The 144,179-nt window shown below is 43.1% G+C and overlaps 4 protein-coding genes and 1 long non-coding RNA gene across 7 annotated transcripts in view; 1 reads left to right on the top strand and 4 right to left on the bottom strand.

Annotated features, from left to right (window-relative positions):
- The window catches only part of LOC309534750 (copine-5), a 141,899-nt gene extending 106,210 nt beyond the window's left edge, over positions 1 to 35,689 (top strand). The window contains exons 13-21 of one of the 2 annotated variants that reach the window (XM_082227078.1): positions 8,514 to 8,567; positions 10,426 to 10,487; positions 20,260 to 20,306; positions 20,721 to 20,902; positions 22,136 to 22,263; positions 22,654 to 22,756; positions 25,610 to 25,667; positions 27,957 to 28,030; positions 30,536 to 35,689. In XM_082227078.1, coding sequence (XP_082083204.1) covers positions 8,514 to 8,567; positions 10,426 to 10,487; positions 20,260 to 20,306; positions 20,721 to 20,902; positions 22,136 to 22,263; positions 22,654 to 22,756; positions 25,610 to 25,667; positions 27,957 to 28,030; positions 30,536 to 30,724 — 897 coding nt within the window. In that variant the 3' untranslated portion in view covers positions 30,725 to 35,689. The remainder of the gene's footprint in view (positions 1 to 8,513; positions 8,568 to 10,425; positions 10,488 to 20,259; positions 20,307 to 20,720; positions 20,903 to 22,135; positions 22,264 to 22,653; positions 22,757 to 25,609; positions 25,668 to 27,956; positions 28,031 to 30,535) is intronic. The other variant, XM_082227079.1, reaches the window with a different exon arrangement.
- Positions 35,690 to 47,711: 12,022 nt separating this feature from the next.
- LOC309534630 (galanin receptor type 3-like) lies at positions 47,712 to 49,126 on the bottom strand (the record flags this gene model as incomplete). The annotated part of the gene is made up of 1 exon (XM_082226907.1): positions 47,712 to 49,126. One exon carries the CDS (start codon positions 49,124 to 49,126, stop codon positions 48,119 to 48,121), a length of 1,008 nt encoding a protein of 335 aa, XP_082083033.1. The 3' UTR covers positions 47,712 to 48,118.
- Positions 49,127 to 54,533: 5,407 nt separating this feature from the next.
- Positions 54,534 to 110,446, bottom strand: SORT1 (sortilin 1). 2 transcript variants are annotated; one of them, XM_082227067.1, is made up of 19 exons: positions 110,203 to 110,446; positions 85,259 to 85,318; positions 83,613 to 83,686; positions 80,910 to 81,012; positions 79,828 to 79,992; positions 72,991 to 73,064; positions 72,436 to 72,485; positions 71,517 to 71,647; positions 70,646 to 70,790; positions 69,937 to 70,092; positions 68,793 to 68,899; positions 67,983 to 68,085; positions 67,589 to 67,757; positions 65,974 to 66,164; positions 64,811 to 65,000; positions 61,381 to 61,497; positions 60,565 to 60,673; positions 59,570 to 59,676; positions 54,534 to 58,270 (listed from the first exon to the last, which is right to left on the bottom strand). In XM_082227067.1, exons 1-19 carry the CDS (start codon positions 110,383 to 110,385, stop codon positions 58,141 to 58,143), a joined length of 2,364 nt encoding a protein of 787 aa, XP_082083193.1. In that variant the 5' UTR covers positions 110,386 to 110,446; the 3' UTR covers positions 54,534 to 58,140. The 2 variants fall into 2 exon arrangements, with proteins under 2 accessions (XP_082083193.1, XP_082083194.1); XM_082227068.1 differs by having other exon boundaries at positions 71,517 to 71,644.
- A 5,732-nt stretch (positions 110,447 to 116,178) lies between these two features.
- PSMA5 (proteasome 20S subunit alpha 5) lies at positions 116,179 to 132,788 on the bottom strand. The gene is made up of 9 exons (XM_082227098.1): positions 132,631 to 132,788; positions 130,751 to 130,817; positions 127,292 to 127,418; positions 126,107 to 126,174; positions 124,413 to 124,520; positions 124,247 to 124,305; positions 121,408 to 121,510; positions 120,793 to 120,879; positions 116,179 to 116,457 (listed from the first exon to the last, which is right to left on the bottom strand). Exons 1-9 carry the CDS (start codon positions 132,657 to 132,659, stop codon positions 116,380 to 116,382), a joined length of 726 nt encoding a protein of 241 aa, XP_082083224.1. The 5' UTR covers positions 132,660 to 132,788; the 3' UTR covers positions 116,179 to 116,379.
- On the bottom strand, positions 117,206 to 118,019 carry LOC309534766. Its single transcript, XR_014220849.1, has 2 exons — positions 117,950 to 118,019; positions 117,206 to 117,554 (listed from the first exon to the last, which is right to left on the bottom strand). It is a non-coding gene; the product is annotated as an uncharacterized lncRNA (long non-coding RNA).
- Positions 132,789 to 144,179: the final 11,391 nt, after the last annotated feature.

Raw genomic sequence — 144,179 nt, 5'->3', positions numbered from 1 at the left:
GTTGTTGTTTTTTAGCTGTATCTGTTTTTAATTTGTGTTGTGAGCCACCTTGGGTCCTGCACTGGTATAAATAACGTCTCCAGCTTATTAGTTTGTTCTTGTATTTCTGCCTGGCATATTAAATACTAATTTTCCTACTCTCTAATAACATTTATCTTCCAAATTTCCCCATCTTTCCAAATCAGAGAGTTACTATTTTCTGTTTGTTCTGGAGCTGCAAATCTGCAAGTAAGGGGTTTTGGAGTTTAAATACTACATCAATGTCATTCAGGTGATACCACTCAATACCCCAACTGTATTATTATTTTTTAAGAAACTATGTAGTGCCTTCTGTTATTGCTGTCACTTGCAGTATATACAATTTGCCTTGTGTAGCTGGCAGAATGAACAAGTGACTGTGATTAAAGAGAGTTACAGTGATTAGAGAGAGTTACAGTTATTAGTTTAAACAAACAAAAAGACAAACAAATTTGGAGGAATGGTTTCACTTTAATTGAAGTGGAACTTACAGTGATGATGGCATATAAGGGGCTTATATGAACAACAGGCTGCCCCAAGTCTGCTTTCCCCTTCACTCCCATTACAGGAGAAATTTATTGTGGTTGACTGCCAAATAAAAATTTAAAAAATTGCCCTGGCAAGCATAACCAGAAATACTGTTTACTGTGTGTATGATATAGTTACAAGAAGAAACACAACAATGGCATGCAAACTGTTCATGCAGTTTGGGGGGATTAGAACATTTTAGTTCTTTAGAAATGCTCCCCTTCCTTCCCGTCTCCAAGGACTCTTTTACTTTTTCTGTTAAAGTGTGTACATTCCACCTCTCCAACACACATTTCATGTTTATTTTCAAGAGGCAAATCCCCCTGCGTTGTTTCTCCTCTCACCCCCAAAGCAAATGTTGTGGGACACTGCAATGACATATGCTCCAACTTTTTCTGTCCTAAATCTGGGACACACCTGTATGTTAAAGCAGCTATGCAAAATAGGAAATTGAATTGAAAGGAATTGAAAGTGGGGTATAAATAATTGTAATTTAAAAAAGACATACAAATGACTTATATCATGGTTGTAATATAATCATGATATGATATCCCCTTGTATCATCAGAGGCACTCACACTTCGCACCGAGAAAGCTCATCTGGGTCATGTAGATTTATTTGCAAAGCTCGTAATACACGCTTCTGTTGTGAATCCTAAGCTGGACTTAATGACCATCATGGTCCCTTCCAACTCTATGATTCTAACTTACGAAATTCTTTATCAAAAAAGCAGCTTTTTAAAAAAATCAGGTAAATTTGAAGAGAATAGGTCTAGTATCAGTAGCTATAGCCATAGCAGTTAAATCAAGCCTCACATTCTGCTTGTGAGCTTCAATGGGGCGTCTTGCCAGCCACTAATGGAAATAATATGGTGGACTAGATAGACCTTGATTTCCTCCACCAAGGTAATAGTTAAACCAGGCTTCTCTCAACCCCATATGTTTTGGACTCCAATTCCCATCAGCCCCAGTTATCATGGCTAGTGGTCATGGATAATGGGAACTGTAGTCCAGCAACATCAGGAGGGTTTTGGGTTGGGGGTGGCTGATTGATGCTCATAAGCTGAAGGCCAATGCAACAGGCCAAATCTAAATAAAGATCTAGTTTGTTTCGGCAATTGTTTAAAAGATGTGACTGAATTGTGCAACAGCTTGGGAACTAATTGAGGAAAGATAGCTGAGAGGATGTTATAAATAACAATAAGCAAATAAATCAGATGGGCATGGTCTTTCTCTCCTAGATGGTTTGTGTTTTCATAGCTCATGTTCCTGTCACTCTTTCGGCAAAAGGAGCTCGGTTCTCCACATCGCGCCCCCTTGCAATGTTCTGACACATTGTTGTACAGAGAGCTCTTCCACTTCCCTTCTAGTTACCCTGAGTGTGTCTCTAATGCTGGGCTGCTTTCTGTGATGGGTGACAGTGCCTATCAGTTTTGCCAGTCAGGTGAGCACGATTCCAGTGGGGAAGGAGAGAATTCTGATGTGTGTCACCTTTGGAATAAGTTCTTTATTTTATTTTACTTTGGAGCCTTTTTGTTTCTGAGTTGCACTTGGCATCAGTGAGAGTGATGATCTGAACCTCTCTCTTCAAATGGAGAATTTGGCCCCATGAGCAGATGGCAGAGTCCATGTGGAACTGAAAACAAACCACTCCAGTGACACACTCACACATTCATCCCTTAGCTTCGATGCCTGGGTTTCCTCCCTCCCGTTATCTAACATTTTTTGCACTCCGCATGTGTTAAGTGTTCAGCAGCTCCACTTTAATATTATCCATTGTGACAGTTCTAGGCCGGTTTTCTAAAATGATTGACCTGACTGAGACACAACTGGATCCCCTCACAGAGCTTTTCTTTTCCCCTCAGCAGGAAAAGATGGGGGAACATGAGGAGGGAGAGGAGCTCAGGCAGAATCTGTGTAAATCATTAATGCCTTTTGTTTTGGATGGATTCTTGAGATCTTATAAGAATACAGTCACACATACAGTCAGGGTGGAGGGAATAAGAAGGGAGAGAGCTGCATTTCAAAATGAGAGTTTTCCAATGACTGAGGTAAAAATCATTTTACTGCCTGGGAAAGGGAACCTATCCGTTTATCATAATGAGGATCGGAAAAGAAGAGCCTTTTGAGATGCTGGCAAAAGGGAGCTGAAATAGCACGATTTGAAGTGCTGCATTGGGAACAAAGCAAAGCGAGAGTAAGGCTTCTGTCAAAGCACTGGAAGGACCAGTGACGGCTCTTTCCTGAGGGCAAATGGGGTGCTGCCCCACCAAACTCAGTCTGCTCTCATCTCTCCCCCACAGGTCTGTCTTCTTACTTTCAATCAATCCAAGGGGTTACGCTGCCTGTCAGATTCCTCCTTTGTTTCAGGCTGTGTACATGCTGTACCTTTAAAGCACATTCGAAGCACGTTCTTTCCCTCAAAGCATGCTGTAGTTTGTTAAGGGTTGCTGGGAATTATAACTCCGTGAGGAGCAAACTACAGTCCCCAGAATTCTTTGAGGTCCAGCTCCTAGCACCTTCTGGCAGTTCCCTCATTGCGAGAAGTGAGGTTACAAGGAACCAGGCAGAGGGCCTTCTCGGTAGTGGCGCCTGCCCTGTGGAACGCCCTCCCACCAGACGTCAAGCAAATAAACAACTATCCTATTTTTAGAAGACATCTGAAGGCAGCCCTGTTTAGGGAAGTTTTTAATGTTTGAAGTTTTATTCTGTTTTTAAGGTTCTGTTGAAAGCTGCCCAGAGTGGGAAACCCAGCCAGATGGACAGGGTAGAAATAATTTATTATTATTATTATTATTATTATTATTATTATTATTATTATTGGGAAATGTACTTTGAATCTGCTTTAGAGGTCTAGTATTTACATAACTTCATTGCCACCCTTGCAGAAATCAGTAGAGATGGAGATAAAATTAGATGGCTGTATCACTGTCTGTGGTTATGTTCCTACTGTTTGTCTCCCTGCCTTCTGCCTTACCAGTTCCAATGGGCAGAGCCAGCACAAAATGCAGGGAGTGTTCCTTCTCTCCCCCTGCACCTTTCGCCAACACAGGCCCTCCAAGTGTCCCTGTTTTCCAGGGACGTCCTTGACTTAGAGAAGCCATCCTGGTTTCTGATTTGACCCCGGAATGTACTGCTTTTCCTTAGGATGTCTTTATTTTTACCGGAGAAATGCTGGAGGGTATGCCAACAATGAAAGGACAAGTTGATATATATAACAGACTCATTCTAATACTTGACCCATTCACCAATAAAAAAGAAAAGGAATCAGCCTCGTTCCGGCCAGCCGCACCTCAGAGGAGCCACCTTTGACGTTGGTATTGCTCAGGCATCAGTCATAAACCATCTCTGGAGATGCCTGGGATTGTCTATGTGCAAAACAGATTCTCTGCCACTGAGCTATAACCCTTCCCACTGACATAAGGCATGGCAATTTAAAATCTTGATACAGAACCAGCCCCTCCACTTTTTTCACATTAATTTTAAGTTGTGATTATCATGTACATCACTTCTTTAAAAAATAAAGTAACAGAAGCAAATTCTGAGCACAGCAGCTCCTGCCAGACGTTTGTCCCACTTTCATCACTGCCAAGAGGTGGCTGGTGCTGTGTGATGAAGGCTTCAGGGCCTAATTATGAAGTGGAGGCGCATATATATATATATATATATATATATATATATATGCAGTTCAGAGAAGTTATGGAAAGGAGGGATGCTGCTGCTGTTTATTGGAGATGCAGATAGGGTTGGCAGACAATGATGGTTTATTGTCTACGGTCCTGTGGGAACCAAGCCTAGATGGAAAGCAAGACCTTTGAATTTAGGAAGAGAGGAAACTGTCTGAGTCAGACCCATTGTCTACACAATGGACAATGCAACTCTCCAGGGTGTCAGACAAAGGACAGCCCTGTGGCCTTATAGCCTTATTAGACTTTACCAATTGGTGGGGTCTGCGTTGCTCCCAGACGGGAGGAAGGAAGTCAAATGACACCGAGGTTTGGTTCAGAGAAAGAGTTTATTCTGCTCTCCGGATAGCAGAAGGCACTGCGTGAATCGGTTCACCACAAACACAAAAGCAAGAGAAATTGCATACAGTATATATATCCTCCAGGCACCCTCTCCCCCCTTCCCCAGGAATCCACCACATCAGCTTATACACGTAAGTTGACATCCATGACCATAAACAGATGTTCCTGTTCTGGTACTCTTGACCATAAAAGGTTGTTCCTGTTCCTATACTCTTATCTTGGACCAAGACGTTCACCAACTCTAAGAGCACTCCTGGCGCCGTTCCCAGGTCTCTTGTCAGATCTGACAAGGTCTATGCGTCAGTGTAGTCAGGACGTAAGATAAGACCCAGATGTGCCATCCCTGGTCCACTTGGAACTGGCAAGGCCATCCATTGCCATCACGGACTGATAAAGGAGAGGGCTTTGAGCACTTTTTTATACAGCTGGGTTTCTGTTTATACATTGGCTCAAGAGCTCAAGTTAATGCATTTTAGAAATGCTCCCTTGGAGAAGGAAAAATGGGGATTTCAGACTGACTGCACAGAAACCCATTCCTTCAGCTGTACCTAGAGATTCTGGGAACTGAACCTTTGGCATTCAAAGCATGCGCTCGGGCATTGCACTGTGGCCCTTCCCAATTCTGATAACGCAGAATGGCTTGTTTAGAACTTGGCTATTGGGATCTGAGCTCAATGCAGAAATAGTGCTTTATTTTGCCTATGAAACATCAGGCCATGAGATTGTTGAAGCATGAGGGCTCTATTTTTATAGAAGATGAATCTGTACACATGCTGTGGTTGTTTACAGTATGATTATATACAGAATGTTTGCTTTACATTTTCAATGCTTTCTCGCTACAGTTAAACGACTCCCTGCTTCATGTTTGAATTTGCATCAATTATATCTCAGGGGATGTCTCAGATCTGGTACAGAAAGAAACACCCAGATCATTTGGCTTCTTGGTCTTTCTTCAAAGCATCCTACACTATAACAATTCTGAGGGCTCAGTGATCCACAGCATCAGCAGACTGGTGTATAGAATGGGGTATAAGGACAGCTGCTCCGTTGCAGTACAGTGGTACCTCGGGTTACATACGCTTCAGGTTACATATGCTTCAGGTTACACACTCCACTAAGCCAAAAATAGTGCTTCAGGTTAAGAACTTTGCTTCAGGATAAGAACAGAAATTGGGCTGCGGCGGCACGGTGGCAGCAGGAGGCCCCATTAGCTAAAGTGGTGCTTCAGGTTAAGAACAGTTTCAGGTTAAGTACGGACCTCCAGAACGAATTAAGTACTTAACCCGAGGTACCACTGTACAACAATGTGCAATACTGAAACGGGGGCTGTGTGTACCTTGTGCTAAAAATAAAATAAAATTCTCTACCATGACAATCTAAACCCTTTACCAGGAAAATCTGAATTCTGCAGCCTACATAAACCTGCCTCTCGCCTATTTTGTGTAATTGCCTTGTTTACTATTTTGCAGAAATTATTCTGGTTCTCTTAGTCATGAGCTGGTGAAGCTTAGGGTTGTGGGTTTGAGCCTCAATTTGGGCGAAATTTGCATTGCTGGGGGTTGGATTAAATGACCCTTGGGGTCCCTCCCTTCTCTACAATTCTATGAAGACAAGCACATGGCTATACCCATCCCTACGCATTGGCAATTTTATCCAACAGCACTGCTGGCTCTTGAGATTTCAACAGACATTGCCTCTATGCTTTCAAGTATATTGTCAATGCCATAATAAGGAATATAACCCTTCTTTTAAAAAACCACATTCTGTACTGCAGCATAGATGCAGCCCTATCAGTAGAGCAGCCAAAGGTGCAAACCATCAGCATAGCAACATGTGTCAAGATTACTGTGCTGGCAGCAGACTGTAGCAGTAGCTGCAGTGACTGGGGGCAACCAAGTCAGATGGGTGGGGTACACATAATAAATGGTGGTGGTATGCAAGGCTTGGTGAGCTACTGACCTGGTGGGCTTTATCAGGTCCTGCTCATGGTGTAAAGCCAGCACATGGCACAGAAACAGGCCTGCGGAGCCTAGCAGTTGTGGGATGTGTGCAGGACTGGGTGAAAGCAGACCCGAGAAATAAAACTTGAGTGGATCCAGATGCTGTCGTGCATTCACAACGTTGCAGCTGAATCAGCCCATATTTTACATCTGGAACACCAGAAAGGAAAGCATTTGCACTATGATTGTTACTGTTGCTAGAAAAACCATTGGAACAGAGCTGATTTTGGACCCCAAGAGACCCAGTTTCACATCTTAGCTCACTGGTTGGCCTCACTCTCGGCATGTCTCTCTCGGCTTCCTTTCCCGCATGGTTGTTGCAAGGATGAAGAAGATCCTCCTGCAAATCCCTCCCCAAAGCTGCTTTTTTCACAAAGCTTTTGACTTAACCCCCTGCTCCCTATCCCAACTGAAACAAAGCCTAAGGTGGTGCAACCAAAACCAAAAAGCCAAAGGGCATGCAGCTGCACTTGCCCATCTCCCTCGTTTACGTATATCTGTGCATCTTTTCTTCCTTCCCTCTTCATCCTCTCGGATAATTCTTCATTCCTTGAAGGAGGTCCTCCTCTGCAAAGTGCTGTCTACATTGATGGCGTTGATATAAATGAATGCTTCTACTTCCTCAAACCACTCTCTACTCAGCAACACACTACAGTCCAGTGGGTTGCAAACATCTGTCTGAGGGGGCCTCCAGATTGTCACTATTGTCCAGGAGGCACACAAATAGGGATTTAGGTTTGCATAATTAAAGAAGATTAAAGTCATTTGTCACTCTGATGCAACAAATTCCCTTAGAAAAGAAATAGGAATAGGAAGGAGGAGGAGGAGGAGGAGGAGAAGAAGAAGAAGGCAACATAGCAGTCAGAAAAGTGACAGTAAAATGTGCTGAATGGTGTGGAATGAACAAAGGAATGGTTAACAGCAAGCAAGCAGCTCAGGATGAATGCTTAGTGTCATATAACTACCTCACAAGCAAATCAGAATGAATGCCCAGTGAAAACTGGATGCAAGTCATTTCCAGATGACCTGTTTATTGGTGATTCATCCTGATTTGTTTGCAGGGAGATTCAACAATGGCAGATTTAGGGGAGTGCAACCGGTTCAGCTACACTGGAAGCAGAGTCTTGCCAGGGGTGGCACAATTATTATTTAGAATGGAGATCAAGAGGCGCAGAGGCCCCAAATTTTGGTGTTTCACAGGGCCCCACTAAAATTTGAGACCCCAAGGTCTACTACTGAATTCAGTTACTGGGGTTGTTGCCCAATAGCGCTAAATCAGTCTTAATTGCACAAACTGGATTTGCTAGTATGTGACTGAATCCCACCTGAAAATAGCTGCAGTCTGGAAGAGCCCACGGTCTGATTTCTAGGTATGGGAGAAAATGTCAATTTCTGTTCCTCTCTGTTTCTCACTTTTCCACCCTTAAGTTCAGTTCTCCACAGGTCCACATCTGTTTTTGAATTTTTTAAGGTCCTCATGAAAATTCATCAGCATTTTAGTATGAATTTCTCCTAATACGCACATTTTTTGTATGCGACTTTGCCTAATATACACATTTTAGCAAGACAATTTTCCCAAAACATGTTTGTGTGTTATTTTCACTAACGCGTACATTCATGTGCACATTTTACACCAGTGTGTGCATTTTTGTACACATTACTTGGCTGGAGAGTGCATTGCAAAATTTGGAGACGTGCGAATTTCAAAGGATGGCTGTGTTTCGGTTCACATTTCCTTTCTGAAATTGCAAATTAGGTAAGTTTGCCTTTAAATGCTAACAGAATCAAATTTCTCTCCCCCCCCCCATCTCTACAAACCTGCACATAGGTTTTTGTGCAAGGAGATCAAGGGGTGAATGCTCAATAAACATCTGAAGGAGCCCTTTGTCTTTCAAACCTTACCTTCACAGGTCTTTTTTCTTTCTTTTTTACTCTCTTAGGTAGTGAATCCCAAAAAGAAAATGAAGAAAAAGAAATACAATAACTCAGGAACAGTGAGTAACATTGTTTTAATCTTGGCTTTATGTCACTAAAAAAAAAGCTGAACAGTTTGAGGCTTCCCCTGAAGAACCCTGGGAAATGCTGTTTGTTAAGGAGAGTTGCTTAGAAGCCCCTGTTCCCGCACAGAGCTGCAATTCCCAGAGTTCTCTGGGAAGAGGGGTTGATTGCTAAAGTACTCTGGGAATTGTAGCTTTTTGTGGGAAATAGGCACCTCCGAACAACCCTCACGACTGTTAACAAACTACAGTTCTCAGGATGATTTGGGGAAAGCTATGATTGTTAAAGTGGTAGCATAGCTCTTTAAATATAGATTGTGGGTGGGGCCTCCTGTGTCCTGGCTATGTTTGTTGCGAACATATCACATATCTTTAGGCACCAAGCAAAAACATGTCTCTTCTCCCAGGCCTTTGGCAAATTAAACAGTCTATGGCCTTTTAAACTGTGGTGGGTATCACTTTTGTTTGTCACCATGTTACATATTTTTTTGTTTTTATATTGTAAACCTCCCTGTGCTCCTCGGATGAAGGGTGGTATAGAAATCTCATACCTCATGTTACGTTCACTTCATGTTACATTCTTTCAGGTTACATCCCGTGGCGACCCGGAAGTACCAGAAAGGGTTACTTCCAGGTTTCACCACTCGCACATGCGCAGACGCGCAAACTGACGTCATGCGCAGAAGTGGCAAATCGCAATCAGCGCATGCACAGATGTGCCGCTGCGGGTTGCGCTCTTTTCATGTTGTGAACAGGCCTCTGGAACGGATCCTGTTCGCAACCAGAGGTACCACTGTAATGAATAATACCTTATTCACACCAGTTCTCTGCCTAAGAGCAGGGCCAACCCCACCCATTGTTGAGGGTTGTAGCTCAGTTGTGGAGCACATGCTTAAAATATAGAAGGCCCTTGGTTGACCCAAGATATTGCTGCCTGAGGCAGCAAGATGGCACTTCCCTCTCTCATTCTATGTATAGAAACTTTGTACAAGATTAGCAAGAGACTCCTAATGGCAAGGCTGTGGGTTCGAGTCCCATGTTGGGCAAAAGGTTCCTGCATTGCAGGGGGTTGGGCTTGATGTTCCTTGCTGTCCCTTCCAGCTCGATGATTCTATGATAGTTAAATCTTATTTAAACACTGATTATAAGAAAGCACCCTCCACCACACCTGAGAGCATCAAGTTAGCTTAGGGGGCACAGATCAGACCACGAGCCACACACAACTCTGACCTCCAACACTTCACTTCTGCCACTCACAGCCTACCGGGATCTGCTGCCTGAGGCAGCTGCCTCACTCTGCCTAACTGCAGGGCCAACTCTGCCAGGTTCAGTCTTTGGCATCTCCCGCTTAGACCGAGAAAGAGTCCTGTCCAAAACCCTGGAGAGACCCTGCAATTCAACCTAGATAATACTGAGCAAGATGGACCAAGAGTCTGACTTTGTGCAAGGCAGTTTTCTACACCCAACTTCCTCTGCCTTGTATGTAACGCCCCAGCTTGCTATTGCAACTGTGGAACAGGAAATAGGCAGCTGAGAGAGCCTATGGTTTCCCAATTCAGCATCAGCACACTTTCAAAGCTGTGAGACAATTCTCCAAGTGATCTGGCAACTTTATAAAAACGGGATTTGTTCTCCCTGAATTTAAGAAATTAATTTCCCATGGCAAAGGGTGGTGAACGTTGGTTTCAAACTTTTGAAAATAAGGCTACAGAATCCTCCTGGAAATGGGAGTTGTTTGGGGCTGGAAAAATCAAGGCACTCGCGATGTGGCCCCATGCTCACCAGTATCACCCTCCTGCCTGTAACTACTTTGTTGTTTCCTGTATAACAGCATCCCCATTTTTTTACTTTCAAGGTGACATTGCTCTCATTTGCTACAGAATCAGAGCACACGTTTCTAGACTATATCAAAGGAGGGTGAGTAGATTCTCTTTCTGCACTCATTGGGTGTTTGGGAGGGGATACGTGCAAGCAGAGGGCCACTGGCTGTTTCTACGCTGAACAAAACTGAGTGTCTTCAAGAGGAGTGTCAGGTCTGAGTGTCCTGTTTCACTCTAGAGATGCTGTACCCGCAGGATGTAAAACTATTTGCACACAGCAGACTGGGGATGAGGGAGAGATTCAATTCAGTTTGCAGTTGAAGGCGAATGTATCAAATTTGCACTTTCTGAAACCATAGGCAAAGGGAAACACAGCTATCTTTTAAAATTTGCACTTCTCCAAATGCTGTGGTGCAGTTCTCCAGCCAAGCAATATTTACAAAAATAATAATAAATGGTATATATTTGGAGCTAGTGTGCATAAAAAGCAATACGCTACTGAAAATAACATACAGAAATGGTCAAAATAAAAAAATTCCTTCCAGTAGCACCTTAAAGACCAACTAAGTTAGTTCTTGGTATGAGCTTTCGTGTGCATGCACACTTCTTCAGAGTCTTCAGGGTGTATCTGAAGAAGTGTGCATGCACACGAAAGCTCGTACCAAGAACTAACTTAGTTGGTCTTTAAGGTGCTACTGGAAGGAATTTTTTTATTTTGACTATGGCAGACCAACACGGCTACCTATCTGTATACAGAAATGGATTATATTAGGGGGGTCTGCTTGCAAAAATGTGTATGTTAGCCATTACTGCACATAAAATGTGTTTATTACAAGAAATTGTCATAAACAATTAGTGATGAATTTTTGAGTGTGTTTTTTTAATGAAAAAAACACAAATTGCTGCAGAAACATGGTGAACCAAATTTTAGATACCAAAAATGAGATGCTTAGAGAACTGAAATTGACAGGTCCTTCTATTCCTACCGAAGACAGAACACTATGTATTATTCAGGATCTTTAATGTCATGATAAATTTTTCAGATTTTCAGAACACAGACTCTCGATTTTGAGCTGTGAATTTTTAAAGTGAATTCAAATTTCTATCTCAGAAGTGTTTCCGTTAGAATCAAAGTACCCAGCAAATTGTACAAGCAGAGCAATCCTGAGCATGTCTACCACTAAGCAAGTCCTACCAACTTCAGTGGAGCTTTACTCCCAAGTAACAATGTATAGGATTGTAGCCTAACAAAATTTAATATATGTCTGTTCTTTCTGAAGAACAAAAGCTCATGTACTAAAAAAATACACTTCTTTGGACTATTTGGTGCTCAAAAGCAGAGAAATTATATTTGAATTCCCCAAACCACTTTTTGACTAAAACACAAGTCTTGCTGCTGATACCCAAACGTAGTGTACACAAACTGAAAACAGATTTTTAGCTGTTGATTTATTTCCACGTTTAAATTTCTCCCAATGTAACCTGTTTCAATGGGCTATAGTGAGGTCAAAATGGAGGATAAACAATGTACACAACCCTTAGTGACTTGGTGGAAAGGCAAAATAGAAGTGGTATAAAGAACTATAGCTCCTCCTTCCTATGAAAAATAAATTAAATTGAGAGATTGCAACTAACACAAGCAAGCTTCACCGCAGTGAGGTTTTGAACCCAGTTCTCCTCAGTTCTAGACTAACACTCTAAGCACTACAAAAAGCAGGTTCTCTGAGCCATCACAGTGACATCTTCTTCTGTAACAACAGTGTGAACTTTTAGTCTCATGCCAGTAAAGGTAAATAACCCTTCTACAAGCAGGTACATTTTATATTCTCATGAGATTAGGTGGAAACTTCTAGGGATTTGACCAAAAACCTAAAGGAAAGTGCACAGCCTGCAGAGCCAGGAAGTATATAAAAGTTCCACTGATGGAGTCTTTGCTAACAGATAAAATTCAACTGATCTTCCAAAAGAAATATGTTAATCTCCTGGGATGACAACCTTCTATGGGGGAAACAGAGTGGCCTGTAATAGAGAAACCAAAGCACATCAAAAATAAAGTCAACTGCTGCCGAAATCCCATAATGGAGAAGAATGAAAGATGGTTAACAATATCAATGTGCTGGGAGGGAAGGTATCTGTACTTGGGAAGATGCATGAGGAAGAAAAACAGAGTCAGCCACCCATTACCTAAACATGTTGGTAGTCTGGAAACTTGCTGCAAATAAGAAGGGCATCCTGGTCTGGAAAAGACCTTTAAGACACAAGCAACTAAAGAGTAGAAGGCATGGCTGATGATTAGGTCAGCAGAGATTGGGTCAGTACTATTTTCTGATTTCATCTTAGAGGATAGAGCCAAACTACTTACCATCTTACACCAAAAGTGGCTGCTTGACGTAGGCCTCTCAGAATGAAAAGAAAAGAAAAATCTCAAACCAATTTTACAGCACTGTCAGACTCCTGGTGACCGTCTGTCCTGTCAACAATTCTGTTTGCCCATCCCTGACAAGTTCCCACATATTTTGAGTATTAGGGATTATGGTTTCCAGGCAGAGCCAAGCACTGGTTTCTATTTAGAAATTAGGCACTGGACGTGATGCTCGCCTTCAGATATGGGCATTTGTGTTGGCTTTGCCTGTTCCAGCCACCCCAGAGTTACACTAGTTCAGCATCCTCCTCGTGAGAGAAAGCAACACTGTCCAGTCACAAAAGATTCTGCCAGAGATCAATTTGCTCCTCTTGAGTGGCAACAGACTCTCGGAATCAATACAAGTTCATTCAGAGCACTTAACAACAATCAGGTTGTTAGGCCTTTATTAACTTGTCAGAAGAATTCCTAAAAGAACAAGATTTAGATTTGATTAAAAAAGAAAAAAAAGCTTAAAGGTCACAGAGATTTCTACAGTTTATTCCGTAACAAAGCAGAGTCAGAATTGTTCATCAGCAAGCAAACACACGTTCCTTGAATTACAGAGCATGGCATTCCCATCCGTTGAAGGCCAGAGCTCTATTACCTCTCCCAAACAAGGAATTAAATGTGTTTCCTCTCATAACATTTTTATGGGCCGGAATTCCATCAATTTCATCTCAAAATAAGGTATTTAATTATGCACCAGTTTAATAGCTTGTTAATTATTCCTTTCCTTTCTTGAGTTATGTGCCCTCTCACTTAGTGGGGGTGAACTGGGATTCCCAACAGGACTATTTTACCAAGCTTGTTTCATATATATATATATTTATGATTTTTATATACATTGCAGTAGTAGTTTAACTCAATAAATCAAACATTTCAAAACTCGACTTCCTCCTCTTTCTGCAGTTCATTAATTTTTTTATCATAATTCCCTACATATATAAAGTTATATTAAATCCTTCTTTTATTCATCTATTTTCATATATCTATATTTTAAAAAGTGCAGGTTATTACAATAGTCCTGCCAGTGTTTTTATCTGTTTGCAATTTGAGTGTAAATATTTAATATATTTCCATTCCTTTATAAAAAGTTTGTTATCCTAGTTTTGTAGCACCCTGCTTGTGGTTAACGCTTAGCTGGAATGAAATATTCAACGCAGCAATAGAGAAATTAAAATAATAATTTATTTGTCAGACAAATAAATGAGAGACACAGTGGTATATGGTTACCAAAGCTCTGCCCTTCCAGCCCTGATGGCCAGCACTTATATTCCCTCAGCCCAGCCCCCTTGCTCCTCCTTTGGCTGTCTCTGTCCAATCAGCCTGGTTGAAATTCCTATTGGCTGTTTGCTAGAACCAATCATAAAAGATACACCCATTTCCTATTACCTTTTATGGGAGACAAAGAGCTATATTTCCTTCTATCTATAAATGGCAAACAAGTAGCCATATATCTTACATTTACCTCGACCAGGCACCTTAATTACCACATAGCCTTTGGCCCCTGCTGCCCTATTCACTGCAAAACAGATGGCTAAAGCAGATGGTGCATGGTTTTTAATTTCATTTTAAACAAAGATCTTGGGTTCACCTTCTCACACACCATCTATGAAATAAGAATCTAACATAAGAATCTAACATTTCTTACTTTCTAAATCCTTTGCATAATTACATTTAAGCCAATATATTTCATACATAACATATATAGATTTTTAGAAGAAAAGGAACTTAGAGAACTTAGAGAACTTAGCTTTTACTAAGTTTTCTGAAGCTTCAAAGCAGCTTCAGAGAGCAGCCTCTTTCCCTAGTCCAGCTGCTGTTTCTATTTGCCCTTTTAACCTTATGAAAATGTGGCTCAAGTTTTAATGGGAGGCACAATAATCCTTACTATTTACCAACTCTTAATTGTGTTTTTGCAGCTTGATTGTATTCTGTAATTTGTATGGTCAGTGTGACCTTTTGCTCCTAGCCTGTAATTTCCTTTTACAACCCTGAGGCACTGCTTATAGATCAGTGGGGCCCTTGAACAGGAAGATAAACAGCTGCCAGCTGCTTTATGCCTGGCATGAGATACAAACATTTACAAATATATTTTTAAGCTCATTTTAAAAATGCAGGTCTTCATCAGATGCCTCATTTTCTTATTATTCTGGTAAGTTTTGCCATTTCAGCATGAATAATAATAATAATAATAAATTTTATTAATATCCCGCCCTCCCCAGCCGAAGCCGGGCTCAGGGCGGCTAACAACAATCAAACAATCAAATAATCCAACATTCTAAAAACATTTCATTATAAAAATTAATTAAAATCAAATTAATGGCAACCGTTGAGCAAAATTCTGTGCAGGTTGCCAGAGGAGGGAGTCAGGCTGGGCCCTGACCAAAGGCCTGGTGGAACAGCTCTGTCTTGCAGGCCTTGCAGAAATATGTCAGGTCCCGCAGGGCCCTAGTCTCTTGTGACAGAGCGTTCTACCAGATTGGAGCCACAGCCGAGAAAGCCCTGGCTCTAGTTGAGGCCAGCCTAACCTCTCTGAGGCCTGGGACCTTCAGGATGTTTTTATTTGCAGACCGTAGGTTCCTCTGTGGGGCATACCAGGAGAGGCGGTCCTGTAGGTATGAGGGTCCTAGGCCGTATAGGGCTTTAAAGGTTAAAACCAGCATCTTAAACCTGATCCTGTACTCCACCGGGAGCCAGTGCAGCTGGTATAGTACTGGGTGAATGTGATCTCGCAGCGAAGACCCCATAAGGAGTCTCGCCGCAGCATTCTGCACCCGCTGGAGTTTCTGGGTCAGTCTCAAGGGCAGCCCCATGTAGAGCGAGTTACAATAATCCAGTCTGGAGGTGACCGTCACGTGGATCAAGGTGGCTAGGTCAGGGCGAGAGAGATAAGGGGCCAACTGCTTAGCTTGGCGGAGATGAAAAAATGCCGCCTTTGTTATAGCTGTAATCTGCGCCTCCATAGAAAGGGAGGTATCGAAGATTACACCCAAACTCTTAACGGACGGTGCTGGCACTAATTGCACCCCCGCAAGAGATGGGAGTTGCCCCCCCCCATCCCATATCGTCCCGTCTCAGCCAGAGGACCTCTGTCTTCGAAGGATTTAACTTCAACCGGCTCCCACGTAACCATCCAGCCACAGCTTCCAGACATCTGGTCAGTGTGTCTGGGGCCGAGTCAGGGTGGCCATCCATCAACAGATAGAGTTGGGTGTCATCAGCATACTGATGGCAACCCAGCCCAAAACTCCGGACAAGCTGGGCGAGGGGGCGCATAAAGATGTTAAAAAGCATCGGGGAGAGTATCGCACCCTGAGGCACTCCACACACCAGGAGTGGCGCGATGACAATTCCCCCCCAAGCGCCACCCTCTGTCCCCGACCAGAGAGAAACGAGCGCAGCCATTGAAGGACTGTGCCCTGGATCCCCATGATCCATAAATTAAGCTTGTTTCATTCACCGACTGGTGCTGGAGAGTCATTATTACTTCTTTTGCAATACTTTAATGATAGAGGGTATTTTTTTTTATTAGTATTGAATTTACACTTAGGTCCAGCAATATGTCTATCAATGCCTGTGAGCCAGGTTCAGAGGTATTTATGCAGAGAAACAGTGGGAGAAGTTGCCTTCAAGTCCTGCTTTTGGACTTTCCAGTAACTTCTTAACAGACAATGTAGGAAACAGGACGATGGACAACATGGAGCCTTGCAAAAGCTGGGTTCTTATGTCCCTGTGTTCTTATCCTCAAATCTCCAAGGAAATACCATACCGTTGCCATTTAACTCCAACCTTCTTAAACACACACACACCCTTTTATGTGTGTGCGCGTCTGTGTATTATATATAGTGGCAGATGAGGATCACACTCCATGTATCTGCACTAGTTCTGGTACCCCAATGGATCTCAGCAGCAAAACAAAAAGTCCTTTCCCACTGGCCTTGTCTCTGCCTATCTAACCAGAAGTTTAAAATGTTATCTTCCACTGACAGCCGCATTCTTTCATTATGGTGGTTGCACAACATCTGAAGGAAGGGTCTGTCATGGGAGCAGCTGATATTGACTGAGGGTAGGAGATGACAGGCTTGGAATCTCATCTGAGAAGGCTGCCAGAGAAATGTCTGCAGGCAGCTTTTTCAATCATCCCTTTTATCAGCACTAATGTTAGCTGTCCTCTAAACCACTGTTCTTCATCCACTGGGATGGAGCCCAGAAATGGGACTTGCTTCATACCAGTCCTAGTAAGACAAAGAAAACATAATGTATAACTGATGTGCTGTGCTGTTAGCAACGCCACTTGACACAGTCACCTGACATTTATAACTATTGGTTTATCATCAGTTATTGAAGACAATGAAATGCAGCAACGGTGGAATCCTAAGCTGGCAACTCTGTACACCGTGGCAGTGTACAGGCCCAGGGGTCGGATCTGGCACAACTGCCTTCTAAATCCGGCCTGCAGACGGTCTGGGAATCAGCGTGTTTTTACATGAGTAGAATGTGTCCGTTTATTTAAAATGCATCTCTGGGTTATTTGTGGGGACTGCCTGGTGATTTTACATGAGTAGAATTGTGATTTGCAGTCATACCTCGGGATAAATGTGCTTCAAGTTAAGTATTTAAGTATGTTACTTCCGGGTTTCGCCACACACGCATGCACAGACAGTCCAAATGGCATCACGCGAATGCGCGGAAGCAGCAAAACGCGACCCGCACACGCGCAGATGCGGGTTGCGTTCGCTTCAGGATGCGAACGGGGCTCCGGAAAAGATCCCGTCCGCATCCCGAGGTATCACTGTATTTAAAATGCATCTCTGGGTTACTTGTGGGGCATAGGAATTCGTTCATTCCCCCCCCCAAAAAAAAAATATAGTCCGGCCCCCCACAAGGTCTGAGGGACAGTGGACCGGCCCCCTGCTGAAAAAGTTTGCTGACCTTCTGTACCCCATGGGCCAGCAACATGGCAGCCACAGGTACAGAAGTGTCAACAAAGGTTTTCCCTGGTGACCATCCCCACCTGCCTCCCACCACAAAATGAGCTTGAAAGAAGCCTTCTTTAACCAGTAGAACAGTTACTTCAAGCCTATGTGGAATCCAAAGAAGGTTACATTGGGGCAGGGAGAGGTGTGGTGCCCATAACAACATATCCATTTTGCAAATGTGTCCACACCCCCACCCCAAAAAAAGGTTGGTGACCCTAGGTGAATACACTTAGGAGCCTAAAGCCCCATAGTACTCGGTTCCAGGGGCATAGCTAAGGGTTGGTGAGTTTGGCACCCAGCGATGGCACAGGCCCAGGGGCCCTCCAAAATCACACCTTTCCACTCTGGCCCTGAGTAACTAGGAGCCTGCCTGCCCATCTGCATGTTCCCTGGGCCGCTCCTCCGCTGCTCTGGGCAGCTGGGCACATCTCCTCTCCTAGAGTGCAAGGGACAGGAGGTGCCAATACAGCTCCTTGCCAAGGGCACAAGGGAGCCTAGATACACCTCCGCTCAGAACACAGAACCATGTTGATGTGTGAGGATTTGGGCTACAGGTTCCTTAACAGTGAGCTATCACCCGGAAAAGAAGAATTTCATCTTTTTCAGCATTATGCTGTGCCTCTGAAGAAGATAAAGTGGCTGGGCTGTGGTGCGTACCACATTCATGCCCTAGTTTTCAAATAGGCTCTGGGGAATCACTGAATTAAAAGAAAGATGTTACAAGGGAGCCTCTCAGCCTACTGATTTCCTGCAATGAAAAGCAGCATGTTTGGTCTGTGTATTAATTGGGGGTATTTTCCCAACCCTCCCTTCTCATATGTCAAGAGCAACGGCACTCTAGCCAAGGTCCAGTGGCTCCAGCAGAGGACTTAGAGAGTTCAGTTTTGTTTAACCTTGGTCAAGTCAACGAGAACCCAGGCAACCCAGTTTGCCTGATTATGGTTTTGTAGTCTATCATTTGGGGTATAAAATGTGTGTTGTAATGCCAGCTGAAAAGATGGCAGGATTTGGTCAAATTGGCCTAATTAGCCAAAAACTGTCCAGCAATGGTAGCTTTACTCACAGCTTCAGAGGTTTCTGGGACTTGGAGCTGTTGCAGTTGGGAGAAAGGGAAGCAGCTGAGAAATGTGCAATCCTCTTACTCTGGGTGGCCTAGAAGAATTGAGGCTCCACATCTTTAAAGTTCCCATTTGGCTTCTGCTGAACTGATAAAATGGAAGTGTAGAGAACAGCTTGCCATGCGATTAGCTCCTTTGTTTCCCCCTGGAAAGATGGGATTATGTATGAAGAAACAGACTTCTGTTTTTCCACCTGAACGGTAGTAAAGTCACAGGGTTAGGGAGCAATCCCAAGCAGATGTAGTTATGGGGGGGTGCTGAATGAATCCCCCAGGTGCCAATAAGTGGATACTCACTTTCTTTGCCTGCTGCATTCCTCCCCATAGCCTTTCTCCCCACTGCATCTAGCTCTAGCTAGGCTCCAATATTATAAATTAACCCAGCTATGGAAAAAACTGAGGGTGGGAGGGTTAGGAGGAATGGGAAGAGGATGGATGGTTCAGCACCCCCATCCCTATAACGCTACTTTACTGTTTTGTGGCGATGACACATTTTCAAAGGCAAGATGCTGCTGCTCTCACATATATTTGAGAGACTCCACATGTTGGCACAGATTCATGAGAAGAAACATGTTTGACACCACATGGCCTTGTCAAACATGTTTCTTCTCAGGAATCTGTACCAACATGGAGGAACTCTTTAACACCCAGTCTTGTGTATGTTTACTCAGAAGTAAGCCCCCACTATGTCCAGTGGGCTTTGCTCTCCAGTACAGTGCAAAAACCTAAACATTGTACATAGGCTGTTGAGGATCCCAAGGAATATGATGCCACTATCTGTTGTGTGTGCCTGTTATGTGGGTTGAATCCAGTATTAGTTCTGCTCAGAATAGACCCATTTATATTGATGGGCAATACTAACTTTTGTATATTAATTGCAGGGAGTCGTCTCTGAGTGGAACTTAGTTGGTTAAAACCTTGTGGTTTTACTTTTGAACTGTTTTGTTGTTTTAATAAAGAACTTTGTCCAGGTTGCCTTCGGGACCCCCCCCCCCCAACCTGACAGTGTGGGGTATTAGGTGGAGTCTGTGAATAAAATAAATAATATAGAAGCATTGGTTGCTCACAAAGTATCTGCCAATTGCTGTGGCCAAGTGTGTGTAGAAGGCACATGGCAGCATACACTGTCTTTTTGCATGTTCTCTCGACTCTAAAGAGAGAGATTCAAAAACTGAATCCAACTCTGAATGATTACAAAACGCAAGGTTTGTGGGAGACAGATGGAAAGAGAAAGGAGCCAGGAAAGAGATGGTCAAGTGGTGTTCTAGACATTCACTTGGGTTGGTCATTCCACTCAAAGGTTCTGCGCTAATCGAAATGCTTATAGATTTATCAGTCTAAGTAATGTGATGTGACATTTTTTCAGGACGCAGATCAATTTCACAGTGGCCATTGACTTCACAGCTTCCAATGGTAAGTTTTTTTTACAGCAGATGTCTCGCAAAGATGCTGTTAAGTTTTTGTTCACTTGATTTCCCAATGTTTAAATAATTCTTTTTGGAGATGCACGTATTTATTGAAGTTGTTAAATCTACAGTGCAATCTACAGCATGTTTTCTCAAAAGTATTCATTGTGTTCAATTGTACATCTGCGTAGGACTGTAGCCTAGAGGCATAATACCATATGTGCCTAGTCAGAAATAAGTTATATCACTTTTGCTGCAGTTTACCTCTGAGTAAGTGTGTTGTATCTTCAGTCTTGGAAGGTGGGATACATCTTAGGAGCTTCCTCTGTTCCTAAGGCTTCATGCAGACCTCATGAATGCCACACTACGGCCTACCATACAGTGAACCAACTACTATTCATTCTCTCTCTCTCTTTGGCAGGGAATCCCTCTCAGTCTACTTCCCTTCACTACATGAATCCATACCAGCTCAATGCCTATGCAATGGCACTGAAGGCTGTTGGCGAGATAATCCAGGACTATGACAGTGACAAAATGTTCCCAGCACTTGGGTTTGGAGCCAAAATTCCTCCAGATGGGCGTGTGTCTCATGAGTTCCCCTTGGTACTGACAACCTTCCTTGGAATCACACCAGCACTCAGAAACAGCTTCTTATACTTTGCCTCAAATTGAATCCAATGGCAGGCAAACGGGACCCATCCGCCAACATTCCCTGATGAAGGGGAAATCCCCATGTTCTCCTTCAGCAGGAACTTTTCACCAATAGCAGAATCATTAAATCTTTTAGAATAAAATCCTAAACACATTTGCTTGGGAGCAAGCCTCATTAAACATAGTAGGACTTAGGTAAAGGTAAAGGGACCCCTGAACATTAGGTCCAGTCGTGGCCAACTCTGGGGTTGCGGCGCTCATCTCGCTTTATTGGCCGAGGGGGCCGGTGTACAGCTTCCGGGTCATGTGGCCAGCATGGCTAAGCCACTTCTGGCAAACCAGAACAGCGCACGGAAACACTGTTTACCTTCCCACCAGAGCAGTACCTATTTATCTACTTGCACTTTGACATGCTTTTGAACTGCTAGGTTGGCAGGAGCAGGGACCGAGCAACGGGAGGTCACCCCGTCACAGGGATTTGAACCGCTGACCTTCTGATCGGCAAGTCCTAGGCTCTGTGGTTTAACCAACAGCGCCACCCACGTCCATAGTAGGACTTACTCCTGAGCAAACATGAATAGGTTTGCACTATACACCTTTGCTTTCCCATGTGATGGTCTCATCCTTGAAGTCTTACCTGGCAAGGAACATCCGAGAGTCCTGGGGCTGACTTAGATAAGTTTGGGGCTGGTTTCTTTGTCTCTCTTTGAAAAGTTGACATGAGCTTCAGATGCAAAGAAGAATCATCATTTTCATTTGCTGTTGCTGTCCCTCTAAATCCCAATAGGCAGCTCCCTTTGCATCAGCGTAATATCTGATTGGTGACATTTATTGCACTCCCTTAGCTAGCAGTTCCTCTAGCCAGTGTATTGATCTCTGCCGATGGTCATCCATCAGCTGAGCCAAACATTGAGAATGGGGTGGACAGTGGCGGAGAAAGGGGGGCAGTGGGGGCAGTCCACCCCGGGTTTCATCCCGGGGTGTGTGTGACAAAATCCTCCCTGGGCATATCGCTGCCACGCCGATCACCCCCCGGGCAGAGCACCCCGCCCCATGGACGGATTGCCCTGCCCCCGGGTGCATGAGCGGCTAGCTCCGCCGCTAGGGTAGGGATTCCCAAAAGGGCAAAGAATCAGCCACTCTGCCTGGGGAACTTTCACTTGTCACTCCCTTTCTCTCCTGCAGAATGGCAATGTTGACAATCCTCACTGTAGTGGAATAGAAGGTATCCTTGAAGCCTATCACCAGAGCCTCAAGACCGTCCAGCTCTATGGTCCAACTAACTTTGCACCAGTGGTTAACCACGTGGCTAGGTATGTCTCATCAGTGCACGGTATCGTCACAAAGCATGACAAATGCTAAGTGTGGTTGGAAATGACCCGCAGGTACTGAGAATGCAACTCCCATTCTTATCGGCATATTTGGATGGCTGATGACATTCTAGTAGCTTCTTACAAACCACGAAGCGAGATAACCAGCATAGCCTAATGAAAATGTGGGTTGGTGAAATTCTCCTTACTTCATAACCATGCTATTTTAAACATCCATTTCAATTCATTATATATGATTTCCCAGTAAGCTTTAACCTTACTACAAGACCATATGTCTTTCAGAATGTGGAGTGTTTAGTTCAGAATTCAGACCACCCTGACAACACTCCTGGCTCTCTTCCTAAATTCTCATGATCTCCTCCCAAAACTCAGATACGCTGCAGCTGTGCAGGACGGTTCCCAGTATTTCGTTTTGCTCATCATCACTGATGGCGTGATATCGGACATGGCCCAGACAAAAGAAGCTATTGTCAACGTGAGTAGCACAGGTTGGGGGTGTTGTCCCAGGAGTTAAGATCTGCCAACAAACAAAAGTGTAACTGCACCTGCCAGGATGGGGAGTAAAATAGTTTCAGGTAGGCAATGTAATATGCTAGAGAGTTAAGATCCCGGGATTTATTTCAAGCCACGGAGCGGGGGGGGGGGGGAGATGTAGCCACAGCACAGATCCGTTTTCCCACTGCAAAAAGGTCAAACATTCACTAGCCTTACAGGAACTCCACATAGGAGCACTAAATAGTATTTTTAAAAAAATGCTGTTCCTTCTTTACCATTTTCTGCCCTCATGTTAACAACATGAATGATACAGCACTTCTAATCAGATTTAGAACTCGCATAGTGCTTAACTTAATTAGTAACCTCTGCACAAGCCTACAAAGTAGACCCCCATTTTAAAGGTGAGGATAACCAAATCTAGCAGCAAGCCTAAAGCTTAGGTCTTCCCAACTCACTCTTTTAACCACTGTGTGCCATCCTCTGTTATCTCCTGTCTGATCAAGGCAGCTGATGAAAAATTAAGGGTGAGAGAAAATGACTTGCCCAAGGCTAATTTGCCCATTGCTCAGGCAGGCTTTGAACTCAGGCCTCCCAGGCAACTTTGAGTATCAGCTGGACCACATGAACTCACAGCAGCTTCCTATTTGCACCATAATTGCTTTAAGCATCCAATCACTTCTCTGGGCAATTTTCCTTTTATCTCCTCCTACCCATGCAGCCATTTTGACACTTCCATGTGCTGTGTTGTGGATGAGGGGTGCTCATTATTAAACTGTTCCAGCCCGGCCAGAGATCAGCCCCAGCAAAGAACACACTGATGATTACACTGTCTGCGTTTTTAACAGCTAAATACAATCAGTGATTGCTGATGGGGAAGAGGGGGAAGCTTGATAATTGGATAAAAAGACAGTGTGTGTGTGTGTGTGTTAACAACAACAACAACAACAACAAAAGAGTTCCTGAAGGTGTTTGGCAGGCAAGCAGAATGGAAAGCACAAAGCGTATCACTGTTATTTCTTTAAATAACACAATGGCAAAGCCCATTAGCAAGCAGGAGAGCATTAGGGTCAGGGAGAGGTCTCAGAAAGGGTTGTTTCTATAAGCAAACAGAAGGGCTTAGCTTATTAAAATTGGAAGAGGTGGCTAAATAAAGTGGGTGAATCTGCTCCCTTTTTCTATGGTAGCAGCAGTTCCTTGCTAAATCAGTTGTGACAATGGGTTAATTCTGATTCCATGACTATGTTAGTTTAGCACCGTGGAGTGTGAATTGTCTCCCGCCATCTCCCCCATGGCAATATTCTCAAAATATTTTGCTACCCATATAAGGACGAAGTGGCATTTTGTGCTTTTTAAAAGGTCCAAAGTCTGCACGTATAAAGTGTGATCAGAGTTAAATATACAAATATGCTGCAAAGGAGTGGGGGTAGGGCTAGACTGGCAATATGCCATTACAACCAGAAGCAAACTTAGCAGTGCATTTAAAAAGACAAATCTCTCTTCATTGTTCATACGGAATATGGGGAGCGGGGGAACTCCAAGTTCTACTCCCCCTGGTGTAGTTATTGTGGTGATCACACAGGGTCACAGGACGTTTCACCGTCTATTGATCCCTGTGCCACCACTTTATTTCTCGCTGCCACTACCCAGGCCCTACCTGATACAATACTGAGTCCAATCAGGGTTAAATTGGAACATAAACTTCTATTTATTGCAGTTTAACAAGCATTTGGTTTCATAAACTGTCTCAGTCAATTACAATCATGGGGTGCCTATCCAGACCTATAACTTCCACTGCCTGCTCTCACTCACTAAACCACCTCTCAGATTTTACTTGTCTTCCCAGCTCCTAACTGTTCCTGACTCAGCTTATTTCGCTACACTAACTCAACCTCCCCACAGACTCTATCCCAATTCACCCCCACTCCAACCAACCTTCCAACAAACTCTCCCCTTCGCCCCTCCTAGAGCTGGTTTTATAGTCCCTCTGACTCCACCCTCCTGGGTTCTGATTGGGTAACCTGTTTAACTATTTCACCTCCAGCACTCTCATATGTTAACGTCACAGTTATCACAAAAACTGGTTTTTGTGAATCGCACATGAGGATCATATTCTCAATATGGCTAAGAGTTGCACTGCCATGGCTGCCTGGACACCCCACTACTCAAGTTCCACATGTGAACATGTCATTGGGCATTTGAAATTCCACCAGTCATTACATAAATCAGATGTGGGGAAACCTTTTCCCCTCCAGATGTCACTGAACTGCAACTCCCCACATTCTTGGCCATTGGCCATGCTTGCTTGGACTGATGGAAGTTCTAGCTCAGCAGCATCTTTAGGGCCAAAAGTTCCCCTGCCTGATACAAATGAATAACTACAAAATTATTACGCATATGTCTTTAAAAGGCCTAGATCACCATAGTCTTCCACTTATAATTAGGACTGGCTTTGGTTCTAGCTTTCTTATATTTCTGTGCCAAAGGCAAGCAACAGCTGCTCTTTTCCCACTTCCCAATATTATTTACCTTTAATGCAAATATTCATAACCAAGCAGTGCTTAAGCTAGCCCAGGTGTAGGGAATCTGGGACTACCCAGATGTTGTTGCATCCCTGACCACTGGCTGTGCTGCCTGGAGGTGATGGGAGTTACAGTCTTGCAACAGACTCCCCATCCCATCTCTGCCCCACACAATCTATGTCCTGATTTCTGACACATCACTTTGCAGCTTTCTGTTTTGAATTCATGCTTTTTTCTCTCTTCCTCTCCTTCCCATCTCAACCCCAACCCTCTGCCACACACATCTTTCTTCCTTCTTTCCTGTTGACTCTCAGGCTGCCAAGCTTCCTATGTCCATAATCATTGTAGGAGTTGGACAGGCTGAATTTGACGGTAAGAACTTTTGTGCAAACAGTCATGAAATATGAGGACTTTCAAATGCTTTGGCTGAAAGGCTGAATCCTATGCTCCTGCTACAATGGCAGCTACTATCCCAGGGGTTAAGGCCAGTAGGAGATAGTTGCAATCTATGCTTAAAAGATAAAGGTAAAGGGAACCCTGACCATTAGGTCCAGTCGTGACTGACTCTGGGGTTGCGGCGCTCATCTCGCTTTACTGGCTAAGGGAGCCGGCGTACAGCTTCCAGGTCATGTGGCCAGCATGACTAAGCTGATTCTGGCAAATCAGAGCAGCGCACGGAAACGCTGTTTACCTTCCTGCCTATTTATCTACTTGCACTTTGACGTGCTTTCGAACTGCTAGGTTGGCAGGAGCAGGGACCGAGCAACGGGAGCTCACCCCGTCACAGGGATTTGAACCGCCGACCTTCTGATCGGCAAGTCCCAGCAGCAAAACCAACAGAACCATGTCCAGCAATAGGCACTAATATAGCAGTGCTGATAGAAACACCCATAGCAACTACGGTATCACCCACCCACTGCAGAGCTTTGCATACCAGCGATGACACTGGATTAGCCATTCTCAGAAAGCAGAAAAACATATATTGTAAATAATGCATTGATACCATCCAACCAGATCCTTCTCTCCCCCATCTGGCTGAGTTTGGCTGGTGAGTGGGGCCACCCACCTGTCAGTCACCTGACATCAGCTAATCCAATTTTGCCCACATGGTTTTGAATCAAGCCATGCAGGCAAAGGCACGGTGCTTTGCAAGCCCTGGCTTTCATGCTTGCATAGTGCTGTGTGGCATATTTTGAAGCCCCAGTGCTCTGCCTGCCCCCTTTAGGCCCAACTGCATCTCCACCTGCAGAGAGTAAGTGGGCATGGTGCCAGCGGCAGAGGAAGCCTCTCGGGCACCTGGGGTGGGGCACCCAGGGGCAGGGTGATTCGGCCATGCAGCACCCTTAGTTTCGGCCATGTAGGGACGGAGCATGCAGTGCCCTTAGGGAAGGACAGGACAGGGGCGCCCTACAGCTGGGGGGGAGGCAGCGGGCAGACATTGTGGAGCCTGCAGGTGCCTGAGATGCATGACTTATGCGTGCTGCAGACCCTGCTGTGAGTGCCGCCTGCCATTTTGTCACACACACCCCTCAGTGGGGGCACCCGCAGTGGGCCGCACCTGCCGCACCCCCCCTTGCTACGCCCCTGCATGGTGCTCCTTTGCAAGCAACATCCATGCAGAAAAGCCACTTGAAAAGAAAAAGGGTGCTCCTTTGGGGGCAAAGGAGAGCCAGAAGAACTAACTCCACTTCTCTTGGTCAGGGGGATGTAGAGCAACATTTCCTCCCCACTCCCCTGCTCCTGGCTGAATGTTTACTTGAGAGGGAAAGCGCCTCCCTAAAACTACTTTAGGGCTACAGGTGGTCCCCAGGTTAGCTCAGGGCAGGTGACCCTGATTCGGGACCCCTGCATCCATGACATGGGGCAGATGGGGGCAGCTGTGCACACCCCTATAGTCACTATAGATTTGCAGATATTCCCATAGGCATTGAATGATGCATGATTAGCCCAGTGTGATATTCAGTTGTACCTTGGAAGTTGAACGGAATCCGTTCTGGAAGTCTGCTCAACTTCCAAAACATTCGGAAACAAAAGCTCGGCTTCTGCTTGGCTGCAGAAGCGTCCTGCAGCCAATCAGAAGCTGTGGAAGCCACGCTGGACATTCAGCTTCCAAAAATCATTCGAAAACCAGAACACTCACTTCTGTTTTTCGATTGTTGGGGAGCCGAAACGTATGAGTTCCAAGGCATTTGGCAACCAAGGTACAGTTGTATGCAGAAAGTGCTGCAAAGCAACAGCTAACCTTCCTCATATATGTATTTATGCCACCAATTGCAAACTCCATGCCTCAGATTTGACAGTCCCTGATTCAAAAAAACAAGGCTGAAAGGCTGTATAGTGAAATCAAGGGGTAGAATATAACAGATTGATTATATCTTGCAGTGAGCAATGAGAAACAGACATTGATAGGGCCATCAGTAGAGCAAATTAGAATATGCGAAATGAAAATTGAATGTGGTTTTCCTGCTTGACTCTCTGAAAGAAGACAGTGGAGCTTTTTGCTCAAATTGCCTTTTTCAGATAATGGAACAGCTTATCAGTCATGGCATAGAGGAGTTTCGTTTGCCTCCTGCAGTCTTTGACTCCTTTGCACCCTTACTTATGCTATCTATGATTAATCCTCCTTCTTTCCTTCCATTCACCCCTCCCTACAATGGACAGCCATGGTGGAGCTGGATGGAGATGACATTCGAATCTCGTCCCGTGGAAAGATTGCAGAACGTGACATTGTCCAGGTATGCTTTTTAATTTCTTAAAAAATAAACCACAATCTGCCTTGTGTGCCAGTCTTGTTGCAGAACAGGCAAGAGCTGAAGAGCCTCCGTGCTTCAAAGCTGACTTGTGTTTGTCAGTGTGGGGGTTTTCAGCTCACTTTCAGTGTGTGAGGAGACCCAACAGCAGCTGTTACTCTGCTTTCCTGGCAGGCATTGGAGACTTGTCCAGTGGAAGGAATGGCGTGCTGCCCCACCAACCTTGAACCTGCCCTCAGCCCACCCCCACCTGCCTGCCTGCTTACAACCAACCCAGGGGGTGGCACTGTCTGCCAGCTTCCTCCTTAGTCTCAGGGTTGCCAGAACTCAAGCGGGAGGAGGAAAACTAGGACAAAACCGGGGCAAGTTGGCTCTGCCTGTGGTTGGCTCTGGCTGCACCTACTGTTGCACTCCCCTACCTTCCGGCTCATGAGTCCTAATGGGACACCAGTCACCACTACCAGCAGATGGGTCTCTATTGCTTGCTGGGAGGGTGAGGTTGGTGTGGTGTGAACACACTAGCAGAGACAGTCTGGCATCTTTGCACTGCACTGACTTCCCCGCCCTTCCTAGTAAGCAAGAGCAACCCACCTGCTGGCAAGCTAGTTTAATGGTTCCACTGCACCAGGCAAACCATTTCTGATCCTCACTGAACTGAATGTGCCAAGACAGGGTTCTCTGAGTTACATGGTTCCCTAGCTCCAGAAGTCTTGCATCACTCTGAATATGCACCTGAATAGAGGAAAGAAAACAAGGTTGTCAGGGATGGGTGAGAACTATTGCCAGGGCAACAGCTCAATATTTGGCATCTTCAGTTAAAAGGATGCTAGGGTAGCAAGGTGCCATGAAAGACCTCTCAGGTACATACTACAGAGAGCTGCTGCCCGTCAGCTTAGACTGGCCCAGATGCAATAATAGTGTATCTTGATACAAGGCAACTTCCTGTTGGACTATGCTGAAATGGCAAAGCTGACCAGAAAGCTCAGAAACCAAGAAGACAAAAACTTCCCATTCAAGAAAGAATGGGGGGAAATTATAGTCTATTTAGGAGACCATTGTAAGCAGATGAAAACATTAGCAGGATTTTAATAACACTTATAATGTAACAAACACTGTGGACAATATGGATATATATATATATATATATATGCAGGTTTTGGTGTCTTCGGGTGTCTTCCCGTGTAAGAGTCGGGGTGTCTGGGCGACGTTTCGACGAGGTCTCACTCGTCATCTTCAGGCTGGTGCTTTCGGCTTCTTGTTACTGGAACAGAGCTCTGTTCCAGTAACAAGAAGCCGAAAGCACCAGCCTGAAGATGACGAGTGAGACCTCGTCGAAACGTCGCCCAGACACCCCGACTCTTACACGGGAAGACACCCGAAGACACCAAAACCTGCATTCCTGTACCCGTGAAAATCTACGAAAGCAAATATATATATATATATATATATATATATATATATGAAATAATATGCACTTGAAAATGTTGACAGTAGGACCCATGGAAGTCTGGAGATTCAGAGAAATCTCTAAATATGATGATCTATTTGGTATTGTTATAACTTTACTTTTGTAAAATCAAATAAACGTGTGTGGGGTTTTTTTTAAAAAAAGATACAAGGCGACTTCCTATATTTTCTAATATGTATTTAATTCTGTAGCCCACCCCATCCTGAAGATTTGAGGTGAGTAACAATTAAAAGGCATAGCCTATCAAAAGAGGTTAACTTACCAGAGAGCAGCAAATTCCATTGCAAAGCTGGGGAAGTTTTGGCGTGATCTCTGCCTGGCGAACTGCTCAAGTTTTGCCACCTGTGATCTTTCTATACGAATGCGTCCAGCCTTCCTGGATCAGGGAAGTCTCTGTTGTAAGGCTATATATTGCCTTTTGAATGATTTGCCTTTCATGCCTTCAATATACTGTTCTCTCTCCCATCAAACGTGTTGGGTAACAGACTCTCCAACGGTCAGATCTCACTCCTCTGTGACTGTAAAAGTGGATCTATAGAATCGTTATATAATCTTCTGTTGTCCATTACATTCGGCTGCACGGTCCAAGTTTCTGGCTCCATATTTATTGAGAATTGCTGATGGTCCTCAGGAAGCCCAAATAATATACTTATTAAACGACGAAGATACAAGTAGATCCCTTGCAGTCGCTAGATACCTGATTAATGTTTTATTTCAAAAGAGGAGAAATGGATCACTGTATGTCTCTGACAGCTTAGCTAAACTTAAGAACCATCAATAAGTGCCAGAACTAAGACGCATACCCCCCAAAATCTGATGGATCTGAATGGCGGTTTACATAGAGGGAGCTTATTATGTATAGTGTTTACTTAACTGAAGTAAAATTGGTTCTATATGGGTGTTTTAACTTGGAACTGTTTAAACTGTATTGTTTATGGATAAATTCTGATGTATTGTTTCGATATGGGCCAATGGCCGCAATAAATCTAATCTAATCTAATCTAATCTGTTCTCTCTCCCAGTTTGTCCCATTCCGAGATTACATTGACCGCACAGGAAACCACGTCCTGAGTATGGCTCGGCTGGCTAAGGACGTTCTTGCTGAGATTCCCGACCAGTTCATCTCCTACATGAAGGGACGCGGCATCAAACCCAACCCAGCTCCACCTCCGTACACCCCCACAGGCCACACCCTTCAGACAGAAATCTGAACGCCAGGAGAGGAAAGCAGCACTTGAGGGCAGGTGCCTACAAAACACAGGTCACTCTCTTGGATCAGCTCTCAACTTTCTGTGGGCAGACTGACATCCGGGCAGTGACCACACCACAAAATGAAAATCTACAGTGTACTCTTTTCTGCAAAAAAATTTAATAATAATCCTCTCTGAGAGCTGGTTTACTGCTGCCATTCTGGCACACCAATGTGCATCGATGGAAGGACGGACCAGCCGTGAAACCTGGGGGGGGGGGGGAATAAGGGTTTTGATTTCATTTCATTTTGTTAAAGGACAAGCCCTGTTGTTGGCAAGTTTCCTCGTTTCCTATTTGGGGAGATCACCATGGTGAGAGAAGTCCAGCCTGTCTTGGTAGGCCTCATAAGGAGGCACAGATCATTCATTTCTCTATGGTTTGTGTGATGAAGCAGCCCTTTCTCCATGCATCTTCCCTTGCCCCACCCCTTACAGCTGAATGATTTGGGGTCTTCTTCTTTTTTAAGCCCATGTATAGTCCAGCTGCCACCTCAAGTCTTCTGACACTTCTTCCTCGCTTTGTAATGGCTCAGCTTATGGATTGACCTGGCAGGCTGAATATTGTGATCAAGTGACCGTGTGATGTCGTCTCTTAATGCTGCTGGTGTTGCTGCTGTTCTTTGTACTGCATCCAGTCCCTAAATTGCTTAACCCCACCCCCTTATTCTTTGTAAATCTACTTTGACAAATATTTGTGCAGGCCTGGATTGTTTGTTCCCTTGATTGTTTGGTTTTTGTGACTCTGTTAAGTCCCTTTTGCATTTTTTAACCCCTGGTTTTCAGCAAATTGCTGTCTAGATTTGATATCTGAGAAGGTATTATTGTGCAGGGCATGAGAGAGAGAGAGAGAGAGAGAGAGAGAGAGAGAGAGAGAGAATATAAATGGGCCTTATTTTTGACCTCTTCGTACTTCTGCCCATCAGAGTGATAACTTACAAGTGGTATCCTCAGTCAGGATGATCTTGAAGTTTGGCTGTGTTCATAGAGTGACAGGAAAAGTTACTTCCCAGGGTTATGTAGTAATGGGCATAGCTCCTGTGTTGCACTTTGGTATGTCCTTTCTTCATTTCAGCCTTTGCAGAACTTGGACCTGCTATATAAAAGCTCCAGCTTGGCATGGATCAGAAAAGCTGCATATAACTCTAAAAGCTGCTTTCCCCACCTGGAGCTCTCCATATGTTTTGAGCTGCAATTCCCATCAGCTCCAGGCAGCACCCAATGAGGCTTGTAACTCAAAACATCTGGCAGGCAGCAATTTGGGGGAGGCTGTTCTAAAGCAGTGGTGACCTACCAGATGTTGCTGGACTCAGCTCCCATCATCCCTGACCATGCTGACTGGGGCTGACAGGAGTTGGATTCCAACATGATCTGGAGGACCACAAGGTCTCCTCCTGTGCTCTGACACAAAACCATACTCAGACTCCTAGAATTTTCCAAACTCTCCCCTGGAAAGGTTAGTGGGAGGTTGTGTGTGTGTTAAAAAAATTGTTTATGTACATATTTATTTCAGTTTATACCCCGTCCTCAACTCAGGGCAACTCAGCTGAATTTAAAAGTACCGTACCTCTCATTAAGCCAAGCAGATATTTTAATCGTATCCCTTTTAAAACCAGAAATTCTAGACAAGTGCCCTTTTCTGATTCACTCATGGATGAAGCCCTCACTCACCCATTCATTCATTCATTTCATTTATTTATTTCATTTATTTATTATTTCATTTATTTATTTATTTATTTATTTATTTATTTCATGTATTCATGTATTTATGTATTTATTTATTTTATTTGTATACCTCCCTTCACCACAAGATCTCAGGGCAAGTCGCAGAATAAAAATACAAGTAAATAATTAAAACAAAAACAAAATAACGCGTGCCCTCCGTTCCCACAGACACATTTAGAAAGCTGTAGAAAACTAATCAGCCAAAGGTCTGGTTGAAGATAAATGCTTTTGCCTGGTGCCCTAAAGTATAGAATGAAGGTGCCAGGAGAACCTCCCTGGGGAGAGCATTCCATAGACGGGGAGCCACTGTAGATGAGGCTGGTTCTCGTGTTGCCACCCTCCGGGCCTCACGTGGAAGAGGCACATGAAGGCAAGACATTAGCCCTGCCCATCAACTGCCCCACCTGCAGATGTCAAAGAGAAGTAGAGCTGTGTGTCATCAGCATATTGCTGGCATATTGCCCTTTGCCACTTCCTCCTTATTCCACCACCTCTTCACCTGTATTGTCTCTCCGTATTCCAGATCCAGTTCCCTTACCCCAATCACTAACCAACCGTACTACCAGGGTATTTCGTTCTCTCTTGCATATCCACCTTCCAGAGCAGCACTGATTCCCAAGGGCACGTCGGGCAGCTACCACCCCTATGTGATGATAGGTAAGGAGCTCCTGGAAGCTATTCACAAATCTCCAGGGCAAAAATGGGGAACCTGTGGCCCTCCAGATGTTGTTAGACTACAGCTACCATCGTGCTTCACCACTGGCCATTTAGAGGCCCCCTGGTTCCCTGCCTCTGGAGAAAGAAAGGTGCTGGGGAAGAAGATTGATGGCCAGTGATATCCTGCTTCCAAGGCTAACTGCTAAATCATAGAACTGTAGACTTCGAAGGGACCCCAAGGGTCATCTAGTCCAACCCCCAAATCTTTTGCCCAATGTGGGGCTCAAACCCACAAACCTGAGATTAAGAGCCTCATGCTCTACTCACTGAGCTGTTCTTGTTTATTAAGCTGAAGCTCTTAAGCATTTGAAGGGCTTTTTTTATGTAGGCCAACAAAAATATACTCCAGCTTCCATTTTCAAGTTTCAATCCTTATTTGGCAAGGTTTTTAAACCACGGGTTTCATGCATTTGTAAAATCACAAACTGCTTTCCCTCCCCCCCCCTTTAGCTGGTTGCTTGAGGTGTTCCAGGGATGTCTTAACTCACAGGGAGCCAGATCCCCAAACCTTTCTTAGCTACTAGGGATCGGATCTGCTCTGGAGCTGGATAGCTCTTTTGCTAACTGGAATAATGATGAAAGATGCACTTAGAAGTAGCCTAGCTAGTACTCTCCCCTCCCTACTTAAGAAGTTGTTGGGGAGCACACTAGGCACTTGCTAAGCACTTTCCAAATTATTCTTCTTATTGAGAATAGATAAATGCTGGCGGTAGCATGATGTGAAAGGAAGCACATTGCTTATGTGAGATCCTTAGATTTTATATTCCCTATCACCTTCCCCTTTCCTAGACTAACAGCTGACTACACAATATAAGTCAACAAGACTCTGGACAGCTGGTCAATGACTGCTTGCCATGTTATGCTTGCTTGTTATGCTCATATGTTGAAAATATTCCAAGTGAAATAAGGAGGAAATTTCCACCACTAGGATCCTGCAGTACACTTTTAAAAACCAAGGTGCTGTATAGTATAGTATTTCCTCCAAGTGGCTCTCTAACCCACCTTTGTAACTATCAGGCAAAATTGGGACAAGATTCAGGTCAGTTTGGTGACTGGAATGGAAGGATAAATTTATGTATGAGAGCAAAGAATGATTCATCATTTACCTTTAGGGCACCTTAAACACTTCGTGGGGCTTAGGGTTGTGCTCAGTGATAGTCCTATGCATAGTAGGCCCATTGAAATTAATGAACATGACAAACTTAGGTCCATTGACCTCAGTGGGTTTAGCCTGAGTAAAACTTAGCTGAATACAACCCCTACAAAGTTGTTGCCGTCTTCTTCCTCACCACTTTAGCTATATTGGATTCTGTCTAAGTGGCCACTTATAGCTACTTTTGAGATGAAGTCTTGGTTGGCTGGCTTGGCTCGTAAACTGTTACAGAACTAGTCAGCCAGCAAGTTTTCTAATACTCACCTGAGCTCAGTGGTGGATTTCTGTTGGTCTTTGAGGAACTTCAGCTTTGCCAGTTGATAGTAAGTGACACTTAGTCTCCCTCTCTGGGACAGATCCTGTGCTGATGCAGGGTCAGCATCACCTATAACTCAACCAGAAATGATCAGTTTTGGGCATGGCGTTGCTGTATTAAATTACTTTTCCCACATGATGAATAGCACAGACTCGGGGCAATCCTGCACTGGCGATGATCAATGGGAGCTTTGCCATTGCCTTTGCTTTGGGATGTGGATTATACTCTAAAACTGCAACCTTGAAGAGCGTATTATCTTCCAATTTCCAAAAGAAGTAAGCGAGTGAGAATACTGTTTCTCTGCCTCTTTTGTCTTAGCAGTATTAATACATTACCCCAGAAGCGGAAGCCTCCATACAGGAGACAGTGGGAGGCACATCTAATCTGCTGTCTAGTTCTGCAAGAGCAGAGGTACCACTGAGCAGTGTTTGCCTGTGCTAATTTGTACCCCATCTGTCTGTGCATTGTCACATCATCCCAAGAGTGACTGGGGAAGTGCTACATAAGCTATGGTTTTGTATGCCACATCTCTGCCCACCCGTTGGGTGAAGCATGGCACTGAAACTCCCCTGCTCCCAAGTTTATATGAGTGGATCAGCACGATGTATATGCATCATGCAAATGTGTGCCTACAGATGGAAGGGGCTGGCGGACATCTTGGGCACAAACACATTTAAAGATCAGGTAGTGGGTTGGGCATACCTGTTGAATCCCAGGCCCTTTGACTAGATCTTAGGTGGTGGAAACAGCAGGAATTCTCCAGGTGACCTAGTTTGAAGCCTCAAAGGAAGCCTGTTGTATGTACAGTCTACTCCCAAATCCAAATTTTCTCTGGCTTCTGGAGTTTCTTACAGCCACCCAGCATGTTCCATTTCCCCTCCTCCCTTCACGACTGTTTTTATTTGCATGGCAATGGCCTTTCTCTCTTTTATGCTACCGTTTCCTGCGTTGAATGTCTGATGTAATATAGTTCCTATTGGACTGCCTTAAACTGAAATAAATGATTCCTTTTATTAAAGCACTGTGTGAGCTTTTATCTCGCGGCACAAATGATTTATTCAGGCTATTATCTGATGTCCCTAAATTAGGAGGACAACCTAGAAGAAGAAAAAAAGCACTCTCAGGACGGAGAAATGTAGACTGTAATGTTGTTACATATATGCTGAAAAAGGAATAAAGTAATGGAAATTTTTAGAAACAAAATCTTTACCGATGAAAGATTGTATTCTCTTTCCCTATGTGAGTGACTGGGTTGTATAATTTATATATATATACCCACACAACTTGTAACTTAGCAGTAATTGCTACAAAATACATGCACTCATTAAACGCACTAAGCTACATAAAGGTTACAGAAAGCAAATACAGGCTACATCATTACAGAAGTGCATTCAAGCAGATCTTGAATCAAAATCCTAAAATCAAAAAACCCTTAGCAGCATTTTTACAAGAACGACAAGAAGGGGTAGGGACTACTGGCGTGATTTAGACAGATGTAGATGTCCCAGCTCCTTCCTACTCAGATTTCATTGAGTATGAAGGTCTACTCAGAAATAGATCCTACTGGGATTTAGGATTGTGTGTTTAGGATTGCAGCCTTGGTATCTAAATTTCAAATTCATTGAATTCCAAAGTACCGTATTTTTTGCACCACAACACTCACTTTTTTCCTCCTAGAAAGCAAGGGGAAATGTCTGTGCGTGTTATGGAGTGAATGCCTGCGGGTGGCGGGGGGATCTGCTGCAGTCGTGAGCAGAGGATCCATGGTTCCCCTTCCTTCCCTCCTCCGTGGTTACAAAGCATGGATCCACATGGATCCTCAGGATTTTTGCATTGGGCTACTCCAAACTCACTGTCAGATCACATGTCTGTGGCCACAGCATGAACCACAAAAATCATATATCCACTATTTCGTTTAGAATTTTTTTTTTTGTTTTCCTCCTCTAAAAACTATGTGCGTGTTATGGTCTGGTGCGTGTTATAGAGCGAAAAATACGGTAATTTCCTACAAGAACTTGCTTTTGGCAGAATTCTCAAGACTAAAGAAAATGTGGAGAAGATAGAACACACAAAAACGGGGGAGAAGCTTTGCTATAAAAATCTGATCGTCACAAAAACTTCAGATTCTGTTATTATTCACTACAGAAACAGCCTATGAAATTGTACACGTGTCAGTCCAGGTGCGCAAAGTACAATAAAAACCCTTTCAAGTCCTCATCTCCTTTTAATTGCATAATACTGTTAGGAGTTTGGGTAAGGGAGTAGGTTGTATGCTGAGACCCTTCTACGTTCTGGGTCCGGAAAGTGCCACATTTTAAACAAGGATTCAAATTCCTGGAATAGCTAGGCTTGCTTCCTAGTGAGGCGATAGCCTAGACCATTGAGGGAACAAAGGAAGTGGCTCTGTGCCAGACACCAAATGGACGGGGTCCCCTCCCTTGACTCACTGGTAGTTAGTTTAAAAAGAAAAAAAGCCAGAGTTGAGAGGGGAGAGTTGAGGTGGAAGCTAGACGCTAGAATCAGGAAGCTGGGAAAGCAGATGGAGAGAGCCATGCCTGATTTCTGCTGGAATCCAAAGCTGTGGCTATGGGGGAAGCAAGGCCTTAAGGCTCCATCGTAGGCTCAGGTTGTATGTGTAAATAAATCGCATATCACAAAGATATCACCGCTCCCTTATTCCAGAGGAAACCTGAACTCTGGGTAGGTGCCTGGGGCACTTGGAAACTTGAACAGATCAGAGATTGAGGTGGTGTCATGGGTGTAGCCAAGGGGGGGGGGCAGGAAGGGGCAGCTACCCCCCCCCCCAATCAATAAAAATCAATAAAAATACATAGCAAACTGAGGTTCTGCCCCCTCCCCCCAAGAAAAATCCTGGCTACACCCATGGATGACATGCAACAATACCACGGCTCCTTAGTGTGCTAATTATCAAACTGAAAACAGAAGTTGCCACATAAGCGCTCAAAATAATTTTTAAACTTGATTCCTTCATTCATCAGAAGACAATCCAAATGTCTGTTGTGAGGCTAGTCAGTTGTTCCAGCTCACCTATGCTTATTCGTGATCAACATACTGATTTTCAAAAATTGACCAATAGGTGAATTCTTTTTCATATGCAGACAAACAGTGGGAATATAACCTGCAAATATGTGGAGAGGAATCCTAGTATGGATACTTACAGTGGTTCATAAACTGAAAAGGGTGAGGCGATAGAAATGCTTTGGGCATCCACCCCCAAGCAAAGTTAACATGGTGGAACCATACAGCTTTAAAAATCGATGCACCAAATTTGTTTGTACACTATACCTAAGCATTTAAATGCTTTGGGGTCTTTCACCATGAAATTGAAAGCCATCGGTGGTTTTTGTGATTAGTGTGGCATGCCTAAGACAACTGACACTATATTGAATTCACACAGGCAAATGTGTAATTAACATTCAAAAGGCCTGTGGCTGCTGGCAAAGTGTTGTGTTCCAAATACTGTTCCTTGTCATGCATAAAAAGTCATCTATTTTTCTCTCTGTTCTGTCTTTGCAGAATGCTAATTCATACCATAAGAAGTGTACATACCATTATAGTACTGGGAGGGAAGATGCTGAGCTTCTGCAGCCCATGGGAGCATGGGAAGGATAGGAAACAATTGATAAGGGCAATCATTGTCAGCTAATATCTGAAGCAAAGTCCTTTTCTTGGCATTCAAAATACCATCCACTGTTCTTCTCCCAGTAGAGAGCTGGGGATTCCTAAACACATACTAATAGGGGCTTAATACTTCAGGTCTTGCATGATTTATTTAATGAGCATTCAGAAAGATCAAGGATTGCTTCCAACCACAGCATAATGTCATTATGTGCCAGATCAAGTATGATCTGCAGGAAACATCATGACCCTTTAAGTGGTCCCAATCCACGGGGTTCCATGGGGAGCTTAGTGCATCTGTGCGTCACCAGAAAAGCAGTCCACTTCTCCAAAATTCAGGGAGTGCTGTGTCAGTAGCTCTTGCAGAAGAAAATTAAATCAGAGAGTTCAGTAGAGCCCAACCTTTAACCAAGTGCCAGGAAAAGAGTTGTCCCTTAGTAGTGAAGGACCAATGAGAGTGGATTCACAGAATGAGGATTTCCTTGCCTTAAGCAACATGTTGCAGACATCTTCTTCCAGGTTTGGTTCCCACTGAAATTGTAGGCCAGCAGAAGGCTGGCAGAGCTGAAGCCTTTCACTATAAACAGAAACATTTAAAATCAAGGTGAAGTGGATATGTGGCTGAAAGCAGACCCCACTGACTTCAGTGAGGTTGGCTCCCAAGTAAAGTGCGTGTAGGTTTGCAGCCTTAATCTCACCAACTGTGAATATATAAAGCTGGTTCCATCCTTCCATCCTAATGATGATGATTATCTTTTGAAAAGTCGACGTACGTGGTGGTCCTTAACAGAGGGGCCCACAACCAAGAGAGCTGATTAGGAATTGTAGCTTGGAGAAACTCTTCTCTTCAACTGGATGTCCTCCAAGTCCCAGGAAACAGATATCTCTTCCCTGAGCATAGAAGATGCAACAGTGGTGCAGCAGGCTTTAGACAACTTTCTAGAGACCATAATGTCATGGTGAAGAAGAAGAAGAAGAAGAAGAAGAAGAAGAAGAAGAAGAAGAAGAAGAAGAAGAAGAAGAAGAAGCAGCAGCAGCAGCAGCTTCAGCTATCTCTTCATCCTGAGGTCCCAAGGGAGGTCCCAACCATTATAAACAATGCTAAAAAACATTATTATTATTATTATTATTATTATTATTATTATTATTATTATTATTATCATTTACAATTCCAGAACAAGGTGGGTCCTTATTTCATAGAAATCTAATGTAAAGAGATTAAATCTCTGGACATGCTAGGATGGGTCACATTTTTCTGACCTCCGCCTCCATCTGCCAGCTGAAGAGGGGACATGCAGGCTACCCAAGACACATCTGAAGAACAGGCAGCAGTCTTGGCAGTCTGACAGTGGAAGGAGACGCCAAGCTAGACAAGGACCATGATGATGCCAGGCTCAGATGCAGAAGTGGTAACTGAACCACCTAATAAGTATCCAGGATGCTATCTACTGGAAAGCCCAATGCAGGGACACAGGTTTAGAGACACCTCTGACAGGGATAGGGAGATTACAGCCCATGGGTCAAATCTGTCCCATCCAATGTCTCAATCTCTGCCCCGCCCCTCACAACACTTTCCCCAGGCCACACCTCCTCCCTCACCAATATGCTTATTTTTGAGACTGGCCACACGCACTTCCAGAATGCAGGTTCCAATGGCTTTTCACCCAGTCCTTTTTTTTTAATGCTTTGTGCATCCGCATCTAATCTTGACCCTTTCTATATGTATAAAAAATACTGATGTGTGCTTTTCTTTTTATAAATCTGCCAAAGAATAAAATCAAATAAGGATTAAGGGGTTTTCTCAGGACAGTGGAGGGCATGTGTGCTGAGACCTATTGGTGGCGGCACTCACCCTTCTTCTGATAGGAAATGCTCTGCAGGAGGGGAGGACCAAAAATTGGGGGTTGAGGAGGGTCAGTTGCAGGGCGTGAGAAACATCCCTATTTTCAACTGGGAAATGTTGGAGGTACAGCAATCCAACCACTGCCACCACCCACTCTGATCTTGCTAAACCTGGTAGTACGGTAAATGATATCAGCAGAGTATTGTCACAGCTCTCTGGCTCTTATGTTCTGAATGGTGCAAGAAGCATCACTGTATGCGCAAATGTGCCTTTCCTTTCCTTCCGAAGCGAGATGGGAAATGATGAAAAGTCAATCAAAATCATGTTGGCGTGCCACTTGCTTACGTCAAGCAGATTCCTGCAGCGTTTCTTAAAAATGGCCCCTCTGCTGCTCTGCTTTGTGGCGTTCTGATTTATTATTTACGCCGAACAATGAGGATTGGATCAGAACAATTCAACTTGCCGGAGAAATTGCTTTGTAGTTATTGCTTCATTATTAGATTCTCTCGGTGATTAGGAGCATTGAGGCAGCTCCTGGGGCAGGTTGCAAGAAGCACTGCTTCGGAAAGGAAGGACAACATGGCTGGGGATTTATATATTTAAACGCTAGCAGCCCTGTGCCCATTTAAAAGCAGGAAAAGATGAAAAGCTACTGGAAAGAGGTGCGATAAAATAAAATAAATCTACAGTGAAAGTGCTGCTTTGTGCTTGGACTTCCTCTGCATTTCCATAACTGTTTTCCATTTACAGCAATGAGCTTCCGAATGAATTTTTAAAATGCAACAGCGACATCTACTTGACAGAGACTGACTCAGCACCATGTTTTTCAGCCCCAGGGAGAACCCCTGATAGCACACAAAAGCCCTGTGGGTCTTTCAGTAGAGACTCACGAACAGGTGACTCAATGAACTGCTGCCGATTCCTATTAAGGGACCAAACGGTATGGCTGTCCCGTAATAATGAAACGTTATGCTATTTGTTTGTTATTGGTTGTTTTTACAGATCTATTATAATGGATGATAAAGCTAAGCAAGATTATACGGGAGATTCTGACTAAACATTAGGAAGCACTTTCTGATGGCAAGAGCTGTTCAGCAGTGGAAAAGACAACCTCTTCTTCCTTGGAGGTTTTTAAGCAGAGGTTGGATGGCCATCAGTCATGGATTCCGGAGCTGAGATTCCTGCATTGCAAGGGGTTGCGCTAGATAAGCCTTTGGCTCCCTTCCAACTCTGCAATTCTATGATTTGCAATTAGCGTTCTTATACCTGTTCTACAGAGTAGCATATAATGCATGTCATCAGTACTGTTCTTCAAAGCACAGTGAGTCCACGTTGGTGTTTTGTTTTTAAATGGCAAGGTGCTTGGTCTGATTGAGTAGCCTAAGTTTGCCTCTAGCTCCCTCTTAGAGACTGCTGACATAGTTATTTGGGTCCAATCAACTCTGCCCTTGGTTCTGGGGTTACCTGGGACCTCGTCGGCAAAGCAACTTTTTCAGGCTAGCCTGAAACTGATCTGAAAGAGAAAAGCAAATGAGGGGGCTTACGGAGCAGTTCGAATAAGCCAGAATGCTAGATAAGCCAGAGGCTACAAATCCTGCAGGAGTTTGTGGGAGGCTGTGGGTGGCTGAGAGGTATATCACCACTGAGCACGGTATCCACATCAGAATGAAAACCGCCAATACGGTCAGGATCATGACAGTTGCTTTCCTGTTGAGCCGAATGCTTGAGGATGAGTGGACCACCACCATCTTCCTGAACCAGAGGGAATGGACGATTCTGGAATAGCACAGGACCAAGAGAAGCACAAAGGGGAAGAAGGCAACCCCACCAAAGAGAACAAAATACAGGTATGTTTGCCTCGGCGTCATCAAAAGCGTACAGTATCGAGCATCTTCAAGCACGACGACTCCTTGGTGTATCCAGTTGGGGACAGACACAGTGAAGCCCATGAGCCACATGACCATGCAGAGAAGAAACCTCTGGAGTGAATTTGCTGGGAAGGAGCAGGTGGGATGAACAACCGCCAGGTATCTCAGGATGGAGGTGACCACCATGCTGTAGAAGCTGCAGAACATGGTCCACATGGAAAAGCTCTGGCTGCTGACACACACAGCCAAGCCCATCTCCCAGTCCTCATAGACAAATGTGAGCAGCAGCACAGTGACATTGTAGAGGAGGAAGATCAGGTCAGAGATGGTGATGTTGACCATGAGAGTGTTGGTCATGGCAGAGATGGAGTTGGTGCTCCTGCTGCTCCTGAAGCCCTCAATCAGGACCAAGAGCATGAAGAGGTTGCCAGCAAAGCCAACCAACAAGATGAGGCCACAGAAAGAAGCAAAGATGTATCTCAGCTGTGTCACTGTCAGGCCACCAAAGCTGTCGTCTGTCCCATGAGAAGAGGCGTTGAAAGTCTTGTTGGAAGCATGAAAGAAATCTTCGCTGGTTGTTGTGAGCTCCATTATTCCAGTGTGAGGATGAAACTGAGAAAATATGAATCTACAACAACAACAACAACCAGCATATCATTGTCTTGGCCCCTGAGTAATGGGTATATGTATATTAAAATTTGCCATATTAATGCATTAAACACAAATCACAGCAATAATAACAAAAATGATAGGATTTCAGATGTATGTTTTAGATTCTGCACTGAGCAGGCAGTTGCATGAGATGAAGTGCCCTTACAAGTCTATGAGTCTCTGTTCAAGCACTGCTTTCCATTCATGCCCCTGAATGGGTCAGCATCCCCATACTCCGCTGAATCTGAGCATCTCAGAAGAAGCGTTGGGAGTGTGGACAAGGTAGAGACCTCCTTCCAAACATGAGCCAGCATAAGGGCACATCTCCTACACTCCATTGTGATCATAAGGGTCACCACATGTCTCCGCTCACCAGCTTAACCCGTGGTTGGGACTGCAAAGGGACAGCAGAAGGTTAGCTTTGACACCAGTCACTGCCGAACCAAAAGATCAATCCCTCCCCACTACCACCACAAAGCAAAAGGAAACAGCTTTCCCCTTTAGTAAAATGTTCCTCCCAGTTCATTTAACAAGGCTCTAGGTACAGTATTCAGCAGCAATTGCTAAAGGGTGAAAGCTTACCAGGCCATTGTGTTTTATGAACAGACATCAGAGAGGGCACAATTCACTTGTAAATCATTGCAGCTGGTTTGAGATAGAGATCAGTTCTGCAATTCCCATATCTGTTCCCAGCAGATGGTGACTTATATTACTTTGCCTGGCTTGTGGGGATAAGATGTGTTCTCTCTCCCCCTCCCTTGTAGTCATGGTGGAGAAGGAGGCGGGGCTTGCAGAATAGAGACACAATATTCACATGTCGCAGCATGTGGACGATCTATGGGTAAAGAGGGAGGGAAACAAAGAAGATATTTTAAGCTCTCCTGCAATACACGGAAATCTATCCCCCATGAAGATGCATGGCCGCTAGATATCTCACCAGTATGGTTTGCTAGGGAGGTGGCTAGTAAAGCTACACCCAAGACAAACCCACATTCAGGAGATAAGCGTAGGTCTCCTGTACTTCTCTTTACCCACAGTATATGTTTGCATGTTCTGTGACTATCCCTGGTCTTCCTGGGTGGTGGAAATGGTGTAGGTAGACCCTAGTGTAGTCAATGTAGTGTTCGCCACAGGGTGTTGCACTACAACTTCCATCAGCTCCAGCCTATATGGCCAATGGTCAGGAATGATGGGAGTTGCAGTCCAATGACATCTAGAGGACACAAGGGTTACTAACATGTCACCTGTGGGCCCCCTTTTCCCTCAGGGTTTGGTGGGGGGTGGGGGGGGGAGAAACCCTAAGAGTAGAGCACTTGACAATAGGGCATGCCTAACGCCCAGAGACACAATTTTTACATTGTGAGTGAATCGTAGCAATTAACCTGAGTACTCTCTAAACAAGTTACCTAGGAACTGAACTTGCTTTAAGGAGATCTTGAATAATAATACAGTGCACAAGTAAAGGAATGTGGAAACCACATCCCAGGCATGTGGAAGAGTGCTTCCTGCTCTTGTACTTACACTGTGAAAGAGGCATACACATCTCTCAGCTTTGTCAATGTTAGGTAAGCAAAGCCGGCCCTACCATTAGGCAGAAGGAGGTAACAGACCGATCTGTGTGTACCATGCAACTTGCTTTGTGTCCCCTAACCTAGCCTTCTGCCCTCAGATGCAATGGAGGATGCTTTCCTGTTACTAGTTTTGAAGTAAAAAACACAAAAACCTGGTGATCTGGGTAGCTGTTGTACATGGGATTGGGAGAAGCGCCAGGTGTAGTGATTAGAGAGTTTCGGACTAGGAGCTGGGAAACCAGGTTTCAAGTGCCCACTTAACCAGGAATATCACTTGGGTGACCTTGGGCAAGTCAGAATCTCTTACCCTAACCAGCTTTGCAGGGTTGTTGTGAAGCTAAAACAGGGAAGGTGAGATATTAAAATAAATAAATACTGTCCTGTGCTTCAGGCAGCAAAATGTCATGAGCTGGTCCTGGGTAGGAGGACTCAGAGACTGATTGGGAGACTACAGCAGTGACTATTTCACTTGTTGCAGTAACCACTAGCTAAATTTGCAAACCAAAAGAGTGTGGGAGTGAATCAACTGAAAACATTACCGTAACTTATCCCTTCCTTTGATAGCAGCCTTTGATTTTCAAAGTCCTCATACTTCACAGAAACTGTCGATTCCACTGAAGACTCTTCCAAAAAAGCATTTTTATTCAATGTTGTGATATGTGAACATGATACATCATTGGATAAATAATTGGACAGAGCTAGGCAGATAATCAGATATAAATATTTTTAATGGGTTTGGAAGCCCCTTGTACTACTCCTCTGTAGACACAATTTTTGGGTCAAGTGATGATCAGAGAGTTTTTGGTTGCAACACACACCATATATTAAAAGAACTCTTATACCATGTTAGCAGTCACGGCTTCTCCCAAAGAATCCTGGGAACTTAAAAAGTTAAGGGTGCTGGGAAATGTAGTCCTTTGAGGGGTTTCCTAACAACTCCCAGTACTCTTCTGAGATAAGTCCGGGAGGTCTCTTCTTCCACACACTTCAGCATGAAATCTTACGAAGAGGGTTTGTTCCAGGGAAACTTGCTGAAAAGAAATGGCTATTCACTTGTTCCATGAACAGCAGTTTCAATTGTGTTGAGTTTGGCTCCTGCCCACATCAGCTCTATGCTCCACGCTGAAGAACTTCTATGGCAGTCTTCTCAAAAGTAAGTCTCACCGAGTTCACTGAGGATTACTCCCTTGTTAAGCGTGTATAAGAATGCAATCTAAACATGTCTGCCTAAGAGACAGCAAGCAGAAATATGTTTTCTCTTTCCCTTTTTTTGTGAGAAATATAGAATTGGTTAGCAACCTTTATAGGACTTTTGTGTTAGTTCAGAGTCTGATTAGTTAGTTCTCATTGATGTATTTACTATTGCATTTGTATGGAATTTTTAACAGAAGAATTGTAAAAATAATTGTGCGGATTGTTGCTTTGTGAGGATGCTGATCATCTTCCTTAAATGCCTGTTGTGCCCTTACAGAATCAAGGTTCCCAGAGTTCATAGCTAGAAGCAAGTTCATAGCTAGAGAGCCAGTGTGGTGTAGTGGTTAAGAGCGGTAGTCACGTAATCTGGGAAACCGGGTTCGTGTCTCCGCTCCTCCACATGCAGCTGCTGGGTGACCTTGGGCCAGTCACACTTCTGTGAAGTCTCTCAGCCCCACTCACCTCACAGAGTATTTGTTGTGGGGGAGGAAGGGAAAGGAGATTGTTAGCCGCTTTGAGACTCCTGAAGGGGAGTGAAAGGTGGGATATCAAATCCAAACTCTTCTTCTTCTTCTTCTTCTTCAATGAGAGGTTTGAAATGCAACATCGTAGTGTACCCACGCACAAGCAGTTTCTTTCCAAGCTATGCCTGTACATGAAATCCATTACAGCATAGAACAGCCTTCCCCAAACTAGTGTCCTCCAGATGTTGTTGAACTACAGCTCCACCCATCATGTCCAATGGTTAGAGATGATGAGAAAAGTAGTCCAACAAAATCCGGAGGGCACAAGGTTGAGGAAGGCTTGGATAGAAGGCATAACCATTTGATACTTTGTATTGTATTGAATAGGGTACTGGCATTTTTAATTTCTCCATAATACCAAGAAGACAATCATTGCTGAATTGTCATAGTAAAGGTAAAGGGATCCCTGACCATTAGGTCCCGTCGTGACTGGCTCTGGGGTTACGGCGCTCATCTCACTTTATTGGCCGGGGGAGCCGGCATTTGTCTGCAGACAGCTTCCGGGTCATGTGGCCAGCATGACTAAGCCGCTTCTGGCGAACCAGAGCAGCGCACGGAAACACTATTTACCTTCCCACCGGAGCGGTACCTATTTATCTACTTGCACTTTGACGTGCTTTCGAACTGCTAGGTTGGCAGGAGCAGGGACCGAGCAATGGGAGCTCACCCCGTCATGGGGATTCGAACCGCTGACCTTCTGATCGGCAAGTCTTAGGCTCTGTGTTTTAACCCACAGCGCCACCCGTGTCCCTGAATTGTCATAGGATATGGCATATTCTGGTATATAGTGTAGAAGAGAGACAATGTGGTATGGTGGTTAGTGTGTTGGACAAGGACCTGGGATACCAGGGTTCTTGGGCCAGTCACAGTCTCTGAGCCTAAGCTACCTCACAGGGTTGTTGTAAGGATTCAATGAGGTTGGGGGGAAGCAGTGCTATTTTTCTAGAAAAAGAGGTGCCAGAACTCACCATAAATGCCTCCTTTGTATAATGGCAATGGCACCCACCTGAGGGGTGTCGGAACCGAGTCCCAGTGAGTTTTGGCTGAAAAACAGCCCTGGGGAGAACCATGTATGCCACCTTGTTCTCTGCAAAGAAAAAGATGGGATATAAAGGCAATGGAAAAAAAGAATAATGATAAGTTTTAAGAGAAGCTTGGTTTGGGAAGAAAAAGAGCTATATCTTCTTCACATTAGGGAGCTTCAGGTAATTATGCTGTATAGGATAATTTGGCTGTTAATGGTAGAGGAAAAATGAACCACACTCTTGTTTCTCACTGAGACCTCATTAGCCCATTCTACAAGTCAATAGATTTCTCAGCTTAAATATTAAAGGTTATTTCAGGGACTCATAATTCCCAGCCCGGAAGCTTCAGCACAATTAATGTTCTCTCCAGTGACCCCTGTCTGTTGCTGCTACTAGAACCATTTCAGGTAAACGAACGTACCATATTCCTTGGGAATGAATCTGTGTCCAATTAATGGCACAAACAAGTCAGAAATCACCAATTCAAAGGTGTCGTTTGGTAGTCCAAACAGAAGGCAGCCCTTCTCTGCATGGATACGAGCTGAGTATCAAGTTATAGTTACAATATGTTATTGGCAGAAAGCAACTGATCAGTAATGTGAATCAAAAATGCAACTGAATGCTTCATAAGGAATTTTAGGAAATGAAGCCCTTAGACAGGATTTAACATAAACTAAAGGTCTCCTGGAGTTACCATTTTTTTCTAGAAGTAGATTCAAATATTTTAAATGAGTACAGTGGTACCTCGGGTTAAGTACTTAATTCGTTCCGGAGGTCCGTTCTTAACCTGAAACTGTTCTTAACCTGAAGCACCACTTTAGCTAATGGGACCTCCCGCTGCCGCCGCACCACCGGAGCACAATTTCTGTTCTCATCCTGAAGCAAAGTTCTTAACCTGAAGCACTATTTCTGGGTTAACGGAGTCTGTAACCTGAAGCGTATGTAACCCGAGGTACCACTGTATAACTAATTAAGTTACCACGTATGATTTTCTCCTTATGGGCTCTGTGTATGTCACATAGGGCAGGGACAGGGAATCGCTGACATAAGGGATCCCTCAGACAGGCTACAGGACAGGAAATAATAAATTCTTGTTCCACACAACTTTAGCAAAGCGTATTGTACACCTTAGTCACGTTCTACCTAACACTTCTATCTTACCCAAATGGATAGGACCTACTTGACGAATTCCCTTTCCTACCCGCCTAAAGAGGTTCCTCAGCCTGGCCTGGAACTGGAAAGAAAGGCAGAAGCAGATCATGGGGTTAATGCAGCGGTTGGCGAAGGCCAGGAGAGACGTCAGGTGATAAGCCAAGTACATAGGGGCTGTGGTTAACAACTGGTCATACTTGATAAAGAAAATCACCAGCCAATATGGGAGCCACATGACCACCAGGGTCACTATGGTGACCAAAGCCATCACTGAAGCTCGCCAGTTCACTTGCAGGCTGGAGGCTGTGTGCATAGAGAGCCCCCTCCTAACCTTGAGGGTACAGATGATCCTCAAGTAGCAGAAAACCATCAGCAATGTGGGAGGCAGGAAGCCCACCCCTCCCAGGAGCTGCAGGTAAAGGTTAACTTCCTTCCATGCCATTTGGTTCACACAATATGTCTGCCCCTCCACGTGAATGATCTCATAATTAATCCAGAGAGGAGTGGAGAATATAAGGCAGGTCACCCAGATGAGCCCGCAAGCGATAGCTATCTGCTTTTGGGAGATGGGCATCACTCTCATAGGGTGGAGGATAGCCGTATAGCGAAGCAGCGCGATGGCCAGCATGCTATAGAAGGCAGCAAATGAGACCCACATGGAGAAGCTGTGGTTGGTGACGCACAGCAGGCGGCCCAGGCGCCAGTCCCTGAAAAGGATGTTGCCAAACATCACAGGGGCATTGTAGAGGAGGAAGAGGAGGTCCAGGATAACGATGTTGAGGAAGAGAGGCTCCGTCAAGCGTGAGATGTGGCTGCCGCTCTTTCTTTGGAGACCTCGGAAAAGGATCCAGAGCAGCAAGCCATTTCCGGGCATGCCCAGGAGGAAGAAGAGGACATAGAGGACAGCAAACACATTCCTGCTATAATGGAGGAAAAGGTCGCTCAAGCCAGAGCTGGTGCCATTCCCTGCACTGGAATTGGAGTCCATGGTAGCATCAGTTACTTATTTAGTCTGTGCCATAGAATTTCCTAGCAGCCTGCCAGTCTTTCTTCTGTTCCCTGGAAACAAAAATATGACTTTCAATGCACTCTGAAATGCAGCATTTGGGATAATCATGGAAATGATAGTCTTGTTCAAAGCAATCTGCACTATTAAGAATGTGGAAGGGGCAAGGAAGGTGAGAGGAGACACCTGACTTTCTACTTACGGCTTGCACAGGAAGAAGGAAGAAAGTCTGCATGAATTATTTGAAGGTCAGTGTGTGCCAACAGAGTCTTTCCATTTGTACTTCGTCTCTGCCCAGTGTTCCTTATTTAATGTGCTCAGCAGAGTTCAAATTTATGGTGGGAGTCTTGCTTGTCAACTGTACTTGACCAAAGGGAGATACACACACACACACACACACACACACACATATTTCCAGTCTGTCTCCTCCAAAGTTATGTGTATTGTGAGTCTTTGACACATAGGGAGGCACTCACTGCAATATACAAGCCATGCAGCATGCACAGCTGACCACAGCACACACACCCCACAAGCAAATGGGCTTCTCCAGGGGTTTCTCTTTGTCAGAAGGGCATTAAGTCTGCTTCCTTTGTGTGTGAACAAGGCACAGAGCATCTCAATACATTAACATTAGATGGGACAAAGAAACCAAAAAAGTACCACTGTGACCAAAATAAATCAATAGATTACATGGTGTTTATTTTTCCATAGGCTCTTTTATTTGTTTTCAAACAGAAAATTCTGTCTCAGCACATATGCCCACTTCAGTGGATCAGTTTTTGCTGGAAATGTTTTACTCCATCCTGTTTCATTGGCTAGGACAAAAAAAAAACCCATGTAAAATTTAATTGGTTTTCTTGGGTTGTTGTTGTTGTTGTCTCAGGGTTGTTTTGTATTACTTTGTGTGTGTGCAGGAAGATGCTATTTCCATTGCACAAGTGAAACAGTGGCTTTAACTACAACCCAGAATTTATGATTGTGCAAAGAACAGTGTCCTAGGAGGACTATGGTGCACATCTACTTCCATGTATAGCCTGCAGTGAAAAGTGCACTAGGATTCACACCCCAAGGTCTGGCTTAGAGGCCGGAATAACAAACATGGATAAATGATCTCCTACTCATGTCTTTTTTAGATCACCAGACACTTGCATTGCTAGCAGTGACCCAGTGTAAGTGTTTTCCTCCATGGAAAAACACCCATGAAGAATTTACATGAAAAGTGAAATTAAGAATCATGTGGGTCTTGCAGGAAAGAATCATAAGAAGAAGTCTAGATACAGGTTCAACAAAACATACCAGGATTGTGTATTCTGGGGACAGAGGAGCTATTTGCTATGCCTGAAGCTTGTAAGGCTAGTTCTCAGAACAGACTTTAGTTTCACAACAGAGCCTCCATACAAACAGTCTTTACTTGAATTTTAATCCACATAGTAAGATACAGAACAGGTGGTTTCATTTAGATCTTTGTAATTTATTGTAAAGTGTGCAAAGAACTTTCATTACTGGATTCTATAGAAATGTAAAAAATAAATATATAAAATGCTCAGAAGATTATTACTGCCCTCCCCTTCAAAAACAGACTTCTGCGTAATCATACTTTGAAAGTGCAAGAACCTGGACCCAATCTCTGTCCAACAGATTTTCAAATCCAATAGATTTTTAAAAAATATCAGATTCATTTCTGTGTCGCCAATAGCATGTTGAGATCATCTTCTTTCTTTCCCACAAAGAAATGCATCCTCTGTAGGACACATATGAAATGGCCTAGTGTGAACAACACATCTGAACAAGACTCTGTTCTAAGATCTCTACTGTTTAACATGTTTAGGATGGAGGGACAAGTTCAACAATCTGGAAGGGTAACTTTAAAACTAAGGATTTAACAATGAGAGGAAGCAAAGGATCATACCTCACTGCTGATGTCTGAATGAGAGCAAAGCAAATGGATGTGTAAATTATGCTGGAGTCAGGAGCATTTTCCTTTTGCCTTGTCTTCCATCTCTTTTCAGAACCTCTGCAGACTGACTTAGGTACACAAACACACACAGCCCATGTGGTTCGGATGCTCTCTTACTGATGCTGCCACTAAAGAAGACCTGCCTATCAGCACTCTTTCATCTGAGCACCAAAGGCAGCCAGCTCAGTCAGAGAGAATCATTTGCCTCATCATATTAGAGCAGAAATCAACCTAGGATGGAATGAGCCATTCTACCCCTCCATCTCTGTTGGCAAAACTTAACTTCTTGAAAGTGAACTATTACTATTAGAATTGGTTTAGGGACCATCCCTTTGGGAACAGATTGATAAAAGGGCGAGGGTTCAGGGGCTTCTGCTGAGCAGACATGCACCATCACCAAGCATTTAAAGGCATCTAGGAATGGGGGAAGTAGCTGAAAAAAATATTAAATTCAGAGCAAAGTACCTTCAGGTATGTATATTTTTTCATACATGTAGTTGATGGAATAACCACATGTAAGCTGCCATTAGTTCTTTGTACACAGGAACTTAGTACAGGATAGTACAGAAATGCAGTGATGAGCCAATGAGCTCACCCTTATAGTTGGGATCTGGCATTTGTTAATTCAACAATGTCCATTTTTAAAGGGGTGTGTGTGCCAAAAAGAGGTGCTATACTTTGGGGTGTACTTCATTTTTCCTTATGGAAAAGAAGGTCATTGGTAGGGCTGTGTGATGTAACTCATATCCATTGCAGTACACATGAGCAATTTCCCATTCATTCTTTTGGTGCCATATTCTGTCCTTTAGAATAAAAAGAAACTCTGAAAAGGGCATCCTTTTAAAACGGAAAACAACAGGCAGATTGCAGGAAGCAAACTTGCAGTGTTGCAATAGAAGAGTGAGTTAGAGGATGGAAGAGGCATTGCAAAAAGCCACTTGATCCTTTTCCCTCCCCTTAATATGGACCAGTTGCATAGCTTTTTTTCAGCCAGAACTTGCCAGAACTCAGTTCTGTCACCTCTCAGGTGGACCCCATTGCCATTACAAGAGAACAAGGAAGGTGTTCACGGTGAGTTCCAGCACCTCTTTTTCTAGAAAAATAGCACTGGTCAGCTGTATTCTGTTTAAATGTTTCCCTATCAAACATTTACAGTGTATATGCAGTCAAAGGATTATGAGAATGCTTGTGATGGGTCCCCAAGTCTTGACCCCACATGGGCCACAAGTTTTTAAAGGAGACGTTCTCAAATGACTCTTCCATTTTTCAAGTAGATCTATTTCTATATTATATTTCAAGTCACAGTTTTTGCCATTATTAGTCAAAAGATGTCTTGGAGGGCTGGCCGGTAGAAAGCAACTCGTGACATGACCCAGCCTGTTCCAACCACTGGAGAGATGCTAATGAAGGTCTCGCTGCCTGTTTTTGTTTCAGAGTGGATGTCTTCAAGGCTCACACCTTTTGCTTTTCCCCTGTGCACATGGCATGCTCTCAGCAAAGGTAAACTTGTTATGCTAACTTCACTCTCCTAGTGAAGTGTGTAAGTTTGTTTCAAACAAACTATCCAGGCCGGGGGGGGGGGCTATATAGAGAAAGTTTAGGCAGATACAAATACATACAGCACAAGATGAAGATATGGGGTGGGGGGGTGGAAGAACACCACAGAGATAAGAAAAATCAGAGCCAATAATAAAACAAAAACAGCACATAAAAAGTGGTTGTGTGGCTTGATCCTCAGAATGGGATAAGACATTAAGCAGCAAATATGGGTCTGGAATCCTTGGGGAGGCCTAACTTGCAAAGAAAAAGTAGCAGCTGCAGAAGGAATTAAAAATCTTCCCCACGTACTGAAGTCCCCAACTTGATTTGTGGCATGCACACCTCTAGGAACCCTGACTGGGGATGGGGGGGAGCTTAACAATATCCTCAAGATGTGTCACTCTTTCTCCACTGCTTCTCTTTGCATTGAAAAGCAGCAGCCCAGGTCCCGTTCCTCATCTGCCACTTTCTGATTCTTAATACTCTATATACCAGCAAATACATTCTTAGCACAGGACATACAAGCAACTGCAGAAATAGGTTAGGGTCTTGAAATGAAGGGCATGCTATGCCCTTAAGGTGCATCTGATGCCAGGAGTTCACAGGTGCCTGTGCTGGGTGTCAGAAGTGTGTGTTGGGGGGGCAGGGAGAGAGAAAGTACCAGTGTCTTTTCTTAACCCTCCTATCTGTGTAGGAAAACATGGAGCTAAGCTTTGAGCCAATGTTGCCAGCCCTTACTGTGGAAGAGTCTACAGATTCCAAAGCTTTGCCACTGAAATGGTCAGCAGCAGCTTTTACTTTACGTCCAAGGAAATAATTTCACGGCACATCATCTTACTAAAACAGGCTGTAGAGTAAGGGAAAATGAAACTCTGCAAGGTTCAAAAGCACACCCTAGAGATATACCCTGGGCTGAATGGTCAAACACACACACACCTTCCAACCTCTAGAACTATCTGGGAAATTGTAATGCAGACGAAACACTGCAGGCTGTTCACATGGGAAAGAGAACTGCAGCACCTCCAACAAGGTAGCTGAGCGAGTGAAGGCATAAGGTGGCAAGACAGTCTTCTCATTGCCTCTTCTTTTCCCATCCATATCCAGGGCAGGAAAGGCAGTGCTAGAAACCATAGAGACAGACAGGGGTTGCCTATCCCATTTTATTGTCAGAGACGAAAAAGGGAAGGACCAGCCTGCACACACAAGCCCATTGCAGCCTTGCTTACTGGGGTTGCACAGTGACTTACATGTTCCGGCAAGATTTCACAGGGCTGTTTGTGAGATCTCACTGGAACCCCAAACCTGCCACTTCTCAATTCTGCAGTAGCAGCGGTGGGTAGGTGGGGTACCTGCAGTGCTCTTCCGAGATCTTGCCAGAACCCACTGCAGCCAATTCTTTGGGGGAAGGTAGGATGCCCACAGCAGTGCCGCTCCTTGGATTCTGCCACCCGAGGCAGCTACTTTAGTCTGCCACATGAACAGGCCAGTCCTAGAGGAAAAACTACACCTTTACTTCTTATGTTTATCTCAGGATAAGATTAACCTATGGAACTCACTCCCCACAGGAGGTAGTGAAAGTCTTTAAAAGAGTCAGAAAAACTCATGGAGGTTAAGGCTATCAGTGGCTACAAGTCATGATGGTTGTGCTCTGCCTGCAGTCAGAGGGAGAAATTCTTTTGAAAACTTTGCTGGAAACTATTCCGGTTCTGTTTGAGAGTTTCCCAGAGTCATCCTGTTGGCCACTTTGGATTTGATGAGCCATTGGCCTGATCCAGCAGGCTCTTAAGTTGCTCGGTGCTGAGCAGCAGCCCTGAAAAAATGGCTAAATGATGTATGTTGTTCCTTATGATCGTGTTTCAGCAAGGTTTCACACAAGAGTAAAGGCAGACCACATAAAAGCCCAATTTTTGTCTTTATTTCTAACCCAAATATTGCAAATATACAGAAAAATACCAGTACAAATTTATAATATAGCCAGGCTTATTTACAAACTCTATACATGGCTCCTTTGTTTTTCTTCTGCACCTTGCCTCAGACTGTACATCTTAAGAAATTATGTGTAGAGGAGTGTATTAGCTATGGCTTTTTGTTATGTTATATTTTACAGCCATTATGCACATGGTCTGGTCTGGTCTGCCTTACAGACACATCAGGGAGACAATGATACTTCAAAGCTCATGCAATGGCAACATTTCCAGGACTGCTTTGTCACTTAGGCAGCACCCTTAGAGCAGTGACAAAGATGCAGTGTTACCTACATACTCAACACTATGGAGGACAAGGCTACTGTTGTGTAGGGCAGCAAGTGTGTGACAGTAACAAGGACCTGGTTAGTTTATTGAGGTTTCTAGTTCCTTGAATGCTCTCACTTTATAAGCCAATGTGCCACAATGTATAGTGTCTTATGAGAGGGGAACCAACAGAAATGGAGCAATGGAACAGGTCATGCCCAGTAATGAACTCCCTTACCTAACCACCCTTCCACAGATGCTTTAATAAACATAGAAAATAGGACATATAATAGGAAGAGTAAGTAGTCAGATTATGTTCTCAGTGAAATGGAAAAGGTCACCACCAGCTACATTACAGGCTTTCCATCACAATCCCAGCCCAGCACTTAAAAGAGTTTCAGCCACATCACATGGATAGTAAAGCGATTTGAACCTGGCTCTGCACAGAACAGATGTACACAAGAAGTTCAAATATGTTGAGAGCAGGGGTTTTGGAGCAGCTGTCAGACACAAGGTTATTGAGCCCCCTTCAGTTCCTGGTTGAGTTACTGTGAGTTTAACATTGACTGTAAACAGCACTTTTATTTACATGCAAGTGTGCTTCTGTACCAAATGGAGTGAGAATAAACAACAAGTGGAATAAGCTACAAGTGTCTTCCAGGGACAAACATTCCTCCTTGCCATGTGTTCCTCGTTGGTACCTTCTGCAAGGGACAAAATAATTTTGTACCAAGGAAGACAATGACACCCTGAGATATAATCAAATGATGCAGTGATGTAAGGGAGGAAGTAAGGGCCCAATAAAAAAGCACAGTAACGCCAAAGTAACTGTGGGAAAAACAAATCCAGGACAGACACTTTATTTCATGTTTCTCACTCTCATTATTGCCAAAAAGAGGGGTGGAAAGCTCTGTGACTTTAGCAACATGTCCTAACCACTAGGGCATAATTGGTAGCCACTGAATATCTAACAAATCCTGCTTCTTTGAAGAAAGGCAAGCTAAACTGATTAATGGTGGAAATACCCAACAGTCAGTGCCTCCTGAAAAAATGCAGAGCGTGGCATTCAGAAGGTAGATGCCACTATGGAGAAGGACCACTTCCAGACTGTCGCTGGATGACACTCAGCAGGTTGCAGCATTACCAGCAAGTTTTCCTCTGATAATCTTAGGGAAGTACTGGGGCTGGGTAAGGGTACACACACCAGAGACCCTGGGGAAAATATGCTATGTGTCCCAGGGCTCCTCGTGTCTGGATGCATGCCCTAGCACCACAAGGGAGCAAAGGCAGCCTCAGCCTGAAACCTCCAGTGAGACCTTCCTGGTAGTGCTGCCTCACCAGCAGGAACGCTTGGGGAATAAAAGCAGAGTGGGGCAAGTTCCAGTATAGGCGTTCATAGCAAGATTAAGGGTACAGGTGGTATGTGGAAGGTATTCAGACCCTGCCACGCTCCCAACACAGGTGAGTGGGGAATCATATTTTGTCTAGGGGCTTATCCACATTTCCTCTTGTCCTGCTGCTTTCCTCCAGGGAAAACCACTCTTTAGCAACCCAACCCAAATTGCCATTTGCTCCGATCAAGCACAAAAGAGTGGTTTTCCCTGGGGAAATGCAGTGGGAAGTGTGGACAAATTGTGACTAATCACTCACCTATGCTGGAATAGAACAAAGTCCTAAGATAAGTGTAAAAAGTACCACTGGGGACCAAAATTCAAGAAAATACATTACTGAATGTTATGAAGGTCTTTCAAGTTCAAACATGTCTCTCCAAGCATCTCAGTCCCTTCAAAGCCGAATATTACCTATGCCACGCACTGGCTCTATACTTTGTGTTTCTATGGATCCCCTATAGTAAGAATCCCTTGGATCTTACTATAATAGCTACTGGAGTGGGATGTCTCCATCGCCAATTCACACCCCAACAGGCCAACTTTTAGCTACTGAGTTCAAGAAACTTAATTTACTACCTTCTCAAGGTTCAAGTCACAATACCCTCTGTGAACCCAAAAAATATTGAGAAATAGTTATGATTCCACATGGCACATAACAGTCAAACTGTGTTGTTGAACAGAAGTCAGAAAAACACAGTAGCAAAGCGGTGCATGTGTAGCAACCACTGATCTACGTATAATCTAAAAATATAATGAAAATTAGAAACACTTAATAACATCGTGGTGCTGCTGGTAGCGCAAAGAAACTTTCCTTCAAGAACCCGATTTAAAGCAAACAATTTCTGTTCCTTCATAACATTCTAAACAAGTCATATTTCTGGAATATCTGTATACTTAGTCTTACAGTTGATAAATTTAACCCCCCCCCCATGCTTTTGCTTTTTAGATTTATGGCAACACACATGCCGATTTCACAGTTTAGTTCCTTGGAATCGGAGAGCCACAGAGTTGCTCCTAGCCTTGGAATAATCTCTGCTTTGCACGGCACACATCTGCCCAGTTGATTACATTTCAGTGAAAACGAAAAGCAACCCTGTTTTGGCACACAGCCCCGGGATGCTGGTTAGCTTTCTCAGTCCCTGCCATAGCATCTCATTGCCCTGCTTGCTAGGAGAAGTGCTGCTCACACTGCAACAGCTTCAAAGCAGTGTCATCACAGTGTTGGAGTGGAACATGTCCCCCACCCAGGGATTTGGAGCCTTCTCCTAGTAGCAAGGTATGTTGTACCTAGTAATGCTAATATTTAATGAAATGTTGCTTTCACATTCCTATTTAGTTTTCCTTTAAGAGTTGGAAAAAGAAATCTGATTAAAACAAAGTTACTTTTTTTTAAAAAAAAAGGTTTCCCTTCTTCCTTATGCAGAGCTGCAGTAACTCCCCCTTCTACACCCACCCACCCAAAGCAGTTCTTGCAGCCTTCTTGGTTTTAGACAGTTTGATGGAAGCAGTAGGAACACAGAATCCCTTGGATACAGAAAAGGCATTCAAATTAGAAGTAAAATGAACCGTCTGCATTCATGCCCTTCTGTAGCAGCATCTAAATCCATGTGAATCCAATTCTAGTTAGATCTGCAACATCACTCTTCCAGAAGGTCCTGGGAAGAAAAGAGGGGAAGATAATACTTCTTGTTAACATTTGATGATCATGATTCTTTGCAGTTTTGCTGTGGCAAATACAACCCACTTAGCCCCTCAGAGATATACAGCTGTTTCTTTTTCAAAGTGACATAAGCCAAAATCACATGCTTGGGGTTCAAATTTATATTTCTAAACCAACATGTACTGCTCAGAAAGATGCATGGTGTGCACACATACACATCAGTTACAATCACTTGCCTCATCAGAATCATCATGGTAGCCCGTTTTATTGGCATCTGGTGTGTCAACGCCATCAAAGCCATTCGCTTCCGCATGCTGCTGCAGGACAGAGTATCGGTGAACCAAAAACCTAGGGGCATGACAAACACACATGAAATGAACTTGGCCCTATGGCGGTAGCATCAACATTCTTTGAACAGAAGTGAATATAACGTCCAGAGACTTTTGGAAGAACTTTATATGGGTTGCTGCTGATTTCTCTGGCTGTTTTATCTGGTCTAAGCCAATAAACACTGGGTATCTTTAGAGCCTATATAGGATTTTTTTAAAAAACTGGTAGTGCAACAATGCTACATGAATCCATCTGTCATTTTGGGCTAAAGTGTCATGGGTCTGCAGCTGGCATGTAGTTTTATCTCTCCTGGCGAAGTTGTGGAACAGGTATTGGGATGGATGAGGGATGAAGGCAAGAATAGAAGAGCCTGCTGTATCAGGCCAATGGCCCATCTAGTTCAGCATCCTCTCCTCACAGCAGCCAACTAGATGTCCATGCGAAGCTCAAAATCGGCCAAGACAGAGGTACTGTGGGCAGGCAAGCCTGCCGATCTAGGAATGTGTGACCAGCGTTGCCATGATCACGTTTGCAGTTTAGGGGTTCTCCTGGACTCAGAGCAGTTTATGGAGGTGCCCATGACATCAGTTGTCAGGCGCTCCTTATGGGCTCTGGTCAATTTGCCAGTGGGATTCCTTTGTGAAGAAAGTGGACCTGAGTATGGTAATTCATGCCCTGGTTACATCAGATTGGGTTATAATGTGCTGTACGTGGGTCTGCTTTTAAAGACAATTCAGAAGTGCCAGCTGGTGCAGACTGCTTGGCCCCCATAAACAACTGTAGTCTGATATAAAGCCTTATCTGTACTAACTACAGTGGTTGCCAATGTGTTTTCAGGTCCAGTCTAAAGCACTGGTTGTTAGTTTTAAAGTCCTAAACCATTTGGGATCTGGTAATTTGAACAATTGCTTACACTTCTGTTTGGGCTCTAAGACCAGCCACAAATACCCTCCTTACAGGCCCACCACTAAGATCTATCAGGCCGACAAACATGAGAGCACCTTTCAGTGATGGCCCTGTCCCTGTGGAACTCCTTCCCACAGAAGCCTCTCTGGCTTGTTTTAAATGGGCCTTACTGACTTCACTATCCCAATCTGCCTTAAACTGAATAAGGTTGGTGATTTTATAGTTACAACCCCTGCTGTTTTATATGTATGTGTTATGTTACATAGCTACTGTTTTTCTGTTTTGAATTGGTTTCATGCTCTTAATTCTGAGCTGTGGTGGCAGAGTCTCTGCAACTGAAAGGCAGCATAAAAATAACTGAATAATAGTTAAAAGTAAGAATGATCTTGCCAATCCCTTCCCAAGGCTCACCTTCCTCCACAAACGTATTTCTTAATGATGACTACTCCAGCTACAGCAGTCATAAGCATCAAGCCTATTACAGCCAGGATGACTGGAGTGGAGTTGGAGGAAGTAGACTGTAGAAAGAAAAGAGAGAGATGCATTAAGATTTTATGACAAATTATTAGATCACTTCGATTACTGAGTCATTTCTATAATGATTCTCCTAGCATATTCTCCCTACCTCAATAACTTACTCTCTTGTCCTGCATGGATCACAGGAGGATTATAAAGATTTGGGGAGAGAGAATGAAACAGCTGATTTTGGAAAGGGTGAAATTTGACTACTTAGTTCAGAATGCCAAACCGCAGCTTCAACAGCCAATTTGGAAAGCTCATTCATTTTACTGCTTGAACAGAGTCAAGGTTAATATTGGCAAAGAATTTTAAGAAAAACTGCTTCTCAAATATTAACGACAAATGGGCTGTTTTTCAAGCACTCTTTTTACATTGGTTAGAATACTCCCTTTCTACCTCTCATATACCGTATTTTTTGCACCATAACACTCACTTTTTTCCTCCTAGAAAGTAAGGGGAAATGTCTGTGCGTGTTATGGAGGGAATGCCTATGGGTGGCATGCCTACGGATTTTCCTCCTCTAAAAACTACGTGCGTGTTATGGTCGGGTGCGTGTTATGGAGCGAAAAATACGGTATATAGGCAGCCTGCAGCCTTTGAACTATATGCAGCCCCCAGCCCAATTTCAGTTGACCCCCTGAAAGCCATCAGTGCAGGCCTCTGACAAGAGTGATCTGCCACTCTAGCACACTGGGGAGGAAAAAGAGAAGGGGGTTCAGAGAGAAAAAAGGGATGATTCCACTCACCAGTGGATTTCCCCTGCCAGCATATGGCCTCAAACAGAATAACTCAAGGAAATATGGCCCTTGACAGGAAAAGAAAGGTTGCCCACCCTTCCTCTCTTTATCTCTTTGCTCCACTTTCTTTCTGCATTTTTTAAAGCTTACCAGCTGGCTGGAGTTCAAGTAGTTGCTAGTGCATTTTTTCTTCAGATCAGTCTCTTCACGGATGGGATTTTCCCCACCAACACATTTGTCTCCTGGGATCTTCCGATATCTGAAATTCAACAAGAGTCTCAATAATCTAGTATTACGAAGCTTCTTTTATTAGTGACAGCTTTCCAAGCCACCTAAAATTAGCTAACCCCTTCATGTCCAAGCATCAGTGGGAAGTCGAGAACATGGTTTCACCATTGCCAGGCTGGGTATCCTCAAATCACCTGTCTGATATTCCCCAAAGCCATGGTTCTTTCAGGGCTGGGCACCTAAAGGGGTATGCATGTCAGGTCTATAGGGCTGCAGTGGCCTCCAAGAAAACATGGAAGTCACATGACATGAAAGTCAAGAATCCTCAAACAATAAATGCACATGTCATGCTAAATTATTTCAGCTGCTTCTGGTCCACAGAATTTATAAGCCAAGATAGTTCTATCTAGAGAACTATCTCCCCACCCAATACAGAATACATAATGAACCACCTTAAATGTATTACAGATGGCTATACTACATCTTCTACTGGAAGATATAGTGCCATGGTCACAAGAGCAAGGGGCATATTTTGATTCTAAGAGAGATTCTTACTGTTCCAGAAACACAGCGTGTTCAGAGAGAGGAAGAGAATAATTTTACAGCGTATTTGCAGGGCACCAGAATATAGTCCTCTTCCCAGTAGACTACATATATCTGCTTTATAAAAACAAATATACACAGGACCAAGCCATCTCCTCCATCAATAATACTATTATAATCATCATAGGAAATTACCCGCTGGTCTTTAGCCGCTCTCGCTTCCCATATAGACAAAATTCTAGGTCGTGCCCCTTAAGCTCTGGCTGCTCCACACACTTGGAATGGTTTTCTGGGCGGTAGTAGCCAAAATCACTGCATCACAAATCCCAGGAGTAGAAAGACAGACGTTAACAACCCACACACAGTATGAGTATCGACTCATGCATCACTTCATTACTGCTGCAACTAAAAGACCTAGTATGTGGTTGCTCAAACTAGAATTATACATTTTTAATGGTTATTCAGGAATTTGGTGATAATACTTCACATGTCTAGTTGTATCACTGGCCCATTATACTGACAGAACATTCAGGAGGAGAAACTACCCTATGAAGGAGCATCCAGTTTCTTCAGGGGTGGCAAATACATTTCAGCCCAATGGATGCATTGAGGGTTAGCCATGCTGCCAAGAGCCACATGCCAGCAGTGAGTGTGGTTGCAGTGGGTATAGCCAACACACATATATACATATATATACACACACACCAAACAGACAAGAAGACAAATGCTGGCTAAGTTGGGGCTGCAGAGGGGAGAATTCCCCGTGTTTTTTCTTCCCATTGCTAGCTTGGGGGCTTTCCTTCTACCCTAGTGCTGTAATAGCAAGGAAAAGAAAAATGTCTTCAAGGTCTTAACTCTGAATGACACTGCACCATAGGGATAAATAGTTCCCATGTTAGAAGAGATTAGAAGAAAGAGAAAAGGTTTTAGAAGACTTTTCTGTTTCCTTCCTGTAGGAGCTCCTAACAAAGGCACTGCACCAGAGGAAGATGTGGAGCTTTTCAAAAAATAAAATAAAAAGAGGTGCCAGAAGAAAAAAAGAGGGTTGTGGGTCACCAAAAATGGCAGGCCACAGGTTTGCCAAACCTGAATTATTTCCTACCAAGCATTAGCAATCTAATTTGCTAATATGCAGCACACGTATCCATGGCAATGAATGTGGCCCTGAATGGAAAGCAGATTCAGTGTCAACAATGAACCCATGCAAACTGAAAAATTAGAACAGAAACCCATTTCAGTGCTGCTTGATAAACTGGCTGTGAATGAAAATGTTTTTTAAATATTCAAAAACCAACAGCAGGTGGGAGAAGATGATAGAAATATTGGGTACTGATTCCTTCTAGGGCCCTCTAAAACAACCCCACAACCAGACTGACATCAATGTTATTACTGGTTTTGTACAGCCTCAAAATCTATTGTGAGAAATCCAGATTGATCTCTCCATTTCCCCAGCACTCAAAAACCAGTGCTAGGCTAAAACTTGTCCTCCAATTTTGCAAGGTCATTTTCCCCTTTGCAAACTGGGGAGCTGTTTTCTGCACCTTTCATCACTGCTACGTTTGTAGAAATTTGTGTGTGTGCGCATTGCTTGTCTTATTCAACCATATGAGGTGGCTAAGGAACCCTCTTTTTCCTCACTGAGCTCACTTGAAGTAGTTTAGAACTTACACTGGCTTCCATTTCAACAAAACATCCTGGAACACCCACATAATTATGTGATGTCAGCAGCCATATGGGTATACCAGGAAGTACTGCTGGGATGTAAGCCAGCATACAGAAAGCTTTCCATGGCTGCAAGTGTGCACAAAATTTCAGCTTTTAAAAACAGCTTCTTAAAGCTTGGGTGTTCCAGGAAGTCCTGCCAAGCTGGAAACCAAAATGAGGTCCATGTTGCTGTGAATGTGGTGCTTTTGTTTCCACAACATTTCAAGAGAAAAGCAAGGTGCTTTAGCCATCTCATAAGGTGGTGCTAGTGGAAATATCTGCTTATTCCCACCTTGCTCTTTTTGAAGGCATGCTCAGTTCACATATACACCGCCCCCTTGAGTGGTTTTAAAAAAGAAGCCATTCAGGTTTAAGTCCAGCACTGTTCAAGACACACGTTTATTGAAGTAATTTGTGTACTCTGGACTATGGCTCTGCAAGTTTAAGGGATGCAAAGGCCATGTTCAGTCTTGTTATTTTCAGGTATGAATTAATCATATACCAGCAAATTCAGTTTGTGCAGTTAAAGTGAATTTGGCATTCTTGCACAATAAACCTGCTTACAATCCCCCCCACCCTGCCAAAACACCCTGGGATTTTTCTGGTAACAAAAGGGATGGGGAAATGCACTGGAAAGTGTGAGATGCTGATGTTGTGCAGCATTATATCTGTGCAAACAAATCAGGATGAATGCTCAGTTAAACAGGTCGTCAGAATGAGCCAGTACATGCTAGAGTCCAGTAGAACAAGCTACCAGCAACACAGTTCTGCTCCCTAACGTCTGCACTATTTTCCACCTTCTTAAATTACACTCCACCCTTTTCGTTGTTCATTTTTCCACAGCTGAATGCTCCCTACAGAAGTTATCATGAGGGCCTTTTAAAAGCAGCACACACAAGCAAAGCTGAACATCAGACGTGACTACTGCAAAACCTAGCGGCTTAAATGAGAAGCCATTAAGATGCATCTTATTTTCATGATCAAGTTCCCAGCCTGAGACTACAAGGAAAAGAATGAACAAGCAAGCAGCATCTGCTTAAGACCGTGAACCACAGGAAGTCTCAGTAGGAACTTCTCATGATCTAAAGCTGTGTGCACACCATACATTTAAAGGACATGACTTCCCCTAAAGAATCCTGGGAGTTGTAGTTTGTTATGGGTGCTGGAAACTGCAGCTCTGTGAAGGGTAAATCACAGTCACCAGGATTCTCAGGGGGAAGTCATGTGCTTTAAATGTATGGTGTGTACACAGCCCAAGTGTGGGATATGTTTATTGTCCCTAATGCTGCCCCTCTCCGTGCCTGAGAACTGCCAAAGCCAGATTTTGGTTCTGAGCAAACAATGAGTTTGTATGATTTCTTTTAGCGAAGAGGATTTCTGCCACTTTTGTCTCAAATAAATGGCGTAGGTATGTGCAACTGCATGACATCTGTTTGTGAAAGATCTGCCTGCTTAAAATCTCGCATGCTCCTTCAGCCACAGAAAATAGACCATCATTAACCTGCACATCTTGTTATACTGAAAATGGAATCTGGGTTGCAAAATGCGGCATTTCTTCTGAGAATCCCCAAGTTTCACCATATTAAATCAATGTTGACTGCCTCCTTGAAAAACCTCACATTTATAGAGTCATAAAACCACAATTCTACATATGTCAGGAATGGGGAAACTGTGGCCCTGCAGCTAGGCTGCAGACCCCATTAATCATGCTGATTGGGCTGATTAGAGCTGCAGTCCAACATGTGGAGGGCCACAGGTTCCCCATCTCACTATTACAGAAAACGAACTGCAGAGTCTGATTTAATATTTCAGTGAAGCTGAAAGGTGGCAGGGTGGGAGTATGGTCACTCCCCAGGCCATTTCAGAACAGAAAAAAACACAGCCATGGAAATAGATTATGGGAGGAACTCTCCAAACATACCAGAGGAAGTCACCTAGTGTGCAAGTGCAGACAGATGGTTGCTTGGTCACAACATAGTCTCGGCCATTCTGACAGAAAGATGACTTGCGAAGGCGCAGGTATTCCTCTTTGTAGCCCAATATGCAGCCATCTGCTGGGTCATTGGGATTGCTGGAGTGAGCCAACCACTTTGTGTAGTCCTTCTCCATACCTAAGGAGGGAATAATGACCAGATTCCTGAGATAGTCAAAAACTATTAAAATTCTGTGAGCTTTTCTGTAGAATTCTGTGGTGCAATCAGCCACAGAACTGGGGCGGGTACTCTCTGGAATTAAGGGGAGCTGCCCTGTAGCTTTCTCAAGTGCGGCAGCCTTTGTGGGGGACAGGACATATCACATGGCTCCCCATGCCCCACCACCCTGTTACCCACTGCAGCAGAACAAAAAGAGGGGGGAGGGAGGGATGAAACTTCTCTCCTTCCTCTGCTGCCAATTAAAGGTAAGGAAAAGGAAGAGAGAGGAGTGTGGCCTGGCATAAATGGTTTTTTTCAGAGAGGGAGAAGGAACAGAAGATGGGTGTGCAATATTTCTGAGCCCTTACATTAGCTGTGGGGGGGGGGGATATTCCAAATTATATTGGAGAAAAGTTTTAAAGTTTTGCTCCCCCCGCCCACAAAGAACTTGAGTAATTTCCAAATTAATCTAAGGCAAACTTCCTCATGTCTGGAGGAACTAACATTTTTGTGGGGATTACACATGAAGAGGCAGCTAAAAGACCTGACCTGTGCATTCTCAAACACAGTATTACACCAGTAGCCTATTGAAGATGCTCTAATTCATGGGTAGGCAAACCAAGGCCCAGGGGCCGGATCCAGCCCAATTGCCTTCTAAATCCAGCTTGCAGACATCAGGGAATCAGCACGTTTTTACATGAGTAGAATGTGTGCTTTTATTTAAAATGCATCTCTGGGTTATTTGTGGGGCATAGGAATTCAGTCATTCCCTCCCAATATAGTCTGCCCCCCCCAAGGTCTGAGGGACAGTGGACTGGCCCCTGCTGAAAAAGTTTGCTGACCCCTGCTCTAGTTGCATCACATTTTTTAAATTCACAGATATAGGCAAGACAATTTGAAGACAAGCAGCTGGCTAGCATTCTTATTTGTTATAAAGGAAGAGATTACTCACACTCCCTGTTGAGAAGATCATTAAAATCAATAGTATACGAGATCCACTGACGAGACAGGAAGCTCTCTGTAAATCCCCAGATGCTAACATTCATCGATTTTGCTCCTGGCTCAGATGCCAGGCCAGTAAACATCATAGGATCCTTACTGAAAACATAGTTGTGCCAGCACTGCCCTTCATCTGTGGAGAACCTGAAACAGATAAGATTAGGAATGGAGGTTTGGCATTATCACTGTGGTTAATTTAGACTGACAGAAATCCTAACAAAGCTTAAGGCAGCCACTCTCAAATACTGGGGATGCAAGACAGGTGACAGGAATATTAGACTAAACTACATGCTTACAGTGGTACCTCGGGTTACATATGCTTCAGGTTACATACGCTTCAGGTTACAGACTCCGCTAACCCAGAAATAGTGCTTCAGGTTAAGACCTTTGCTTCAGGATGAGAACAGAAATCGTGCTCCGGCGGCGCAGCAGCAGGAGGCCCCATTAGGTAAAGTGGTGCTTCAGGTTAAGAACAGCTTCAGGTTAAGTACAGACCTCCGGAACGAATTAAGTACTTAACCTGAGGTACCACTGTACTTGCCACTTTGGGTTCCACTGTACTGTGTCCATTTCTGGGCACCACAATTTAAGAAGGATGGAATGTGTTCAGAGGAGGGAGACCAAGATGATCAAGGGGCTGGATACCAAGCCTTATGAGGAATGGTTTAGGGAGTTGGGTGTGTTTAACTTGGAAAAGAGGAGACTGAGAGGGTGGCATGATAGCCATGTTTGAATATCTGAAGGGCTGTCACATGGAAGAGGGAACAAGCTTTTTTTCTCCTGCTTCAGAGGGCCTTAAGACCTGAACCAATGGATTCAAATTACAAGAAAGGAGTTTCTGACTAAACTTTAGGAAGAAATGCTTGCTGTTAAGAGCTATAATTCCCTTGGAAAATGGTGGACACTCCTTCATTGGAGGTTTCAAAACAGAGGCTGGAGGGTCATCTGTCACAGATGCTTTAACTGTGATTCCTGCATTGTATGAGGTTGGACTAGATGACCTTTGGTGTGCCTTCCAAGTCTACAATTATACGACCCTGACTTCGTTACAAATGAGTGCCAGGAAAAAGTGATTTGCAATGGAGAAGTGGACAGGGGCAAGGAGTACATAATCCCTCTTCTTTTATCCTAGCTGGAATTCCAAACATATTTATGTCTGCCTGTTCTGGATGAGAGCTTGTTTTAAAAATGTGAATAGGGATAGAAATTAGTGGTTCTTCTGAAATCACTCCTCTCAAGCAACAGCTTCATGGTTAGGATAGCCTCATTCCTTTCAAACATTCTAAATTGAGAGCAACCCAGTTTCTTCCTTTACATCATTCTACAGCAGTGTTTCATAGACTTGGGTCCCCAGCTGTTGTTGGACTACAACTCCTAGCATCCCTGGCCACTGGTCCTACTAGCTGGGGATGATGGGAGTTGTAGTCCAACAAACAGCTGGGCCCCCAAGTTTGAGTAACACTGTTCTATCAGGATAGTTCCAGGTGATGTAACAGTGAGGAAGTGGGCACTGAACTTCTCATGTCCTCCCACCATAGAAGTATTAACAAAATTAAGTTCCTGCATACTTAATCACATTGATAGGATGATCCGTTTGCTCAACAGCCACAATGATGCCCCCAGAATCCAGGATGGCATAGTGATGGGGTCCTTCAAGCATCCGTGCCCAGGTGTAGCCGCCATCATCCGAAATGTAAACATCTGGGTTTATTATTGAAATGGCATCCCCAACACTTCCTGCAACACAAGGCCATTGCCAATACAATGGATATAAGTACACTACAGTTCTCTCATGAAGGTCCACCACTTGTATTCATTCCTGAATTCACCCACCCTTACTGGCAGAAGAAGGAAAAAAACAGATCTGTAAAATACAGAAACCAGTAGACAATCCCAAGTAAAGCCTCATCCTTTGCCAATTATCTTACATCGTATTATATGTGCGTAAGGATAATTCATTACCGTGAGCAATGACAATTCCAACAGCATTGGGCTCAGACAGAGGAGCCATTGGTACATTCAGCTTCTGGGAGATGCTGTAAGATGCATGGATGTGAAGGCTGCACTGTAAATGTAAGACAACCCCAATAAGAAAAGGAGGCAAAATGGTGAAGCATTAACATATTTGGTCTTATTAAAAGCAAAACAACCAAAAGTGCTTGAATTTCAACAGAATTGCCACAAAGGAGAACCTTTACTGGTGCAAATCCAAGGCAAACTGAACCCAAGCTTCCAAGCTTTATTAGCTGACAAACTGTGTTTTGAATAACACATGGCCCAAGGCAGCTTCTTCCACACGTAAGCCTGTTCCCTTCTGTTGTTGTTGTTGTTTTAAATCAGGCTGAATTACAAACTGTTTTCTGTTGCATAGTTTGGGCCCAGCTCACTGCACAAAGTTTGTTGAGCATTCCACTCCTCTTGCGAAACATCCCTAAAGATATGCTTTACTTTTCACTTTATTTTATTGCAAGTTAGATGCACTAATCACGCAACGTGAGATAATACAACTATTGGTAAGCCAATTTCCTAATGAATATTTACAAAGGCTACAGCAACTTTAATACGTTTAATGCTATTTCAAGACCTATAAATTTGGTCTCTAACTATGATTTTGCACACCCTGTACCACCACACCCTAATCTTGCACTTGAGTCATACACTCAATTTACTAGGAAGCATAGTTTTCAGTAGAACCAACTTCCAAACAAGTAACTTAGAACTATAACTTGGCCTGACAATATCATCCTACATCCAATATATAAACATACAAACCTTTTCCTTATTTTTGGCGGTTGAGTCACATTTGGCATTTTCAGGTTTCCTCAAGTGCACCCACTCCCCTCCTTGATCAAAGGTAATCACCGATTGGATGGAATTATCTGATTGAGAGGAGAAAATGTAAGTATTTGTGCAATAAATTCTATACAACATACTTACTCTCTGAGTAAAACCCAATGCAGTGCTAAGTCTCGCATTCCATCAGTGAAGGATTTTATTGTGAAATGGAACATTATCTCCCTCTCCTCCTCCTATATGCCCCCTAAATCTGTTCCATGGGTTTCCCCAACCCTCTAGATTATATTTGGGGAGGGTGTGGAGTAAGTGCTGAAGGTGGAGGGCAAGGAGAGCCCTGCCGCACAAGTGGAAATGTTTTCATTAATGGGATGCAAAGGTTGAATGCCACCTGCTATAATTAAAAAGTGGATGCTTTAATTCCCATGTCATGTAGCAACATTCCAAGCATTCAAAAAGACAAGACATCTTGCAAAAGAGGACCAAACACTTTGAAAATAGAGTAAGACTGCAAACCACACTGAGCTGTTGAGACTCATTGGGTTGGCTCCTGCAGCACACCGGCTGAGTTCAATGTCAGGTCATCAGCCATTATTTCAGGGACAACCTTTCCAGTATTCACAGTTTGATATTAAAGCTCCAGCCCCTGTGCAGATGTGTCATCTTTCTGCTTCAAATAAGACACTCCCGATTCCCATCTATAGGAACTGTCAGCCTTACAACACAGTTTAACATATGAGTTTGGCTTCTTACTTCACTCAGACTGGAACTTCACTCAGCACAGGAACAGATCAATGTTGATTATTCCTATTAACTTCGTAAAAGCAGAATTGTGACCAGTACTGCAAGACAAATGAACTTGTCCTCGACAAACTAAGACAGTAACATGATTGTTTCCTTTAGTCAAAACACCTATGAGAAAACCTAGCTTCAAAACAAGCTATTTCAAACAAATTAGCAAACATAAGCATTATGGATCTCCCAAAGGGATCTCCCAGAAATGCCTCAATTCCATTTCACTGAAAAGTTTCAGCTACTTTCCTAACAGATTCCTCAATCTTCAATTACAGCCAATCTAGAATCCATCAGTCCCCATGACGCCATGCAGAAAGTGAGTACTTACCCTCCGAGAGCACACTAGTGATGTAAATGCCTCGCAATGAGGTCACATTGGTGAAGTCCGTCTCTCCCCCTGTGGTGGTATAGAGATGCCTTTCTAGGGACTTCGAATATATGATGCCTTGGTCATCAGAGGTGTAAATTGTCCCATACCCAGTATCTGCAAGAAAAACAACAGTTGCAGGGAGGGGGTCCTTCCAAAGAGTCCCTAAGGAAAGGGGCTCTCATCTCAGTATTATCAACATTACCATTAATTTGAGATTACCAGGTCTAGAAAGCTGGTAGACCTATGCTTATGTCAATTTCGAAGCTGCCTAAAACTATTACAATAAACTGGATTGGGAAATAAATGAGGACTATATGAAACAAATGAACAGGGCCATAGGGTTCGTGACAGAACAAGGGTGAGAACAGCGGGGAGACACCAGGATCTCAAATATGTGGATGCAACTACAACTGTCCTTCCCTAAGGGATGATCCGGTAGTCTTTTCACCAAGTGTATGATTCAAATGCTTTACCATTATGAGCGCATATATGTTATTTCAAGGATTAACCTTAGGCGCCTATATGCTATACTGTTCATCTTCACATTTTAAGAGCTGGTTCTCTTCATGAACCATACAAAGTTTTGCTACCCACATCAAATGCATGTTGAAATTCAGATCTTTTTAAGATTTTTAAGAACACACTACACCAAACTCCCTTCTCTCACCTCCAGGCTCATCTACATGCATGAACACCATGTCATCATTAGCTGCCAAGATAGAGTAAAACTGCTCTTGTCCAACTGAAGGAAGTTGTGCCATGTTCCAGGTTTCTCCATGATCCAGTGACACATGGATTCGTCTTGTAGTGCCCTAGTGAAGGCAATGATAGTGTTGTTGAATTACTACCACATCCTAGATACTATTGGTGTTTATATAGGAGGTTATTCCATGACGGATACCAGAAATTCACAATACATAGTCTTGATAGTATACTAAATAAGTAATCCCCTGCGATAACTCCCTTATTTATCGACCTGATACTATATATTGGTATGGGAGCTATAGGGGCACTTCCTCAGTGAATAGTGAACTGTTATCTTTATTAAGGAGTGAAATCACTGAGTGGAATTTAACATCAAGCTCTTCCAGTTGTTCCATCTGTACAGGCATTCCATGTTGCCATTTCTGCACTGTTTGAGGGTTTATCCTAACATCCCACCAAGCAAATTTTGGGGGGCACAGGAGTGGAGGGAGGGAAGCTCCGTTGCACAAGTATAAATTCTTGCACAGGGTTTCTGCTGACAGGGCTGATTACCTTGCCCAATTTTTTAAACTGAAAAATCAGTGGTGCTAAACCTTGGCCTGGATGCCTGATCAGTCAGCCACTTCTGGCCACTTCTACAGCTGGAGGGTTGGGCCAGGGATGAAAATGGCCCTCAGACTAGAAAAAGCCACTTGCATTAAAAATGAACTCATATACATCAACATTCTTCAAACACTGGTTCCTTTGCTTTCTATCATAGAGGGGTGGGACCCACTGCAAACTAAACTCTTGGGGCCTATGGAAATAGAAAAAGAGAACAGTGAATTTCCTACCTTTTCTGTCATCACAGATGCAAAGAGGAAGCGTCCTCCAAGACCAAAGGAGTAGATTTTGCTTCCTATAGTCTTGAATGTCTTCCCAAAGTCTTTGGTCCTTTTCAGCTCAAGTAACCCAAGATCAGCTTCTTGTGAAAGAGGAAGTATATGAACATTGTCCCGATTAGAGAGATAGAGAAGCCCTCTTCAGCAAAGAGACTTCATCCATTGAAAGGGTTGCAAGGCCACACCACTGCCCCATGAGCCTGTAGTTTCCCATCCCTAACCCCCCCCCCCATGTCCCTGAAATGCCAATGAGCCTGGAAATCTACAAAAGAAAAGTCTAATTGCATAGGCTACTCTTTTGCAGGCAGGGGGTAGGCCTTAGGGGCTGGACTCTGCAACTGCTTCAACATGTAGTGCCCCTTTCATGTGAGTAATGTGTGAAAGGTACTATAGAGCAAATGGGGGGGGGGAACAGCTTCAAAGTCCTCATTCTTTAAAGCAGGGCCATGCTAGGTCCATTTGAGGTGCTGGCTAGCCTGAACAGTGCTGATCATTTTTAACACATAGGTATGCTGCTCTTCGGTTTAGCAGAACTCCAAGGATGGCTCATAATAATAATAAAGCACAGTATCAAAATACAAAATAAAACTCAACATAACCCAACATAACCCAAAATTTGAGCAACACCATCAGAATAATCAGTAAAAATAACTGATTAAAGCCATCCAGCTTACATTAGGGCCTCTGGTGAAGATTGTGTTATTTAAGCATGCTCAGTGAGAGAAGTGGTGTCCGTTACACACTGTGTTCCCAAGCTGTTTAAAAAGGGTGAGAACCAGCACTTGAAGCCATCTTCAGAAATGGACTGTCCGCAAGTGAGTTGTTAAACAACTAATATGTATCATTATTACTTGTACTTGGGAATACTTACTACAAGAGCCATTCAGGAATGTGGTGAAGAAAATGGTCATGCCAGAGCCCCTGGAAAATGTCAAGGGAAAGGACACTGAGAACAAAGTCCTGAGAGCAAAGAAGCTAGCTAATTCAACAACTGGCAACAGAGAGCCACTTAATTGGAAAAGTCAGGGATGAAATCTAGGACCCTCTATACAGAAGGCAGGTGCTCTACTGCCAAGCTATTGGATCTACTCTCCAAATAGCCCTAGTACCCTTAAGGTGAAAATGATCCAAAGCTGGAAAATTTAACACACAGCTACCAAGTTGCCCCTTTATATAGAGCTCTTCCTGCATATGCAAAGTGTTCAAGTAGTGCAAACATCAGTGTATGCAGAAGGCATTACGGCAACTTTTCCAAAAAAGCACACAATACAAACATGACCACAAGAAGGGCTATTAGGGACCAAGAGAATTTCATCCCAAAGAGAGTTATCTTTCTGTTTTTGCAAGCAGCCAGCTCTAGTGTAATCAAGAGAACATTAAACTACTAACTCTCCCTGGGGAACATGTTTGTTTTTCAGCTGCTCACCATTTGGCCAGGCAAACATCTTTGTGTATTTCTTTCCATTTCTCACCAAAGGTCTTAGATACCCACAGGCTGCCCTGAAAACATTAAGAAAGGATTATTCATCATCTGCTTAGCATTTTCAAGTCTGAGCTAAAAATATTCATTAAAAAATATTTTAGCTCAGATTTCCATTGAAAATGCTCAAGGTGGTTTACAATCCAACCAACATATTAAAAAATAAAATGTAAAATAATCAGTAAGGCAGAGAAAACATATCTAACATATCACAGAGAATAAGATTAGCAATTTGGTAGACCAATTTTTTGCCGGAAGATACATCTTTGCACAGCAGTGGAAGACCATCAGAGAAGGGTCAAGATGTGACTCCCCTTTAGAGAGTAACTGAAGTGTTGGTGAGCCCACAGAGAAGGCTCAATTGTGTACAGCTGTCAGGGGATGGTTAGCTGCTTGTGCTTAAAATTGTGCCCCTTCAGAGTTTGTGCGACCCCACAAACCTCTGTGTGTGACAGAGCTCCTCAGACATGTCTGCTCTAGTCACTAGTAGAGTCTGACAGTGGCTGTCTGCGGAAGCGCTTCCAGCAAAGAAGTTCCTTAACGGAAACGCGTCTCCTGGACTCACGACGTGGCAGCTTCCGGCGCAGCATGGGTCTCCCTGCAGTTGCTTCTGACACCTCCCCGCTATTTTCGCTCGAAGTGTCTCTCACCCCTTTCTCTCCCCTGCTGCTTCCTGCCTGGGCTGCTGCGTCTCTCTCAGCATTACTGAGATCCTCCTCCAGAGACCCCGCGCTCCCCCTGCTGGTCCCTGCTTTGGCTGTTGACTCTCTCCCAGTCTCTGGGAGCCTTACCACTTCCCTTTCCTCCGATGTCAGTTCCCTGACATCCACCTCCCCTCCAGGGCCCCCCTCTCCCCCGCCCCTACTTTCTCCTCTGGGCGGTGAGGAGCTGAAACCCCTAAAAGAATCCTCTTCATCTTCAGACGTCTCGAACAATTCCCTCCATCGGTCTTCGTTCCGACTCGCTGAATCCTCCTCCACCTCGGAATCAGCGAACCCCTCCAACTCTTCTTCGTCGTCGGTGGTGGCGAAGTATTCCCTCCGGAACCTCGCCACTGGCTGGGGTTTTCTAGGGAATCTCTGATGAAAAGTTTCAATCAAAACCTCGTCATCTACCTCCTCTGCCCTGACCCAGGTGTTTTCCGACTCCGGCTCCCCTTCCCACATTACCAAATACTCTACTTGCTCTCCCCTCCACCTGGAATCGAGAATCTCCGCTACATGGTAGCTGTGTTCTTTTTCTTCCATAGCTGGTCCCCTATTGACCCTCCCCTCTCTGTCCCCTATATACGGTGACAGCAATGATCTGTGGAACACTGGGTGCAACTTCATGTGGTTCGGTAACCGGAGTCTGAAAGCCACTGGGTTGACCTGTTGCGTGACTTCAAATGGGCCCAGTCTTTTGGGTCTTAACTTCTTACAACCTCCTTTAAATGGTAACCCTTGGGTGGACAGCCACACCTGGTCCCCCACCCTAATGCTTTCCCCTTCCCTTCTGGTTTTGTCTGCCTGCCTCTTATATTCCTCCTTCGCCCTGTTTAAATTAAGTTGGAGCTGGCGATGGATCGCTTCCATTTCTTCAACGAACTGTTCTGCGGCAGGAACGCTCCAGTTCTCCCCCTCCCCCCCTGGGAAGGCTCGGGGATGACACCCGTGATTGGCCAAAAAAGGGCTCATCCCCGTGGACACGTTCTCTGCATTGTTATAGGCAAATTCTGCCAACGCCAGCTTCTCCACCCAATCATTCTCTCTGTCATTCACATAACACCTCAAATATTGCTGGAGGACACCATTAGCTCTTTCCGCCTGCCCATTGGTTTCTGGATGACGGGCAGTGGAAAAATTCACCTCTACATGCAATAAGCTCATGAGCTTCTTCCAGAACCTGGAAGTAAATTGTTTCCCTCGGTCCGAAACCACCCTCAAGGGGGCACCATGCAACCTAAACACATTTTCCACAAACAATTTAGCGGTTTCTTCTGCTGTGACCGCATGTGAGCAGGCTATAAAGTGGGCCATCTTGGTTAACAGGTCTACCACAACCATAATGGCTGTCTTCCCTTTGGACCTGGGGCCACCAGAATTCCCTGGTAACCAGCCACATGGTTTTGTGTTGCCCAAAATGCCCTGCTGTGGGGCTATCGTGCAGTTGCTTGAGTACCTTTTCCCTCAATTCCCCTTCAGGTATGTATAACGCTCCCTTGTAGTACAACGCCCCGTTTCTCTCCTCAAAACCCCCGGGTTTGTCTCCCTCCCTCCTGAGACCCCTGAGTTTGTCCTGGGCGTATTCATCCTGCACCGTTCCCTCTACCAGTTCCCTTTGCCCCACCAAAGCCGCCCCACACACCCAGCGGTCCTCGGGAATAACATGGGTCTCTTCGGGTGCACCCTCTCCCTCCAAATATTCAGGTTTGCGTGAGAGAGCGTCCGCCCTAACGTTCTCCGGGCCTGGTACGTAACAAATCTCAAAGTTAAATTTGGAGAACTCCTGGGCCCATCTCAACTGCCTTTGGTTGAGCACTCGCGCAGTTCTCCAATACTCTAGATTCTTATGGTCCGTGCACACTTGCACCTTCTGTTGTGCACCAATTAGTAGATGCCTCCATCTCCGGAAGGCCTCATAAATCGCAAGAAGTTCCCGGTCGTGCACCGTGTAGTTTCTCTCAGATTTGTTCAGCTTTCGCGAAAAGAAGGCACACGGTCGCCACTCTGACCCCTCCTTCCCCGGCTGCAGAAGAAGCACCGCCCCTATGGCTCTGTCCGAAGCGTCTGTTTCGACCCTCAGCTTTTTTTGTAAATCCACATGTAGAAGTTGTTCGTCAGAGGCGAAGGCCCTTTTCAGTTCCTCAAACACTCGCTCCGCCTCCCCCGTCCAAACAAACTTCTTTTTGCTGCTGAGACAGTCCCTGATGGGCGCCGTCAGGTGGGCGAAGTTTCGGATGAACTTACGATAAAAGTTTCCAAACCCTAGGAACCTCTGCACATCCTTCTTGGTCTTGGGTGTTTTCCATTCCAGCACCGCTTGAACCTTGCCGGGGTCCATGGCCAACCCCTTGTCTGACAAGCGGTACCCCAGGAATTCCACCTCCTTGGTATGAAACTGACACTTTTCCAGTTTCACCCACAGTCTGTTGGCTTGCAGCCTGCTCAACACTTCTCTGACGTCTCTCACATGTTGCTCCTCATTCTCCGAATACACCAACACGTCATCTAAGAAGGCCACGCAATTCTTGTAGAGCAAAGGCCCCAGTACATGGTTCATAAAGGCTTGAAAACACGCGGAGCCTGTTTGTAATCCAAAAGGCATAACGAGATATTCAAATGCCCCCAAAGGGGTGAACATGGTGGTCTTCCATTCATCCCCTTTCCTTATACGTATCAGGTTGTACGCCCCCCTTAGGTCCAGCTTTGTAAAAATCTTTCCTTTTCGCACCCTGGTCAAAATATCATCAATCCTGGGCATAGGAAAAGCCGCCGGCTCTGTCACTGCATTTAGGGCCCGAAAGTCACATACCAGCCTCGGCTTGTCCGTGTTTTTTTTATCCACAAAAAACACTGGGCTACCCCCCGCTGCCTTGGACTCTCTGATGAAGCCTCTCTTCAGGTTCTTGTCAATGAACGCTCGCAACTCCTGCATCTCCCTGTCTGACATGGCATACAACTTGCCTACAGGAAGCTGTGCTCCAGGGAGTAAATTGATCTGGCAATCAAAGGGCCTATGCGGGGGTAGTTGGTCCGCTTCCTTCTCGCTGAACACGTCGCTGAGATCAGCATACTGTGGTGGCACCTTCCCCTTCTCCATCACTTCCGTCCCTGCTAGGGTGGCTTGGGCCCCTGCTGACCCCTTTTCCGCCCTGCAGTGTTCTAAGCAGTGTGCGGAACCGAAGGAAACCACTCTTTGATGCCAGCCCACCAGCGGATCATGTAGGGCTAGCCAGCTCATTCCCAAAATAATGGGAGCGCCTCCCAAGGTGGCCACATTAAACGCTATCAGTTCTGTGTGCCTTGCCACCCTCATTATCATTGGGACGGTCTGCAAGCTGACGCCTCCTCCCAACAGTTCCCTGCCATCAATCGTGGTCACCTGCAGGGGGTTGCTTAAAGGGATAGTCTGTATCTGGTGTTCAGCAGCAAACTCCTTGCTCATGAAATTGCAGGAGCTGCCTGAGTCCAACAGCGCCTTTATTTTTAGGGGGTGTCCATTTTGCAGCTCTAGCGACACTTCAATCACTAGAGCAGGTCGAGGAGCTTCTGGCACTGGCACTTGGGGAAGGGGCACTTTCACTGCTCTTTGGCCTGGCTGCAGTGCCCTGCTGGCAACCAGGCGTTGGCTTTTACCTGCTCCGTTTCTCCCTGCTCTTCCCCCTCAACAGCTCCCACCATCCCTTGCCATTCCTTCCTCTGGGGGCAGACTCTGGCAAAGTGGCCTGGCTGTTGGCAGAGATAGCATTTCCGGGCTCCCTTTCCCTCCTTCTTCGCCCCCTCACTGGGCTTTGAAACTGCGCGCGCGCGGGCTGTTCCGATTTCCATCGGCTCTGCCGGCGGGAAAGCTGGCTCAGGAATGTCTGGAATGCGTAACTCCTTCCAACGTTCCCCTCTCCCTTCCCGCCTCTCCAAGGCTCTTGCCTCCTGGCGCGCTCCAATGGTCAGCGCAGATTTGGTCAGCTGATCCATAGACCCCGCCCTGGGGCTCCTGGCCAGCTCGTCTTTCACAGCTGAAGAAAGACCTTCTTCAAATAGCATCTGAATGGGTGCCGCCGATAAATCCCACCCCAATCTGTGAATCAGCATGGTAAATTCAGTCCAGTACTCACGGACAGATCTGCTTCCCTGCTTGCAAGCCATTAGCTGTCTGCGTACCAACCCTTCCTCAATATCGCTGGAAAACATGATATCCATTGCACGAAAGAATTTCATAGTGTCCTTTAGGATATCGTTGTGCGTTGCCATCAGGGGTCGAACCCAGTCCCGCGCCCCCTTCTCAAGATGCCCAATTACGAACGCAACTCGCGATTCCTCATCAGGGAACTCATCAAACTGCACATTCAGAGCATATTGCATCTCAGTCCTAAAGGCATGGTAATCCTTGGGGTCCCCCCAAAACTTCTGCACCAATCCTGGTACCTTTCTGGGGAACTGAGTGGTTCTCCCCTTTTTGTCAGCATCCTGAGCCCTTCTCTCCTCGAGCCTCGCCGTCTGCAGCGCAAGTTGGACCTCCAGAGCTTGATACCTTTCTTCCAAGCTTGGACCAGCTCCAACCCCTGCGTCTCCGGTTCCGACTGGGTTGCTCATGATGCTTTCTCCTGCACAGGCAGCGTACAGAGACTGTCAGACTGCTGTCAGGGGATGGTTAGCTGCTTGTGCTTAAAATTGTGCCCCTTCAGAGTTTGTGCGACCCCACAAACCTCTGTGTGTGACAGAGCTCCTCAGACATGTCTGCTCTAGTCACTAGTAGAGTCTGACAGTGGCTGTCTGCGGAAGCGCTTCCAGCAAAGAAGTTCCTTAACGGAAACGCGTCTCCTGGACTCACGACGTGGCAGCTTCCGGCGCAGCATGGGTCTCCCTGCAGTTGCTTCTGACACCTCCCCGCTATTTTCGCTCGAAGTGTCTCTCACCCCTTTCTCTCCCCTGCTGCTTCCTGCCTGGGCTGCTGCGTCTCTCTCAGCATTACTGAGATCCTCCTCCAGAGACCCCGCGCTCCCCCTGCTGGTCCCTGCTTTGGCTGTTGACTCTCTCCCAGTCTCTGGGAGCCTTACCACTTCCCTTTCCTCCGATGTCAGTTCCCTGACAACAGCCAAGCACAACTCAGATGTTGGTGAGACATGGAAGAGAACCTCCATAAAAGATTTTAAGGGCAGGAAAGCTCATATGGGAGAGGACAATCTTTTAAACATCCTAGTGTCAAATCATTTAGGACTTTAAAGTTCATTATCAACACTTTGATAATGGGGATAATTGGGTCCAGAAACACAACAGAAGGCAGTAACAGTCTGGACACAGTTTCTTGACCAGCTGAGGCTTCCGTACTTCAGTTCTACCACTGAGTCAGACTGTATCTCTTAAAGCAGCTTGATTCACCTATATACAGAATCTCATAGTCCTGTTAGAAAAGAACTTCATGCAACCAATGCAATGAGTTTCATTTAAAATATACCACACACTTTCATTATGTAACACAACACTTAGGGCAAAGCAGTAACTATGACCATACAATTGCTGTATTGATGAGACAGGAACTATGACGCTGCCAATTATTACCACAAGGGGTCACGCAAGAGCCAAGCCCTCCTGCCCACCCACCCAAACATACATTAAGAGTCTCTCCAGACTGGAGCTTTTTAGTTGGTGAATTCTGCAACATGTCACTGATGCAATAATTGTGGTGGATTGATACTGGACCATCCATCATTCCACTTTATTAGTTGTTCTACACCATTATTGCTGTTTGGAGCAGTACTCTTGCACTACAGTACCACAAAAGCAGGACAAAAACTAAAGCAAAACATTTGCGGTATAAAAGGTTACAAGGATTTCAACAGGACATTATGGGATAAGCTGAAAATGAAGCAGTGTACCCACTCTAGAACTTTTTCAGGTTTAAACAGTACTGAAAGTGGGATCGGGAATAACAGCCCCAATACCATTGTAAGTCCAAATCATCATGAATGCATAATAAAAAGGATGTCTGGAGGAGCCCTAAATGGCTTCTTGGAGCCTAGATTCAGTGCCTAAATTATACCAGTGAATAAGTGAACCAACAGCTCTATTCTTCCCAAATCCTTACCTCAATACTGAGGGCCAACAACAGATCAGAATTCTGAGGGTGATAAATTATTTGAGTTGAAGGATGGAAAGGAATATCTGTCAACTGGAAGTTCTTAGCAAAATCAGATGATCGAAATATTCTTCCTGTATGGTATGGTCTAGGTCTGTCCCCCGTCAGTATCACCTAGTCAGAAAAATAAAGATCAGTGTCCCTTCTCAACATATCTGTGCTTCTAGTTTATCACAAATAAAGAAGTCACCTGAAGCTATTTGAAACATTGCAGTTTTGAAGTTGGCAGAAACCAGAATAAAAATCCCAACTGTGTGGGAGAACAGAAATCCTCACTAACCCTTAGTGTGTCTTGTGCTTATGCTCCTTGTGCAAGTTTGCTGCGCAAATTAGTGCAAAGGGACTGCTTCACTAGGATATGAGTGCTTAGCTGAACTCCATTAATTTTTTTAATACAATCTAAAAGGATGTAACATTTTTTCTCACATCCATCTGGAAATCATGTGGGAATAAACCAAACCCATAAAGACCAAAGGAAACAGTGATGACCTGAATAAAACCAATAATGTTGGTGTAAACATTATTTCTGTTTCGGCAGCAAAGTAACGAGTCCAGAAAAAGTAGTAGAAACCCTATAAACCACCACCAACCATTTGACTATTAGAAATATGTCTTATGCAACCTGCTTTAGGATCAAACTTTGTAAAGTGCACTACAGAATGTTCTGCCAAGGAAACTGAGCTACTCTGAAGACGAGACTTTGTGAAAATCACGCAGCCATGCCTAGAACACTGTGTGATTACGTAGGTACTGTAACAGTTTGATTTAATCTACAATCAGGTAAACTGGAAAAAGCAGGTAATGGCTCCAACATGCAACCAGGAAGCATCAAGCAGGATGCTATTTCTCAAGTTCATATAGCAAGTCAGCGGAGAGTAGGGTGGATAGGTAGGTAGGTAGAGATTTTGTGGCAGAAATCTGTATTCCATAGATATGATATGATATGATATGATATGGACAACTAGGCTATATTGTGCAACCTGTAAACTTGTTAAGCAGCCGGAGAAATAGGAACAAAGCCCACATCCTACCTTCCCCGAATTTTCTGGTCCAATGGCCATTCCAAATTCTGTCCGGATGAAAGTGTTGTTAATGAGATCCGTAATGTCTACGAAAGTTTTCCCATAGTCTTCACTACAGTGCAAAAAAAAAAAAAAAGACATTGTAAGTGTAAAAGCTCCTCAGTACAGGATAGTTTTGCAGATGCAGCCATTTGTGTCTGGAGGCCTCTTAAAACAATAGAACACACCAAAAAAATGATAGAAGGAACCAAACCATTTTATGGTCACCCTGTGAAGGTCACTTAACAGCCCTCGTAACCTTTGTTTCAATAATGTGGTGAGCCTATGTTTGTAGTAAAGTTTCTGACACTCGCAAAGTTGTTGAGATTTTTAAAGAATTTTTCACCCAAACACCAGGACCATAGTACCATACTGTGGGCTTGCCATATTTCATAAAGTAAAAATCTAGGCACAAAAATTGTTGAGCTTCGGGAAAATCGCAAAAACAACAATGCTGATATGGGTTGCCATACCCCGGATTTTCTGCCTGGACCCTGCTTCCGCCTGCAGTGTTCCAGGTATGTCTGGGATATTCCAGATGTATGGCAACCCTACCATAGTAGCAACATCTGAACATGTAAAAACTAATACAGGATACCTGTGAAACAGGCAGGACAGCTTCTTCAGATGATCACAGTGATCTGGCTGGTGCACAAGGCAGTTCTTAAAGTAACCTGGTACTAGGCCATTTAAGGCTATGTACACTAAAAAATAGTATCTTGTACCTAGCTGGAAAATGTACTGGTGGCCAGTACAGGGCTTTCAGCACTGTTGTAATACACTAGTGCAGAGCTGTTCTGCCCAAAAGCTGGGCTGCACTAGCTGTAATTTCCAAACCCACCTCTGGGGTATGCCCACATGCAGTGCACTGCAATAGTGCAGTCCAGAGGTTACCAAATCATGCACCACTGTGGCCAAGCTATCCCTGTCCCAGAACAGCCATACCTAGCATACTAGCTGAAGCTGAAAAAGGTACTTGGTCTTTAATTAGCTAGAACATTGCTGCTTATGCTCTGTTTTTTAAGGTAACCTATTACTTTCCCTACTCACTTTATATTGAATGTTTTAATACAACTCCTCAAAATGGACACCTGCACTTCCTCCTTGAACTTTGGTTTGTAAACCATCTCCCCAGGGCCAGCTGCCCATGTTTACAGCTCTCTGGCAACTTGTAAGAGAGTTAAACAGGAACGCGTCTGAGGTAGTGATGTAAAGCACTTCCAGCTTCAAAGCCAGGGAATCAATGGAGGTGCAAGGGTGATCATTTATTAAAGGGAAGCCCCTCAGCAGAGAAAGTTGCTTGTTTATCGACAGCCAGTTACTAAAAATCCACAAAACAGCATTCAGTCTAAAAGGAGGAAACACTAGTGAAAGTAATCATGTGCCAGGGAACACCCAAGAGGGCAGGATGGACTTCGCCTGGCATCCAGAAGAAAACAAAGGCAGGGCCAGGTAAATATTCCAAGGGAGGGACTTGTTCAGTGTGAAGCTCCTTGCTCTATATAGTAGCCGTAATGTACACACTAACCCTACGAGTTCCACATGTAACCAGCCAAGACTCCCATAAGAAGTCTTGGCCTCTTGCAAGACTAACTCTACCCAGCCATGCTATCCCTACACTTTCAGAAGCCTCGAGTTAGAGACCTGCACATGGCAAAGAGTGCCTAAATTTTTTCTAAACTAATAACAAAGGCTAGAGTTTTTCCCAGTTCTCTTTCTCAGGATACCTGGCATTTTAAATTTGTCACACTTTGCATATGTGAGCCATTTTTTAAGCAGGGTCACTTGTAAGCCTATTCCAGCTGTCGAAATGGGCAGCAAAATTTGGTGAGTGCCTGAACTTCTCAGCTGCCCTTTACCTTTCCCAATGCGCCTGGGAAAAGGGTGCCACCACTGCACACCACTCTTAGCAGATGCTACTCCTAGCCAAAGGGAATTGCTCTTAAGACTTGCTGTCTGTGGTGCAACTGATTTTCTCCAGCTGCTAAAAAAGAGAAGCTCAGCCACACCAAAGAAACAAGGAAGGAAACATCTGTCTGGCTTCTGTCTGGCAAGGAACCACACCTAAAGAAAGTGCAGTTTGGACTGTGGTTCACACAAGCTCTATCCCAACAGGAAGCATGGGGAAAGATAAGAGAGGTGAGCTTTTCAAACCCTCTCAAGCTTCTTGACACCAGTAGCAGCAGTCAGTAAGGAGCTTACTCCTGTAGGATTTCCAACAGGCCAGCAGAAGGGGGATGGCTTACTTACAGTCCCTTAAGGCAAGCTAGATAATAAAGTACCATATCCATTGTTTAAAAGGCAGAGATAACTACCTCTGACAAAGAATACACCACTTAGTATATGACTTATTATTAAACCAGCAAATCCCTCCATGATTGCTCCTGGGCTTTTGGTCAGCTTGTGCCTCTTTACATGTCAGAAAGTTAGACTCTCCCCAAGACAGGATAGACCTCAGGATGCAACACTGACCACTTATTCAACCTGTTGTTCATCACTGGCTTTGTAAAGAGGGTGACCTATCACTAGTTTAAAAGCTCTGTCCCTAACCACTGTACATAGGCAATGTGAGGCTGCTCACAAATCCTCATATATAAGAATCAACAGCAAGCTCTTGGGCTTCATTACAATGTGCATTTCAATTCATAGACATTCACAACACAATGCTCTCACCTTCTGTAGAGCTTAGACTGCCCGAAACTCATGATTACCAGAGGTATCTGAAATGTGGTCAACACAAGAATAACCTGGAAAGAGAGAAACCTGTTAGCAACAATAGTCTGAGAACAACAGCCAGCACGCACACTGTCTAAAAGCCAGGTAACCATCACATCCCAATAAGGACAAATTCACATATTTGGGGGTACATCGCTGAGCTAACACAAGTTTATGATTTTAATTGGGTTTATTTTGGCATGTTGGGTTGCTGTCATGCATATTTCATCACACGTACAAATCACAACACATTTTTAAAAAATGTTTCAGAAACATTATAAACTTGTGGGGAAGGATTTATAAAGGTCAGCTGAATACACCAACATTCACTAGAATTCATTTTGGTGTTTTTTTTTAATGCTATGTCTTATCTTTGCAACTTCTTTTATTCTGTTTGATGACATTTTAGAAAAGCTACTTCTTAACAAAGTCACCCGTGCTTTGACATCCTAGCTTGAAGTGTCAAGGTGTTTTTTCCCTAAGAGAGAAAAACTTGCTTAATCCCTGGTATACATAATTGGCCTGACACAGGTTTCTTAGTTAATAGCTAATCTCTCAGAACAATATAAAATAGCTAATCTCTACAGAACAATATAAAATAAAAGATGTTACTTTAGCCCAAAATTGTACCATAATCCCTTTGTATATCAGCAGCCTGGTAAACCTGGTAAATTAGGGCACATCATATTGCATTTTGGAATTATCACACGTTGTCATAAAATTGGATTCCGAATCCAATTTTATCTTGCTCTTATCGTGTTTCTCTAAGACTGCCATCCTAACCCCATTTACCTGGAATTAAGCCCCAATGAATTCAATAGGAAATACTTCTGAGTAGCCATGACTGGCATTGCACTGTTAGCCATTAGGCAAGAAGCAGAAACAGCTAAACTCTAACCAGAAGAGGAAGTCTGCTGATAAATAGTTTACTTTAAAAAAAAAAATGGAGGCAGGGGTGAGTCTTAAGAGATGGACAGCTGGACCACTCCGGCAGTTCAGCTGAGATATTAGTTCTATTAGGCTTCCTTCTCCCTCAACTGACACCTGGTATCAGCCATGCAACAGGATGCAGAAGAGGCAGAAATGGGAAGCAGAAACCAACAATATCTATATAGTGCAATTCTTCAGTGTGCCTGGAACATTGGTTCTTGCTTACACTTTCAAAGAGAGATGCATTTCTCTGTGCCGGATGTGAAGAAAGAGGCGGTGAGTACTTCCTCCTCCTCGTCAAGACTTCAGTATTGTAGCAATTCTCACCTCAAGTCTGGATGGGCAGTTAGACACTTCTTACCAAATCCAGAGTGAGTCACCCAATATACACAACACCTACACTGTATCCCTTCTTCCTTGGCCATGAGTAGGAAGGTAATAGCTAAAAGAAGAACCCAAATGGTTTGCAACACCTACATCTGAAGAGGATCATTATTCATGACCCATCAAATAGGAACAACCCTACTTTTCCATGTGGGAGGATTGAAGTAAAACTATCCATTATTGGGAGTACTGAATCATGCACTTGGAGGAATTATTATTTCATGTGTTGTGCTTTTGTTCCTTTTGAAATAAATATTTAAAAATCCGTTCAACCTATCTGTATTACTTACCCCAGTGCTGTCACCAATCCAGGATAGAGTCACTGAGCCGCTGAGATCATTGAAGACACGCTGTAAAGGCAATTAGAAATATAATTCAGTCCTCTAGTCTTCCATCCAGTGCCAGAAAGGAAACAGTCTCTCCCAATTTCCCCTTCACTCTAATCATGGTAACAAGCAGTTCCTGGACACAAATTCGGGATCTTTATAATCACATTGCCTCATATGTGCCCTATTTGAAAAATAATAGCTTACTGAGCTTCGGGGAACACATCATACAACCCAGAAGCTGATCCAACAGCATCTCTGTACTACTATGGTTCAGATTTAATTTCCTATGCAAGGGTTTGAGTGGATGAAATTCTCACAAGGAAATGACCCAAAATAACCTCTCCTAGATGTGTCTTGCTGACATTTAATATATTGCCATATGGATCTTCAGTCCTTTTACTCAGGATATCACTGGATTTTTGCTGACTCCATAGACTCCCACAATCCTGTTCATAATAAAATCCCTCAAGCTGACATGTCAAGCAATAAGGAAGAGGTGCAGAATATAGTACTGTATATAATTTTGGTCTCTGTAACCAATGAAGGTGTAGCTATCAGTGTAAGAGAGAAACTGGAAGCAGCACTAGCCTCATGGTTTTGTAGAGACTTCCTCAAACCATTCCATGCAATTATTGGAAATCCCTGAGTATGTTACCACCAGGAGCTTTTGATCACTTTGGTTACTCTTCTATTACAGTGATACCTCGGGTTAAGTACTTGATTCATTCCGGAGGTCCATTCTAAACCTGAAACAGTTCTTAACTTGAAGCACCACTTTAGCTAATGGGGCCTTCAGCTGCCGCCGTGCCGCCGGAGCACGATTTCTGTTCTCATCCTGAAGCAAAGTTCTTAACCCGAGGTACTATTTCTGGATTAGCGGAGTCTGTAACCTGAAGTGTCTGTAACCTGAAGCGTATGTAACCCAAGGTACCACTGTATTATTATTATTATTTTATTTATTAAATTTCTGTACTGCCCTTCATCCAAAGATCACATGGTGGTTTACATATATAAAACACATAATGGCTCATTGTCCTAAAAGCAAAACAAGCAGAACACCTGTTACTTCCAACATATCTGTTACGAGAAGCTCACTGTCCTTTCAGTGTACTCAAGGTGCCTAGCATGATTATTTATTCTATGCTATCTGTATGGCATTGCTAAACCAGAAGCCTGAGTTCAGAGTCACACCACACCAAAGAGTCTTGACAGCTCCTGGACAAGACCCTGGGGCCATTTAAAAGCTTGAACACCCTTCTTCCATCTCATAGTTCTATTGGACACCTAGAGCCTCCAGCAAATCATAAATATCCATGCAGTGGAAGGGCATTAATTAGGCATAAGTTACCCTAAAATAGAATGTCATTTCTTTTCACACATGTATTATTTTTTGACTTTGCAAAATTTTGATTTTGCTTAAATGTAGGTGAATGACACATTTAAATTAAGGCTTCCTTCACAGCAAGTAAAAAAATACTCAAGTTTAAAATAACAACAATGGAGAATAGATAAAAGATTCAACAGAACTTACTAATGAAGCACCTTTGACACATGTACAAAAGCAAACAGCATTATTCTGTCATGATGTAGCCAAGGCTCAAGCAACATGGTATGCCAAGTACAGATTCTTTCCTCATGGTTTGTTTGCTTTTAAAACTAAAGGAGCCTGGCAGTCTGAGCACATGAAAGGTGTGCTGCTTAACACTCCCCACTGTTGTCCTTTTTTAGTTTGAAATCACCTCTCCCGAACTACTTTTTTCAGGCAGAGGACAAAAAGGGAAATAGTCCCCATAGTTTCCCTTCCCCACTCCTCTGGGGGGGGGGGGGAAGCAGCTTGGAGTGGGCAATTTTGCACTGAACAGTAGTTAGGCATCTCACTTTTCTACTCAGGTGCAGCCTTATATATGTATATATAAAACACCACTAGACACAGATGAAAGAAATCACAGAACTGTGTTTACATTTTAAAAACTGTTTTTTAATTGTGCTTTTTAATTTAAAAACAAACTATTTTTATGTGTTGGGGGTTATTTGGCTGTTTCTGTTTATATTTTGATTGCGTATTTTGTGTTTTTATATTATAATTTTATTTTGTGAACCACCCTGAGACCTGCAGGTATACAGCAGTATAAACATTTAATTAATGATAATGTAACATGTACTTCAAGCCCAAGTTCCTATACAATTGACATCCATTGAAACCTGTGCCAACACCTGCTTAATAGGGTCTCAATCACAATTAATCTTGCACTGTAAGGTTATTACAATAGCACAGAAGACGCTATTATGGTTGCAAAGAGATACACCAACCACAATGTGTGTCAAATGTTAACACAGAAAGCAATACAGTGCAAAATACCGTAGATCTTCATAGAGGGCCACACCTTAGAAATTTAAAGGCCACCTCAAATTAAGCTCAAAGTTTCCTGCAGTACTGTGAATGCCACAGTGCTTTGTTCACTGCTCAGCAAGCACCTGGGACCCAAAATGTTCAGGGTCATTCCATTTCCAGTGATCCAACTTTTTTACTTCATGTCATCTAATTTTCTTAATATTTTGTACACTTGTTGAATGATCAAAACTACCGTAAGTTTAAATCTAAAATTTTGGTTTGTTTTTTTTTACCCCGTTTTTTTATTTACTAGGGTTTGAAATTTCAAAAATATGACAATTTTGGCCTTGCTGGACTAGACAAAAACCTTAACAGCTCAGCCCACGACTGAGAGGCGTCAAAACTAAAAAGACCAATTTCTTCAGAACTTCATGAACTTTAATATAATATGTCACATGGTGGACTTACTCTAATTTTTAATTTTAAGTTACAAAATTTAAATTTTTTCAAGGTATTGAAAAATTTATATGATTACAATTTTTCAATAATTTGTATTGATTATTTAATATTTCTAAGAGCTACCTGCACAATTTCATCTTGGGATATCAATGGGATCACATTAAAAAATATTTCGTACATACATGTATGCCTTATTGGGTTCTATTTAAGCTAAATGGGTCTTCTTGGAGTAAAATATAACAGAATATCACTATAGTATCAGCTGTTTTAGGCATTTCTTTAGAAAGTTATTCAGTTAAAAGATGTCTGAAAAGCTAGCCAGGGTGTAGACAATGCTGTAAACTAGAAAACAGAAGGCTGGTCAACCAAGCCCTGCCTTACCAACTGCATCACTAGGAGTATATACTAGAGCTAACCTTAAAAATCTTCCAATATCAGTGCAGATCTGTGAAAGCAGCCAAAAACGTATCATGAAAAAATATGTGTGCTAGAAATGCTGCTTTTCCAGGTCACAATGATTAGAAAGCAAACAAGATGAGCTATCGTGCTCAAGAATCCAGTTGCAATTGTTGGTTCCCAGAGGAAAAGAGAAAAGACAATAACTACTGCAGACCACAGTGTGTTTTCAAAAATGCTTTCCCTAGGGTCACATGCTCAAGTTTTACACAAATAAAACTGGGAGTCAAGTAATAGCTTGCCTTGCAACCTGTTAAATATTGAGATATCTGAAATATTCTGAACTTCAGGAACAGCATTAGTTTTGAATTTAATAGCAGCTGCTAAGTTATCCATCACTATGAACTGGAAAGATCCTAATCCTTCAGTATTGAGAGAATTCTGTTTAAAGACTTGGAACAGTGGCAATGGATAAACTGGTGGAATATATTGGCTGTGTGATGGCAAGCAACATTGAGACTTTTCAAAAAAACCTGCACCATTACTTTCACGAGCAATTATTTTAATATACGAATTGACATCTACAAGGCTTGTGCTGTTTATTCTTTTTTGTACCAAATCAAATGTCAGTGGGAAGATTCTAGAATATTTTCTAAATGGTATTTTACAACTTAGATATCAATATGCATGTTGGAGAAGTACAACGTGATGCAGTACCTCAGCTCATAGAGTTGTTGCGGTGTTTTATTTCAAAGAGAAGTGACAACTGGGTATGAGGTTTAACCATACACTTTCCCTTTATGACAAGGACAAAGGAACAACTTCACTTGGATGCATGTCCCTGGAGATCCAATATTAACCCCCATTTTTCTGCAGACAAACTGGGATGCTGGAGAGATAATGATCATTTTCAACCATAATGGAAAGCCATAGAATAAACAAACAAGCCTTGAATTTCTCTTGTGGTTTGTGTGGAAACAAACCAACAGTCCTGATTCACATGTAGCACTAAGCCGATCACATGATCCACATGCAACACAGTTTCTTTCTTTCTGGGTTGGTAAAGAAAGGAGGAGGGACGAGGGTGTGTGATATAAGCAATGTGTACCAGCACGTTCCTCATTCATAGTAAGTCCTAGTTTGTTTCAGACTATGGCGTACCGCAATATGCAAGTATCCGTATACTAATTTAACAAAGCATATGTTTTCTACTTTGGTCACACAGTAGCAATGTTATATGCTATCTTTGAATTTTGGGTCCAAAATATATTATATTTATTTGCGGTGGAAACCAACTATGTCAAATTCAGAATAGACCTATTAAAATCAAGGGACCTAAGTTAGCCGTTTGTAATGATTTCAATGGATCTGCTATGAGCATGACTTAAGTTGGGTTCAACCCTTAATTTCTTTCCTACCCTTTCTCTCAAAGGAGATTTGCAGCTTATTCTCTCTCTGAAGGAAAGAAACCTTTGGAAACAACCCATAATTCCAAACCACTTATTTCCAAATTATTTCAACCAGCATCTCTTTCAGAATGTTGTTTTCTACATTAGTCCTATTTCTGGCCCGTTGGTGGAGGAGAAGAGAAAACCATTCCTCCCTTGTTTTCCACCAAGTCTTCATATCTCCAGGTCGGACAGCAATTCAGCCATCACTTTCTCCACACAGTGAGGTAGAAGAGGCACAAACAAGTTTCAGCAAGGCTGGAAACTTCCCAAAACAAAGCATGTGAATCAGAGTCCGCTTGTATGGCCAGGGCCAGATATGTGCCAGACTTCCTTGCAGATTACTGAAATTATTTTACTTTCAAGGTACAGAGCAAGGTTACCAAAACTGCATCCTGTAATATGCTACGCACAAACAGCAATAAAAGAAAGAGGTAAGCAAGGAAACTGTATCAGCTATGAAAGCAGAACTGAGTGAGAAACTGATCATTAGATGCTAGGGGGTTAAATTACCCTTCTTAGCTATGGAAACATGGCTGTAATTAGTAACTAGTCTGAAGAAGGGAGAGGCTGCTAAGAACTATTTGTGTACAAACTGCTCCTTCAATAAAGACACAGAAGGGGCAATGTCAATGCACTTCCATGATTCGAAACCATATCTGGTTCAGAGATATGTTTAGCGATGCTGAGAAGTGTCAAACTACTGACAGAGTTAAAATTAAGAATCAGCAGCACAGGCAAACCAAGAAAGAGCTTTCGGTGAAAGAAATGGAACAAGAAAGAAGAATAAAGATAAAATGGATGTTTATTAATTGCACAATAACTTAGACACATTCATAAGCAGCATTAGCAGTGTGTGTCTCCTGTGATGTCAGGAACAATACCCATGTTACTCAACAATATTTTCACACTCAATGTCCATCACCACTTTACAGTCCAAATAATCTGGGATCTTAGCCTTTGCTATAATGGCTAGTTGCCTTCAGACAAACTGAAAATTGCTTGTCTATCAAAACGTTCAAGTTAAACACTTGGAATGTAATACTGCAATTTAAAAGGGCTGTTTCTTTTCTTCCCATATTTTTACTAATCTACCCTTCATAAATTCAAAAATTAAATATGTCAGTACAAGAAAACTGAGTTCTTGTATCATTTACTCAAAATATTTCTGCACTACGCTTCAATCAAAAATTTCCAATAATAAATTAGGATGCTAATCTATTACTTATAGGTAACAATGGTCATTTCCATATGACCTGTTTATTGAAAATTTATCCTGATTTGTTTGCACAAAACTTGCACAGAGAGGTTATATAGCTGGCATAGGCAAACTCCGGCCCTCCAGATGTTTAGGACTACAATTCTCATCATCCCTGACCACTGGTCCTGTTAGCTAGGGATGATGGGAATTGTAGTCCCAAACATCTGGAGGGCCGGAGTTTGCATATACCTGTTATATAGTATCTGCACCTTATTGGATATTCATTCTGATTTGTTTGCGTGGAGGCTATATGGAATTCAGTATATGATGAGACTTCACCCTGATTTGTTTGTGCGGTGGTAATATGACTTCTCATTAATTGATCATTATCCTTTTTCTGTCACTCTCCTTATCACAAAAAGTTCAGTTTTCTTTAAAGTGGGTTTGTTGTGCTAGTGCACTTGGACTACTGCAATGCACTCTACGTGGGGCTACCTTTGAAGGTGACTCGGAAACTACAACTAATCCAGAATGCGGCAGCTAGACTGGTGACTGGGAGCGGCCGCCGAGACCATATAACACTGGTCTTGAAAGACCTGCATTGGCTCCCAGTACGTTTCCGAGCACAATTCAAAGTGTTGGTGCTGACCTTTAAAGCCCTAAACGGCCTCGGTCCAGTATACCTGAAGGAGCGTCTCCACCCCCATCAGTCTGCCCGGACGCTGAGGTCCAGCGCCGAGGGCCTTCTGGCGGTTCCCTCATTGCGAGAAGCAAAGCTACAGGGAACCAGGCAGAGGGCCTTCTCGGTAGTGGCGCCCGCCCTGTGGAACACCCTTCCAGCAGATGTCAAAGCGATAAACAACTACCTGACATTCAGGAGACATCTTAAGGCAGCCCTGTTCAGGGAAGTTTTTAACGTGTGATATTTTACTGTATTTTTGGTTTTTATGGAAGCCGCCCAGAGTGGCTGGGGAGGCCCAGCCAGATGGGCGGGGTATAAATAATAAATTATTATTATTATTATTATTATTATTATTATTATTATTTAGTCTACTTTAACTGAGCAAATCTGGTATGTGACAGAATCTCCCACAAAATACAGTCTGGAGGCGACCAGTGCCAAATTATCCCCACAAATCTGGAAAAACAAGCTCCTGCCAGACGTAATTACAGAGGGGCAACAGTGGATCAATCACATCTCAGAGCACTCGCTGACTTTCCTAACAGATATTATCTGACCCTACAGGTATGTTATCAGGAGTGTTGTGCCATGAACAATTTCATGTTGTGAGCCGCCCTGAGATCTAAAGGTAAAGGGCGGTATACAAATTTAATTAATTAATTAAATGGAAGGCAGATGGTTCTGTCAGTCCTGTTGGCAACATTCGAAAACAAATTAGGGAAGCTTCGGACCTAAGTTTGATACGCAAGAAATCAACTGGGCAGTTAAGGACATGTGAGGTCTCCCCAATTATATTTTCAAGAGCTGTCAAATCCATATGTTCCCAAACAAGATGGGAGTCAGCTGAGAGCATAGCACCTTTATTTATTTTTTACAATTTAGTGGTATTGGCAATTCCAGATACTTAAGTGATCCAGGAGTCTCCAGTTCTAGTAATCGATTCAGCAGGCTTCTGACCATGTTTTTCTGAAAGCCAACAAGTTAGACGGATGGAAAAATACATTAAGCACAATTCACATCTCACTGTCTGCCTCAAAGGCTATTTTCAATCAAGACTTGGAGAATACCCACGGTATAGATTGTGCTGTTGCCTCACCACACTCATGAAAACACTCCACATAGAGGCAAAGTCATGTAAAGCACTTGGGGACCTAGTAAGATGGGTCTGTTAATGAAACTTGGGAAACAATTAAGCATAATAAAATTAACTTTAAGCACTAAAGCTAGTGAAAGGTTTACAGATGTTATACTGCTGGAACTTGGTAACCATCTTAAAGAATTAGAAATCTCACAGAAGGGAATAGGTTGCATTTATTCATGATATAGGAAAGTAGTTGTTCTATTTATAATCAAGCCCACATATTTTTTATTATTTAACATATTTAATTTGGATTAGAAGATGTCTTTAACTAACCCCTATAAAGCATATATATAATAGAATATATTGGTAATAATTGATTATTCATCATACTGAATTTTATTTTTAACTATTTGTTTTTCAGTTACTGACAAATAACAATGTGGAGTATGTTGATGTGCAAATATGCACCTTAAATTTTATTAAAAGGTTAAAAGGCATTCCACACAGGAACTAATTTTCCCTCAAAGATGATTCCCAACAGTACTGGAAGTTTTAATACTTTGTCCAGTCCACCGCCAACTAACTTCCAACATATTACTTTGCTGTCAGGGTAAATAATCACTACCACTTTGAGAGTAATCAGCTCTCCATCACACAACCAAGAGACAGGCAAGGAGAGACTATGGAAATATGCATTTATGTGGGTGTACAATAAGAAGAAAGGAAATAGCAAACATCCCAATATTCAAATACTGAAAACAATCTCTATAATAAAGTGTCTTCCATTGTATGTATCCTATTATTGTAATTAAATGATGTGTGATGATGGACGTAGCCAAGGGGGGCAAAAATTATAGAAAAGCGTTGAAAGTACTCAATAAACTGAGGTTCCTTCGCCTTCCAAACCAAAGCCTGCCCCTAAAACTTTAACAAAAGCTCAACAATGTTGGCTACTCCACTGAAGAAGCCAAGAAGCACAAACAAACAGTGAGGGCACAAACAAACAGAACAAATAGAACTACACTATCTGGTTTTCCAATGAAGTTCTATCAACATATTTTCTTGGAGGAATATAAACAAAAGAGTAATTAGATCAGGGGAACTATGCTGGATGCCATCACTTGAAAATGAGGTATTGAAACAACCCCATGTTATCTATCGGGAAGGTTTCTGGTTGGTCCTCGTCTGGGGGCAATCGCAGCTCAGCGCTCGGAGTGACCAGCTTCCCAATGTGCATCTTCTGATTGAGTTCAAACTACATTTGTGTAGTTTCTGATCATGCTTGCTCCTCCTCCATAACTGTGGGCAAAGTCTGTTCTATGGTTAGAGGTGTAGATGGATTATCTATAGTATCATATATATTGATTCGGCGTATAGTTGGATCCAGTCCCTTGGTCTGCAAACACCTTTCTTGGTTGGGTGAGTCTCTTACCGGGGATTCCTCCTGTAGAAAGGCCAGTAACTCCTCTTTCCCAGACCTATCATTGTTCGTATTCCTGTTGCCCACGTTAGCAGGTTCATGAGGGTTTGCCCTAGGCTTGTTCAGGTCACGCATCAAATCTTGAATACTGTTTGTTATTTCTTCAATTTCCTCTACTATGGAGTTAATTGGGGTTGTGTTTATCGTTGCTCTTTGCTCAACATTCCTAAGGAGCGGAGATGTCTTTAAAGTAGGGCAGGTAGTGCTGTACTGTATTATTTATGCAAATTGATTTTATCAGGAGTTAAAGATTGACCGGGACAAACCTTGTTATGTTGAGCTCGTATTTTGCACAATTTGTATACGGTGTCTGTTTGATAATGTGTGGTTTGCTATGCCTAATAAAGGATAACTATTTATTAACAACCCCATGTTTGCACCTAATAGTCACATATCCAGGATCTGAATCTTTATCAGCAATGGAGCATGCTAAACCTCTGCATCTAGTAGGAGAGTTTTCTGGGTTTCCTCACAGGTATCTGGTTGGCCATGATCTTGTCTAATCCTTATCTAAAAGCTATTAATGACTTGCTCAGTGCTAATTTGCCAGGTTGTGGAAGTGTGGGGAAAATGGTCTTATTACCAAGTTTAACATATTTAAGTTTTAAAAAAGACAGAACTAGAACATCTCAAATTAAATTGAATTTAAGTAAAACTTTGCTTTGTTGCTCTTATGCTAATTCTGCCTCCTACTTCTCAATAATAAACCACCCTGAGACCTCCAGGTATCGGGCAGTATATAAACTCAATAAATAACAACAGCAACTACGAATACAGTGGGGAAATTGTTTTAATTCCATTGCATAAAGCCAATACTCTCATCTGGTTTTATAATATTATTGCCCCTCCTTAGCAACACTAATTTATGAGGTTATATACTCTGGGAATTAAGCTGTATTTTAATCACATCACCCACTGTGGTACTTACAAGAACAGATAGTGTGCTGAACAGTCGAGTGACAGCAGTAATGCTACTGTGCTCCATAATTATGAAAGATTCATTTCTCTCCCACTGTAGGCAGGACTAATGTCTCAGTTCCTCACATTTCCACATGAAGATCAATGATCAAGTGGTAATTCACAAGCGAAAACAACGGAACCAAAAATTAGAACAGAAGTCTTGCATTATTAACAAGTTTGAATACTAATTCAAATCAGATACTGCACTAAAAGGTACATTATAGGTGCTGAGAGACATAAATACTGCATCCAGATCACTGCAACCACAGTGAAGGATTACCTATACAAGAAAGCCCAGCAAGTTTATATGTAAACCATTTGAGGTTTACATTCAAACAGTATATAAATGTTGTGAAATATGTCCAAATTAAAATAGTAATATCTTCATCATCAATCTTTATTACGGTCCAGAGACCCAACAAAACATTACAAATTAATACAGAGTTCATACAGCCTACCTCCAGGTTAATCAAGCACTTTGTTTGGAATATAGGGCTCGTTTGTTCTTGCAACCACCGATAAAAACTTTGCCACTGCCAACGTTCTAGCTTTTGTCCGGTCTTCCAGTAGGAACCTGACATAGTGAGCCTCTGACTTTCCCGGGAAAGGCACCAGCAAGGGTAGTATCAGTTCAGCTCTGGCCTGCTCATAATTTGCACAATGTAACAAAATATGATCTATGGAATCGATGTCTTGAGCACACGAGCAAAGTCTGTCCTGGTAGGGAACTCCTCCAACCTACCATCCAGCACTGCATAGGGGAAGACATTCAGTGTAATATCTTTAGAAGAGTAGCTACAGAATGAAAGATCTACAACAAAACAAACATTTAAAGCAGTGTTTCCCAACCTTTTTTGGGCAAAGGCACACTTGTTTGATGAAAAAAATCTCGCGGCACACCACCATTGCAGCCCCGTGACGTCAGCGCGCAGCATCACGCCGGGAGGGACGCACGAAAGTGAAAGTTTTCAATTTTTTCCCTCCCCCTTGCCGGGGAACCTCCAAGCTTTGGGGGTGGGGGGGGGAGGAGGCAGCAGAGCGAGGGACTGAGGGACGGCGGCAGCTGAGGCGGCGGCGGCTGTTGTGGTGGTGGCGGCGATAGCGGGCGGAGGAGGGGGTGGCGGCGGGGCCGAGGTGGCCGGTGGCGGCGGGGGAGGCGGCGGCGGGTGGAGCAGGACGGCAGCCGAGGCCGGTGAGGGAGTAGGGTTGCCTGGGGCTTGAGGAGCCGTCGCCGGGAGTTGCTGCTGCTGTTGTTGCTGCTGCTGCCCGGACATGCCGGCCTCCTCCTCGTCCGCTGTCTCGCGCTCCTCCCTTTTGCACGCGCTGCCCCGCCGCCGCCCCATTGGCTGGGTCCTGTCAGCTGATCCTGTGTTATTTCCTGTGTGTGTGTGTGAGGGGAGAATGGAGAGAGAAATCTCGGCACCACCACCGTGGAGCCGCCCCCGGCTCGACGCGGATCCTCGCCGCCGCCTCTCACCGCCCGACTCGCCCGCCTCCCTCCCACGGCACACAAGCCAACGTCTCACGGCACACTAGTGTGCCGCGGAACACCGGTTGGGAAACACTGATTTAAAGAATATTGTTGTCTTGGATTCTTTACACATACTGCTGATAACTCAGTTAACATTCAGTGAGAAAGGAAAATCACAACTTAGCACTTTATTTTGCCAATCACCACAACATTCACAAAGCAGGGCCATTAGCAGCTCAGCTTCACAATGTTTCAGGGACACTAGAGCATATTGTAAAATCATGGAGCCTGTTTTAGACCCAGCAAAGATAATACTTGTCTAGCAAGGACTAGTGGAGGAATTCCTCTTCAGCTCTACTGAAACAAAGTACCCTATACTGCTTGCATGCAGCGGGGAGGGATTAGGGTTGCTGGAGTTGCGGTAAAGATGCTAATGCAAAGTGATGGAGTAAATGGTGCCTATAACATCACTACAAACCAGCTTCTAATATATTTATCTACTCAGAACATTTTTATTATCCGGTCAGTTATTTAAACTGTTTTACTTTTATTCCTTTTTTCTTCTTTAGATGTGTCCACGTTCCCCAGTGCTCAACTCCTACAATTAAATTTTCAGCCCTGCAACCTCCCAACAGTTAGTCCCACTCCCATCCATAACATGGAGGAAGGCAAGAACATTGTTTGGTAATACAGATAGCACTAGTAAAGTGCTAAAATCACTAGTAAAGTTCCTATTCCTATAGGAAAGAACCTTCTTCTAAAAGGCCAATAGTGTTAGAATAGATCAGCAAGATATCCTTGACCAGATTCTTTCGCCCAAACCCTTCATATCAAATGTTTGCCAGCATCACTCCCAATGCCTCAAATGAGGTGAGAGTAACTTTGAAGGTCATGTGATCAATGTGGAAAGTAGTCCCCAGTTAAAAGTGGACACGTAATGGCATAGTTCATAATCCATAGTACACACTATCGCTCCAAAAATTTTCTATGGTACTGAAGGACAACAGAGATCGCAGTACGAATAATGAGAATGTTTCCTGACAATAGGATCCCAGGGACAACCAGGGGTCAAAGTGGCAGCAATCTGTACTAGAAGCAAGACCAGGAAGCATGTGAGAACTTCCTCAGTCGGGGGAAGGACAAAAACCCTGTGGGAACAGCTATGCTGCAGAGAGTAGTAATCACAGAACCAGGAACTGTCAAAGTGAGTGAATCCTCCATTCAGGAAGGGTTTGATCCTGAACTTCACCCTCAGTGGAGACATGTACTGGAGCTTCTTTAAGATCTGAGATAGTAATAGCCTGAACACAGCAGAAGACTGAGTAGAAACCATCTCTAGAGATGCTGGTGCTGAGATGATCCCCTACTTCCCTTGCCCTTCTTCTTCTTTTATTTTTCACTCATGCTTTCAGTGACAAATATGACAACTTATCATTGGCCATTCATTCCAATGTACTTGTGTCAATGTACTTGTCCAGCAATGGGGAAAGTTCCTCCAAGGTGAATTCCTAGGCCGATATCTTTACCAAGGTATGCACCTGATGAGTCAAGTCAAAGCAACTGTCTCCACAAAAAGGTTTGGGAGAAATGTTGATACCAAACCAGTCAGCACTAACCAGAGGCACACTTGTTGTAGAGGGTATGCCAACTGCCACAATGGACAGTGTCTTAATTTCACTAGAGGAAACCACCACAGCACTTGCAACAGTCCACCAAGGCAGATTCAGCTTTCAGTAAAAGTAAAGGTACCCCCTGACCATTAGGTCCAGAAGCGGACAACTCTGGGGTTGTGGCGCTCATCTCGCTTTATTGGCCAAGGGAGCCAGCATACAGCTTCCGGGTCATGTGGCCAGCATGACTAAGCCACTTCTGGCGAACCAGAGCAGCGCAGGGAAACACCGTTTACCTTCCCGCTGGAACAGTACCTATTTATCTACTTGCACTTTGACGTGCTTTCGAACTGCTAGGTTGGCAGGAGCAGGAACCGAGCAACGGGAGCTCACCCTGTCATGGGGATTCGAACCGCCAACCTTCTGATCAGCAAGCCCTAGGCTCTATGGTTTAACCCACAGCACCACCCGCTGTCAGTGGCAAGAGTGAAAGGATTGAGATGCAGCAGAGTTATGTCACAGTGGAGCCCTGATAACTTGAGCCTCAGAATTCATCACAAGAATCGGCATCAGAAGGTCATAGAAAGCCAAGACGGACCTGTCTGTGTGTCTGCCTTGTGAACTTTTGACAAAGAGGGAAGGTGTCACAATGTGCCACTCATTAATGCAAAGGTGGCAGCAGTAGTGTCCAAATGAAGGAACTACTGCTACAAATAGAGCATTCTATCAATAAAATATTCATTGAGAGAGAGATCACTGTATCATAAGACTCCTGTCAACACTAACGGAAACACAAACAAGCACAGGGAATCACCAAAAGAAACAAAATGAAACTCATTGTAGACTGAACAAGAGAAAAGAGAAAGGAATCTAGATTTTAACTTTCCTCCTGGGGGAAAAAAAGAAAGTTTAATCTGCTGCAGCCATGGAGGAATTGAATGGGAATGCAAGGGTCATGGTCCTCCTGAGAATATGCCCAGAGTGCAGGCCTCCCACCAAAAATATTAATCATCTAGCCCTAGAGCAAGGATGAGGAACCTGTAGCCCTCCAGATGATGTTGGACTCCAACTCCCATTAGCCCCAGCCAACCTAGCCAACGGTCAGGAACGAGTTCCAGTCCAACAACATCTGAACAGCCACAAGTTCCCAGCCCTGCTCTAGAAAGTCCTAGACTTTGGCTGGGTATAAGCACAGAACCCATACATGGGACTCCACAGAGACCACAAAGAACCATCTTCTCTCCTTCTACTGCAAATATTTAGTGACCAAGATATGTTCAGCTATAGTTTCTTCCCCAGACCAGCTGAAGAAAATGAAATTATTTTAGACAAAACTAGTCTATCTTTTCATTTAGCCAACTGTGAGCATAACTACACCTTGAGAGGCAATAATGGAATCCCCAACCCTGCATTTGCCTTGTAATGTTAACATGGAAACAAGGAAAATGCTTAAACCTTCCCCACCCAATGCTTCTTCTTGGTTTCTGTGCTACATCCAAGTCCAGGGCCAGAAGTAAGTCCAGCGTGGTGGCTGAGGTGGGGGTGGAGTGGGGAGAGAAAAAGAACCCCCCAATATTACCATAATGATCTTGGCAAATATGTGTTTCTCCAAGTGTTTGGTAACATACACTGCTGCCCTGTTTCTTCTACAGCACATTGGATAGCTATTTAATTGCAAGGAAGTTCAGCACTCCCAGAAACCTTTCAAACCCTGAAAAACCGGTCTGTCCAACAAACTGAGCCAGAATCCATGGACACTGCCCATCTTATTAAAGGTGAAGCCATCATGGCTTACAATTGTTTTGAAACTAAGGTTAGATTGGATATGATTGCAAAACGATTTCTAGGAAAACCAAGGTTGCTTTACATATTTAAGCACACAGCATTCCCAAGTATCTCTCTCTTAGATATACCGGTATGTCGCATTGCCATATGGACTACTTCTCATTTCCTTGTGTTTTCCATGTATTGTTTTGCTTTTCAAATATGGGACAAGGATGTTGCTCTAATCATTAGAATCTAATGCAGTAATGCACAGAATGGCATGAACTACATGATTTCCTTATTCTCTTCTATGAACAAGAGTAATGTCCATAGTATGATGGGTGCAATTCTATTTTACAGGAAAAAATGAAAGCCCCTGCATATATATATGCAACCCGTTGGATAGGAGGGGAAATGTTATTTCCTTTTAGATACTCTAACATAATGCAGTTTTAAAACCAAACACTTTTGCCAGCAGCATCAACACAAATGTTATGTGAGCTGACAGTATAAATGTCCCATGCTGTTAAGTATGGGGGTCAAAATGCACCTGGGAAGGCTGTTTTAATCCGACTTTCAAGGCATGTGCACATGTGTGACTGACAGAGTGCATGTTTTGCACTGAGTACATTATGGATGCACAGTCATACCTTGGGTTACAGGCGCTTCGGGTTGTGCGATTTCAGGTTGCGTACCATGCCGAACCCGGAAGTACCGGAATGGGTTACTTCTGGGTTACGGCGCTTGCGCATGCGCAGAAGCACTAAATCACGCTTTGCGCATGCGCAGAAGTGCCGAATCGCAACCCGTGCATGCGCATAAATGACGCTGTGGGTTGCGAACGCTGAGGGGGTTGCAAACGTGCTTCCCGCATGGATCACGTTTGCAACCCGAGCGTCCACTGTATTGCTTTCACACTGGTTACATTTGCTGCATGAAATACTGGCACTTTTCACAGGAGTCATGGCACATAGCACTGTCCTAAGCAGCTTTTGTATCAGTGACCATAAACGGTAGTTCTTACAAGGTTCTAAAACATTTTCTATACTGAAGTAGGTATTTCCCAAAACTGGAAGCTTCAACGCTAGGACTCAATTCTTATTAGTTGTCTCTGCACCAGATGTTCACTATACTATGATACAGCAAGTGTTGCTAGTTGCATTTGTGAAATGTCATTTGCCACTGGCGAAGCAAGGAATATTTCAGGACAGGTCTACACAAATCACCAACAGTTTTGCATCTCACTTCATTTTTTAAAAAAAAGCAAATGGAGTTCCTCTCTCTACAGAATCTGGTGAAGATATACTAGGCAAATAGCAAAAATCAAGCAGTATTTTGTTGAGACTGTGTGCAAAAGCAGGTTGATCAACTACTGCTCCTTTGTTATGGGCTGCTTCATGTGAAACAGTAAGCAAAGAACAAATCTTGGTGAGAGTTCATGGTTACCTAGAGAGTTCTAGCAATATGCCAAGACTAAACAAAACAAAACCCTAGCGTTATGTACTGAGTTTTAGCTAAGTGCAGAGCTGCAGTAAAAAGGAGCAGGGAGAATCAAATCAGCTGTGAGCTCCTCTCCAGGAGTCCATGTAATTTCAAGAAGCCACAGCACAACTTACTGTGACATGCCAACCCTGTCTATAATAGATGGGCTCTCAGAGGTTAAAAGGGATGTCAACTGGCTTTTGTCAATATCTTTTTCCATTCCACTCCACTGGAAGAGCCATTAGTTATGCATTACAATCCCAATTTTGCTTTTGATCTTTTCACATTTACAACAATATGTGGCAGTGGAACAAAACTCATACCTTCCCCACAAAAAGAATACTCTTTTTTTAACACAAAAAGCCACAGAAAATTATGTGGAGAACATGCTGACCAGATACCACCATCTTTCTGGATTATGAAAAAAACAAAAGCACAGGTTATATAGAGAAAGTCAAGATGGGGCACAACAGCAACCCAACATGACTGAAAATGGCAACTAAAGTGGCAACATGAGGTTAGTTCACTGTGAAGTCACACAAATAGGAAACATTAATGCACAACTTTTGGTATAACTTACACTAGAATCTATACTCTACTTTCCCGTTCAGTTATTAAATCAACTTCAGCTTCATAGTATGGTATGACTAATCAGGGATCTAAAAATACAGGTAAGTTGTTCAAGTTTGACTATGGCTTTTATTAAAAATAGCTTTAGGGTCACATACTATGTAACAAAATGGTGTATTTCTATAGAACCGCCCTATTATGTCTACATCCCAATCCAGCAAAGAATGAGCATGAAAAATTGATTCCTTCTCCACTATTGTCAACAAGACTTAACAATAGTTTAGTACATGCACTTGAAGGATCCTTCACATCATTCAGAAAAACACTTATGTAAAAAAGGAAATTGTAGTCGGTTTTACTAACACACAGCAAAATAGCCAATGGAAACATTTTATGTTGAAGGAATTGGCTCCCTACCACAGATCAAAGCTGATTCTTTTGTATGTCCCCATACAATACACTGGGTGATAGCCAGCTTATCCTCACTTACTTTCCCTCTGCTCTTTCCAGGCACAGTCCACAATTTAAAGCTCTGTGTCCAAGCACCCTTTTTTTGCTCTAGAGCTTTCCCCATGAAAACTCACTCTTTAAAGATCAACTGGAGCAAATGTTAATCCACGGAAAACCTGAACTGATTCTTGCACCGATTGAGCTTTAAAGAGCGGGTTTTTGCACGGAAAGCTCGCCAGCGGGTGGGGATGCTTAGACATAAGAGCATTTAAGCACAGACCCCTTCCTGGAAAGAACAGGGCAAAAGGTAAGTGTGGATAAGCCCCAACTCTTGATTTTAATGGGGCTCCTCTGAGTACATCTTAGTTGGATATCACCCACTGTCAGCATTTGAGGTTATAAGCAATCTTCACATATAGCATTCACAACAAAGTGAAATTATTATTAGGAGTAGAGACTTGTAATCATATTTGAATAATCACGCCACATTGCAAAATAAAATGAGCTGCTTGCAACAAGGGAATTAACAGGGATTCTCCTGATAAGCATACCAGAAGGTTCATTCTAGATTATATCAGTGAGAATTAGACTTAAGTTATTGCGCCAAACATGTGCTCTAAACATCACAGGACCTTCTATACTGTATATGTGATAAGCAACTTTTCTCAAGTTAACTTTCAGAAAGCAGAACATTGTAAGAGCTATTGTATAAGACCAGCCATCAAAGATTTGCAGGATTAGGTATTAGAGTGGCCTAACCTTTAGTTGGACTTTTTTTTTTTTACTGTGCATGTATACATGTTGCAATGGGGCGGGGGAGGTCAGTACCTAGGAAGTTTTATTGAGAAAGAGGCATGTGTTTGTACCCAAGTAGAAATACAGGATTTAAGAATAATCACAATATTGACCTGGGAAAGGATATCTTTGAAGGAACAGCAGCATTTGGCACACTCAACACTCTTCTTGGACAGACACTACGCTATATAAAGTCCTCTGCTTCATATGAGTGATGCAGGGTACAAAATTTTCCACTGCTACATTTTTTCAATATAATTTTTTTATTTAAAAATGCAATTGCTTCATAAAATAATTAATACAATACCAGTCAAACTAGGTAGATTTTTACAGATGTAATTAGATCATTTATACCAAGGAAATAAATATAATAACATGTTCAATGAAAGCAGTCAAAACTGTTATGAAAAACAAAATTTAAACAAGGTAAAAGTATGTTATTGAATTGCTTTGTCTTATCTTACAAGTATTTCAAATACAGTCATACCTCGGGTTGCAAACGTGATCTGTGCAGGAGGCACGTTCACAACCTGCAGTGCTACATCTGCACACACGCGTGATGCGATTTGGCGCTTCTGCGCATGCGTGTGACATCATTTTGTGCTTCTGCGCATGCATGAGCATTGAAACCCAGAAGTAACCTCGGCCAATAAAGCGAGATGAGTGCCACAACCCCAGAGTCGGTCACGACTGGACCTAATGGTCAGGGGTCCCTTTACCTTTAACATTTAAGCTACATTAAGTGCACTTTTTTGCATGTTTCCCCTAGTCAAATATTTCCGTCCAAATATATTTGGCTACTGGAAAAGCCATTTATCCAGTTCATAAGACTGTTTTTGAATTTTGGTGAATGAATGTAAGTGACGTAAAACACTAAATCGGATCCCAATCAATAGAGGCTTTTGGGGGTGGGGGGGATCAAAAAACCAAAACTCCACATAAATGCGCTAAAGCCACTAAAGGAGGAGTATAATGGAATCTCTCCTGTACGTAAAAGTTCTTATGGTAATGAGAGTTTCAACTGTATGCACCTGTATGAGTGAAGGTCCCCAGAGATATGAAGAATACACTTGATCCAAAACTGGAGCCAGAGGGCTGAAGATGAAATCAGCTTTTGCAATTCACTCCTTTTAAATGTACAAAAGCCCAAAAGGAAAGTATCAGAGCCAAGAATGGCTCTCTAGTCTCCAACAGGCACCATCTATTCTATCACAGTGATGACAAAACAGACACCAAAGAAAACAATTACAGTACACATTATTTCTTGTGCCGAGACACCAAATTCTTATGACACTTGTTTATTATAGAACCAAGCCTCCCAGAAGCCTTGTACTAAAAGGGAAAAAAGCTTTGTGGACTAGAAGTGAATAACTTATTTCTTCAGCTAAGATTCTCAAAAAGATTGGTTTAATCAACATTCAAGAATTTCAAGTAGATGTACATTAGGTAACAAATACTAGTCTCCACCTTGCAAAGTTCTACTGAAGACAGAAGACATTAAGTTAACATTGAACGCTTAATTCATTCCTGTTTGTTACATTTTGGCACAAGAGATATGAGAGCTAGGGAAGACAGAACTGGAGAATGGAGGTTTAATCTTGGGGTAGAGTGGCTGAAAGGAACAGAAGTAGGTGAAAACGACTATTGGCTACTGAATTTCACATTGCACCATGAGGTTTCAGGAGAATTTGTATCAACTGAGAAACATTTTTAGAATGTAAACTATCCTAAACCTAAGTACCCAAGAGGGCAAGAAGTATATTTAAATAAATAAATCCTGGGATCTTTCTGTGTATATGGCAGGTTCAGGAAACAAACAGCCAGCTCATTGTAAAGAATGCATTTTGAATGCATTCTCAGCAGGCAAGATCTAATGCAGCACAAATAAGCATCTGCTTGTACCATTCCCACTTCCTTGTCTTCTCCATTCTATTTAAAAAGAGAAATAAACAGTGAGGGCTTCTTGGTGCCTTGGCCATGAAGAAGTATGAAACAGAAGTTTTGTTTGTTTTGAATTCTTCCTATTTCAAATCAGCTGTGAATGCATAGAATGAGAACCTATAGTGTCTCTCAGAAAGTGTCTTGGATAAAAACTGAACATTATTTCTACAATTTTGGATTATATATAGACCAGCTGTTTTAGATAGACCTTAATGCTCTGATAATGTGCATTAGTATGATTTTCAAATACCTTAGAAACATTTTGCTCTGTAAAATGGCCAGATGATGAATGCAAAATAAATAAAAATGCATGCAAGTAACCATAAAAATCTATAAAGTAACTATATATTGGCATTCCTCTCGTTCCACTTGGTAAATGGGTGCTGAGTTGGAATAATCAGATTTTCTTTTATGTTTTAAATAATCAACAGTACTTTTAGGGTTTATGCGTTGTTTAAATTGTTTATTCATTCAATTAATCAGTGTCTTCCTGCTTATAGGATTCTCATGCTGACAAACTGTAGCACTAGACAGACCTGTGATGAGTTAAGATAATTGTACATGTACCTATGCAAATATGGCAATATAACAAACCATAAGCAAGACAGTCCTGTGTGGTAGGTGGGGGTGGGATGCAGGGTGGAGTAGCAAAATGACAACACCCAATTATATTAGAAAAGCAGAGAACACTTGGTGTTGGGCACTCTTCTTCTCGAATTGACACATTTTTTATCTTCATTTTACAAACAGTATCAAATGTTGAGGGGAAATACAGCATAAACTGCTACATGGGGAAGACTATAACAGGGATTTAAACATTGCTAACAGGAAATGATCAGGGCAGATAAGATTTTCAGGTTCACCAAATCCAGCAGCATCCTCTTAATCTTTATTTCATGGTATCATTACATTTGCCCTGTGATATAGTAGTTTACTGCTTCTACCAGAGTTTTAGCTCATTCATGCAATATTATTTAGAACTACAGTATATAAACAGCATAGCAGCTTTTATCTATGTCTCAGGGAAAGGAAATATGGCCCTTTCCCCTCTTAGGAGCAATACATTTCAGTTGAAAAGCTAAGCTATGAGAAATCCACTGAGAAAGAAATGTGCATTGTCATTGTGATCAGGAACAGAACATGAGAAGAGGGGTAAAACTTATCCAGCTCCCCCAGCAGATTACTACAACAAAACTCCTGCTTGTCTGATGAGCTTATGAAACTCTCCCTATTTTCTGTGATTGGAGCGTTCTTCCTGATCCACCCAGATTAAAGTCTCTGAAGGAATTACAATTCACCACAATCATCAGCATAATCATCAGTTTATAGCCAAGCAGGTTAATTGAAGAAAGAGGGATGAACACTCAAGGCATATGTAATGACTTAAAACTTGCTTCATGAGAAGTAAAAAAGTTTGCTGGAGATTGTGGGGTGGAAAGGGAGGGAGGGTTTGGCACTTTGTAATCTTCCACCTTATTCTGCGGTAGTCAGACCTCCTTCTGAACACAATGTATGGTTCTGGACACCAGAGGCGGATTTACGGGAACACGACCAATTCAGTCACACTGAGCATAGAGCTTCAGGGGTGCCACAGGGGAAGCTGCAACTATGATTTAGAATGGAGTGCAAAGGGCGGGGGTTGGGGAGCACCAATTCCTGGTGTTGCACAGGGTGCTGCTGAAATTTGAGACCACAACGTGGGCAACACCCCTCAGGAAGAATGTAAACAAACTAAAATGGACTCAGAACAGGGAAACAAAGATGGTGAGCAGAATAAAGAAAACAAGTCCTGTTAGTTAAGGTTGAAGTAGGGCTGCCCTACAACCGGATTTTCCCAGACATTTCTGGGATTTCAAAGTTGGAAATGACATCTGGGGGGGAATTTCCGAAATGTCCCAGATCACAATTTGGCATTTGTCTAAAAACACCACAATTTCGGTGGTTTCCTAAAAACAAGCTCAACAATTTGGGGGTGTCCTGGTTTTTACTTTTTTAAATATGGCAACCCTAGTCGAAGGAACTAGGCATGTTTAGTTTAGAGAAGAGAAGACAAAGAAGACATGACAGCACCCTTCAGACTCACTGAAGGGCTGTCACATGGAAGAGGGCATGGAAGAGTTTGTTACTTCCCCAGACGGCAGGACTAGATCTAACTGGTTTAATTTACAGGAGCATAATATTTAGGTTCAACCCTAGGAAAAACTTCCTCACATTTTATAAAAAGTTTATCCCACCCCCTTTGAGAACCCTGTTAAAGCAATGAATTTATTGGCTCCAAAACACATTATGGGGCACAAAAACAAGAGGCTATAAAGCATGTAATCTACTATTGTGCTACTATTTATCAGTTAGTGTTTATACAACAAGAGGCTTACCATTTAAGTAAGGCAAGGGGAATGGAGAGGAAAGAAAGATGTGCATGATTAGTTAAATGACACAGCAAATACTCAACTTATTTTGTTTTTAAACACACCAACAGAAGGAGCTAGGCAAACATCCAGTTTTAAAAAAAAAAAGTTCCAATGGTAGGGAGCAGCAAATGAGAATGCATGGAACTGGGAGGATATAATTTTGGTTTAACAGAATATAATTTTGGTTTAACAGAGTCAAGAGAAAAGTGAAAAAAACACGGCAGTAGAGAGAAAAAGCAAAATTAATGGAGATAAAATGAGTAACATGGTCACAACAACAATAAAATTATTGTGAGTTTAACAAAAGAAAGATTTGAGAGAAGAGGCCTAAGCAAAAGGTGTTGCAACTTATTAAAGAGATAACAAGAGTGAACACAAAATTATTGGTTGCATCAAGACAGAGATAATTGTGAATGTTATAAATATAACAAAGATAAAACCCATGAAATTTAGCAGCTAAGTGAGTACTGGGAGAGAAATTAAGACTCCAATGCAACATCAAAATTACAAGCTTGAGGGATATAAGAAATAGTAGACCTACCAAGCAGAAGAAAATGTAAAGCAGGAAAAAGAGAAAGGAAGCAGAAACTTGTTTTTTTTCAGAATTCAGTTTTAAGAAATGCGTGGTCAGCCAAGGAAAATAAATGGTGATGCATAGTTAAGAAAGTAATGAGATCAAGGGGGAGGAAAAACCAGTAACTTCTTTCTTTCTTAACAAAAAGGCTGTAAAGTTAACTTGAAGATTCTAAGTTGTTGTAGTAAGAAATGATTGGCTAAAAATGAGGAAATTGGTTTGAGTTAATTGCCACTCATACCATCAATAAACTTTCTCTGAGAGCAGCTGGCTGGTAGGGATTAGTAAAGTACAGTAATACTCCCTTTTTGAGACACATGACAAGGGAGCACACATTTCTGTTCCATCCAGATATTACAGAGTCCAATTTGGGCAGGTTGATATAACAGGGAACAACCCCAGCCATATTACTCATACTTAGGAGTCAGGCAACAAAGCCATATTATTTGGTTAACATCCATCTCCTACATCATTCTTCCTCCTAGTCAGGGGCAATTCACAAGCCAATTGCTACAACAAGAGTTATGTAATACTCATCACTCAGTGAAGCAGTTGTATGAGTGTTTCAGCATAAGCTCAACTAACAATTCAAAGGGATTTTTGCCATGTCAACCCTAAATCCAATTTCAGCAGCTTTTAAGTTAGCACAGCAAATACTAGTTAAATTGTGTGCCAAGTCCATACGTGGTAGATTCAGGTGAACTGTTTATGCACCAGTATTCCCTGATTTATGTAGTCACTAAATGCAGACTATCAAGCAGAACTTGTTTATTCTGAAGGGAATCCTTGTGCAACAGACTACAAAACTAACAAGAGGCAGATTTTTGCAGGGCGGCCAATGAATATTTGCTGCAGAGCCAACTGAAGTTGAACCCCTTCAGAAAAAGTTCCACCATCTAAACACACCAATTTAGGGCTTGTTCACGTGTATAGCAGTGAGCTTTGGGGAAATGGGTTGGTGTCAAACTCTAGAAACTTCCTGCCATGCAACTGCAGCTGGTCACATGAATGTCAGCCCCGTATACTGAACACAGCATTTAACACAAAACGCAGTGGCTGTGTGCAGTGTTGTAAACTGGCCTTTAGTCTGTGAATGTCAATGATTCTCAGCTATGAAGGTCCCACAAATGTGGGGGGAAATGCTCTCAGGACCAAGCCAAATGAGGCAGAGGAGGCCATTGATCAGCTTCTGCCACATTTTAAAGCCTCAAAGCAGTCCTGAGGGTGCTCATTTGATTTGGGGAAAGTGGAGAGTCCACCCATTCCTTTTGCATCCTTTCTCCATCTGTGCTGCTTCACTATACCTATGCACCAGTCCCTCTCGTCCTTACACAACTACCTGGCCATTCTGCACTCTCACTTCTACAGGTGTGGCTCTCTCTCTCTCCTCCTCTCCACATATGAGCTGCATCACACCACTCCAACACAAACAGGCACACTCCAGCTTCTTAATGCTGCCTGCTTCCTCAGAGAGAGGTGGTTGGGCTCAACCCTCCTTTTGAGCAACGTTGTTAACCGGCCTGGGAGCCCAGTGCCACCCTGAAAAACTGCTGCCGTATCTTACGTGGCTGTCAGCGAAACGCACTCTGCACATGTTCAGAGGCGCCGACTGTGAGAGTTCTGGGGCGCCGAGGCGAGGCCAAGGCTGACGCTGCCTCAGGTGCGTCTCCCTCCCCGCACCTGCGTCAAGCTTCAGCCCGCGTCCCTCACCTGCCTCCCCCCTCACCGGCCAGAGCGACCCCCCCCCAGCCGCGTCCGCCTTCGCCTCCTTCGCCGCTCCCCCCCCCTCTCTTCTCACCTGGTGGGTGCTGTTGCCCAGCACCTCCAAATCAAAGCCGCCGTCTCGCGGGCCACACACTCCCTCGGATTCGGCCCGCCGGACCCGCGGCGGCGCTCCCGCTCCGAAGCGAAGCTCGCGGCCGTAGAGCGGGGCCGCCAACAGCAGAAGGATCCCGGCGCGCATCCAGCCCGACGGCTCCATCTCTGCCGCCGCCGACAACAACCTCCACCACAGAAGTCTCTCCTCAGAGCACGGAGGCGGCTCACCCCCGCCGCCCCGCCCACCAAAGCCTCGATTGGGCTGCGCCGCTCAGGTATGCCGAAGCCATTGGCTGCGGGAGGTGGCACTCTTATCTCCCTTTCATACAGCAGACAGCCTCTCCTGACAGCTCCTCTGCCATTCGCGCAGCGACCCCAGCCTCTATTTTCTAAGTGGTTTACAGGGCTGCCAATTGCGGCGCAGCAGCCAACCCTGCCCCCACCCCCCTGTGGCCATTGGCTACCTCCTAACACAAGCCTCCTCCTCCTAATTCTCTAGCTGGGCATCATCACCCCACTTTGGAGAGCACCTTGCCCATTGGCTAGCTGCCTACCAGCGTTTCCCCTTACAGCTCCTAGGCGTAATCTTAGCCTCCTCGCTGCTGTGCTCCGATTGGTTAGAAGAGGGTGGAACTAAGGCTTTTTTTTTAATTGGCGGAAATTCGATGCTGCTTTCGTCCTAGGAATTCTTGGAGTGGCTCGGAGCGTTTGGGATGGAGATTAAGACCAAGATAGGGAGACTTTTTTCTTCTAATTTTCACATAGTGGTATTTGTTACATTTGCCCACTTATATGGGCAAGCAACTAGTCCTTTGGGGAAGGATTCATTGGGGAGCAAGGCTGTGAGCCATTCTGGATTTGAAATCCTCTTCCGCAGTTAAATCACCTCGCCTTCTGGACACCTGCTAGCCTTCCTAAAAGATATGCACAAAGTCTTATCAGTTTGGATCTCTGAGTCAGGCAATTTTTATGGCCATTCTCTTTCAGATGTGCTTTGAACGAGCACAGGGTCCTCGTTTGGTTTCTGTTGAAGACTCAAGTGAAAACAGCAAGCGAAAAAGCAAGGGTCAAATTACAGAAAAAGAAAAGGTCAGGTCTGTCACTTAGATTTTGTCATTTTTGAATGACTTTCTCTTCCACCCTATTTAGTGTTAAAGGATATTCCAAAGAAAAACAAAAGCATACCAAGAGAAATGGTATTTAGATCCTTCCCAATATGCCTAAAATGTACAGTACTGCAAGACATGGGCTTAAAACCTTCACCCATTTACTGAGGAGTAAATCCCATTGACTGAAGTGGATAGATTGTGCTTTTAGAGTGTGTCTTTAGAGTTTTTAGAGTTCCCCAAGCATTTTAGAGTATATTTTTTTCCACAGTAGGTTAACATGGGTTGCTGCTCCGAGAGTTGGTATATTCTATCTTGGTGCATCCAGGATCCAAGTTCTTTATTCCTCCATGATGCTTGTTTTACTTCATTGTCTCAGCAGTACGGTTAAAGCATAATCCCAGAGTCAAAAAAGCACACACAGAACATTTTGAACACCCTTTCTCCCTCATTTTCCTTTTTTCAATGATAAAAATGGCTTGACTAAATGTGTGAAGCCCTAGTATTGGAACAGAGCAAAGGATACATTAAATATTTATTCTCTCTTCACTCATTGCCATAGAGCCGGCAATTATGGCATTTTGCTAACGAGCAACACAAACAGGCACATGATGTTCCTTATACTGCTCTCACAGTACTGAAGGCTTTTTTCTTATGAAGAGGAAGGTATAATGTGTCCTACTAACAAAAATGCAGATACATCAAAATAGCCACCACAAAAGTATCAGGGCAGGCAGGCACCTAGTTATGAGTACTTTAAAGAAAAGCAATGGTTCATGACACAGCTGCCCTTCACAGATGATGCAGTATATATGTATTTTCTGCAACCAAGTTCAAAATGTAGTGTAAGTAGTGACTCCACATAATTAAACCCTGATCTTTAGGACAATGGTATTGGTAAACTGCCAACACACCTCACTCAGTTAAACACAGTTAAGTACATTCCACCTCCATTAATAACAATGGAAAAGTACGTACTTAATTAAATCTTCCTTCAAACTGAACAAAGCTTATTTTGGCTGGATCATGTATCACCATATATAATTCAAACTAAAGGCAAAATGAAGTTTTAAGGTTACATACAAACGAAGATGTTAGAAACTGAGCACTTAATGATAGTTATCAGAAATGATAAATCCTTGCATTCCCGAATACTATTTTTAATGGGCTGGACAGTAAGGTATCCTTAATCCAAGTCACAGAGGAAACCAAGGCACAAACTTCATGAGATGCCTTCATTGAACCTTCATCTACTAGGTCTACTCTTGTTTGCAGGAATGGAAGTAGAGTGCTGCTAAGTAGTTGGATAGCCAGATGGAGCATCTACAGACTTTACTTTGACCCTCCTTTCTTTTACACAACTGAAGACCCAGGAACACTGCAGCCCTCCTAGCAAGCAATGGGTTAACAAGTGTTATAGCTAGAAATAGCTAGAAAGTAAAGGCTTCAGAGTATGAACAGGAAACCATCACATAACAGAAGCATTGCAACATGAATTCATGGGAGAGGGGGAAGAGTTGAAACCTACATGCAAGAACCACAAGTTGCTGAAATAGTGTATAGTTATTTCACATAAAGTATTACATAGCATTATGGACAAAAAAGAGTGGAAATTAACCAAAGAAAACAGTTGTATATTCTGAATGTCAACGCTAGAGACAAATAATTTGGACAATTCAGAACTTTGCCACCAAATCTCCAAGCCTATCATGGTTGCAAGTGGCCACGCTATAGGATGGTAATCTTCTGAGGATTTTGATCACTTGCCCCAGAAAAGAAATACACAATTATATAATGTACCAGGTAAGTACAGCTGCTGCATCTGGAGTCCTAGAGTGGGGAAGTGGATGGAGAAAGAAGCACACAACCAGGAACAAACTGCCTTTACTCAACAGTGGAGGCAGTCTGGGGGGGGGGGGAGGAAAGGTTAGGGAAAACTACAGTTGCAATGCCACTGCACTCTATTGCATTAAGTAAAGTCACCTTGGAGAACCTTGAGTTGCAAAGGAAATATTAATTACATAGGGCAATATCCTACTAAACAGTTCCACTAGCACTTCTCCTGTGGGTCCACCCCCCCCCAACCTCCTAGAACAGATTTATGGGCCACTGAGGGAGAAGGAAGCCAAAAGTGCTTGCTCTAGCAGAACTGTTTAGCTAGATACCACCTATGTAGCAGCAGCAGCAGCAGCAGTAGTAATAATAATATTCCAGAACTGTTAGGAAATCAGGAAATGTATTTTTTAAAATGAGGATTTTAAAATAAGGCTTTTAAAATGTTCCTGTAACAGTATCACCAGAAAAACAAGGCTGAAAAAGAATGAAGAACAAAGATTACAATTATCTTTGAAAATACCTGTCAACCTTCTAAAGATGACAATGCATGAAATTACAGTTCAGAGACTGCTTGGTTGCACCCAGACATGGAGCATCCCAGTTACTATATATTGTGAGCCACAGAGTTTAATGGACCAAGTTGGGGTTGACCGGTTGTATCCACAGATCACTATTTAGAATGGCCACTTTTCATACTTTATATTTTGTAGGATAGTCACTTTGAAACACAGATCCTTAGCATCTAAGGTCATAAAGACTAAAAGTGTGCAATTTTGGCAACGTTACCTTGTAATACTTATGGATGCACAAGGGCACAAAAATTGGATATGTACAGTATATATTCTAATAATATTCAATACATCCAAAGTATTTTGGTACTTCTCGACAACAGCTGATGCAAAAACCAGCTGATGATCCAATAATGTCACTAACTGAACTGATGTATTTGCTTTAACCTATGGCTACAGAACAAATGCATCTGTACAAGCAACCAAATCAAACTATACACTATAGAAAACACAATTTGGCACAGGTGTTTTGCTTTGGTCAGCATCAGCTATGGACACCTAATATGATATATCTAAAAATTGTCAAAACAGAAAGCAGGTACAATAAACCCTCAAGAAAATAGCATGTTCCATGTGTATTGGAGCATATAGTGAAACAGATCCTGCAGATATGGAAGTAGTACATGTTATCCTGTAGGCAACCAATAGCTGACCCAGGAAAATGAGGAAATAAAGCACCATGGAAAAGTTCAGCATCTTGTACACATAAAAAATGTGATTTAGATCAGTTAAAGAGTCCAGTATTTGACCTTGGGCCAAGGACAAAATAATTGTTTCAAAAATTAGTGAGCCTCCTCATACCTTATTTGCCCATGTTCGTTTGCATTTGAAATGTGCAGGCAGGCATACCTACAGCTACATTACAGATTATTTACTTTCAGAGTCTCTCATGGGCTAAGGAGACACACTTTTCAAGATCTGACTGTAGTAGGCAAAAATTGAATCACTTCCGGTCATAGAAAGACTGATGAGAACAAAGTCTTGCTTTTTGATTTGAGAGAAATCATGGTATGATCACATGGTCTCTGGTACCAGCAACAGCGCCTAAAGCAGAATATAAAAAGCCTTTGTCTTTAGTGCCAGGGAAGGTTTTCCTTTTTGCACAGATCAAACGCTAGATGAAAAACAACAGCTCTATATTCCAAATAGGCTTTAAAATGCACCCATTCAAGCTTATCCTGTGATGTATCCATTCTTATAGATAAGCAGAAGGCACAGACTAGCCACCTGCTATGCAGGTCATTACCTAGCCCAGCATAGGCCTGTCCTTTTTCTGCTTATTGCTCATTAAGACTATTAACTTCTGCTCAGCCAAAGTATAGCCACTAAGGGCACACACAATCATTTTTGTGTTAATCTAAACTGTGTTCAGGATGCAATTACAGCTCTCATTTCTGGCAAAATATTTTTGTAAGTACCAATGACTGCTAGGCAAATATTGTCTGCCAAGCTGTTAAATGGGACAGACAATTCTTAACTTTCCTGAATGAGTAATCCTACAATTTCCCATTTTACCCAACCTGTTTGATATTGCATTGTTTGTTCTCACAGCAGCTTAGATTACTCTAGCCTTGCTGATATGCATTAGAACAACAAAAAGAAATGAACAAGGGCATGGCACAAAGTTACCACGCACTCCTGTTCTAAAGTGAAAATAAAGCCAGTTGGCCACAGTATCAAATATCTAAAAAGCAAGTCAGACTAGATAGTTTATTAAAAACTTTAAAAAATGAAATTGGCAGGCCTATTTGTCTGACAATTCAGTTCTTATCTAGGATAGAAGCATATCCTCTCCCATAGGAAGATACAAGGTGCAAGACTAGATCAATTCACTAGAGGCTAAATTCTGTTGACTCATTAAGAACATGTGTTCCCACACGAGGGAGCTATGCCATTTGAATGTCTAGAAATGGAGCTCCAGAAGTGGATTTTGAAGGCTACATGTCTGGGAGTTTGATTATGAATGCTGCCCAGAAAGGGAAGACAGCTCAGCACAGTAATGTTAGATTAGAAAGGTAACAGAAAATTGCCCCACGTAAGTGAAGTGCTATACAGTAATCTTAACTGTAGTGAACAGTATACATGCCCAGAAAGTTAGTTTTTTAACTGTGCTACTTGCTCAGGTGCTATCTTGCAATATGAAAAAGGGATTTGGAGGTCTAAAATGTTTCCCCACAGCATACTGTATCAGTGATGTTTGTCACTGTTGTCAGGATGGGAGGTGATTTAGTTTTTTTAAAGAATGAACTGAATAAGCAGTCAACTGAAGTTAAGAGTCGCATTCTGAAATAGTACTGTAGTAACAGGCACCAGAGAAGGGAGCCCTGAATTTTCATTGGGATATTGTACTTCCACTCTCTTGCTGTTGCAACGTTTCCAGTTTGGTCCAGCACCAAGTTGAACCATTCCTCCAACCCCAGAACTTTTATTATAGAAGAATTGACATAAGAGTAACAAAATGATTTATTCTAGTTTCCTCTTACTGAAGATCTTTTATATGTACAGAAACTGTAAAAAATATTTTGAGCCTTTGTTTAAGAGCAGGCATACTTGCTGCTGAAATAAAGTTACGGGCACTGGAAAAAAACTGAAGAATCAGTTTGCTGTGATCAGGGAATGAGGCATTTGGAGAGGTTCTCTCCCTCATCAAATATCTTTGATGACATCTTCAAGTTCTTCTTTTGTGTACATGTGGAACTTCTTCCCAGGCTGCACTGTTGCAAGCTGCAAGGACAGGGGGAAAAGGTTACATATGCTTATGTACATTAAGAAGACACAGCACAAGACACAACAGACAGATCACTGTTTGAACACTTTTGGCTCATGGACTGTTCCAATCTAACACGTACCAGATTCCTGAACAGCTACCCTGTTTCCCCGAAAGTAAGACATCCCCCGAAAATAAGACCTACTTCCAGTTTTGCCTCTCGCTGTAATATAAGGCATCCCCCGAAAATAAGACCTCCCCGATAATAAAGCCTCCCCCGAACATAAGGCCTCCCCGGAATATAAGGCCCCCAAAGCTACCGTAAGGCGTCTGACTCCTCTGGACCGTAGCCCATAGCGGCGGGCTCTGCCGCGCAGCTCACTGATTGGCCAGTGCAGCCGGAGCTGTTCAGGCAGTGCAAGGTCTCTTTAAATCAGAGAGCCTGCACCGCCGCCTGCTGCTCACTCTGCCCTGACGGAGTCTGGCTGACTCACAATTAGACAATAAATGTGTACCGTATTCTTCTTCATGGAAAAATAAGACATCCCCTGAAAATAAGGCCTGGCGCATCTTTGGGAGCAAAAATTAATATAAGACACTATCTTATTTTCAGGGAAACAGGATATGTGACACTTCTAATGTACTTTATTTCTCTGTAGCAGAGGCAAAACCAAGAAGCCTCTACTGAACATGCTTGGATTCAGCTGCTCCTTTATCAAAATGAGCACGATAGCTCTTATCAGGGCTTTTTTTCAGCTGGAACTTGCCAGAACTGAGTTCCGGCACCTCTCAGGTGCCATTCTAAGAGAGCATGGAAGGTGTTCATGGTGAATTCTGGCACCTCTTTTCTAGAAAAATAGTACTGGCTTTTATTGTGCAACCCATTTCTCCAAAGCACTTGAATCCACTGTTGGTAATTCCCTTTAAAAAGGGGTGGGAAGAGTCATATGAACTGAATTTCCATGCTACTGGGCGTTTCCAGGGCCCGGTTTGCACTAACCATCATCCCCATTGTAAAGGAGATGGCAGTAATCTCCAGCACACAAAGGCGGTGCAGACCCTTCAAAATGTATGAACTGAAGCATAGTCAAGAGATGGCTCAAGGAGCTTGGCTCTTTTAGAAGAAGAAGAAGAAGAAGAAGAAGAAGAAGAAGAAGAGGAGGAGGAGGAGGAGGAGGAGGAGGAGTTTGGATTTGATATCCCGCCTTTCACTCCCTTTAAGGAGTCTCAAAGCGGCTAACATTCTCCTTTCCCTTCCTCCCCCACAACAAACACTCTGTGAGGTGAGTGGGGCTGAGAGACTTCAGAGAAGTGTGACTAGCCCAACGTCACCCAGCAGCTGCATGTGGAGGAGCGAAGACGCGAACCCAGTTCCCCAGATTATGAGACTACCGCTCTTAATCACTACACCACACTGGCTCTCTGGTATATCCCTCTGGTACCACTACACCACACTGGAATATGAATATATATATATATATATATATATATATATATATATATACACACACACACACACACACACACACACGCAAACAAATCAGATAGGCTCTTAGTATGGTTTTCCATGTTGTCAAAATGCTGTCTGCATGGAGTTGTGTTCTGAATGGGACCTCTACTTCATGTCCCTCAAATCTGCTCCAGAGGGTCCCCCAACCCTCTGCAGCATATTGGTGGTGCACAGGGAGCTACAGGAAAGAGGAGGAGGAGGAAGTCCCATTGCACAAGCTTAAGTCTGTTGCAGAATCAGACCAACAGTGTTAGATACAACCCAAAGTAGCAAAATACTGGTAGGCTGGATGGCAAAGAAGACGGCCAATGAAGATTCATCTCACAGCTTTTCAATAATGCCACCACTGCCTAATATGAATACTGTATGTGAAGCACTTTGAAGCACATTATCTCAGTAATTCTATGAAGAAACATGTTAGGCTCATTTTTAGAATGAATTATAAAATTGTATGACTGTAGAAAGGTGGGGGGGGGACGCGGGTGGCGCTGTGGGCTAAAGCCTCAGCGCCTAGGGCTTGCCGATCGAAAGGTCGGCAGTTCGAATCCCCGCGGCGGGGTGCGCTCCCGCTGCTCGGTCCCAGCGCCTGCCCACCTAGCAGTTCGAAAGCACCCCCGGGGGCAAGTAGATAAATAGGTACCGCTTACCAGCGGGAAGGTAAACGGCGTTCCGTGTGCGGCTCTGGCTCGCCAGAGCAGCGTTGTCACGCTGGCCACGTGACCCGGAAGTGTCTCCGGACAGCGCTGGCCCCCGGCCAATAAATGTGAGATGGGCGCACAAACCCCAGAGTCTGTCAAGACTGGCCCGTAAGGGCAGGGGTACCTTTACCTTTACCTTTAGAAAGGTGTGACTTTCTTTACTTTTGTACAGTACAGTACGTTGTTTACATACTACAGAAATAACCCTTTAACAACCCTTCTTGAGGGCAGGTAATAGTGGTGCAACTCCAAAAACATCTGGATGAAACCAATCTGTTGTTGTTATCCAATATTATTAATTGGCTTGAAGACCAGCTTTGGAACAGAAACTGCCTTGATCACTCTGGTACATGACCTATGCTGAAAAACAGAGACTGAGAGTGTGACCCTGCTGAAACTCCTAGACAATCAGCAGCTTTCAACACTATCAACTGTGATATCCTTCTCAGTCACTTGAACAAGCTGGGAGTTGAAAGAATGATTTTGTGGTGGTTTTGCTCCTAGCTGGTCAGAATATTCCAGAATATGGTAGTGATAGCCTCTTAATCATGATATAGGGTCCTTCAGGGCCCAATTCTGTTCACGAGCATTTAATTTTTTAAAGAAAACTGCTGGGTGATGTTCAGAGTTTAGAGTAAGATGACACTCAACTCTATTTCTCTCCTTCAGTGAAGGCAGGTTAGGATGTGAATGTAAAAAGCTGCCTTATTACCGACTCAGAACATTGGTCCATCTAACTCAGTATCGTCTCTGCTGACTGGCAGCAGCCCTCCAGGGTTTCAGCTAGGAAACATTTCCAGCCCTACCTCGCAATTTCGGGATCAAGCCGGGGATTTTCTGCATACAGAGCAGATGCTCTACCACTAAGCTATTCTCTTTCTAGTCCACAGAGCTACGTTTAAAAATACAGAAGTCTCCCCGCCTCCACTCCATGTTAGATGTGATCAGAAGCACATTTTTTAAAGCATTTTGTGCTTTTTAATTGCAGGGGCAGACTACGAAAGGGGGACATCAGAGATTTAGAGAGAAGTGCAAAGTGTAGCTAAACAACTTTTTCTCCCCCTCTCATGATACTAGACACTTAGGACCCACATCACACATTACTCACATAAAGGGGCAAAGTGTGTAAAAAGGTACTGCACCTTTGAGAGCCCACCCCCTGTTGTTGCATAGCTTCCCCCCTCCCCACCACAGCCCTGCTTCCACCATCCACACCTTAGCATAGGCATCTAATAGGGAAGCCCTCACACATAGATCTCTATGCATAGAGGCTTCCCTGAATCTTGCAACTCGTGATGATGTACATTGCTTCTGAGCCCAAAGATTTTCCCTCAGTGCACACAGAACTTGCTCCCTGAACCTGTATTGAAAACTCACACTGGAGATTTAACATTGCTTCAGAACTTATTACAGAAAAACCATGGAAGTCACACAATTTTTATTCCATCTAAAACTTGAGTGCCAAGAAAGCACTGCTGAACAAAGGAAACTTCCTTCTTAAAGAAGGTGCAGGATGGCAAACAGGCATGTTCTCTAGATAGTATAAAACATTTTCTACAAGTCCTCACCACAGAAGATTTTAACTAGCTGCCTTGGGTCCCTTCAAGGGAAAAAGCAGGGTATTACAATATATAACAACAACACTCTGAGTTCTGTTTTCACTTTCAAAAAACCTGCCAGGAAATGAATTTTCAGAATCCCACAACAGTTTAACCAGGGCATTCATTCCCACAGGAAATTCAGCTATAGAAATTGAGAGAAGCACCAAGGTAGTGACCAATGCTAAAGAGCCTCTCAAAAGGCACCAAGATGATAAGAAGTTAGGGCTGCTATTATTTGAGCAAGAGGATGCAAGAACACTCACTTCAAGGCTAAAGAGTGTCAGAACTATCAACGCTGCAGTTATAAGTATGAGATCTTTAAAGATGCATTTCAAAAGCATCTGTTTGGGTACTGTGAGAACAGGATGCTGGACTAGACAAGCCACTGGCCTGATCCAGCAGGCTCTTCTTATGTTCTTATGCAAAGACATGAATCCCCTATGAAGAAGCAGCTATTAGCTAAGGAACATAATGCCTTGTTGTTCCCATACTGTAGATACAGGTGGAAAATGCTTGCCTTTATCAAAAGAGCAAAATACATACCTCAATGTTAGTTGCATTCAGTTTCTCCTCCATAACTTGTTTTAAAATGACAAGGGATGACTTGATTGCTTCTTTCAGTGTCATTGACTGTAAAGAGAAGTTATGAAAGTTAAGCACTGGTGCACACATGACTACTTTAAATCTCTATGCCAAGATTGTCTCCATATAGCAAACAATCTGCTTGTTTTAGCAAAAGCTAAAAGAGGTTTGTAATGGCACACAAGAATTTCCCTGTTTGTTTTGGTATGACATTGTATATGAATGCCTGGATAGAATAACTGCTCTACAGAGTGGTTTAGAATGAAGAGCTGGTATGGAATTAGCTATTAATCCTTTGTTAGAGAAGTATTAATAGAAATCTTTGTCCATACTTGCCCAAAACTTACTACTATAAGAATAACTTTATAACTGAGAAATGTAGTGTTCCATTTACATCAGGAGGCACCAGCTGCTTTACTACACCTTCATAATAGAAAGATTAGGGACCACGTGTCAATTGCAGAACTGTCATTCTTGTCTCTTTTACCTCTGTTCTTCCACCAGGGAACTGCAGTAAAGAGTGTTCTATGGGACAAAAAAATCAAGATATGCTTTTTTCATATCTCATCCTATTACCTTGTGGTAAACTTCTTGCAGAGAGCTTTGTGCACCTTCTGAAGCTGATCCAATTGCTCTTGCATCACACTGTACAAACGTCCCAGAAGGGTCCATGTGAAACCTACACAAGAAGAGGCAATGGGGGATGAGTAGAAAATTAATGGGACAAGGAACTTTTCTAGAAGAGACACAGTAAAGCATGATACTTCAAGGATTAAGAGGTGTCTATAAACTTGACCTATTGTGATTCAGTACTACATGCACAAGCTTCTGAGCTTGAGCAGCACCTAGGGGCTTGAGCACTCTTTCCTCCCACATGGCCAAGGAAGAGGGGTGAAAAAAGGATTAAATTTACCAATTTCTGGCTTGTTATACATGAAGCAGGAAATGTGGCTTGAAAAAAAACTAGTCAACTGCAACACAAACCATAGTCAAACCATGGTTTATGAAGCAGGCTTGCTTAATAAACTACAGGATTTGTTTTAAAATAAGCTTCCTAATTTGAACATAAAAAGCAATTAGGAAAAGTATTTAATTCTACATTTTTTTCCTCCTCTCAGCCATACAGGAGGAGGAGAGGGGAATCCTCAAGTCCAAGGTTTTGCTCAGACTCACAGAAGCACATAGTTTAGAGTTACATGCAAACCAGTCATGGGTGTGCATGGCAGCCAAAGTGTTAAAATCTTGATAGTTGGATTATTTTAATCTATAGAGCATTGTGTGGTGTTCTGTACAGAAACTGGTCTTTCCTGGCTCTCCTCCAGCAATTGATCCTGCTCCAAATAGCTAGTCATGGAACCCTCCAAAAGAGCGCATACACACACACATAATATAATATAATATAATATAATATAATATAATATAATATAATATAATATAATATAATATAATATAATATAATATAATATAATATAATATAATATAATATAATAGCACATATCAAATGGCATACAGTGGTACCTCTGGTTACGTACTTAATTCGTTGCGGAGGTCTATTCTTAACCTGAAACTGTTCTTAACCTGAAGCACTACTTTAGCTAATGGGGCCTTCCGCTGCCGCCGCGCGATTTCTGTTCTCATCCTGAAGCAAAGTTCTTAACCTGAGGTATTATTTCTAGGTTAGCGGAGTCTGTAACCTGAAGCATATGTAACCCAAGGTACCACTGTATTCTGGTTCAGGGCCATGTTATTCTTTAAGGAGCTACAAAGACCAACTAGTTACTTAACTAATAAACCACAAACTAAATTAGGAGTATGAGCTTTCACAGGACTGGAGTTTGATTCATTAGATGTTAAAAGGATATTGCCTGTTTAAGGAATTGCCTGAAGGATCTCTATGTATGTTCCCAAATAAGTTAAATTAAATGATGGACAGAACATGAGGTGGCAGAACAAGAACTGATACAGCAGTTGTGTGGACCAAAATTTCCAAAGAGGCTATGGAGTCTCTCACGTTATACACCTCAATGGGAGAAAGAAGATGAAAATTCCATGGAGGCGACTTCAAACTCCAGACAACTGTACTTATATTCCTCCAATAATTCAATCTGTTATAGCATTAGACAGAACAGACTGCACTTTAAACCATTCATGGTCTTTAAATAGTTGTTTTTTAAAAAAAAACACAAAACAAATGGCAAAGAACTGGCATAAAAATAATGTTAACAATGGGGAATGAGGTAATGGGTGGGAAAGGGAAGAGAAGAGTGCAAAAAACTCAAGTCTTAGAATGAATTTAAGGTATCACTTGCAATTCTAATAGATTATCAAGAGACAAACTGACTGATAAAGTAAAATACAGTACAGAAGGCATTGGGGTGTATGCTTGAGATGACTACTGAAAAGATAATCAGACAATTATTATTTTGCAGATTTATTCTGATTTCAGGTTAATGCTAGCAGTACATACAAATATTTTGCACATGCAAATGATCTTGAATGTCTGGTCCATATATTTAGTTAAGAAAAATGCTTCAACAAACATTTTTTGAAATTTTAGATTGCAACTCTCTTATCTTTTAGTGCCATCCTTTGTTTTAATCACACTCTCAACCCTTGTTCATACTGCTCTCTCTCCTACAAAACTGAGGAAGGCTTGCTGCTTTAAAAAGAGCTTGGAGCTTGGAAGTATACAGTTTCTGGTTACAAATGCTCTCCCAACCCCACCTAAGGAATGTCATAGCAGACTACGGATATTATATTACCAATAGCTCTGCTAGTCCTTTAGAAAAGATTGTTTGCATACTCCCCTTTTCACTCTGAATGTTTACATGTTCAAACATTCGGGATTTATGCAAGTGTCACATTCTGTGTAACAATGTACCACTTAGGCAACTCTGAGAACAGGAACGGAGTAGACTTCCCTTGCACCCCGATCTTATAGATAAGGCATACCTACAGTGGCATATGGTAGCCCAAGCCAACATTTGACTGTGACAAAATTCATCATGTTATCCTGCCTGTCCACCACAATTGCACCATAAGGAGTTACTGAACTGCACCAGGTGTATTTAGATTGCACTATTGTAGCTGGTTTGCACCAACGAAAAAAATATCTTTAAAGCAGCTTACAGGGTAATAGTCTCCAACCCCAACCTTTTCACCGCTATTCAAACTTTAGTGATTATGACAGATGCTAGCATAATATGGTTAGGATGCTGCTGCAATATTCTGAATCATCTTGCATTATCAATCCAATGTATTGCCACTTATTTACTGACACGGTATCTCACAAGGTGTCAGATACCCCCCTTTTTTCAAAAGGGTACCCCATTTCCTACCAATTGCACAACAGGTAGACACACTGCACTTGAACATACAAAGAAAACAAGAGTGAAAGAAGTAACGGGCAACTTACAGCTGTGGTCCTTTTTCATCAACTCCTCCAAAGAGTAGTGCCACGCCAAATGGCCTTGACTGGAACATAATCACAGAAGGATCAAGACTTTAATGGCTGAGTAACTGGGTAAGCCAATTGCCAAAGATGTGCATGCAGAATATAACTGGCACAAGCACCTACTCACCATAGCACCTGGATCAGCATCTTCTTCTCCGAACTGTAATGCTAAGTTGGACACGGCCTGTGTCACACTCTCTACAGTCATGATTTCATTGTATGTAAACCAGTGATTCTAAGACAAAAGAGCAGGTTGAACTCTGTAACTTTTCATGAGAGTTTTTCCTTCACACACACACAAAGAGAGCAAAGTTACAACAAATCAAATAAAGGATCTTACTGCTACAATGAGCAATAGCCATTTTTTTCTTCTTGGAGAGCTAGCTAGTCATTGGCCCCACTCTATGGAAGCAACTTGGCTAAGAAGGGCTCAGCATGCTGCCCCCCCCCCCCCGAGAAGCTAAAATCCTAAAATGGTCCCTAACGCCAATCCTGAGAAGACACTTCAGGATGCTGGGTGCATCTTCTCCCATTATGAACTAGAGTCCTAAAATACTGACTTTTGTTCTAGGCAGCACTGTTCCCCAAGTAACAATCATGTGTATCTCTGAACAGAACAAAGTGAGAGTGTGCTTACCAGGGAAGAATTACACAAAAGTTTCACATGACAATTTCATTGTGGTGCCATTAGGGAGTCACAAGGAATTGGGGAAATAATTAATGTGATTCATAGGCCACCAGCTGGCCATTCCTCTTAGAACACCTAAGTATCATATAGCCCAACTATCTGACGAAGGCGAGATACTGTACATCAACTCTACAAATTCTATGATTCTATGATTTTAGGAACGCGGGTGGCGCTGTGGGTAAAACCTCAGCGCCTAGGACTTGCCGATCGTATGGTCGGCGGTTCGAATCCCCGCGGCGGGGTGAGCTCCCGTCGTTCGGTCCCAGCTCCTGCCCACCTAGCAGTTCGAAAGCACCCTTAAGTGCAAGTAGATAAATAGGTACCGCTTTATAGCGGGAAGGTAAACGGCGTTTCCGTGTGCTGCGCTGGTGCTGGCTCGCCAGAGCAGCTTCGTCACGCTGGCCACGTGACCCGGAAGTGTCTGCGGACAGCGCTGGCCCCCGGCCTCTTAAGTGAGACGGGCGCGCAACCCCAGAGTCGGTCACGACTGGCCTGTACGGGCAGGGGTACCTTTACCTTTACCTTACTTACTTAGGATGCTTTTTAATGTCTCTCTAGCCACCGGGAGCTGTTTTTCATAAACAGTTCCTATACAGGTTGGGAGATTATAAAGATCCAACCACAGCATCCTCTGGCTGGACCATTGAAACATCATCCGAGTCACAGAGAAGTCACTCATAGAGTGGTGACTCCTATGCAGTTAGGGGAATTAAGGCCCCTCAATCTTTCTTAACTACCTAGAAAGGATTTATACCACCACCTGAGCAAAATGATGGAGCTCATTGGCTAGAACAAAGAGGGCAAGAATAGTGTTGGATTGTTTCAGAGTGTATGTATTTTCTACATATTAAATAAGGTTCTTCCAAAAACACAGTGATAGGTTACCCTGTTACATCTTAGACTTTTTTAATATTCAGGGTAAACAGGAAATAATATATTGATAAAGGAAGAACAAGAAAACCCTATGCTGACCTTTCAAAGTTAACCTTCAATTTTGTTTATTCCTTAGATAAAGACAGAGATTCAAGTTGCTCTATATTCAGCTCTATTTAGCCATGTTCTGCTAATAAATGACTGACATTAACAAAAGGAGGAGGGGAGAGATGCAACACGGATCAACATTTAAATGTTACCTGTGTCTCAACTCTTGCTTTGTCAATTAATGTCTTTGCATCAGCTATTAAACCGCTCATTGCACAACCTATAAAGAGATACACAAACTTTAGTCAGCTTTGGATCCAATTTGCAAGAAGTAAAAAAAAGTTTCAATTTCCCAAGTAACTTAAAATCCCTATGAACTCCGTAGTTTAACTATACATCCTCTTAAGCAGTGCTTTTTTCTAAAAACACGTTGAGGAGTACTCTCATTTTGACTCAAGAAAATCACCATTTTATAGTTCAAATTGGGGGGGGGGGAATACAGTACATAGACAAAAGTACAAAGATTCACAAAATGTTTAGGGGTATGTGTACCCCTGCATCCCCCCAGAAAAAAGCACTGCTCTTAAGAATGCTTGGGGGGGTGGGCAGGGGAAGGATTAAATGAACATAATATTTTAGCTTCCGTTCATTCATTTTCAGCTTTGTATTCTCACTATTTAAAAAGCGTGCCTAGACATTCTATAGTTGTGCCCATAACTATGGGCACATTTAGCGCCTAGCTTTCATACCTCAGTTTCTAACACTGCCTTCATGCGCTTCTAGAAATATGAAAATACCAGTGTTACATCTTCAGAGTTGATTAAAAACACAAACAATTGTCTGTGAACAGTAAAAAAGTTAATGGTGTACTAGGGAAAAATCCATACTGAAGAGATGATATTAATATTAAATACAAGGAAAGGAAGGTATAAAAATGTAATGTATTTAAGAATACACCCTTATTTTCTACTGTGGTGTGTGCGTGCCTATGCAAGAAACTGTCTTGAGTAGAGGACAGGCTAACATTAGTGGTCCAATCAGTGAGCTTCCAGCACAGAAGCTGGCTCAGGATCAAGCGTTTACATTGCAATTCCCTGCCCTCCAAGTTCTAATTTTGGGGACACACTTTCACTAGTGAGGTCAACCAGAAGCAAGTTACAGCTGCTGCTTCCTACTTCTGCAACTATGTCCTGCTGGCCTGGAGCCTGGAAAACCAGTGACTGCCACCATTAAATATTAATTCCCCACCAAATAAAGTCTGCACATAACTTTGTAGTGTGCATTACAGGATAATTTATCACTAAGAGACTCACAGAGGAAGAGTTTTATTCACGTACATGCTGCATCACACACTACATGATTTACTGTAGAAATAAGTGAGATTTTGTGACCCTTACCTATATGAGCATCTATTTCTACAATTTTCTCAATACTGCTGGGTTCCATAAGTGGAGAGGTGATCCTCTTCTCCACAGCCAAGCAAACCCCTTCTGCTGTCTGAATTCCAATCGCTGTGGAACCAAGCTTTTAAAAAAAATTGAAAGGAAGAGGAAAAGATTAATACTGCCAACCACCTTTGATATTTGGTGTATCTGATCTATATACTTAAGAGATGCACATCTTAGCATATATAATTGGTGATAATCAGATTCAGAATATCAGAAAAAAATATAATCATGTTTTACCTACATATGTATTATTATTCAATTTATTATCTTCCCTTCACCATAAGGTTCCAGGGCGGGTTACAACAATATAAAATGAAGCATTAAAAATACTTAAAACAAATTACAAGCACAACTAGAGGGGGTCCTAAAACATATACAGTGGTACCTTGGGTTACAGACGCTTCAGGTTACAGACGTTTCAAGTTACAGACTCTGCTAACCCAGAAATAGTACCACGAGTTAAGAAATTTGCTTCAGGATGAGAACAGAAATCACGCCGCGGCAGCGGGAGGCCCCATTAGCTAAAGTGGTGTCTCAGGTTAAGAACAGTTTCAGGTTAAGAACGGACCTCTGGAATGAATTAAGTTCTTAACCTGAGGTACCACTGTATCTCAAGTGTCAAAGGCCAGGGTAAAAGGGTATTTCTTCAGCACACAATTGAAAATAAATGGTTAAGGTGCCTGGTGCACCTCTATGGAGAGGGAATTCCACAACTTAGAGACTGAAGCAAAGAATGTCCTCTCCCAGATCCCTCCCTCTAATTTCTGAAAATGGTGGAACAAACAAGAGCGCCCCCTCCATGGATAATCACACCTAAGACAACCTGTGGGGAAGGAGGTATTTGGGGCCTAAATCATCTAGAAGTGCTTTTTCCCCTTTGATAAAAAAAAAAATTATTTCATTTATACAAAACAAATAAATAAAACAGGGAACAATCATAACAACTCTATAATAGGTACAAAAAGTAAGTACAGCTGCACATGGGTTAAATTATGATATCAAAGTACGAAAAAAGTGAGAATAAATGTGTCTTAACACAAAGAAAGAACATGGGCATTGTTGTGAACTGGTCTTTAGCTTACTGCAAAAAATTATAATTATGCAAAGCAATGCAAATATTTTATACAAATACATTTAGTTAGAAAACAGTGGCTTATCTAAGATAAGCTCTCTACTGATGTTACAAGTTAAATTTTCTCTGTCTGAACTGCAAAATAGCACAGTTGGAAGCACTCAAGGATTATTGATAATGCAGTGAGCAGAAATGAACTGGGAACAGTGTTTGAAGATATGTGGATTGCAAAAGCTAAGACTTGCTCTGGCCACAGGGAGTCCCTGCTGGACTCTTAAAGTCACTAAGTGTCATTACCATAATCTTTTAATGCTTCTCTTCTTAATGATGGAAGCATATTTAAGAGTAAATGTGGGATACTTAATGATGAATGCACAACTGTTGTGTCCTGATTCTAATAGGCCTGCACAAATATATTGTACTGGTTCCAACGCCCAATACAGCCCATCACTGCAAGGACTAGTGGATACAAAATAGCTAGTTACCATATAAAACTCACATTAAGTAAGTCTGATTGTGTTTGTTCTTAGAAGGAACATTAATTACTGATTTCTTAAAATTTAGTTGCATGCAGAGCATGATAGAAAGAAGTACCCATTTAATTTAAGTGTACTGTACACAGAAGTCGTCATCTAAGGTATACAGACATCAACTTTATTGCTTGACTTAATAGTGCAATCCTATTCCTGTCTCCTTGGAAGTAAGTTCCACTCAGTTAAATGAGACCTGCTCCCTTCTAGGTAAGTATGTATAGGATTGTAGTCTTAATGAGTTTAATATTTTACAAAAATTCTAATTTTATGCAGATTAATACAATTAAAGAACACCAGGTTAGGCACAACAACAAAACCAAAGCAAGCACAGCTGCTCACAGTCTGTACCATCTAAACTTCTGTGATCTGAACAAGCAGCACAAGCTTTGGATAAAGTTGCTCAAATTGTACACCTCACTCTGAAGCTATGGCTCTGAGGTTCCCCATTTCAACCCATCCAGACTTTGTTGATGACTTGTGGAAGTCATAATGATGTTGATGATGATAATTTATTATTTATATCCTGCCCATCTGGTAGTTGGTAGTTCACCATACTTCAATCAGTGTGATTTATCAGCAGAGTATGTGGGAGCCCCAGCAGAGTCTTCAGCAGAACACCTTCTTCCAGAGTCCCTGATTATGGGAAAACCTCCTCTCTCACACAGTTCAAAGCAGTGTTAGAAATTGGCCAGATGCCAGACACATTTTGCAACTGGTGCGGGTCCAAATGCAACCATGTGGAGATCTCTGGATGCCAGGTTGGCAACTGACATCTTCAGCTGGCTAGCCTCTCCAGCTTTCTTAAGCAGGTAAGCAGAAGAGCTTATTTATTACATTTATATTCCAAGGACTACATTATTTACACACACCCCACAGTTAATCCATACAATAGCCCTGTGAGGTAGGTTAAGAGGCTGTGCCTGGCCCAAGGTAACCCAGTGAGCTTCATGACCGAGTGGGGATATGAACCCTGATCTCCCAAGTCCAACACTCTAAACCACTTCCTAGAGTACTTCTGCTATGGGGCAGCTATTAAAATTAAGTAGGTAAATAAATATGGTGAAAGCAAAATGTCTCTTAGAGAAGGATCTGAAATATTTTCCTTGAAACTTGAATTTGTTTTATTCTGGATAGTTTTACTCGATGCTTTAACGTGTTGTACACCACTTTGAGATTTTTTATTTAAAATATGAAGTGGTATAGAAATGATGGTGTCCATAACCTAGCTTTAAGGTGTCATTTAATGATTAGCTTATATATCTGAGTTCCTAACACTGATTCAAAGTAACGAAGTGTTTATTGTCACCAGACATAAGACAAAGCTAAACACTATTATCTACTGTATACCATTCTTCTGGTCTCTGCAGTCAAGATACATGTGTACAGAGAGATCCATTAACACTATCACCATGGTAGCTAAAACTGCTGTGTAAAACCCACAGCCTCTTTCCCTGACTCTCACTGATTCTGAGTCAGACAGTGATAGAAACAAATCATGTAACAGGACGAGACATTGACATGGAGAAGGCCATAATAAAAGCAATGCGCTAGAGACTATTATACATGTACTCTACATGTAGGCATATTTCCTGAACCAATGGGAGAGTGTATGAATCAGCAAGTCATACATTTAAGCTTACTGGTGTTGCTATGGTAACCCAGTGCAACTGGATCTCAAAACATCCAGGGGGGTATGCTCCTCAAGACATGAGACCATGCACTGTATAATTTAACCCATTGTTCACATTACACCAACAAACTGAGAGGTGGTATTTACAGAAGAGACTCAAATGCTTATTGTACCTTTATAGCTTCAATGGCATATTCCACCTGGAATAATCTTCCCTCTGGAGAAAAAGTGTTCACACCCCTGAAATTGGAAGAAAAAGTAAACTCAGAGCAGAATCCTATGCATGGTAACTCAAAAGTAAGTGTTCCTACTATCACAACCTGAAAAAAATGAGTCAGACTCTTGGAAGTCTCAGGAAGCTTACAAACAGAAGTAAATGGTGCTATATCCTGTAAGAAGAAAGAACTAGGTATGCTTCTTTCAGTGAGTGGGCAGGTGTGTAAGTGTTTAAATACAGTCGTACATTGGAAGCCGAACACCTTGGCTCCCAAACAAATCAGCTCCTGAACAACTGAAACCCGGAAATGAGCGTTCCAGTTTTTGAACAAAAAATAATAATCTACAACAATGCTTGTGCATCTATAGCAAAATCTACCAAGGGCCAGTGTGGGTTTTAAAGGCAGAATAAATAATTTAAAGTGAGTTGTGATTTCTATAACCACAAATGTTCTGTGTTACCTTGCATAAATGAGAGGCCACCAACCTCACCTGGGGAAAACCAAAAATACCTAAAGTACCTTTCAATTTCATCTTGCAGGTTTGTCAAGCTGCAACCAATTTTCCGGGGGGGGGGGTGAGATTTAAGCCAGAATTTGGCACTTGAGAGTCTGAAGAGTCAGAAATAAATATGAGCTAAAACTAAATTTATTTTGTAAAGTGTGCACCCAAGGAAAATTCTTATACTGTAAATCCCTAAGTATCACAGGGAACTGAGCAGTGTTCATTCGCTAGCTGTTTGTGTGATGTTACCTAATATTCAACAAATTAATTTGAGACGTTCTGCATAAGTTAATTTGCCCACTGTCATATAAGTACAGAAGTGTTGTTTAGTTTCAGTTTATTAAGCATGATGAATCATTCATAACCTTTGTCAAATCGGTGCAACTGAAAGCAAAAGCTTGAAGACTCCATCACTATGACTAAGGAAACTTGCTGAGGCCTTGCCTCTGCAACAGTTCAGATAATACAAAGCTACCATTGCACAACACAAGTTATGTCAGTTATAGACTGGCCCAATCGAGAATTTTGCCAGCATTGAAGTACAAGGCTAACTTTGTTTATGTTTTTCTAAACAGCATACAACTTAAGGGACACAAGCCCCTTCACAAGTCATGTTTGCCCATCACTGAGAATGCATATTTAAGACAAACTGGACCTGGAGGCAGAGGGGATGGGGAGCAAAAGGAAGAGGAGGTTTGTTGTGATCAGCCTACATTACAAGTGAAAATAACTGGAAACCTGCGCAGAGTCAGTAACACTCATTCTCTTATTGATGTAGTCGGTGCATTACTTCTGCAGGACGGAATTTTCCAATTTAGCCTTCATAAATGCCTGTCCTCCACTCCCACCTGGCTGGAGAAAAAAGAAGCCCAGAAGAGGAGAGCGGGGTTGCTTCCCCTCAACTTGCTACTGCAACGGGCTTCTTTCTGCTGAGCAGAACAAGGGTGGGCATCCCAAGTTTATCGGCATCTTCTTAAGACCACGCCGCTTCCCAGGCGACTTGCCTTCAAGCGAGCGTGATGATGGCGCTTCCCGCGATCTCCTCTCTGGCAGGAGGTGGGCTAAGCGACTGTTCTCACGCCCTTCGGCTGGACGTCAGGGCCCGAGGCGCTTCAGTCTCTCGAGGGGAGCAGAGACTTCCGAAGGCCACCTGCATCCCCGCCCTCCATGGACCCTCGCAGGGGGAGGGGCGCCTGAGGGAGGGAGGGAGGGAGGGAAGGAAGGAAGGCGCCTCTAGCCGGCACCCGAAGGCTGAAGCAGGCAGGCCGCCCCGCAGTGACTCAGCCCCTGACTAGGCGCAGGCCGCGCTCCCTCACATCCTACCCGCACTCACCTGTCGTACTCCGAGCGAGTGAGAAACATGTTGGCGGCGGCGGCGGCTGCACTGGAAAAGAACTGAGCGCACGCGGGGCACGGAAGTTGCAGGTCCGAGTTCGAGCCCCCACGCTAGGCCGGGGATGGCTGCGGCCCTGTCAGCACAGCACCCGGTTTCACAAGCCACTGTCGTCCCGCGCATGCGTTGAACGTCACGCCGTACGCGCTGCGGCTCGCCGGCCAATCCACTTCTCGCGGTGCCGTCGTGCTATTGGTCTCAGAAACACTCGTACCGAGCCCTGGTTGGCTAATGGTTGCCATGGTCTGTGGAGGGACCTCAAGCCCGCCCTTCCTTCTACAGTATCAGCCACAGGAAATCGCCGAAGAACAAGAAGCAGCAGCAGCGGTGGAGCGGAAGGTGCCACTGTAGTGCGCGAGGAAAATGCTTTTTTTACTCAACGCTTATTAGGAACAAGCTTATTCTGAGGAACATCAATAAACTCACCCATCCCAGAACTGGCAAAATAAACTCATCCATCCGACTGACAAAGGCACTCTTATTATGATTTTGATTTAAATTTCTTCATCGCTTTTCACAGTGAAAAGTGACAAAGCGACTTGCAACAAGTAAAACAAAAAACAAAAACAAAGATAGCATACAAATCGCATTAAAACAAAACTCTAGATTCCCAGTCAGAGGTGTTTCCCAGCCTTGCTGCCTAATGTATTTTAAGCTAAAGATGCCAAGGAGTGAATCTGGGACTTTATCCATGTGCTCTACTTACTCAGATACAGTACTGTGTCACACTGAGCTATGATAGTCTTCCAGCCCTGGATGTCCCCCCCCCTCCCATATCTGCTCAGCTGTAATAGCATACTGAAATTCATCGTGATTCAAGGACTCTGTGAGGCTGAAGGATCTACAATTGGGAAGCAGGGAAAGTTGAATTCAAGGGCCACAGGCATAGTTCACTGAAAGAACTCAGAGTTTGAAGAGTATGGTAGAGAAAGCCAAAAGTAGCAGTAGAAGGAGACTCTAAAATGCCCCTCACCATGACTGTTAAATCCTGTATCTGCAAGACAACTGCATTCAATCATCAGCATCCATCCTTTGACGCAACCTGAGGATGCTCTGGCTGCTCCCAACTGCCCAGCAAGTAAGTCCCTTACTCTTTGCCTTACAAAATCTCCACACATGCCAAAACAGCTCCCACAACAGCATCACCTAAAGTTCAATTGATTCAGGTCCCCTTCTCCACTGATAATGGCAAATGGTCAATACCACATACCTTGGCGGGTGGCGCTGTAGTCTAAACCACTGAGCCTCTTGGGCTTGCCAGTTAGGAAGTCGGCGGTTCGAATCCCTGCGACGGGAGTGAGCTCCCATTGCTCTGTCTCAGCTCCTGCCAACCTAACAGTTCAAAAGCACGCCAGTGCAAGCCCATAAAAAGGTACTGCTGTGGCGGGAAGGTAAACACTGTTTCCATGCGCTCTGGTTTCCTTTGTGGTGTTCCATTGAGCCCAAAGTGGTTTAGTCATGCTGGTCACATGACCTGGAAAGTTGTCTGTGGACAAACACCGGCTCCTTTGGCCTGAAAGCGAGATGAGCACTGCAACCCCGTAGTCACATTTGACTGGACTTAACCGGCCAAGAGTCCTTTCCCTTCACCTTCTACCAATTCCACATACCTTGGCAGGCGGGCTGCTGTTGTTGAGGCATGTGGTAACACAGCCATTGTTACGTCAGCCCCTTGCCCCTGCTAAGGAAGTTGCTTTTTTGCCTGGATAACAGTTCAGTAATTCACGAACAGTATAAGGAGGATGCTGTGGGATCCCCCACTTTGGACCCGCAATGGCCTTACATTTTGCTGCAGTGCTCTAGAACTAAGCAAAGAGACTCTAGATAAAATATTCACAACAGCTTGCTCAAAAAGGAGAGGTCCATCAAGTTAAATATGGGTGAAAGGGATGTCATTGGAGCCTGTGGGTCACCTGACTCAACATTTTTTTAAAAAAATCCCCAGATGAAGCTTCTTGGAAGACTAAGGTACTGGTACCTTCACTTTCCTTTTATGATAATGGTGCTGGGATTAGGGAACTGGTGCTAGTGGTCCAGGTTATAAAACCCACGGTGCCTGATACCAGTTCTCCTATACCTATTTTGTTAGTACTGTGCCTCATGCACCACCCACTTCCTTTTAATGCACACATACATGCAAAAGTAAGCTCTGCTGAATGCAGTGGGACTTACATGTTAAGAACGGAAGAAGAGCCCTGCTGAATCAGACCAAAGGTCCATCTAGTCCAGCGTGCTGCCAATGTGTATACACTTCACCATGTGTATGTGGTAGAATACACTGACCGATGCATGAGAACTCACAAATGGCATGTTGCCTCTGTGTGGAACCCATCTATTCAGTCTCATAATGTGAACTCCTCCTGGAGTTTCTTGTGCCATCGTGTTCTAACTCCTGCTGCTGGCAACCTGCCCAGTTGGCAATCTGCCACTGATCCATAATGGGATCCCAAGTGACCGTTTGAAAATTACTGCTTTGTAGCCTGATGTGGTGCATGGTAACCTGGTAGTTCAATGTGACTTGCTCCTGAAAAGTGTGTATAGGTTTTCAGTCAAAGACTCCCTTCCATTTTCTCCCTGAAGTTACACAGCAAGACCTTTTCTGAAACCCACCCCCCTTTCTGCTAATAACACTGTCTTGAAATCAAACCAACATCTTCAAGCGCATAGCTGAATCCAGATAATGAATCCAGATCTTCCTTGTAGTACAGGACCCCCTGGTAAGATAGGCATACATTCCAGAACAAGGCATATTATACCACTTCTGTTCAGTAAAATTGGCTCGTCTTTGCAAATAACATTTCAAAATGACAAGCCACCATTTAAAAAATGTTAAAATATCCTATTTTTAAAGCCAAGCATTAATTTCATGGCCCAAGTTCCCTAAATATAGGAGGAATGCTGAGCCAGCCATAAGTAGAGCAGAGCAGGAGGACTCTGTTCTATCACATAAGGAAATATGCTGGAGGTGTAAAGTCCAAGGCTTAAATAGCGATTCAAGAGAAGGAGGCTCACATGTGGGTTTCAGGTTGCATTACATACAAGCCTATAATAAAACCCTGTGCTGTCCAGGGTGTCTGCCAAACATTAAATTTACTGTATGAAGAAGATGCCTAGAACACTAGCTGCATTTGCAAAAAGAGGTTAAGATCTAGGAAAGGGGGTGATAGATGTACCGGTATGTCACTGACTTTCTGTGTCCTATACTAAGTCAGGGTAGGGTTGCCACATTTCCTGGAAATTAATAACAATCTAAGCCTACTATCAAGTTCTGAGACAGTGCAGCCAGTGACCCAGAAATAGCTATACTGTATACTCTCTCTGTACACAGAATGTTTGAGAACAGAAAGATGTGAGTTTGAGGCTGTGATTCTTGACACATGTACCTGAGTGTAAGTCTCATTGAGCTTCAGGATAGAGACATGGTAGGATTGCCCTATAAATCACACCTCATTATTTTTCAAGTTATGCTTTCCTTGTCTTACAAATATGAGAGCAGGAATAGCCCAGTGGGGAACAGAACCTAGCGTATTCTGCTAAATATGCTGGCAAGCACCTGCTTTAACTTGCTAAATTAAAGCAGCAACAACTTTCATTTCCTTCTTGGGTTGCTGCTGTTCAATTAAGCAAGCAATTGTCATTGTGCCTCAGTTTTTGACTGGGGGGGGGCAGGGGGAACCAAGAAGTAAGTGTTCAGTCCTGACCATTGAGCAAATTGAAATAATAAAATGGTGGCATTCTAATTGATGCTATGGCTATCCTGTTCTCATTCCACAGTAAATAAAGGTAATGCAGGACTCCTAAGGTTTTGCTGCTATGAATTTAACACAGCTACTCTTCTGCAAACCTTTTTCAATTCTCAAATGTGCTTTTAAAAATGAAACCTTTTTACACAACCTAACCTCAAACATTTATTTTTCAGGAGGATTCCTTAACATTCTGTACTCTAGAATATTTACTCAGGTGAAAGAGACTCTCACTGATGTATGTGGATTCACTTTTTCTGACCTTTAAATAATATTTGAGAATCAGGGGCGCCAACTTGAATAAAATATTGGAGGGGGCAGGTAAGACCCATCCCACTCATCCAACACAAGCCACAGCACATGCACACCATTTGAATGGCAATGCTCATCAACTGGGGGGAAGGGGTAGCTCCTCATATATTTTATGGGGGGGGGGAGAAACCTCGGCCCCTAGTAGTTGGCTCCTATGTTGAGAATCTATACCAAGAGTGCAGCATTCCAATTTTCTTAATGCCTGTGCACTATCTAGATGCTGTGATCTTCAGCATATCATCTAAGGCTGACAAATTCAAGTTGTTCACAGCCATCCTAGGAGTGTGGTTGTGACATGGATGTAATCACTGTAATCACTGTTGTTTCTCACAATTGCCTATTTATTAAGATGTTCTGCAATGAAACAATTTTACTATGTTACACACAAGCACACAACACTTTTCTAAGCTGTGAGAAATTTCAGAACATTTACAGGTTTTAGTTTCTTTTGAATGAGAGAGCACTCTAGGTGTTACTATATTTTTTAATGATACTATGTTCAGGGCTGGCATCAGTGGTCAGCTTGAATGGGCACCTGCTGAGGCTCATACATCAGCAGAGAGCCCACTGCCGGCTCTCTGGCCTTGTTCATTTTTCTCTTTGATGTCTCTGCCTCCTCTCCAAGCATGTAAGCAGTGATAAGTGTAAAAGAAAGGAACCGCAGTCTTGCCCTCTCATTCCAGACAGCAGTGTAGACTGGATCCAAAGGAAGAGAGCAGTGGTGACCATGGCAAGGGAAAAGGTGGATCCACTGAGGGCTGAGTGACTGAACAAGATTCCAGGAGTCTTGGCCCTGGTTTAACCAAGGTTGCATTTCCATTGGCAAATCAAGGCTTGATCGAGTCTACAGTGTCTTAGAAATATGGTGTATTCACACATATATACACCTGAGTTTTACAGAGGGAGAGTTCACAGCATTTACATCCCAAGAGAGGCTTGTACTTCCCACCAGTGCAGCACTGGATCCAGAGGCATACTAAGCACCATCCCTGTGTTTCCCTGCAACAGTCTGCTCCTGCCAACAAACATGTCTATTGCCCTTCAGTCCCTGTGTAGAGTTCTGCTCAGTTCCTGCTGCTCAGAAACCCCTGCTCTCCAAACCTCTGTTGTAAAAGGACACCCACTCTTCCAGTAGTGACATCAAATCTTGTTATCTGGACAACCTGCCTCTGTGCTTGGCAGAGCTTCTGCCTAGTTGATGACTTCCATTTGGGAGCTAATGACTGACCATCAGAACCATGGTTTCAACCCACCATCCCAGACTGGCCTCATGAATATGTTAGCTCTTGTTATTCTCAGTCCTTGCTAAGTTCAGGAATGTATAAGTTTGCTCAAATTCTGATCTTTCACTCAATGAAGAGATTATGGGGAGTTTGTCCCCACCTCCACCACTGCTGTAAATTCATAACAATACAAACAGTGAGGGAAGTAATGGCCTGGCAGCCCAGCATACAATTTTATTTTTATTTTAACAACTTACACCCCACTATTCTCCATCAAAGATGGACCTAAGTGGCTTTCAAGCAAAATCAAATATAGTCTGTAAACCAGTATCTACTGTGTTGTTGTTTAGTCATTTAGTCATATCCGACTCTTCATAACCCCATGGACCAGAGCACGCCAGGCACTCCTGTCTTCCACTGCCTCCCGCAGTTTGGGCAAACTCATGCTGGTAGCTTCGAGAACACTGTCCAACCATCTCGTCCTCTGTCGTCCCCTTCTCCTTGTGCCCTCTATCTTTCCCAGCATCAGGGTCTTTTCCAGGGAGTCTTCTCTTCTCATGAGGTGGCCAAAGTATTGGAGCTTCAGCTTCACAATCTGTCCTTCCAATGAGCACTCAGGGCTGATTTCCTTAAGAATGGATGCGTTTGATCTTCTTGCACTCCATGGGACTCTCAAGAGTCTCCTCCAGCACCATAATTCAAAAGCATCAATTCTTCAGTGATCAGCCTTCTTTATGGTCCAGCTCTCACTTCCATACACCACTACTGGGAAAACCATGGCTTTAACTATACGGACCTGTTAGCATCTACTGTAGTCCAGCAGAATCAAACAACATCCACTTGGCGCCTCTCTAAGGAACCTTCTTCCATTCAGCCGCAAATCTGTTTTTCTCTCGATAACTATGCTATATTGCCCCCAGAACCTTTTCTCTCTACCTCACATATACAAACCTGAAAACCAGTCTCAACGCCACACTAGCTAGTGGGTACACATGGACTGAGTGCCTTTCCAGATGTCATTTTTTTTAATTTTGCATTCATGATTATTTGTGCTTATGCTGCTATCAGGCCAATCATATGCAATCCTGCTTTTAATAATTTGCTCTTGCAACAGTTTTGGAGTGATCATGCTGCTTCATTTCCATTCAGTGCATATCCTGTAACTTCTTGCTGAAATCCCCAAACTTTTTATATCACGAATGTTTTTATTTTTGGCCACACTTTTGTCTGTCTGTAGCCCCTTCAGCATTGAGAAAGCATTGCAGAACAAACTGAATGAGACGAAATCCACCACTAATACACTATTATTATTGTCTTCCAAAGCAGCTACTCTATTCCCAACTTAAGAATGGAAAGAAAAATACCGGTGGACACTCTCAAGGCAAATATTAAAAAATGTAGTATAAGCACTGATAACTGGGAAACACTGGCCTACGAGCACTCCAATTAGAGAACAGCCTTTATCAAAGGTGTCATGGACTTTGAAGATGCTCAAACTCAGAGCGAAAAGGAGAAACAAGCTAAGAGGAAGGCACGCTTGGCAAACCCTCACCGTGATCAACTCCCACTCAGAAACCTACCGTATTTTTCGCTCTATAACACGCACCCGACCATAACACGCACGTAGTTTTTAGAGGAGGAAAATCCGTAGGCATGCCACCCATAGGCATTTCCTCCATAACACGCACAGACATTTCCCCTTACTTTCTAGGAGGCAAAAAGTGAGTGTTATGGTGCAAAAAATACGGTATGTCCCCACTGTGGAAGGACGTGTGGATCCAGAACTGGCCTCCACAGTCACTTATGGACTGACTGTTAAGACTGTTTGCATGCAAGACAATCTTACTCAGCTATGAGTGATCTCCAGAAAAGATTGTGTCAGGACCATGAGGCCAAATATACCAGCAATAAAACACCAGTCTGAAGGAGCCCCGTCTGTCATGAGTTTTTGAAGACACATCTTCCAGGCATCTTCAACTTCTCTGAAAGGAAGGGATAAAAGTGTACCAAAGAGGGTCACATAACAGCTATTTATTCTTTTTATTCATACATTCATTCATTCATTCAATCAATCAATCAATCAATCAATTTATATCCTGCCCTTCCTCCTGAAGGAGCCAAGGATGGCAGCTGTGACATATAAAATATTATTACTGACAATAATAATATGGTGTACATATTTGCTTTTTATTCCTAATTACTGGTAAAAAGTTATAGAATTTTTAAAGCAAGTTTAGCTATGTATGTTGCTGATCCTTCGGGTAAACAGGCATTGGTAAATTTTCCAGTGTGTGTAGATGATAATGTAATGCAGAAGAACTGTAAACTAGCAACTCTTTCACAGTTAAATATGGTTTTGATTGTTGTATTTCTGGAGGTGAAAGCAGTTCTGGAGCAGAGAAAAATATTTTTTCACCAGCTTCTGCTATGGAGACAGGCAAGACTTAACACAAAACTGCTTCTTCTGACTGAAAATCTGTTGACATTGGCAGGCACCACTTAAACACAAGCAGCCTTTCCCAGCATGGACATGAAAGTAACTAGAACATGTTGATTTCTGCACAAAGTGAAGTTTGATAACAGAGCCCCATCCAGAGAAAAAGTGACAATCCAAATTGGCCATGCATTCTTGGGAGAATAAAGCTGCTGTTCAGGGTCTGGCTGGGCAGAGAAGGATGTGTGTGACTACTTATTGTTAATAATCACCATCATAATAATTTTACTGAGTCTTCTCTGATGCTGGAGGAATTGTGGTAGAAGCACCACACCATATATGGCAAGGGGAATACCCTAAAAGAAACTCCTCCCATTAAGGAATGATGTATCTCAGGGAAATCCATAGTAAGTAGCACATGCAGCAAGACAGACCTGAGTGCATTGGTCAGGGAACAGTGTTTTTACAGGAGTGATCTTGCTAATGTGACTGCCCTAGATAGACCCGCTTTAGACCATGGATTCGAGAGCGCTTGATTGAAACAGTAATATGGTCTCAGGTTGACCACATCTGCTGCTCCTTCAGTTATGATAGGGAATGGAGGGGTTTCAGTGGGACCAAGGCCAAAAGGAGAATTATGTATAAAAGCCTGTCACGTTCATTAGTGGTAACTGTCCTCTATTTTCAAAGTTCCACGAGGAGATTAAGAGCAACTTCCTGTTTCATGCATTTATGTACAGCCAGCTATAGAAAGAACTAGATTCCACTAACCATGATATTTTATGATGTCCTTTGCTCGCAGCTGTGAGCAGCCTCTGTTTCTCACTTGCCTTAACAAGATTAAATGTCACAGTTTTCTGAATCTAATAAGTATCCATCAGCAAATGCACCCTGGGTATTCTGAATGCCAAATAGTGGATTTATGCAATGCCAGGCTGGATGGCACATCTTTTCAGAGCACAATTGGAAAACTAAGGTTTCATTTTTACAGGAGTACAAACCATAGCTCCTACCAGCACCAGCTTAGTACCTCTGAAAATAAAGTCCAAATGAACTGACCAATCAAATCCTGGCCTGAAGTTGCTGTTTTATTAATAGAATGACATGAGCTGATACCAGGGAGAAAATAATTAACTCCGTTTGGAGAGAGACCAGATTGGCAGGCTGGTTGGCTCCTGCTAAATGGCAAGACTCCTCTGGTAGCTTTATTCTCAAATACTATATTTTGAACTGTCATTTATGGTTTTGTAAAATATACCAAGCTGTATAAGCTGAGTTGGTGCTCAGAGGCTCAACTTTGGATTTGCTACACTAGAATGTTAAGTTTATGTTTTTGTAGGCCTCCCAGAAAACCTTTGAGCTGGGAAATAGGCATATTTGATTTTTAAATGAACAGATTCATAGCACTGTTGTGAATTGGCAGCTTGCTGTGCAGAATCAGAGCATCAAAATGCTTGGAAGACACACGTTGACATTTTAGGTGCTATACATTATGCAACATCTCCCCAAATATTTCCAGAATTTAATTTTACTAGCACAATATAGGCACCACTGTCAATGCTCAGGAGAGCTGCTAGGAAAAAGGATAGCAATCTTAGACACGCAGATAACATAATGTCAGCCAAATGGTAGTAGGTACAAATTCTGTACACATCAGAAACGTGAAGATCTAGGTGTTAGGACTTTTATTTAAATAGCTTTACCTTCTCACTGGCATTACTATCCTTTCACTTGTGCCAGGAGAACTATCCCGGGTGTGGGATGGTTAGTTTTATGTTGTGGCTGTGAAAAACTCAGACACCTCCTGCAAGTAAAGGAGATCCATTCGTGGAAGCAGGCTTCAGGCCCACTGTTCCCTCTGCTGTCTCAGGATCTGTGTAAACAGATTTCTGATGCTGGATAAGGAACCAGATGTGCAGTGCTGAACACAGAGAGGATGCAGATGTGCATCCAGATGTGCACTCTCCAGTATGGTGTGAGTAAAGCACATTCCCATTCATCTTATTAACATATTTGATGTCACACTGCTCATAGCTTAATCACAACTATAAATGTGTATTAGTTTCCCATCTGTCATGCAGGACCCACATATCTGTCTTCAAGTTATTGTTTATTTTTATTTCTGTAAAAGATTCTCTACTTCTTCACGCTTCAGGTGAAAAACCACCCAGAGTGGCTAAGAATAACCTTAAAAGCACAACTGCAAAAAATGCAAAAAAAACTTCAACAGTGACCTTTTTTAAAATATATTTTAAAAAATCATTAAAAAGTAATAGCAGCAGAGATACAATAGCAAAGTAAAACATTGCAGAACATATTACCTAAAATACCTGGGCAAATAAAAGGATTGATGCCGAAATGACACTGGATTCAGGGCCACTTTGAGCCTCCCTTGGGAGATAAAAGGCAAAGGTGACCATGACTTTTAAAAACTGCAAAGTCCATAGTTAGGTTAATACCTTTTATTAGGACTAACCCCAAAGGCACAAAAACATAGCATCCTTTCGAGTTCTCCAGAAGATGTAACACAAGGTGGTGGGACGAAGAAAACCACCCGCTTTGTGCAACATCTTCCATGTTGAGGAGTTCAAGACAACACAAAAGCTTGCCACATTTTTGTGACGGAAGATACTACCTACAACTGAGAAGCCTCCTAGATGGGGCACCAGTCACCTCTCCAGGGTTACGTACTTATTGCTGGAAGAACAACATGGGGGTTGAATCCAACAAAGTCGTTGCACAAGTGGAAAGACTGGCTCTTACAACGAAACTTCCCCTCTCTCTCCTCCTCCCATCTGTCCCCACACTTCCCCACACTGCTCCAGAGGGTTGGGGAAAACCCAGAGCAGGTTAGAGGGGTATGAGGGGCATGTAGAGGGAGGAGAAGGAAAGGAATTTCCCTTGCACAAGCTGGAGTAAGGCATGTTGTTTTTCCTGCAACAGACAAGCATGTCTACTCTACTAGAAATTCTGTATTGCAGAGGATTGCATCGAATGTTAGCCATACTCATGAGCAGAACCACTGTAATTAATGGAAATGATGAACTTAGGTACAGTCGGTCTACTCCTTACCCCTTACTTGGATGCAACCCATTTTCCTAGCATTTTTGTTCCTGGTGAATATGAAATACTTCCTCTAGTTAGGCACATTTGTTGCTATTATGACTGTAGTCAGCCCCACACCACCAGCCTTCATAAATAACAATAAAGGAAGAAGGGAGTAGGATGAATCCACTGGGGACGAGGAATGTACAGATTCATTCTGGTAGAGAGCTGTGCAAGAATATCAAACACCCCCAAGTCCAGCCTTCTTCCATTTGACTCTTATTGGTCTGGGGCCACAGGAACGCAATCCAACTAAATATTTATATCTGATAAGCAACAAGGAGCGCTGGCTGGCGCTCTGGGTTTGCATAAAAGTGAACAAGACAGACAACAGGAAGCCAAGTGTGGGAGCAAGTCACCTACATGGTTTCCTCCCCATCAAACAGTTGTGTGTTTTGAAAACAAAATTTCTCACTGAATTTTGTTAAGCAAACAGCAGCAGTACAACACGTTTGTTTAAAGGTCTGCTGCTTGGAGTTTAACATGCGTTTAGTTTAGTTTAGTTTAGTTTAGTTTAGAAGATATTAGCCACCTTTTTTTTCTCTTTATAAGTGTTACAGCTCAACGGAAACAACCAGGATTTCACAACTCAGTACGCTTCATCAGAGTTTGGTGGTCTTTCTATGCCCGCACTGAGGCTGCGATCCTAACCCCACGTTACCTAAAGCACTG

This window comes from Podarcis vaucheri (assembly GCF_965113315.1).
Source record: "Podarcis vaucheri genome assembly, chromosome: 6".
Taxonomy (NCBI): Eukaryota; Metazoa; Chordata; class Lepidosauria; order Squamata; family Lacertidae; genus Podarcis; species Podarcis vaucheri.
The sequence above is the reverse complement of the archived record's forward strand: the minus strand, read 5'-3'. Positions and strand labels throughout refer to the sequence as shown.

Coding starts and splice junctions, on each gene's coding strand:
- PSMA5 (XM_082227098.1), bottom strand. CDS start 132,659: ATGTTTCTCACTCGCTCGGAGTACGACAG. Junction 121,511..124,246: donor GATGAAAAAGGACCACAGCT/GTAAGTTGCCCG, acceptor CTTCTTGTGTAG/GTTTCACATGGACCCTTCTG. Junction 116,458..120,792: donor TGAATGCAACTAACATTGAG/GTATGTATTTTG, acceptor CTGTCCTTGCAG/CTTGCAACAGTGCAGCCTGG.
- SORT1 (XM_082227067.1), bottom strand. CDS start 110,385: ATGGAGCCGTCGGGCTGGATGCGCGCCGGGATCCTTCTGCTGTTGGCG. Junction 73,065..79,827: donor TGTTGGCCCTCAGTATTGAG/GTAAGGATTTGG, acceptor TAATGTTTTCAG/GGCAGCCTGTGGGTATCTAA. Junction 70,791..71,516: donor CATCTGTGATGACAGAAAAG/GTAGGAAATTCA, acceptor TGCCTTCACTAG/GGCACTACAAGACGAATCCA.